Source organism: Cricetulus griseus, chromosome 2 (assembly GCF_003668045.3).
Source record: "Cricetulus griseus strain 17A/GY chromosome 2, alternate assembly CriGri-PICRH-1.0, whole genome shotgun sequence".
Lineage (NCBI taxonomy): Eukaryota > Metazoa > Chordata > Mammalia > Rodentia > Cricetidae > Cricetulus > Cricetulus griseus.
Window position 1 is genome coordinate 26,608,018 of NC_048595.1, and position 113,653 is coordinate 26,721,670.

The window sequence follows — 113,653 nt, forward strand, 5'->3', positions numbered from 1 at the left end:
GCACTCTTTCTTGTAAGTGAATCTTCCCTTTTTCTGGACTGGACTGTCCTTTGATCCTTGACTAATGGAGATTCTAGCATGTCCTCTGGACAGGCTAGAGAATTTTGCTGCTCCCTATTGCTTCTGTTTACACAAATGAATTTTCCTGTTTCCCACTAGGGCATGTGAGTGGGTGGCATGGACTTTTCTTTTCTCCCCCTCTCTCGAGATACTGGGGTTTAGCAGTCTTGCAGGACTGGAAGAAGTGGGTTCTAGCTTTGTCCTTGCTGACCTTGAAGCAAGGCGCCCTCTTTCCTTGACTGTTCATTCTTTCTTCCTGCAATACTGCTTGGGATGGGGATTTGAACCTTGGTGTACAGAGTCCCCTTCAAGGGAGCCTGAGCTTAGGGTTTGCCCTACTCTGGTGATGAAGCCATGATATTTTAGATCTAGCCTGGGCTTAGAGGCCAGCTGGAGAAAGGAAGGTCTGAATCCTGGCTTGTGGAGTCAAAACCTCTACCTAGTAGCCCTTGTACAGACCCGGATTTGCTATGCAAACAGTCCAGGTTCAGTTGTGGCTGGCTACATTGTTTAGTAACTTCCCAAAAGGTAGCACAAACATTCCTTATGGAAAAAACCCAGGACTGTTCAGTAGTTCCTCCTGTACTTTTTTTCTGCTGGCTACAGTATGGAGTGCCCCATGGGCACAGCCCCAGCTGAAGAACAGAACAGAGGGCTCTGGGAAGAGGCAGCTCACTGGAGAGCCTACATTCCTTACACAAGTGCCTAAAGAGAGTGATGCCAACACTCCATCTGCCCTGTCCATCGCCTTCATATATAGTCTACTTCTTGTTCCATCACCCTTCGGGGAGGGAGCTGTCCACAGACGTGTGCTGTCCTCTTGGGTACATTTGGAGGTTTGGATAAGGGCATTATTCCTGGAGGGTCCAGTCATTCACCAGCATTTGCAGATGCCCATAGGGAACAGGTGGCTGTCATAACTACAGCAACAAGTTTTTTGTTCTCTCCTTTTTTCTTTGTGTCACTCTCTCCAGTTGGGTTTCAAGCTAGGAATTAGAAATCAGTTTTAGTCTTATGGTATTTATGTGCCATTTAAGAAATAAAAGCAAGGGAGTGTTGGACATGATGGCCCATGTCTGTAATTCTATAATCTCAGTACTAAGACTGAAGCAGAGGACTCGAAAGTTTAGGGTCAGCCTGGGCTGCTCAGTGAATTCCAGGCCATGGTGTACTACATAGCAAGACCATGTCTCAGAAAACAATAAAAAGGAAGAGCAAGAAAAGTAACATGGGTGATACAACTTCTTGCTGTGACTTAAAAAACAAAACAAAACAAAAAGCCAACAAATCCTTGAGATGTAACTACTGCTGACCATGTGAGTTCTCACCGAAAGGGCACACACCATTAAAAGCGGTGTTGCAGCGAGAGTCGGCTTGTTTGGGTTTAGTTTAAATGGTGCATTGCGCCAAGCGCTAAGCGCCAAGGAAGCACTGGGAAGAGTCCAGCTTCATCTTAGATCTTCTTTTCCCTCACCCTCACTGTTGAGCTTTCCTTTTCCTCTTGATTTCCCTGGCTTCCTTTTCCTTTTCTCCCTTCACTCAGCTTGCTTGCTGGCTGGCCTGCCTGCCTGTCTGCCTGTGTGATAATGAATTCTCTGCATGGCTGCAATGATCCCACTGTTAGTTGGCAAGGTCAGGCTTAGCTCATTGACTACAGACGACCAAAAACCTGTTTCTCATACTGTGGTGGTAACCCTGGGTTGCACTGTCCTCAAGCTTACACTAGGTCAGATCAGCAGGCCTGTCTAACTGACAAAATCAGTATGGTTTCTGGCAGGTTTAACACCTCCATTTTGTGGAACTGATTGCTTTTGTTTCTAGCTCTGCTTCTTTTTCTCTCTACCTGGGGCCTCTCTTTGCTGAGAATGTCCTAGAGTTGAAGTAGTTGGGTATTAAAGAATAGCTAGAGGATGGATATAGAAATAAAGTGAAAAGAGAATGGAGAGAGATTGGATGAGAGGTGGCAAAGGAGAGTGCTGCTTTTATTCTGTCCAGTGTGACCATTGGTTGAGGTGCTATTGCCAGCCACTTGGGATAGCCCTGGAGCTACTGTTACTGGGAACTTAATGCTTGGAATATGACTAAAGTTGAACATAACTAACCTAAAAGTTTAAAACTACTCAAAATCTAGTTCTCAACTGCAACAGAGTTTCTCAATGGCCTCTCTATGGCTGAGCAGCAATGTTTTTGGACAGTTTTCTTTCAGCCAGAATTATGTGAATGATGCCAGGGACACAGTTTTCTTTGCTCATGGAATATATAAGAATGCTCAGAGTTGTAGACCTGGCATCAGGCATCACAAAGGAGGATGAAGTTTCTCCCCTTTCAGGGTAGAAGAGTCACCTTTCACCTAGCCAAAAGGCAGTTTTGGAAATTTATGTCAGGAAAGGTTTTGTTCTGTATTTTTAATTTACTGGGCTTTGGATAACCCAGGATGGTAGTTAAGATGCCTTCCTTGGGCAGGGATATGCAAGGCAGTCTTTGCTTCTTGGCCTTCTAAGCAGACTGGGAAAGGGGGGTTCTCTGGTTTTCTCTTTCTCCCCACTTACTAGGACTTGCCTTCTCCCTGAGCCAGGAGAGAGGCTGGGTTGGTGCTCTCCCCTTACTCTGCTCCTACTTACTTAGAACCTCTGGCTGCTGTACGATAGCCCAGGAAAGGGAATGGAAAGAATGGGCTCAAAACAAAACAGAATAATGTAAGGAAGGTAGATTTTCTTCCTTAAAAAGGGAAATCAGAAAGTCTCCAAGAATCGTGTAAGTAAAGACAATGTGTCTCAATGCACTGAGTCCTCTGGTGTCAAAGCAATAAGGAAAAATGAAATGACTTCCTGTGCACATAGTCCAACCTGATGGTGTATGATGTTGCACTTAGCAGCCATGTGGTGGGCATGTGTGACTACTCTGGGTTTCACTTTATTTTCTAGACTTTTTATTCCTCTCAAGTCCAGCATGGATGGGGAAATGTCCCTCGAGCCCCGCAGCTGTGTACTTGTTTGCATTTGTTTCCCATTGAGACTTGTGTTTGTGTCCTGCTTTGAGCTGTACCTTGTCCCGTCCATTGTGAAACTATCCCAGCAGCTGTAATGTACAGTTCCTTCTGAAGCAAGCAACAGCAGCAGCACAATTCTGTGTTTTATAAAGACAACAGTGGCTTATTTCTAAAGTGCCGTCTCTGGGTTTTTTTTTTTTCCCCTACCTGCAAAATAAACTGTTAGGATTAATTACATCTCCAATAGGTTTGAGGGAAAAATAATAGAATGTCGTGCAATAGTACTTCATGGGGTCTCTGTGTATTCTTCATTTCACAAATATGCAAAACTCTGTTAGAAGTATAGTGGGAGAAGGTAGGCACGGTTCAAAACTGATAGAGATAGGGAGTCTTTAAAGTTTCTGGGTAATCATTGATCACGAAGTCTTCCAGTACAAAAGTTGCAAGTAGCTGGCCCAAAGCTGTAGCGGTGGAGATGGAAAGGAAAAGGCAGATTTGAGAAGCAGACTGTAAAATTAGTAGGACACCATGACTGATGGGAGAATCTAGATAGAGCTTATGTTTCTGCTTGGACACGAGTGTACTGAGATATTCTTATCAAAATGGCATCAGCGAGACTACAGAAGGAATATGGTACATCTCCTGATGAATGAATGCTAATTAGCCTGGTACACAAAGAAGAGTTTTCTTTTAGGGTCTTGTTACATGTCCCTGGTGACCGTCAAACTCACGGTCTAACCGCTGTACCTCCTGGGTCCTGGAATTTGAAGCCCACAGCACCATGCCAGCCTTAGAGTTTTGAGGTTCCACTTAGGAATAAAGTTTGTAATAAACACACCCTTAGATTGCTTAGCCAAAATAGGAAACTACTGTTAAAAGCATTGGAGTCAAGGCCAGGCGTTGGTGGTGCACACCTTTAATCCCAGCACTCGGGAGGCAGAGGCAGACGAATCTCCGTGAGTTCGAGGCCAGCCTGGTCTCCAGAGCGAGTGCCAGGATAGGCTCCAAAGCTACACAGAGAAACCTGTCTTGAAAAACAAAAAATAAATAAAATAAAAATAAATAAAAGCACTGGAGTCACAGGGAGTAAAAAAGCCACAGGCATGAGGGAGAGAGCCTAGAAAAAGAAAGCCCTAGAGGAAAGAATGCAGGAATGAGGTGACAGCCAAATCACCACTAGATAAATTGGTAACTTATTTTGGACTGGTTTAACAAAGTAGGAAAAAAATAGACCAGAAAGGGAGTCCCACCCACCCTTGTTCATGTTATCATTCTATTTCCCAACTTGTCTTGAATCTCACAATATAAGTAGCCATTCTTTAGTACTCAAAAATGAGTATTCAGGGAAAATAATAAAACTGACATTAGGCCTTACAAGTTGTCCATCAGATAACACCACAATCACTTTCAAATTCTTGTTCTTAGGACTAAAAAAGAATAAATCCTGATTTTGTCCCTAACCAGTTTCATAGATTGTATGCTGGTACACCAGACAGAACCTAGCTAGCTATACTTTCTGTTAAAACTTGTTTTCTCCGGGGACTGTGAACCCTGAGGAACAGAAACTACATTCTTTTTTTTTTTTTTTTTTTTTTTTTTTTAGATTTTTATTTATTATGTATACAGTCTTGTGCCTGCATGCCAGCAGAGGGCACCAAATTTCATTCAAGGTGGTTGTGAGCCACCATATGGTTGCTGGGAATTGAACTCAGGACCTCTGGAAGAACAGTCAGTGCTCTTAACCGCTGAGCCATCTCTCCAGCCCCAGAAACTGCATTCTATTCTGTCATCGTTGGGCAAGATACCAGGAAAGTTATATTTGAGAATGAGTGGAGTGAGCCAGAGGTCATGAGTATGGAGGGGGCAATCAAATGATGACCCTGAGATGGCTGTGGTGGTGCACATCTCTAACCCCAGCATTCAGGAGGCTCAAGACCAGCGTGCTCTACATGGTGAAGTCCAGTCAGAGCTACATAGTAAGACCCTGCCTCAAAAAAAAAAAAAAAAAAAATACCGCACAGGATGTAGTCAACAATCCTGATATTTTGATAAGCTGATATGTAATGTTCCTGCATCTTCAGGTGGGCAGAGTAGGAAAAGACCTCTTAGTGTCAGAGTGTTATCTTTTCAAACACCTTCAACTGCAGATGTCCCTTGGCTTTGTACCTTAGGTTGATGGCATAGTTGTCAAGATTGTAAGGTCTGACATCTTCCCTGGTACTACTAGAGCATTGTCATTTCTCAACACTGGGAAAGATCTGGCAGAGAGCCCAGTGAGGAATCACCATTGGCAGACAGTGTACATATAATATGTCTAACAGTCCTCTGGAGGCCAAGTGCTATGGCTTTGCAAATCATAACACTAAGCCTGTGGTTAGCACCTGTCAGGTTCCTGTGGGATATAGACACCGTGACCCTTTCTACAGCAAAGCTTAAAGGCTGGTTGAACTTGAACAACATGTTCCTGTTGAAATAAGAAATTTTGACCATGAGGAAGACATAAGGGTGCTTGGGGGGTTTGTTTTGGTTTTTTGTTTTTCTATTTTGAAAGACTTAACGGTTTGGAAGTTGGTTGCTTCTTAAACTTTCATGAGCTGGTTGGTCCTAGAGTCCCAAGTTTTGATTAAAGGCTTTTTTGGTGTATCTCTAGATACGCTTTTTAAAGGACTGGTTCAGCAGCTTTCCCTCCTCTTTATTAGCCAAATTTATGATGTAGCATACACCCTGAGGCGAAGTAAGGATGGACATTGTGGATATCTCTTGTCTTAGACTCTAGAATCTTATGACAGAGTATGGAGGTTAAAGTTGCAGTGAAAAAAAAAAAGTTCTTAGGAGTTCTAAACCTCAACCATAATTCCCTAGGCTGCTGTCTTTATTACTTCAATATTTGAGGTTTCATTTGTTTGTTTTGAGACACGGTTTCTCTGTGTAGCCCTGGCTGTCCTGGAACTCACTCTGTGTACACCAGGCTGGCCTTGAACTCAGATCTACTGCCTCTGTCGGAAGGGATTAAAGGTGTGTGCCACCACTGTTCAGCTTATTTCAATAATGTTGAATTAGAATATTAAATTGTTCCTCATTTCCCAGGCATTCTTTTGGCTGTAGCCTGAGGAAGGCTTATAAACTTGGGAAGATACACAGAGGACATGAAAAAAGCAATCCTTAAAGGCAGCAATGTCAGGAGGGAGCAGCAGCTGAAAAATTGGGGGTGTATCTGGAAGTTCTTGATTTATGACCAGCAACAGCTGCCCCTAGGAAACAACAAGGCTTTTCAAGCCTCTGTGGCTAACCAATTAGGAACCTGCTGTCAACTTGTTCTGAACTACAGCAGCCACTCTATGATCTGGCAGTATTTTTAGGGGTTGTTCTATAGAGCCCTCTGGAACTCTTATCTTCCAAAGGAAGGCAGCTTTTTTCTTAAGAGAGGAAAATAGAGCCAGTGAGGTCTGGGAAAAGGTCTTTGGACTGCAAATGGAGGGCCTTGGCCACTTTGAAATACTTGACAAATGTTTTGTACAGTATTTTGTATCTGCATCTTCATAATAATCATGTCCATCAGTTGCATATAACAAAATTGTGACTGAATTACTTAGATAAGGAAAATATCTTCACATGACAGGGAGTTCTGATTTAGGTTGGTTAGTTAAGTGGCTACGTAACACCAAAGAACATGGTTGCATTTTATTTATTTTTGCTCTGCTATCCTGTGTGTTATCGGTTCATATAATGGTCTCAGGATAGCTACTGTAATTCCAGGAAGGAAATGATGACAAAACAATTTCTAACAGAAGTTAGTAGGACTTATTTCCCCACCCCTGTCAAGTGTTCATTCTAAAACAAGGAAGTCTTCCTCTGGATGCCCTATCAATTCAGGCTTCATGTATTTTCTCATGCCACTAGCAAAGCAAAAATGAGCCCTTATAGGAGTTAAATAGGAGTTAGCCATTGTATCATAAGGATTAGGAAGGTTAGTTAGGTCTAACAAGAAAGAATCAGGTAAGGACTACTGGGTGGATACCCTGTCTTATGGTGAGTAGCAAAGAGCCTTCAGTCTAGGCTCTGGGTGTTCCTAAAGCCTGTTTTATATTGTGTTTGCTGCAAGTGCCAAGTCATTATTGCAGAAACTGCTGGTAGAGGCTGTCGTTTTTTCTAGTTCTTCTTATCTAACACAGGAAGTAGAGTATAGACGCACTAAGGTATTAGAATAGTGGTAGTTGGGAAGAAAGTGAGCATTCTTAGTCCCCGAGCCATTGGTAAGCCTGAGGTCTTCCTACATATTAAAGCAGGTAGTTGGGTACTCTATCCTTTAAGTGCACTGAGTATTTGGTATTTCATTGTGCTTTGCTTTGGCGTCTGTCATGTATCCATATACCTATTTGCTATCCTGATATCATTAAGTTGTTCATATATTTTACTCATTTTAAATTTGTATTGTTTGTCTCGGGCTATAAAAGCTTATAAAATTCAAGTTCTTTATTGGAGATATGTATGTGCATATATGTGTGTGTATTCATATATATATACATATATATATGTATATATATATATATCAATTAATTTTTCCTAATCCATGGCTTGCCTTTCACTTTGGATAGGAAAAGTTTTTCGTTTTTATGTTCAATTTATTGATTTAAGGTTAAATTTATTGCCTTTTTTACTTTTCTAGTTAATGCTTTTTGTATAGTATTTAAAGAAATTTTCATTGTCTGATGGCTGCTGAGGTGCTCAGGGGGCACAGACATCTCTGCATCTGAGATTTTGTATTTTGTAGTTCTCCTTCTGAGAACAATCAGTGCTATCAGGAATAAAGCCAGGGTTTTAGCCTGCTTCTTGAACCCTGTCCTTGAGTTCCATCCATCCGTCCATCCATCCATTCATCCAGTTATTTAATGTGCTCTTCTTTTTTTAAAAAAACTGATTGTGTTCTTACAGGATAGCAGTAAGCATTGTTGTAGGCACTGAAGCTGTGGCAGTTAACAAGATACACAAACCTTTGTGACCTTTGGAAGTATGTTACCTCAAAACAGTATTTGGTCAGGGGAAAACCTCATATACTTTTGTATTGGCAAGAACCTCCAAGACCTTTTCACCTCCCTGCTTTAAATTTTAATTCATGAGCCTTTCACATGGGCTTACTCTAAAGAGGTGTGGTTCTGCATAGCAGAAGAAGGCAAGAACACATCAGAGACATTTGTTAGATTTTATTGAATCTTAGGGCCCAGATCTTGTTTAAGTGTTCAAAAAGACACTACCTTGGGGCTGAAGAGGTGGATCAGTGGTCAAGGTCATGGGCTGCTCTTCCAAAAGACCCAGGTTCTATTACCAGCACCCACATGGCTGCTCACAACTGACTAACTCTAGTCTGACACCCTCTCCTGGCCTCCGTGAGCACCACACACACACCGATAGAGTTATATGCAGACCAAACATCTGTACACATCCAAAATAAAACAAAACCACTCATTTTGTGACCACACTGTGTTTTCTAGAAGAAGCTAGGTAAGCTTGCATTCATTTAAGGAAGTAGTCACAGAATCAAGAGATGAGGGTATAATAGGCCCTTGCACAAATTTGGGATTCACTCTTCAGGCTTTGATCATGCCATCAAGCTCTGGATTGACTTTTAAGATGTGCCGATGGATCTAGTGATTTGATATTTTAAACATTTGGAAGGTCATTTTCAGTCAACAGGAAGAAGAAAGTGAGATGGGGCTTGGAGTCCCCACCATTTATTGTATAGTAAGCATGTCCATTAAGTGCATCAAAATTGTCAGCATGTAAATATTTTTGTTATTAACATTTGGGAGAGTTTCTTCTGAGCTTTCTGTGCACTATACATGTCGATCTTTCTGATGAGGGAACTGAAGCCCAAAGAGATAAAGTGGCTGATCCAAAAGTCCATATAACCGGGAGGGAAAGGATCCTGAAAATAACGTTTCTTTTTAAAATGTTATATATGCATATTTAAAGTTAAAACATCACTGGTTAATTGGGACACAGGGAAAATAATGAGTCACTGCTAAGCCTGCATAAAATAGTATCTGTTTTCACTAAGCTAAGTAATTTTAAAAGGATGGTCTGCTTGCATGTGCTGGATCTGGCCTCCGATTCTGATGGGTTGGAGGCAGGTCAAAAAGTAGTCCACATCCTACAGATCGGGTAGACCAGTGTCCAGGAAAGGCCACCGGAGATGACTTAAGTGAAAGTTTGGCATGGGATGGGAAAGGGAGAATTCCTGGCCAAGGGAACCCAAAGGCTCCAATTCAGCAGAAAAGCACCTGACCAGGTCGGGGGAGCTGGAAGTGGACCAGCTTAGTCTAATACAGTCTTGAGGGGTCCAGAGGGAAAAGGCCTTGGCTCCTTAGCCAGGTGCTTTAACGCCAGAAGGGAGTTTATGTTCTTCAAGGGGATTAGGAGAGTGTTTAAACACAGAAATGATTCCTTCTTGTACTCTATGTAATGTCCTGTTTCTTAGTCTTCTGTTTTAAAACTACATTGAATTTATTTTAACCATCTTTAAAAAAAAAAAAGTTGTCAAAGCAACCTCGGGTACTTAGCGAAATCTCTTGTGGTTACCGCCTAGTACTTGTGCTCAGAGCGGGCGTGGCAGGCGGAGCTAGGAGGGAGGATGTCCTTGGATGGTCATCTGTCATTCTCAGGTAGAACTGTCCCTCAGGTAAGCTCCTCGGGGCTGGCAGTGACGTCGCCTCAGGCAGCGGCCCCGACCGGTCCCCGCCTGGAAGGCTGTCACGGGGGAGGCTGGCCTCTGGCTCGGGATTGTCACCGTCAGGCACAGCGGGTGCTGGGCGGCCGCGCTCTCACGGCTCCGCCCCGGCCTGTCACCCGCTCGCTCACCCTCCCACACCTCCCCAGAGTCCTCCATGCGCTGGCCAGGCCGGCTCGGACGTTGTCACCGCACAGATCCGGCTCCAGGCGAGTTGCGGACCCCGCGAGCGGGGCACGGTCCGGGGAGCGGAACTGACGCGGGCGGGCTTCCGGGGGCAACCCGGGAGAGCGAGCAACGGCGGTGGCCGGCGGTTTGGGGAGCTGTGCACGCGTCAGCAACCGTGTGCGACGCAAGTTCCGGACCGGGCTTCAGCGTCCTCGCCTCACGCCTCTCTCTGTTCTCGCCTAGCTGCGGGCTGTCTCCCGACAGTGGCTCTTCTGCCCTGAGCTTTCGCAGGGCGCCCCTTCCTCGCCTCAGTGGCCGCACCGTTCTCTCGTGAAGCACTGCCCCCAGCTCCATGAATGGAAATCGGCTCCGCAGGTAAGTCGGGGCTGCCGGACGGGGCAGGTAGGGTCGTCACCCAACGGTCGTCCCCCGAGCATCCTTGCGCCTTCATTAAGGGAGCCGTTGGTTTTCGGGCCCAACGCCGCTGGCTTCTCCACAGCACCGCAGCTACCCTCCCGGGGCCACTGAGTTGGCAAAACTACCAGGAGGGTTTAAGTTTGGGTTTATCTAGGCGATGTCATCCCCCTGGAGTGCTTCTTCTCCCCTGAGGATACAGAGGAGTTTGCCCTTGCTTTTGTAATTCCATTTGGAAACGTCAAGGCAGCGCTTATCCCTTAGCCGGGTCGCGCGTCCCATGTAGGCTGGATAGTCAGTCCCCTTTTCTACCTCTTAAAGTAGTCTGAAGGTATTCTGAGATCACCGATGGGCTTAAGTTTAAGTCAGATGCAGGACGGCATTGCTTGCATCCCCAGACTCACTCTGTCTGTGGCAGTGTGGTATGTAGTTTTCCGAGGAGCTTGGCGAGGTCCTCTCGGTCTGGATCACCACTTATGTGAGAAGGTAGATCTTCAGAATGTTGGCACTGTTTCCCCCGATTTTCTGTTCCCTACGGCAGCAGTTGTCCACATACCTGGAAATCTGGGGTGTAGGAAAACGGTTTTGTCTCTGGAGAGAAAAATGGCAGCCTTGAGAAAGGAAGCCAGCCTGGACAGTACTTGTCCTAAGAAAGAAAGAGAGGAGAGAGAGAGAGAGAGAGAGAGAGAGAGAGAGAGAGACGAGAGAGAGAGAGAGAGAGAGAGAGAGAGAGAGAGAGGGAAAGAAAGAAAGAAAGGTCAGCGATTCTGAAGTAACTGATAAAGCAACAAGAAATAGGTGTTACATAACGGTTTGCTTACCAAGTAATCACCCTTGTTCCCTAAATTTGAAAGTTCTCTTCATCCACAAGATCAGTAATGGTATAGTTTCTATAATATTTGGGGGGATTGCCTTGTTATTATTGTATAACAAATCCCTGAATTTCATATCTTCCCTTGCCAATTTGAAAGTCCCCAAATATGTAATGTAAACTAATGTAAAAAAAAACAAACTAGTGACATAATTGTCAAAATGGATACAAAAAGGCATTTTCTGGATTACATGGAATCTCTTTCTACTCTGTTTCTACCATTTTTCCCTTTATGTTCCATTTTTTCTCTTCTCTCTTTCTTTCTTTCTTTTTTTTTTTTTTTTTTTTTTTTTTTTTTTTTTTTTTTTTTTTTGGTTTTTCGAGACAGGGTTTCTCTGTGGCTTTGGGGGCTGTCCTGGAATTAGCTCTTGTAGACCAGGCTGATCTCGAACCCACAGAGATCCGCCTGCCTCTGCCTCCCGAGTGCTGGGATTAAAGGCATGTGCCACCAATGCCCGGCTTCTCTTCTCCATATTTTTCTAAAAAGCAAAATTTGTCTAGACTGAAGTTTTAGACTCTTATTATCAATTTGTGTATTTCCATTGTCTTTTCTTTGTTCTTAAATTTTACATTTTATTTGTACTTTTCTTACTTTATAAGATATCTGATTATTTCCAGAGATCTGACTTTTACATAACTACTCTATTGTTAAGCCTGAAAAACCAAATATGAAATTAAATATTTTGTTAATCATCTACCTAAAACTTTTGAAGATATCTCCCCCTAATGAGGTATTCCCCCTTTAGGTTTTTCATGTGAAAATACGATCTAGAAAGTACTTGTGATATCAGACCACCTAGTCAGCTGATACAGTTAGCAAAGCCTGGTTCAGAAAATCAATTTTACCTTTTCCTTTGGGGTGTTCTTCTGATAGAATATAGAACAATTGATGAGTCTTCACATAAGGGTAGATATAGTTAACTAGCATGGCATAGTGGCTCACACTTTGGTCCCAGCACTCAGGAGGCAGAGATGGTTCAATCTCTTTGAGTTGGAGGCCAGCCTGGTCTACATAAAGAGTTCCAGGCTAGCCGGGGCTACATAATGAGACCCTGTCTCAAACAAACAAACTAACTAAAATTAAAACAAAACAGTTTATCAACCATGCTTGGTCATCTTGAAACATAAAAGTCATTCTTCAATAAGGTTTATGCATGATTGACTGTTGTCTGGCATCAGGAGCAAGACTGTTACCATCAAAAATGGTTCTTTGGGCTAGTCATTGTGGCACATGTCTTTAACCCCACTACTTGGAAGGCAGAGGCAGAGGCAGGCGGTTCTTTGTGAATTCAATATCAGCCTGGTCTACAGAGTGAGTTCCAGAACAGGCTCCAAAGCTATACAGAGAAACTCTGTCTCAACAAAACAAAACAAAACAAAACAATTAGATATTCTTTAATAGTCTGTTAGGTTAGTACTGAAACTTTTGGTTCTCAAATTCTGTTTTTCTTTTGTATGGAGATTCTCAGGAATCATTTACCGACAGATTGTTTATTATGTGGATACACAGAAATCTTAATTTTATTTAGTGCAATAGAGGACATTAAATACAAGTATAATAATTTTATGATGGCGCATTCCTCACTAAAAATATTTATCCTTCCTTTCTTATTCACCTGAAATATTACAAGGGTTTTATTTTATTTTTGAGACTAGGTTTCATTGTGTAGTTTAAAGATGTGTGCCACCCTGCCTAGCTTTGTAAGGGATTTTTTCAGTGTTTTCTTATACAGCCCACTAATTTAGTTCCATCTGTCTTAGGGTTTGTATTGGTATAAAGAGACACTATAACCTTTTTGTTGGTTTATTTTTGTTTTTGTATTTTCGAGACAGGGTCTCTCTATGTAGATCTGCCTGTCCTGGAACTCACTCTGTATACTAGGCTGGCCTCAAACTCACAGAGATCCACCTGCCTTAGCCTCCTGAGTGCTGGGATTAAAGGTGTGTGCCACCACTGCCTGACTAAAACAAATACTCTTAAAAGCTGAATCATTTCTCCATCCCAAAGATTTTGGCAGCTCTTAAAAAGAAACGAGTTGGGTTACCAGGGAAACTCGTACAAACAAAAACATTTAATTGGGGCTGGCTTACAGTTTCAGAGGTTTAGTCCATTATTGTCATGGTGGCACACAGTCAGACATGGTGCTGGAGAGGTAGCTAAGAGTTCTACATCTTGATCAATAGGTAGCAGGAAAAGAACTGAGACACTGGGCCTGGCTTGAACATTTGAGACCTCAAAGTCTGTCCCCAGTGACACACTTCCTCCAACAAGGCCACACCTCCCAATAGTACCAGTCCCTATGAACCTCTGGGGCCATTTTCATTCAAACTACCATACCGTCTTAACATTGATTTGACCAAAAAATGGACAAATTCATTTTTTGAAGTAATAATTTAGGCTTCTTGCCTTGATCCCTGAAGGGTACTTCTGATGAAACTGTTTTTCTGGTCTAATTAAAATTGAGCTGAATTTCTAGTCTAAAACAATTGTGCTTTGTTTTCAAATAAAATGAGAATAGGAAAATCAGGAAATGTTTATTTAAATGCTATTTATTTTTTGAAATCTAGTACTCTAGTTTATAATTTTAGGTGAAGTCCACCTGTTGTTCAGAAAGGAATTACACTTAAATGTAAGTATTCCCTAGTAACTTATGGGAAGACAGGGAGTTTCAGTTATGGATTGCTTTCCTAGCACACTCTAGCATTGAAGAGGAAGATGCTTATGGAGGGAAAACATTTATCATAAGTTACTAATATGTAAGTTGATTTTTCATCCGATCTTGCAAAAAGGGGAAGATCTTGTTAAACTTCTTTTTAAGAGTTATTTACTTTTACCATGTATTTGACTTCATGTATGTATTTTGTATACCATGTGTGTGCCTGGTGCTCACAGAATCCAGAAGAGGGAATTGAAACCCTCTGGAACTGGAGTTACAGAGTGTAGTGAGCAGCCATTTGTGGGTGCTGGGAACTGAACCTGGGTCCTTTGCAAAAGCAGGAAGTTCTCTAACTGTTGAGCTATCTCTCCAGCCTCCTTAAGTTAAACTTTTACTTCCTCTCTGAACATAATTGTCCCAGAGCCCTTGTATTTCTTTATTAATAACTTTTTTTGAGTCAGTTGGAAGCCAGCAAGATGGCTGGCTCAGTAGGTAAAGGCAAAAGAACTTGTTGTCCCATCAATACAGACATTCAAGGATACAGGCATGTGGGTGTACATGCAACAAAATAGTAAGTAAGTGAATAAATGAATAGACAAAGTGCAGGAAAAACAAAACTCATTTGACATTAAATTGGAAAAGGAAAGCTGATGTAAAGGAAGCTAGAACTAAATCAAGAATGAGACTCGTTCTGTCATCTCAGCACTCTGGAAGGCTGAGCAAGGAGAATTGTGACTAAAGCCAGCCTGGGATACGTAGTGAGACCTTGTCTCAAAATTTTTCTTTTAAAGAAATCATAGGTTTGTATTATGAAAAATGGTTGATTGTATTTTAACATTTTCAAATATGAATATAATGGTCTTTGATTATAATCACCCCCTTTTTCCTCTTAAAGAAATAATGTAGGGCCCAGTATGGTGAAAACCCAGCCCAGGGAGGATAAAGGAAGGCTCTCTAAGATTATGACAGCCTAGTCTGCACCGTAAGTTTCAGGTCAGCCAGGACTATATAATGAGACCCTGTGTCAAAAACTTTCAAGATTTCAAAGAACAGATGAAAACAAAGCAAAACAAATTTAACCTTAAAATGTGGTTTTATAAACATAATGAAGATATTTAAAAGCAACCACAAATCTGTCATTATGATAAACCAATTTTTATTTTAAAAATCAAATTAGAGGGGCTGGAGAGATGGCTCAGAGGTTAAGAGCACTGGGTGTTCTTCCAGAGGTCCTGAGTTCAATTCCCAGCAACCACCTGGTGACTCACAAGTATCCGTTATGAGATCTGATGCCCTTTTCTGGTGTGTAGATATACATAGAAGCAGAATGTTGTACACACAATAAATAAATAAATAAATAAATAAATAAAATTAGAAACTAGTCAACTATAACAAAGCTGCTGTGAAAAACAGCTAAAATGAATAAAAATATAAGTAGATGCTATTTTCTTTTATTCTTTGGGCAGATTTTGCCTAAATAGTTGGTATTAATATATATTAGCTATGTTTTTCATTGGGAGCACTGCATTGGTTTGGGTCTGTAGGCCTGGCCCAACAGTATGCAAAGAGGCCTGGGGCCCTGTAAAGGGAACAAATAGTTCCTGGAAGAGTTCGCTCTTGTATATGGAAAAACCCTAGCTCAGAGGAAATTCTTTCCACATTGTCTTTTGGATGTTGGATTCCAGTTGAAAATTATTTTACTTTACAATATAGATCTCTAGTTTTATTTGGTTTCTAAATTTTTAAAATACTTACTCTACCTGAAAGAGGGACTGGTCAGTGTTTTTGCTAATCTAAACGAAACATACTTTTACAGCACTTAAGCCTTAAAAGGTAGTTTGTTTTAAATAGTTAATGTATAAGATAAAAAAGCTCAAAGTGATAGTTCTGTTTTCAGGGAAGTAAAACTAAAAAGAATTTATTTGCAACTGACTTTTTTCCTAGATCTGTTTAGTCTAAGAGTGTTGGATGAACAGCACTTACCAGGCATTCCTACTTTCTAATTCAGTATCTGGGATACTCAGAGACCCTCATTCTTGGATCATTAACAGAACAGATGTGAGAAAGAATATTGTGTGTTTTCCAACCATAATGATTATGCTGTTAAGATATATGAACAGCCTTTCTGTATTTGGAGTTTCTGTGGTTTTCTGCATTATCTGTGTTAATATTAATGACGTTCTTTGGCTAGCCAATGCAAAAAAAAAAAAAAAAAAAAAAAAAAAAGAAAGAAAAGAAAAGAAAATCCAACAAAACAAAGCTATTGAGTCACACAATTCACACAATTAATGCTTTCTCTTATATTATAAATGTGGAGTTTTGTAGTTTGATTAGCCAACTGTTAAAATGTATGAAAAGATAAATAGGTGCTGCTTCCTTTTATTCTTTGGGCATAGTTCACTTAAAAAGTTGGAATTGATATATGATAGTTTATTTTTATATGTAATATATTAGTTTATGTTGCGTTTGTGATTTGGTTCACAGCTTTGTCTGGGATATCAGTTTAGTGAAATAATCTGGAAGTGTTGATTTTATACCAGACACTTATTTTATGTATTTCATAATTGTCAAATTCTTGGGAAATCAGAAGGTATTTATAGAATATAAACATGAATAAATGAGACATTTTTAGATTTTTCTCATTTTCTCATTTCTTTTAAGAAAATATGCAAAAATATTTCACAATAAATGTATATACTATTTTTATTTAATACTATTTTTGATACTCTATTTTAGTTGACTTCTTTTCTTTTCTTTTCTTTTTTCTTTTTTTGGTTTTTCGAGACAAAAAAAAAACCCTCATGCTTTGGAGGTTGTCTTGGAACTCGCTCTGTAGACCAGGCTGGCCTCGAACTCACAGAGATCCGTCTGCCTCTGCCTCCCGAGTGGTGGGATTAAAGGCATGAGCCACCAACGCCTGGCCTCTAGTTGATTTCTAAATCTTCTAACAGCATAAGTTACACATAATATTTATTTGAATTTTAAAATAGTTAATGAATAGATTGCAAAATGAGCTACTTAATGTTTGTTCTTAATTTTTTCAAGGGTGATAATTCCATAAAAGATTCTTCCCTATATTAACATGTGAGGCAGTTAACCCTTAACAGGTTTAATATTGTATAAGAGATTATTTAGGTATAGGGAATATGACTATAACTGCTGTCTGTTTTGAGGAGTTTATGAATAAATAAATAGAATTTGAAATTAGCAAATAGGAGCTTACTAGAAGTTCCATACTAGTGTGTACTAGTTACTCATATGTGCTCAAAGGTATAAAATCACAGGCACTGCATTATGTTAAATTTGGAGATGAATTTAATACATTTACTTTTCCAAAACAAATACTTTTTTCACTATAGAATAATAAGTACATAGTGATTGTTTTTAAAAGTATGAATGGATGTGAAAATAATATCCTAACCTCCACATAAAACTATTAGTCCTCGTGGTGGTGAATGCCTGTAATCTTTGGAACTAGCTTTTGTAGACCAGGCTAGTCTCGAACTCACAGAGATCCATCTGCCTCTGCCTCCCAAGTGCTGGGACTAAAGGTGTGCGCTACACCACCTGGCTGAATGCCTGCAATCTTAACACATTAAGTGGCTAAAGCTGGAGGATCTCCAATTCAAAGCAAGTATAGGGAGACTTGCCTTTAAAAAAAAGTCTGCCTGTCTGTCTAGCATATTATTTTTTAGCCAGCCTTTCTTCTAAATCATGTATCATTAATATTCCCATCATGTCATTATTTACATCTATGTGTCAGTAATGGTAACTTTTATGGGTATATATACTAATTTTTTCTATATGTTATCTAATCAGTCTTATAGGTGGTAGTTTAGATTTTTTACAGTTTTTTTTATTATGAAAGAAACTTTGATAAGTATCTTAGTACATACTACATAGATTTTGGGTACTAGTTCAGTGCTGCCTTTTGTATAAATTCCTAGATGTAAAATAGGTAAAGCAAGTAGCCTATGAATATTATAGAAAAATTTGAGGACTGGAGAGATGGCTAAGTGGATAAGTCCTCTGCTTTTCCAGAGGACCTGGGTTTGATTCCTAGCACCCATGTGAAAGTTCACAATTGTTGCTGGATTTTCTTTGTCCTGCCAGGTCTGGCAGCTACCTCAACCCAAAATAAAGCACACAGACACTATGATAATTATAAAACTGTTGGCCAAATGGCTAGGGCTTCTTACTGGCTAGCTCTCTCTTAATTATTAACCCATTTCTATAAATCTATGTGGTCTTATCTTACCGGAGAAGGGTCCCTGGACCCCTTACTCCTTTGGCAGCTATATGTTGTCTCTTTTGGCGGTTTTCTCTGCCTATCTTTCCCAGAATTCTCCTTGTCTCCTAGTCCTGCCTATCTCCCTGCCTCTGTTGGCCACAGTGTTTTATTCATCAACCAATAAGAGAAACATATATAAAGAAGGACACCCCCCATCACACAATAGTCTGTAATTTCAGTCTCATGGGATCCAACTCCCACTTTTGGCCTTCCCAAGCACTGCATGTACATGGTGGACAGGCAAAATGCCCATACACATAAAATAAAAATGAAAAAAAATGAGTAAAAAAATCTATAAATGTATAGATTTGGAATTCTATAGAATTATAGTAGACTTAGAGTGATAAGTCATTAAGAAGTCATAGTTAGGGCTGGTGTGATAGCACACACCTTTAATTCCAGCATTTAAAGGCTTTATTGGAGTCAGGTGTGGGTGACTTCATCCCAGCACTTGGGAGGCAAATGCAGGCAGATCTCTGAGTTTGAGGCCAACCTGATCTACAAAGTGAGTTCCAAGACAGTCAGGACTATTACATAGAGAAACCCTGTCTTAAGCAAGCAAGAAAGGAAGGAAGGAGAGAAAGAAATAGAGAGAAGAAAGGAAGAAAGGAAGGAAGGAAAGAAAGAAAGAAAAAGAGAGAAAGGTAAATAAACTGACAGAACTGTTTTGTCCATTAGTTACTGTAGAATTTTGTTAGTTACTTAATCAAGAAACAAAATTTTGGTTTTTGTCAGATTGAATTAAAAGCACGAGGAGAAAATGTTGTGGGGGGGGGAATGTGACAAATTATGAAAAGAATGGATTTTAGAGACAAGATTCTGGTTCTTTTTTCTTTTTTTCAAGACAGAGTTTCTCTGTGCAGCCCTGGCTGTCCCAGAACTTGCTTTGTAGACCAGGCTGGCCTCAAACTCAGAGATTACCTCAGCTTTAAGTGCTGGAATTAAAGATGTGTGTCACCACACCGGATCTAACTGTGACTTCTTAATGACTTATCACTAGAGAGTCAATTGTAACAAAGGTGCAGGGCATTAACATTCCAAGGTAGACTTTGAATATGTTGACAGATGTCGTATGGGAAATCTCTAAAGTTCCATCAGTTTTGTTATGAGCCTAAAACGGATTTAAAAAATAAAGTCTACTAAAAGAGCTAAACTTTGGACTCTATTCCTTACTTGAGCAAATAGGATAATAAAAAGATTAAGAATAAGAAGGAAATGGCCTTTCTCTCTTCCTGTTCTTTAATACATTTTATCATAGAAAATTTAGGATAAATATAAACTCCCACATACCTACCACCCAAACCTATATAAACTTCAACCTATGTTTAATTATATCCTTTCTAATTTTCCTGCCTCTGTATTTTTACAAATTTTATTTATTTATTTGCATATGGAGCTGGGATTATAGGCAGTTGTGGGTCCTGAACTGGAATCCTCTTCAAGAGCAGTCTGTCTTTCTTAATAGCTTACTTAGCCATCTCTCCAGCCCATGTTTTTGCTAGTTTTTTTTTCTCGTATTTACTTGTTTGTTTTCATATGTGTGGATATTTTGCCTTCATGTGGGTGCACCAAGTGTGTGCCAGAGCCTTCAGAGGCCAGAAGAGGGCGTCAGATCCCCTGGAACAGGAGTTGCAGAGGTGCAGAGGCTAGTGAACTGCCATATGGGTGCTGGGAAACCAAACCTGGTTCCCCTGGAAGAGCAGCTACCTCTTAACCATTGAGCCACCTCTCCAACTTTTTTCTGCTAGTATTTTCAGAACCACTGCCCTGTTTGCCAGAGCAACTGTACTGTGCCATTTTATATTTTTACCTGCAGAGAACAGTTGGGATTTGAGATACTATTGTGTGTGGTGATAGATTGCCTGAAGTATCAGAATGCAAAGCCAGCCACAGTAGTTAGCTATAGGCACTAGGTGGCGGTGGTACACACCTTTAATCCAAGGACTCAGGAGACAGAGGTAGACTTATCTCTGTTAGTTCAAGGCCACACTGAGCTACATGAAATTGATCCAGTCCAAAAGACACAGCTAGGGAACATGCTGAATAACTATGTATCCCATTGCTCTGATGGAAAAACTGTTTTCTGAAATAGGACATAGGTGCCTTTATACAATCTAATGACGGTGGGCAATGAGACCCATTACTTAGTCACACTGCTAATAGTGTTCTTTACTGGGCTTTGATTGAAAGCTTTGCTACACTGTAAAACTTCTCAATGGAGATCTCAGCACTTGGGATCCCATGCCTTTAATTTAGGATTTGAGAGGTATAAATGGAAGAAGCAAAGGGTCTCATGAGAGAATTTGTCTCCAGCCACGTTGAGGAGAGGCAATAGTCTGGGATTGCAGCTTAGTGGAGACAGGATTTCCATTTCAGCCTGAAGTAGAAATAAGAGCTAGTGGCCAGCTGCTTTGCTTTTCTAATCTTCATCTTGAACCCCAATATCAGTCTCTTGAGTTTTTGTTTTCCATGTTACAACTGTGTGTCAGCAAATTGTGTTTCCCTAGCAATTTACCTGTTTCATCACTCTGTCAGATTTGTTGTCATAGTTATAGTATCTTCTAGTGATTCCTTAAAAAAAATCTGGCATTGATCTTTTTCTTCACTTAAAATAAAATCAGTGTTGCTTGGAACTTTCAATAAGTCAGTGAAATGATTCAGTGAGTCAAAGTGCTTGATGACAAGCCAGAAGTGCTCAGTGCAATCCCTGGGACCACATAGTGGAGAAGACAGCTGACTCCTTCCAAGTTGTCCACTGACTTCACATGCTTGTCCTTACACTTTCTCACATGCTATATAAATTAATACATACTAAATAAATACAGTAAATTTAAAAAGAAACTGTCGGTTGATTTTTCAGATGACTCATTTTTTTTTCATTTTGTTATCTGATCACTATTATTATAGATCAATTTCCCACCTTTTTCTGTCATTTTGTTTTGTTGTTTTGTTTTTTTGAGACAAGTTCTTATGTAAACCAAGCTAGCTAGCTTCCTAATTCACTGTGTACTCCAAGCTGATCATGAACTACTACTTCTGTTTCTACTTCCTAAGTGTTGGAATTTCAGTCATACTCCACCCAGCTACCCTACATTTTAGTGTGTATGTTATGTTGATGTGTATATGTGCATATGTGCAAGTTAAGTGTGTGGAGGCCAATAGTTGATGTCAGAAAGTTTTTTTCTCAGTCTCTTCTCTACCTTATTAATATCTCTCTATCTATCTATCTATCTATCTATCTATCTATCTATCTATCTATCTATTTTGAGGCAGGGTTTCTCTCTGTAGCCTTGGCTGACCTGGAACTCACTCGGTAGTCCACACTGGCCTCAAACTCACAGAGATCTGCCTGCCTCTGCCTCTGCCTCCTGAATGCTGGGATTAAATGATATAATATCAACAGTACTCTTAGCCATCTCTCCAGCCCCTCCACCTTATTTTTTGAGACAGGTTTTCACTGTGCCTGAATCTCAAGGTTTCATCTGGACTATCTGGTCCTGGGGGCCTCCTGCTTCTGCCTCCAATGCAGTGGCCAAGCACACCAGCTTCTACATTTCGTTTCCTCAAAGCAAACGAAGTTCCTCATGCTTACACAGCAAATACTTTATCCACTGAGCCGTCTCCCTAGTACAGGGTTTTTCTGTAGCTTTGGAGCCTGTCCTGGAACTTGCTCTGTAGACCAGGCTGGCCTTGAACTCACAGAGATCTGCCTGCCTCTGCCTCCCAAGTGCTGGGATTAAAGGCATGTGCCACCACTGCTGGGCTCCCATTTTACTTTTTATATTGTTTTGTTCTTCATCTTCATTTTCATTTATTTTACTGTTGGTTTCTCATGCTCCCTGAGTCTGATATGTACTTGCTTACTTGAGTTTGGATGATTATTCTTCTATCTCATCCAGAGTATAGTTAATAAAAAGAGATGGAAGAAATAGAAATGCTAGAAAGTGTTGTCACCTTTCAGAGCTAAGTTCTAACATTTATCACCTGTACCTTGAGTTCTAACCTATTCTATTTGACAAGATATGGCTTTTAACTGTACGACACTTTTTTCCTCTTTTTACAGGACCCATTGGGGCCCAGCCCCTACTCATAGTGCCCAGAAGACCTGGATATGGCACTATGGGCAAACCCATTAAACTGCTGGCTAATTGTTTTCAAGTTGAAATCCCAAAGATTGATGTCTACCTCTATGAGGTAGATATTAAACCAGACAAGTGTCCTAGGAGAGTGAACAGGTAAGAATTGTGAAGTCTAGCTGCCATTTGCTGTTTGTATTTGCATTAGTAAATTATATGTCTCTCATATATTTAAATAGCAATGACAATATGTAACACTTTGATCAGGAATACATGGTAATTTGGTTTTGAAATTTGTACTTCAGCAGTGGATGATAAGGGAAATCTTCAGAGTTGCTTCTGATTATCCCATTATATATGAGCTGACTTGGTATTCATGTGGTAATAGAAAAAGTCCAAGTCATGGTCACATGTTTGAAATCTGGCCGAGTATTCTGAGCCTGTCTTTGGTATTGCTGTTAGGTAGTTTATGTTTGCGTTCTTCCTCTTCCCCACTTAATCGTAACCATTTTCATAAAGCGCGATTTAAAATGATGGTGGTAGTAGTATATCCCCCACATTTTTAAATTAAAAAATAATAAGTAAATGAAAAGTAAAAGAAATTTGTAATTTAATAGTGATAACAAGACGAGTAAGAAATATGGATGTTGGATCAATTTTTCTTGGACTTACCATTCTCGTTACCAATGTTTCTGTTATAACTGAAGGTAAATGAACCGTGAGTCATTTTATGATAAGACAATAACTATGTGAATGTTGTGATTAAGGTGTAATACAGAGCTCTTCTGAGGGCAGGAAACATTTTGGAAAGTAATGTTGTAAATAAACTCTTAAGGTTATTTATTGAACAGTTCAGTTAACCCAGAAAGGTAAAATGACTTAAAAACATACTTTAACAGAAAAGATGAAATTAGAACTGCAGAAGGCTCACTTGAAAGAAAAAGAATTTAGTTGGTCTAAAATAATTAGCCGGGCATTGGTGGCGCATGCCTTTAATCCCAGCACTCAGGAGGCAGAGGCAGGCAGATTTCTGTGAGTTCGAGGCCACCCTCGTCTACAAAGCTACACAGAGAAACCCTGTCTCAAAAAATATATATAATTATTATTATTAGAACCTATCTGTCCATCTATCCAAACTCTGTGTATGTGTGTGTTTATGCCATAGCTGGGCATGGTGGCACACACCTTTAATGCCAGCATTTAGGAGGAAGAGGCAGTCAGATAGGCCAGCTGGTCTACATAGTGAGTTCTATAACAGTCAGAGCTATGTAGAGAGATCTGTCTCAAACAAAACAAAATCCATTATGAAACTAAATGCAATAGTAGTAAGAAATGAATACAATAGTAAGAAAAGAGCAGATGTTGTAGGGAATGTTGGGTTAATCTTCCTTGTCATCCTGACTAGATTTGGAATCACCCAGGAGACACTTTATGCACAATATGAGAATATTTATACAGTTTTAACTAAGGGTGAAAGACCCACCCTGAATGCGGGTGGTACCTCCGACCCTGGTTCCAAACTGAATGGAAAAGAAAATCTGAGGAAGCCAGCTGAGTAGTAACATTATTTTCTTGGTTTTCTTGACTGTGGACATAGTGTGATCAACTGCTTCTTGTTCCTGCCACCAAGACTTGTGTGTTCTGATGGACTGCAACTCTCAATCTGCGAACTGAGATAAACCCTTCTTAAATTACTTTTGTCAGATATCTGTCACAACCGCAAGGAAAGTGATTTAGAAAAGTAGTACTAAGAGTAGGTGTGTTGCTGTGTTAAATGTAATTGTGGGGAAGGGAGGGGTGGCGGAGTGGGTGAAGGTGCCGCCACCAGGCTGGATTGCTGATGACTCAGGCTGGAGCCCTAGAACTGGCATGGCAGAAGGGAGAGAGCAGACTCATGCTATGCTTTCCTCTGACCTCCATTGTGCACCGTGGCATGCTTCACCACAAATACAAAAGTAATAAGATAAAAATGTAATTAAAAAATTTAAAGAACAAATAAACCCAAGCATGTGGTTCCTGGGCCTTTGGAATTGGTTTATAGGAAGAATGATGCCCACCAAGCCTCAGATGCTGGACATGGAATGCAGGGCTTGTTGTTTGGCCTACTGGGTTTTGGTCTTGCTGTAGTCTAGTATTTCCTTGTTGTTGTCCCAATCTTCTCTTTTGGACTGGGAATGTATAGTGCATACTGTATATTGGAAGGTTTTGGCCAGAAAGCTCTAGAATGCCGTCAGCAGAACTTATGAGCCATGCTGAAGGGACTTTGGAGGACTGAAATGCAGATAGCAGAGATCTAGTTATAAGGCTTCCAAAAACCACCCAGTTAAAAAAAAAAAATGGGCTATGTAGCTCATTTGTGTCATATTCTGGCAAAAAAAGAAAAAAAAAAGGTCACATTCTGCCTGTGTTCTAAAAATTTGAGTGATATAATAAATTAAAAAATAATGGACTATAGTGTTTGATGGAAGGAATTTCAGGGCAGGTAACATCCAGGCTGTGACATAATTACCACTCACTGTTCTTAGTCAGTTCTACAGTGAGAGAGCAGAAAGATATTTAAATGTGTAGCTTGGTGAAGAAAGAAGTTTAAATATACATGCAAGGAGGATTATTAAGATCAGCTGGCATTGTTAAAGAAAGTAATGCCACTAAAGAGAAATCTCAGGGCTTGATGGTGGTGGCACACACCTTTAATCCTAACTCTTGGGTGGCAGAGGTAGGCAGGTCTCAGAGTTTGAGACCAGCCTGGTCTACAAAGTGAGTTCCAGGACAGCCAGGGCTACTCAGAGAACCCTGTCTCAGAGAGAGAGAGAGAGAGAGGAGAGAGAGAGAGAGGGGCAAGAGGATCACCTCAAGTCTAAAGGCCACTCTGGTCTACAGAGCAAGTTCTAAGGCAGCCAGCGCCATATAATGAAGCCTTATCTCTAAATAAATAAATCTCTCATCATGTACTGGAACAAGAGGAAGTTGCCAGGAGTTCAGACACTCGTCCATCAAAGAGTCCAGGTTATAAAAATACAAGTTTATTTGAAAGGAGAGAGCCTTAACTGAGGATACACTGAGAATGCTGATGAAGGGATTCCCTGCCCACCCCCACCCCTGCACCCCAACACCTAGGGCAGGTTGGGAAGAGTGGCCCTGAGGTCACAAGAGCAGGAGAGCTCTTCCCGTCCCCCCCCCAGGCCTCCCCCTCCACACACACACCAGGCCCTGCACCTCACCTGAGCAACACAATAGAGCCAGCCCTGTTGGCTTGTCTGTCATGTAACGGTGTGGGTGGGGAAGAGATGCCCCCCTCCCAGTGTAAATCTAATTAATCTTATTAATAAAAATCAGGAGTCAGATATGGGGTAAAAACCTGAAGATCAGAGAACAGGAAGCAGCCATCATTTGCTTCCTATTCTCTCATTCCTGTACTTTCTCTGCCCCACCTTATCACTTCCTGTCTCCTCCCTATAGAGACCTCCAGACCTCTAAGGTTAACTAGTGGCTAGCTCTGCTGTCTGATCCAAGCAAGCTTTGTCAGAACACAAACAAATCCCCTTATCCCTTGCCCCTTACTGACTGCAACAGACAAGAGCTGACCCTCCCCTTACCAGCTGCAGCACTCAGGAAAGCGGGCCCTGCTTCTCACCTAGGCATCATAGCAGAGCTGGCTCTGTTGTCAGAGGTGTGGGTGACCCAGCCTGATGCTGGAAGCAGGAGTGCTGTTCCCATTACTCATCCGACATGCAGAATGGGTGGAGGAGAGATGTCCTCCCTAACCTACCCCCTTCCTCAACCCATGGATGTCTGGGACAAGTGAAGGAGCTGGCCCTGGGTTGTGGGACTAGGAGGGCTGTATCTGCTCCTCTCCAGCTGCAGTGCCTGGGAGAATGGACCCTGCACCTTGCCTGGACAATGCAGTGGAGCTGGCCCTGATGATGTATGTGTGGGAGAGCCGACCCTGAGGGTATGATGGCGGGAGAACTGACTCTGTCCCTCAATCATTGCTACAGGGGGTGAATTAGCCAGGGCAGTGCTGGAGAGCTCACCCTGGTGGTGAGGACCGGGGAAAACTGGAGGGTGGACCAACCCTGCAGCTAGCTTCCCAGGGCTAGAGCCAGGGTTGTGACTTGGACCACCTCAGTCTCTACCCCATCCAGTATCTGCTGGAACACATGAAGATGCCTGACCTGCACACCCAAAGCTTCAGGATCTCCACAACTCAGGGCAACAACAATATCCAAGAGGAGTACCAGTTAGGGCTCAGCATCAATAGTGTAGTAGAAACCAGAGTATTTGAACCAGACCAATAACTCTTTTGCAAAAAACTCTTGCAAGTAAAGATACATGGACAAAGGGGTTTACTGGGTGACTCACTGCATCCTACTGCAGGTTCCATGCCACGGTTTTAATTTTTTTCCTTTTAAATTTTGTTTTCTTTGGGGTGGGAGGTTACAGGACCAGAGGGTGGATGCTAAAGGACAGGGAAATGAATGGGATTAAGATGTGTGAAAGTCACCCGGAATAAATAGATAGGAGAGAGAGAGAGAGAGAGAGAGAGAGAGAGAGAGAGAGAGAGAGAGACTACTGCCTGTGGAAGTGTTTTCTTGGGTTCAGCTGCCCAGGTGCACAGAAGCCACTCCATCTGTGATAGAATATCAGACTACATCTTGATCTGGTAGCACAATTTGGTGGAGAAATTCAAGGGGTGCATGGTTCTGAAGGTTTGTACTAAGTTTGCAGAGAGCCGGAGTCCCTCCAATGAGGTCATTGAGTGAAGCTGTGAAAGTAAAGTCTAAATTTTAATGGAGACCCCTAATGTTAGAGATGCCACGGTCCTGAGAAGTAAGTACATCTAGAAACACTGCGGGCATAGCATAGAGTCAGCCCAAGGAGGCTACATGAGCTACAGACTGTGGAACAGGACAGGCAGGGCTGTTTATGACCATTGAGCTCAGTTTAAGTTACTGTGAGGGCTGGGGATAGAATATTATAGATATAAATAATAGTTTTCACCTGGCGGTGGTGGTGCACACCTTTAATCCCAGCAGGTAGAGGCATGCAGACCTCTGTGAGATAGACGCCAGCTGGGTCTACAGAGCAGGTTTTAGGACAGCTAAGGTTACACAGAGAAACCCTGTTTGAAAAACCAAAATAAGCTCTGCCTGCTGCTTGAGAGCCTTCATGCAGTACCTGATCGAAGCAGAAACAGGCACCCACAGCTAAGCACTGAACCATACTCCTGGGATCCAGATGTGGAGAGAGGGGAAGGATGAGCAAAGGAGCCAAGATGGTGCTGGAGAAACCTGCAGAAACAGTTGACCTGACCTAGTGAGATCATGGAGACTCTAGTCATAAAGCTGGGGAATCAGCTTTGGACTGAACCAAGCCCTCTGAATGTGGGTGCCATCTAGGAGGCCAAGACAGTCTATGGGACCTCTAACAGTGGACCCAGTGTTTATTCCTTGAGCACAAATGGACTTTGGGAGCCCATTCCCTATGGAGAGATAAAAAGTCCAGATACAGCAAGGAGGGTCTAGGCCCTCTCCCAAATGATATGACGGACTTTGACAGTCCCCCGTGAAGGGTCTCACTATCCCTGGGGAGGAAGTGGGGAGGTGGGGGGTTGGTGGGGAACATGGGAGGATGGGAGGGTGAGGGAATGGGGGGGTGGAAATGTAAATATGACTGCCTCTAAAATAAAAATAATTAATTTAAAAAATAATATAAAATAATATTAATATTTCAGAATCAAGAATAATGTTTCACAATCATGTTGACAATGGGTGGACCTGTGGTGGTTAGTCTTTGTTGCCTGTGATCCCAGCACTTAGGAGACTGAAGTGGGAAGATAACCATGAGTTAAGAGGCCAGCCTTAGCTAAATGATGAGTTTGAAGTTAACCTGGATGTATAAGGAGATCTTGCTTCAAGGAGTCAGGGTAGGGGTAATAGGAACTAAATAGATCTTTTACAACCTCCCACCCCTTTTGAGACCATGTCTTCCTGTGTAGTCTAGGCTTTTCTCGATCTTTCAGTGATCCTCCTGCCTCAATCCTTCTGAACATTACCAAAATAGGGGTCTAAACGCAGCTGTTCTGGCTTAGTTTTTCAAAGTGGATAAAGCTACATCAAATTGTTTCCTATTAATGTAAAGATTGTGTTGCTACCATCTATAATGCCAAAGTGATCCTCTTTTAAGTGACTGGAGTTTTCCAATACTTTATGAGTATGAGATGTTTCTTGTGCACTAAGGCATTAATCATAATACTAGAATAGGTATCCTATCCAAACAAGTTTCCCCTGTAGTCAGAGGAGTTTTCTTGGAGAAATATCTAGGAAATGCTGAGTCATTGTGTGACTCAGCTTCTCTGCATACTTACTCTCCAGACCAATTTTCTGCTTTTGGGTGTATGTGTGGTTGGTCTTGTCTCCTTTCTTGTTGTTGTTGTTTTGATTAAAAATGACTAGTTTGTGGCTCAGCAGTTAAGAGCACTGACTGCTTTTGGTGGCTCACAACCATCTATCTGTAACTACAGCCCCAGGGGATCAAACATTCTCTTCTGGCTTCTGTGGGCACCAGGCACACACACAGTGCATAGACATACAGGCAGGCAAACACTTATGCACAGAAATAAAAATTTGTAAATATAAAAAGAGAAAGAGAATGGGCATTTGGTAAGAAAGTGGGTCTAATAAGTAAATTCAAAATATATATTTTGGTTTTCCAGGACAGGGTTTTTCTGTATTGCTTTGGAGACTGTCCTGGAACTCACTCCGTAGACAAGGCTGGTTTCGAACTCACAGAGATCTTCCTGCCTCTGCCTCTCAGAGTGCTGGGATTAAAGGCGTGCACCACCAACTCCCGGCTGGTATATATTTTTTAAAAGAGTGGTCACAATAACTAAAATCTATATATCTTAGAAATATGACCTCAGGTTTGTCCAGCTAAATATGCATGCATGCATACACGCATGCATGCATACATACATACATACATACATACATACATACATACATACATACATAGGCAAGATGGCTTAGTGAGTAAAAGCACCCTTTGCCAAACCTGGTGACCTGATGTCCTGAGTTTAATCCCTGAGACCCACGTGACAGCAAGAGAGTATTGATTCCTCCAAGTTGTTCTCTGGCCTCCACATGGGTGCCATGGTAAGTGCGCACACACACATACACACATACACACACACACACATATATACATACATACACACATACATACATACACACACACATACATACATACATTCATAATACATAAACATACACATATGAAAGAAATAATGTAATTAAATTTTTTAAGTTAAAATATATGTATTTTATTTATGTAGTTTTTCACTTCTTATAAAGCTAAGAAATTGTTTTAACAATATATACAAATGTTCTGATAAATGAACAAAAAAAGTTGAGACTATATCACCACCTTCTCCACTTCTATTATTATAATAGAAGACAGATATTTTATAACTAATGACTATACTATACTGAAACTCAGTTAATAGTTCCTAATTGCTAGAATTCATTCTTGGTATTAGAATGTTTGGAAGGTAGAATGTCTGTGGTAGTATTTTGTTTATCATTAACAAATAAAGCTTGCCTGAAGATCAGAGTGCAGAGCTAGCCACACTAGTTAGCCATAGAGGCCAGGCAGTGGTGGTACACACCTTTAATCCCAGCACTCGGGGGACAGAGGAAGATGGATCTCTGTTAGTTCAAGACCATCCTGAGCTACATGAAATTGATCCAGTCTAAAAGAGAAACAGAGCTTACACAAAGGTGATCTCAGCACTTGGGATCTCATGCCTTTAATCCTAGCTGGGATTAAAGGTGTCTGCCACCACCACTCAGCTACAACTAATAGTTTTAATTGAGGCATTTGCATATATGTATATCTTTTTTGGCTTTATGTGTATGAGTGTTTTACATGAATGATTGTGTGTGCCTATGGATGGTTGTGAGCTTCCATGTTTGTGCTAGAAACTGTGCTGTTCTCTGTAAGAACAGCAAGCACTTCTCAATCACTGAACTATCTCTTGAGCTCCATGTGTATCTTCCACATTGTCACAGCATTCTTCAACCATGCTTCTTATACTGATTTCTTTCTTTCCTCTATATTGTCCAATTAGATGGCCTAATAATGGCTATCAGGACATATCCTTTTTTAAAAAATTGAAATATGAAAATAAAAGATGTAACATTTGTAATCTGTGTCTGGCTCATTTATCATATGACTAGTTTCCTTGTGAGGATTTTATTTTTCTTAGTGGCTAAGGAATAATAATTTATTTATATGTATCATATATAAGATATATGTAAAGATTTAAAAAATCTTAAATGCTTCTAAGTATTTCAGACAAAAAATATACAACCTGTATTGAGGTAGTGTGTTTTCTTTTCTTTCTTTCTTTCTTTTTTTTTTGGGGGGGGGTTGGTTTCCAGACAGGGTTTCTCTGTGGCTTTGGAGCCTGTCCTGGAACTTGCTCTGTAGACCAGGCTGGCCTCGAACTCACAGAGATCCGCCTGCCTCTGCCTCCTGAGCGCTGGGATTAAAAGCATGCATCACCAACGCCCAGCAAGGTAGTGCTTCTTAAAAAGTATCTCAAAAGTATGAAGCCATAGGTGAAAAGCACTAACAATGTTAAAACAGATTTTTATAGTGGCTAAGACTGATTGTGAATTACATCTTCAGTCAACAAGAAGACTGTGGAACTCCAATGTTTGCAAAGGAAATGAACAGAGAATTTGCACAAGAGTGAACACACAGAGACAAATGTAAAAGGTTCTAAGTTATGCCCATTAGGCTAATAAATATTAGGAAGTGCCAGTGGGGCATGCCTTTGATTCCAGCATTTGGAAAGCAGAGGCAGGTAGATCTCTGTGAGTTTGAGGCCAGAGTGGTCTACAAAAGGGAGTTCCAGGACAGCCAGGGTTACACAGTGAAACTCTGTCTCAACTCCCACCCCCCAAAAAGAAAAGAAAAATATATTAGAAAGCAAAATCTTGACTGAGACATAATGGAAGGGAACATCAAAGGGTGTGGAATATTATAACCATTTGGGAGAGCAATTTAGCAGTTCACTGTTTTGTTGATGAAATTTACTGTGCCTACAGTCCTTTTGTGGGTGCATAACCAGAGGTTAATTCTCACTGGTTCATGAGGATAGATGTATGGAAAGGATGCATTGCAGCTGTGTTTCTTTCATAGCTGGCAGTTAGATAAGTAAAGTCTAATTGATGGGAGAATGCCTAAATAATGTAGAGTATGTTGTATCAGTAAGAAATGAACTAAGTGACTATTAAACTATTTACAACTACTTTTGACAGACTGTCTTAGGGTTTTTATTGCTGTGAAAAGACACATGACCACAACAACTCTGATAAGAAAAGTATTTAATTGAGGTTCAGTCCATTATTATCATGATGATGAGAAGCATTGCGATGTACAGGCAGATGTGTGTAGACAGTTTTCCTGTCCTGCAGCCACTTTCAAATAAACACACTAAGGCTTATGTTAATTATAAATGCTCGGCCAATAGCTCAGGCTTGTTACTAACTAGCTCTTACAACTTAACCCATTTCTACTAATCTATGTGCTGCCCCGAGGCTTTTGCCTTTTACCTCTATCCCATTTTGTGTGTCTGAACCATTCTCCATCTGCTGGTGCCCCCCGTCACCCTGCCCTTCCTCATCCCATCTTTCTCAGTTTGGCTTTCCCACCTAGCTTTATCCTGTTCAGCTACTGGCCTGTCAGCTTGATTATTAAACCAAACATATCGACATGTATTCACACAGCGTACAGAAGGATTATTCCACATTATGTCTTCCTTTTTGTCTAGTTAAAAAGGAAGGTTTTAACTGTAACATAGTAAAATTATATACAACAAAAATAGTTATCAAGTATGAATTACAGTTACAATATCCAGTCTATTTATATTTGGCAAAATTAGAGAAAATAATAATAATAATAAAAAAGTCTTAACCTTGGTGAGTCTAAAGTTTTATATCTAATTTGCTTTCTATCATAAGTAAGGAAAATTGTAGGTTTAACTATTTACCTTTTAATATCATCAAAGACCATCAAAGACAGATAAAATGTTACCTAATGACAGGGATATCAGTAGTTCTTACATTTTAAATTAACCCATATTTCCTTTTTATTTAAATTAGAAACAATCTTATTTTACATATCAATTCCAGTTCCCTCTCCCTACCATCCCCCCCCCACGAACCCTCCTATTCTATCCCCCTTCCTTTCCGCAGGGAAGGTGAGGCCTTCTGTGGGGGATCATCAAAGCTGTCACATCATTTGGGGCAGGGCCTAGGCCCTCCCCTTTGTGTCTAGGCTGAGAGAGTATCCCTTTCTGGGGAATGGGCTCACAAAGTCCATTCGTACACTAGGGATAAATACTATTCCACTACTGAAGGCCCCATAGACTGCCCAGGCCTCCTCACTGACACCTGGGCTAGATTTTAATCTTTTGATTTTATCTTAAATTATACCAGTACTGAACAAATGTACTCGTATTGTATGTATTGAGAGTGTGTAAACAGTTCCTTCTATACATAAATTGGCAGGTATCCTTTTAAATACCTTTTCACAGGCTTTAAGAATTTGTGATTAAAGCTTGGCTGTGGTGGCACACGCTTTTTTTTTCTCATTAAATTAGAAACAAGCTTGTTTTACATGTCAATCCTAGTTCCATCTCCCTCCCATCCTCCCCTGGCCTCCACCAATCCCCTGCCCCATGCCCTTTCTTCTCCCCAGGGAGAGAGAGGCCTTCCACGGGGGATCGTCAGAGTCTGTCATATCATTTGGAGCAGGGCGTAGACTGAGAGAGTATCCCTTTATGTAGAATGGGCTCCCAAAGTCCATTCGTATACTAGGGATAAATATTGCTCCACTACCAGAGGCCCATAGATTGCCCAGGCTTCCTAACTGGCACCCACGTTCAGGGGGTCTGGATTGGTCCTATTCTGGTTTCCCAGCTATCAGTCTGGGGGAATACACTTTTAATTCCAGCATTCAGGAGGCAGAAGCAGGCAGATCTTGGTGAGTCGAGGCCAGTGTGGTCTACAGAGTGAGTTTCAGAATAGCCAAGGCTACACAGAGAAACTATCTCAAAAACCAACCAAACAAACAAAAAAACAAAAAAGGGAGTAAAGTAATGTATTGATTTATAGGTATTTGGTATAATTATGTATAGTCTATAATTCTTTAATGTAAGCCCTTAATGCTTTTTCATCTTACTATATATTGGGATCAAAATGTTTGCTACGTGAAAATAGAGTTTTCTTTTTGTGGTTCTGGGGACCTGGGGAAGTACTGAACATAGGGCTTTGTGCATGTGAGGCAAATGCACTGCCACCGAGCTGTGTCCCCAGCTGGACATTTCCCAGCACCTCACTGATTAGGTGACGTTGTTAAGAATGGGTAATATAAGGAATGTGGATGTGTTTGTTGCTCTCAGGAAACTCACTGCAGAAATGAAGACTATAATAATGATACAATAAACTGGTTGTTCTAAATAGAGATACAGACAAGATGTATTTTAGCACAGTGCAAAAAACATCTTACTGTTTAAAAAAGAAAGGTAGAGCCGAGTGTTGGTGGCGCACACCTTTAATCCCAGCACTAGGGAGGCAGAGGCAGGCGGATCTCTGTGAGTTCGAGGCCAGCCTGGTCTCCAGAGTGAGTGCCAGGATAGGCTCCAAAGCTACACAGAGAAACCCTGTCTCGAAAAACCAAAAAAAAAAAAAAAAAAAAGAAAGAAAAGAAAGAAAGAACAAAAGTAAACAGGGAGTGCTTAGAGAAGATGAAAGGGATTTTGAATGAAATTCTAATAATATTTTTCTGGTCAACAGTAACCAAAAATGATTAATTTACTGGATTAATTTTTCTTTTTGTCTTTGGAAAATGTGTGTCATCCTTTGCCAGCAGTCAGTCTTCTGCTATCTTAAGCTATGGTTCTGAAAGCAAAACCTTATTTTACAGTGCCAGGAACTATTTCAGTTAATAGTTTTGCATTTCATCTTGCAGAGGATTATGTGACTGTATTTTTTTCCCTTCCTTAGAGAAGTAGTTGACTCAATGGTTCAGCATTTTAAAGTGACTATATTTGGAGATCGTAGACCAGTTTATGATGGGAAAAGAAGCCTTTACACAGCCAATCCACTTCCTGTGGCAACTACTGGGGTAAGAATTGTTTCTTTTTTTTTAATTTTATTTATTTATTACGTATACAGTCTTCTGCCTGCACTCCAGCAGAGGGCACCAGATCACATTCAAGATGGTTGTGCGCCACCATGTGGTTGCCGGGAATTGAACTCAGGATCTTGTGAAGAACAGTCAGTGCTCTTAACCACTGAGTCGTCTCTCCAGCCCCAAGATTTGTTTCTTTATGGCAAATCTATACTTGTGCTACATTGTAACGATAAATCTTTCCGCCTGGCCACGTGCCCAAAATAACACACAGAGATTAGTATTAGGTACAGTGCTACTTGCCAATGACCAGGATTTCTTATCTGCTAGCTCAGTCTTAATTATCAACCATACCTATTAATCTATATATTTTATAAAGACTTATCGAGGATGCCAGCAGAATGCATCCTCTTTCCGGGACCACATGGCGACTCCTGTCCTTTCGCATTTCTCAGAATCCTCCTTGACTTCTAGCCCTACCTATCTTGCTTTCCTATTGGCCATCAGTGCTTTATTTATCAACCAATAAGACAAACATATACACAGAAGGACTTCCCCCATCGTGATATCTCCTCATTTTTACTTTTTTTAGATTTATTTATTCTTTTTTTTTTGGGGGGGGGTTCGAGACAGGGTTTCTCTGTGTAGCTTTGGAGCCTATCCTGGCACTTGCTCTGGAGACCAGGCTGGCCTCAAACTCACAGAGATCCACCTGCCTCTGCCTTCTCAATGCTGGGATTAAAGGTGTGTGCCACCAACGGCCAGCTAGATTTATTTATTCTTATTTTATATGATGAGAGTTTTGCCTGCATGTATGTCTGTGCATCGTGTTTGTGAAGTGCCCAAGAAAGCCAGAAAAGGGCGTCAGCTCCCCTGTAATTGCAGTTATAGCTAGTTGTGTGCAGCCATGTGGATGCTGAGAACCAAACCTGGGTCCTCTGCAAGAACAAGTGCTCTTAACTGCTGAACTGTCTCCCTAGCCCCATTTTCTCCCTTTAAAGAATCTTATACCATTTTAAGGTGGTGGTGCATGCCTTTAGTTCCAGCACTCAGGAGGCAGAGGCAGGCAGATCTCTTTGAGTTTGAGACCAGCCTGATCTACAGAACAAGTTCCAGGACAGCCTCCAAAGCAATACAGAAAAACCCTGTCTCAGAAAAAAAAAAAAAAAGAATCTTACACAATTTTAAATTGTAATCCATGTTAATGTGATCCTTTTTCAATTTCTGTTGAAATAATTCAGGTTTACAGAAAACTCATACACACTTTACTCAGATTCACCAATGTCCTTAACATTTGCTGCACTGATTTTTAGAATTTTTCTTCATGAAACATACATGCATACTTACTTTTTATTAACCCATTCACAATTGGGTTGCATACATTATGCCCCATTAGTAATACTTTAGTATATGTTATTTCCTAAGAGTAAAGGTTAAAAACTATAGTGTATTTACCATCTTAATTGAATGTAATATTGCTACAATACTTTTGTCTAATCAGCAGTCTGTATTCTAGCTTTGCCCAATGTTTCAATTATGTTCTTTAGCCTCTGATAAAGAATCCGGTCCAGGATCGTGCTAATATGCAACACATTATCTTTAGTCTTTATTATGGAACATTTATCTAGCCTTTTTCTTTTCTTTTATGATGTAAACATGATTGAAGACCATAGGCAAGTTATTTTTAGACTGCTCCTGAGTTGTATTTGTTATCTCCTTCCCCCTGGTTACATTTTGTTTATATATAATTTGGCCAGAATATTGCAGAAGTGTTCTTATTTTAGCAGTGCCATTGTACCCAGAAGTACATAATATCCATTTGTTCCATTAATGGTGATGGTAACTTCAACTACTTGGTTAAGTTGATTTCTGCCTGTTTTTCCTACCAAGATATTCTTTTCTCCTTGTAGTTAGTATCTTAAAGGGAAGTGTTGTTTTCTGTTTATGTTTTTTGTTTGTTTGTTTGTTTGTTTGCTTTTTGGTTTTTTCGAGACAGGGTTTCTCTGTGGCTTTGGAGGCTGTCCTGGTACTAGCTCTTATAGATCAGGCTGGTCTCAAACTCAAAGAGATCTGCCTGCCTCTGCCTTCCCAGTGCTGGGACTAAAGGCGAGTGCTTCTGTTTATGTTTTTGTGTTTTGTGTTTTTTTTTTCTTGAAAAGTACAAATAACATTGTAACCATTTTTAAAGTACAATTCAGTACTGTCAGGCACCTGTACAATGTTATATATAGTCAGCAACAGCATCCAGAACTGTCTTTATCCTGTTAAGTTGAAACTCTGTACCCACTTCTTTTCAACTAAATTTATTTATTTATTTTACATACCACTGCGGTTTCCCTTCCCTCTTCTCCTCCCATTCCCCCCCTGCTCCCCTCTGCCCCCAAATCCACTCCCCTCTATATTAAACACTCTTTATTGCCCTCTCCCATTGACCCTTGGTAACCACTACTCTCCTTTCTGTGTCTTTGAATTTGACACCTCTTGGTACGTCAAGTAAGTGGAATCATGAAGCATTTATCCTTTTGTGCCTTGCCTATTTTACTTAGCATTATGTCTTCAAGTTATATCCATATTGTAGCATATGTTAGATTTTCTCTCTTTTTCAAGGCTGAGTAATAAATCTATTACACGAATACAACACAGTTTGTTTATCTATTTTTCTGTTGATAGACACCATTTAGATCTCATTGTATAACCCAGGGCTGACATTTGACTCTTTGTGCAGTCAAGACTGGCATCTTAATTCAACACCCCTCCACCCCCTCTGCCTTTGCTTTCTGAGGCGCTGGGATTATGGGTCTGAACAACCAGGTCCAGTTTCATTGTGGTTTGGATTTCCTCCAAGTTAGTGACATTAAACTTATTTTCATGTATTCATTGGCCATTTTTATGTTTACCAAGACATCCATTCAAGCTGGTGGTGGGACACACCTTTAATTCCAGCACTCAGGGGGCAGAGGTAGGCAGATCTTTGTGAGTTCAAGGCCAGTGTGGTCTACAGAAGTGAGTTTCAGGGTGGCCAAGGCTACACAGAGAAACCCTGTCTTAAAACTTAAGAAAAAAAAGTCCATTCAAGCATTTTATCCACTTTTTAAATTGGGTTTTTGTTTTTGCAGTTAATGAGTTACAAGAATTTTTGTTTTTTTTTTTAATATTCTAGATGCTAACCCTTTTGTGGTGATATTTTGTTTATGATCTAACAAATAAAGCTTGCCTGAAGATCAGAGAAGCAAAACAGCCAGCCACTAGCTCTTACCTCTACCTCAAATTCTCAAACTGAATGATCAGACTAACTTCCTAGACTGCCGTCTCAGCCTGACTGAATAGACTGCAATGAACTCCTATCTCCTCCCACTTTATATTTGTCTCTCCACCCAGTCATATCCCTTCCTGTCTCTACCTCCTTAGTGCTGGAATTAAAGGCGTGTGACTTTAAGTGCTAGGATTTCCTTTGTGTGAGCTCTGTTTCTGTTTTAGACTGAATCAATTTCATGTAGCGCAGGTTGGCCTTGAACTAACAGAGTCTGTCTCCTGAGTGCTGGGATTAAAGGTGTGTGTCACTACTGTCTGTCCTCTACTGTGACTAGCTTTGCACTCTGATCTGCAGTCAAGCTTCATTTGTTAAATCACAAACAAAATATCCCCACATCTTTTCATATATATAATTATAAAGATATTTTCTAGCATTCCATAGATTGTCTTTCCCCTATCAATTGTGCCCTTTGATGCACAGTTTTTAGTTTCCATGCAAGAAATAACTTGATCTTCTTTTTATTTTTAGATTTTATTTATTATGTATACAACATTCTGCTTCCATGTATATCTGCACACCAGAAGAGGGCACCAGATCTCATGGATGGTTGTGAACCACCATGTGGTTGCTAGGAATTGAACTCAGGACCTCTGGAAGAGCAGTCAGTGTTCTTATCCTCTAAGCCATCTCTCTAGCCCCAAGGATCTTCTTTTTACATTTTTTTTTTTTTTTTTTTTTTTTTTTTTTTTTTTTTTTTAGCAATTGGTGATTCTTACTTGAGAGGATTATTACCTCCATAATAAAAGAATATTTTTTATTTTGTTTATTTATCTGACACAGTTTGTGCCAGATAGTCAATAGGCACACCTTTAAGCTGATTCTCGCATTCTTTTGATATGACACACTTTATTTCTTAATTTAATTATTTAATTTAATTATTTATTAAATTTTCTTAATTTGAGATCAGGACCTAGGCTGTCCTGGAACTAACTGTATAACCAGGCTGACTCCAAACTTATGGTAATTCCCCTGCCTTAACCTCCCCAATGCTGGAATTTCATGTATGAACCACTACATCTGGCCAACAGGTTCTTTATTAATATTTCATTACTTTCTGGTACAGAATATTCTAAACTTACATTTTGCCACTGCAGCCCTGCAAGCAACCATTTCTCAGGGGAGCCCTAGTTTCCTGTTTTGGAGTACAATTTTGAAATCAAAATATGAGTAACATATATGCTTACTGATACTGGGGTATGCTTCTTAAGCCTTTTTTTTTTTTTTTTTTATCTTGCAGGGAGAATGCCCTTTAGCTTCTTAAGCCTTTTATTAGTGGACAGGGGCAAGATATATGTACATGTGCGTGCATGTATGTGTAAATAAAATAATACTAAAACATTAACACTTTAATTTTCTTAAATATTCATTATATTTTCATTTGTGTGTGTGCCTGGGTGCCTGTAGAGCCCTGAAGAGGGCACTGATCCCATGGAACTGGTGTTAAAAGATATTGGCAGCTGCCTACTGTGGGTGCTGGAAACAACTCTAGTCTTTGCAATAGCAGCAAGTGCTCTTAACTTGAGCTGTCACTCCAGGCCTAATTTATCTATTTGTTTGTTTATTTATTTATTTATTTATTAAGAGTGTGTGAGAGAATGTTTTGTGTGTGTCTGTGTGTTTGTGTGTATGAGACAGAGAGAGAGAGAGAGAGAGAGAGAGAGAGAGAGAGAGAGAGAGAGAGTCAGTTTTCTAACGTCTGTCATATGGGTCCTGGGGATCAAACTCAGGTTGTCAGGCTTGGTGGCAATCACCCTTACGTGCTGAGCTATCTCACTAGCTATTTGTTGTGGTTGTGGTTGTTAGACCCCCTACTCCCCACCCTCCATTATCACCTTTTTTTTCTTCAATCCTACAATATATAAAAAACAGTTTGTACTTATACCACTATAGAAAACATAAGCGTTTAATACTTTATCTTGCATGCAGCTGTTCTTCTAAGCCAACTCTTTCTCTGCCTTCACTCCTCAAACTGAGGGTATAGTCACTATGTTTACTGTGTTTAAGAGTTACTTGTCATCAGGGTTTTCTTGTTTTTTGGTTTTTGTTTTTTTACTCATTTGAAATACATTTATATTCACTTGATTCTGTTTATGCTCAGTTTTAATTTTTTTTTCTCCACTTGTCTTAGTTAGGGTTTCTATTGCTTGAAGAGACACCATGACCATGGCCACTCTTAGGAAGGAAAACATTTAATTGGGTGGCTTACAGTTTCAGAGGTTCACTCCAGTATTATCATGGTGGGGACATGGCAGCCGGCGTGCAGGCAGACATGGTGCTGGAGAAGGAGCAACAGGAAGTGAACTGAAACACTGGGTGTGACTTAGCATATACAAGACCTCAAAGCCTCCCTCCACAGTGACACACTCCAACAAGGCAATACGGACTCCTACAAGGCCACACCTCCTAATAGTGCCACTCCCTATGAGCTTATTCAAACTACCACATTACTGTTGGGGATTTTTTATTTTTAATTAATTAATTATGTATGTATGTATGTATGTATGTATGTATGTATGTATGCAGTCTTCTGCCTGCATGCCAGCAGAAGGCACCAGATCTCATTTAAGGTGGTTGTGAGTCACCATGTGGTTGCCGGGAATTGAACTCAGGACCTCTGGAAGAACAGCCAGTGCTCTTAACCGCTGAGCCATTTCTCCAGCTCTGTCGGAGTTTCTTAAGTTGAGATTTTTTTGTTTTATTTTTTTTTATATTTTTAGTTGGCCTAGAACTTGCTATATAGACTAGACTGGTCTTAAACATACATTGATTCCTGTCTCTGCTTTCTGAGTCCTGGGATTACAAACATGAATCACCACACCTGGCTCATCCTTGTTGATCTTGTGAGTCAGGTGATTCTCCAGCCTTAGCTTCCCAAGTACCTGAAACAACACCCCTGACTATTTAGAATTTTACAATGCTTCCTAACTTCAAGACTATGAATCCACCCCCAAAATACACTCAGCCTTGCTTCTCCCCCTGCCCATCTCTCTCTCTCTTTTTCACTCTGTTTCTCTCATTTGTTTTTCGAGACAGAGTTTCTCTGTAGCTTTGGAGCCTGTCCTGGAACTAGCTCGGTAGACCAGGCTGGCCTCGAACTCACAGAGATCCGCCTGCCTCTGCCTCCTGAGTGCTGGGATTAAAATTGTGTGCCACCACTCCCTGACTCTTTTATTTCTTTCAATCCCTTCCCTCCTATGCCTTGAAATTAACCAGCTTCTTTGTTCCTGGTTCATTTTTCCTTCTTGTGTTTCTTTTTTGCAAAAGGAAGCAAATACATGAGTATTTTCTCATTTTCCCTTCTCATGCAAAAGACAATTGTCTTCTACAGTCTTTTATATTTGGGTTGTTAATTTAATAATATGGCTGGAAAATGATCATATAACAGTTCCAAAAGATCTTTCTTTTTTTTAAAGCTGCCTAAATGTTGCTGTATTTAAGTAGTTCCCAGTGTTTTAGAGTCATGAATAATACTGTCATGAATAAACTGTGTATTTGAATTTTAGTCTATTAATTTGACATTGAGATTTTTTATTTTTCTTGTCTTTTTATAAGTTAAATTTTAAAATACACTTATCTTCTCCAACATTTTACACTTGGATCTTCTCCCATCAACAGGTAGATTTAGATGTTACATTGCCTGGGGAAGGTGGAAAAGATCGGCCTTTCAAGGTGTCAGTCAAATTTGTATCTCGAGTAAGTTGGCACCTACTACATGAAGTGCTGACGGGACGGACTTTGCCGGAGCCACTGGAATTAGACAAGCCAATCAGCACTAACCCGGTCCATGCCGTTGATGTGGTGCTACGACATTTGCCTTCCATGAAGTAGGTGGTTCTGACCTTTTTCTTCTTTAGATTTTTAAATATGAAGGGTCTCTTCCTATGAATGAGTAGTATAGACCTTCCTCAGTTGACCTTTATATGTTATATGCTTTCCATTATTTCATTTGTACAATAACAGCATGTAAAATATACATCATACATCATTAGTTTAGCTAATCTAGTTTATTATTTTACAGAGAAATTTCTAGCCCTTTTTCTTAGGACCTGTAAGTTATTTATTTATTTATTTATTTATTTTGGTTTTTGGAGACAGGGCTCCTATAAGTCTTAAAAAACTGATATATTTTCAGATATACTATGAACTTAAATATCTTATTTTAAAAATGATTTCATATTTTATACAATAGTGTCAGTTTGTGCTGAAATTGCTACTCTTGGGCTGAAGATAGAGTTCAGGCACACATGAGGTCCTGCATGGGAAAAAGGGAGTGAGAGGTACTATTTTTTTTAAATCACACTACCATTTCATATTTCTAGACTTATATATGGCAAATATCTTTGAAACAATTAGTTAATATAGCTACCCTGAAACATATTTGTAGAAATAACTTTAACATTTTAAAGTTGCAATGCTCTTATTTTTAAGAAAGCATTTTAAGGGACAAGTGAGGTACCATAAATCTTTAGTTCCAGCCCTAGGGAGGCAGAGGCAGCAGATTTCTGTGAGTTTGAGGTCAACCCAGTCTACAAAGTGAGCTCTAGGCTTCCCAGAGCTGCACAGTGACACTCAGTCTTAAATAATAATAATATGTAACGATAAGTCTGGGCACCGCTATATGGGTGCCCAGAATAACACACAGAGTCTTATATTAGTTTACAATGCTGCTGGCCAATTATATGCTAGCTCAGTCTTAATTATCATAAATCTATATATTTTATAAGACTTATCGAAGACGCTTTCTGCTGGCTTCCTCTTCCCAAAATCCTCCTTGACTCCTAGTCCTGCCTAACTTGCTTCTTCATTGGCCAACAGTGCTTTATTCAACAACCAATAAGATAAATATACACAGAAGGACATTCCCATCAGTAATAAAATAGATAAAACATATTACATTGTAAACTATCAGATTCTGAAAATAGACAATTTCAGAAAGGATGCTGATGAATTTCTTCATTTAGAATAACTTTTTGCTTTCATGTGTATTTATAATCATAAGTTTCATTATAATAAGTTGTCTGCTTTCATGTCCCCTGTCCTGTAGACTTAAGTATTAGTACTAGAAGGAAAGGATTGAGGGTGCCATTTTATTTTTTGTAGATATACGCCAGTGGGACGTTCCTTTTTCTCAGCTCCAGAAGGATATGACCACCCTCTGGGTGGGGGCAGGGAAGTATGGTTTGGATTCCATCAGTCTGTTCGGCCTGCCATGTGGAAAATGATGCTAAATATTGATGGTAAGGAAACTGAAACCGTATTCTGAATTGGGTAGTCAATTTCTGTATGGCATGCATATGTGTAATTGTATAATATTTTTATTATATTTCATTTTTACACCCTTTATACAGAACCTGTCTGAGAACGCTACTAAACTTGAGGCAGGCACATGAAAGTTATAAAAGCCCTGGTGTATCATTTGAGAATTTTATCTTAACAATAATTTACTTGTATTCTCTTCACTTTTAAGTCAGCATTTAATTATAAAATTCATATGTTAAGAGAAATATATTGGTCATAGTGCCCATACCCAGGTATACCTGTTCTTCTTAACATGTTACTAATTGTAGTCTCATTTTTAGGTGCTTTCCTACAAATATTTTCAAGCTAATATATAAGTAAAAAGAATAGCATATTGAACTGCCATATGTATACAGCCATTATTCATTTTGTCAGGGTTTTTCTTTTGCCTTTGTTAATCATCTATGTTTCTTTCTCTCTGCAAATATTTTAAGTCACATTCTAGGACACCATGTTATTTTGTCCCTACTATACGTACACCACTGAAAATCAGGATGTTTTCTTATTTGTTAGCAATGTCATTTTTTTTTTTTTTTTTTTTTTGGTTTTTTGAGACAGGGTTTCTCTGTGGCTTTGGAGGCTGTCCTGGAACTAGTTCTTGTAGACCAAGCTGGTCTCAAACTCACATAGATCCTCCTGCCTCTGCTGGGATTAAAGGCGTGCGCCACCACCGCCTGGTTCCATTTTTTATTTAAATTAGAAACAAGATTATTTTACATGTCAATCCCAGTTCCTTTTGCCTCCCCTCCTCCCCTGCCTCCCCCAACTAACACCCTACCTATCCCATACCCTTTCTGCTTCCTAGGGAGGGTGAGGCCTCTCATAGGGGGCCTTCAGAGCCTGTCATATCCTTTGGGATAGGGCCTAGGCCCACCCCCATGTTTCTAGGCTCAGGGAGTATCCCTCTATGTGGAATGGGCTCCCGAAGTCTATTCCTGTACTAGGGATAAGTGCTGATCTACTACAAAAGGCCCCATAGATTTCTGAGGTCTCCTCACTGACACCCACGTTCATGGGGTCTGGATCAGTCCCATGCTGGTTTCCCAGCTAACAGTCTGGGAACCAAGAGTTCCCCCTTGTTCAGGTCAGCTGTTTCTGTGTTTTTCACCAGCTTGGTCTTGACCCCTTTGCTCATCACTCCTTCTCTGCAACTGGATTCCAGTTCAGTTCAGTGTTTAGCTGTGGGTGTCTTCTTATGGCCCAATAGGGTTTAACAGACATCTATGGTGCAATGTCATTTTTTTTTAATGTAATAAAATCAAAAGAAAAGAAAACTTGTATTCCCTAATTTCCAACCCAAGATCATATTTTCTTGATGGTCCCAAATATGTCTTTTTCCGCTTAATAGATTTGAATCAAATCTATTTGATTCAAATAGATTTGTAATAGATATGTAAATCTACAAGATTTACATATCACATTTATTCCCTACCCTCTTCTTTTTAAAATCTCATTGACTTCTTACTGAAACCGTATTGTAGAATATCCCCAAGTCTGTGTTTGTCTTTTGTTTTCTTATGTCTTCTTTTTCTACTTCTGATATTTTCTGAAAATAAGTTATTTACTTCACTTTGGGTAGAAAGTGAATACACACACACACACACACACACACACACACACACACACACACACACACGTTTTATGTTTTATGTGTGTCCTACTTGGAGTCACAGTATTAGGAGGTCTTAATTGTGGTGCAAAGATGAATCCATAGAACAGTCAGTAGGTTCAGAGGTCTAACCTTAATAAACCCCAATCAAACTTGGTTGTTAACTGATGTTGCAGTGATTGATCATTGCTCCCAAGTGTGACTTTTCTCATTCTACTCTTTTCTCATTCAGTGGACTTCTAAGGTGCAATGTCCAGTTGATAATTCACTTTCTTTGCTTCCTGGTACAGCAATATATTCCAGGTTCATCATATTTATTGCTTAGTATCTGGAATTAGGCATCCTTCCATGGATTCCTGGATCTTTACAGATCAACACATTTTCCTCATTTTTTTCTAGCAGTTTTTTTTCCATTGTGAAAATAGAGAGACAATATTTAGCCAGGTCCTTTTGTATGTGTATTAGGGAAATTTTTTTATTACTTGCTATCTCCAAATATTATTTTTATATAAGTAATATAAGATAAATTTCTAGAGATGAGACTGATAAGTCAAGGATAAATGTTATTTATAATTTTGATCATATTTCTAGATTCTCCTCCATAAAGCTTGTGTTTTTCCATCTACTAGTTAGAATATTTGTTACCTTTTTATGTGTGTCATTGAACTCTAAGATTTTTGACAATCAGATTTGCTGTTTTAAGAGTTTTTTGTTTTGTATTGTATTTTTGGAAACTGGTTCTTTTGTGTGGCTCAGCCTGGCCTAAAACTCACTGTGTGGTCCAATCTGCCCTTGTATTCCAGTCTTAGCCTCCTAGCTGTAGGATTACAGGCATGAACTACTCACTGTGCCTGGATCAAACAAAGCAAACAGCCCTTCACTAATGTGAGGAATACTTGTCATTCATTATTTTTTCTTTTACATTTATTGTTATTTTTAGGTACTGAGGACAGAGCTCAGGGCCTTGATTTTGGTAGCCATACACCTTAACAAACCCTTGGCTTATGTATTTTTTCCTTTCTTTTTTAAATCTATTTTATGTTTGAGAATTTCATGCATATATAAGATATATTTTGGGGCTGGAGAGATGGCTCAAGAGCACTGACTGCTCTTCTAGAGGTTCTGAGTTTAAGTCCCAGCAACCACATGGTGGCTCACAACCATGTCTAGTGAGATCTGATGCCCTCTTCTGGCCTGCAGCCAAACATGCAAACAGAACGCTGTATAAATAGTAAATAAAATAAATCATAAATACATAAATATATACATATATATATGAAATAAATAAAAATTTAAAATAAGTTATTTTAAAAATGTATTTTGACTATATCCAGTGCTTATTTTCTCGCTCAAGTTCCCCTGACATTCCACCCCCATCCATCTTTATGTGCCCTGCCCCTTTTTATAACCTAGTCTTTTCAGTTAGAGCTGCCACTGTGTGCAAGGATGTGAGGCCATTTTCTGGAACCACTCTTGACTCCAATGAAAAATTTCTCTTCCTCTTCCAGCAGCTTTCAACTGACAGTGGCTCCTCGCCTAGGGGTGGGGTTTATAGGAGCCTCTCTCCTATCTGTATCAAAACCTTGACTGACTTGATCTTGTCTGAGTAACCACTGTTGCTGTGAGTACAGTGGCCATGTCATATCTAGAAATCAGCATTTCACAGCCTTCCTCCCCATCCTGCAGCTCACACAGTCCCTCTGTGTCCTCCTCTATGACAGTCCTTGACCTTTGGGTTGGGGGAGAGTTGACACAGATGTCTCTTTTAGGGCTGAGCACTCAGTCACTTCCTCTCAGCACTTCACAAGTTAGAATCTTTGCATTAACTGCTGCCCACTGCCAAAAGAAGCTTTTGTGAGCAAGGTTTGTAATTAAATTGTTATTTGACTTTTGATCTTTGGAGTGGTGGATGGTTATTTTGTTTTTGTTGACTTGTGTTTTGATATACAGAAGTTTGTTTGGTGGCATACACACACACATCATTTATTTATGACTTGTAATGTGTGATAAGGCTACTCTCACATTTTCAAGATCATTCTTACTTGTTTTATGATATAGCCTTTAGAAATACTGTGTCCTCACCCAGTGTATAAGAAGACAGGTTATTTTTTACTAAGGTCTCATTATTTCATCAGTTAAATGAAAACAAATTGGCTTCTGTAAGGTGTTGAGTCTAGCCTTGAATCCAAAAATGTACCATATACTTCTGTTTTGTTGCAAGGCTCTCCTCACTCCAGCCTACTCAATCTTGGTGTTCCTGGGCATTTCCTGCATTCTGTTGCTATTGAATGGGTTTATCATTTAATGGTACTTTTAAATATTTAATGTAACTGGTTTTTATTTATAAACACAAAGGCTTTTGAGTTCTATATGTAACTTGTTTAGTCTTTTTGTCCTCGTGAATTCCAAACTTATAGCATTTTTTCAAATGATTTTCTTGATGTTTCTAGGTTACAGTCATATGGTCTGCCTCTTTTTATTTTTTTCTTGGCTAATTTAGATCGGGTAATAGCAAACATCAGGGATTGTCCTCTTTTTATTCCTCATCTTAGGAGAAATGTTTCCAGTGTTTCTCTATTATTATCCACATATGCATGTTGTTGTTATTATCACTATTATTATGTTAGGAACATCTGTTCTATTGTTGCTAAGGAACATTGTTGTCCTATTTTCATAAGTACTTTAGTCAAGAATATATGTTAAGGGGCTGGAGAGATGGCTTAACGGTTAAGAGCACTGCTTCTTCTTCCAGAGGACCAACGTTCAATTCCTAGCACCCACATGGCAGCTCACAACTGTTTGTAACTTGAGTTCCATGAGATCTGACACCTTTACACAGACACATGCAGGTGAAATAACAATATACATAAAAATGAAAGTAAATAATTTTTAATTAATTAATTTATTTAATGTATCAGTATCCAGACTGTCCCTGAGTACTTACATAAGTCACATTTATTTACTATAAAATTTTTATTTTACCCATATTTTATTTAATGTGTAGAATTTTATAAAACAGTTTTACCATTTCAAACTTTTTCTATTTGTTGTTTCCCCTATTTTTTATTTTTGTATATTTGTGCTTTGTCCTTTTTTTCCTTGATTACTGTCTAGCAGTTTAGTCAACTGATTTTTAAAAACTATTTAGATTTATTTATTATTTTAAGCGTATGGGAAGGGTTTTTTGCCTTCATGGATGTCTATGCTCTACTTGAATGTCTGATGCCCTTGGAGGTCAGAAGAGCATGTTGGATCCCCTGGGACTGGAGTTACAGACAGCTGTGAGACTCCATGTGAGTGCTGGGAATCAAACCCAGGACCTCTGCAGGCATCACTGAGCCATCTCTCCAGACCCCCCCCAATCATCACCCCACTCCTGGCAGAAGACCTAATTTTTGTTTAATTATTTTAGTTCTTTTAGCTTTGTTTTCTGTAATTTCTCTTTCATCTAATAAGATTTTTCTTCTTTGGTTAGCTAAATTAAAGTTGTTTTCCTACCTTTATGAACTTAATTTTTTTTCTCATCATTAAAAATATTTGAAAACAATGAATTTTCTTCTGGTTCTTTCTACATAACCTCTGTATTGTAGTGTTTTCACTACATCATTTTCTAGGGACTTCAGTCTTCATTTTCATTATCTATCTGTCTAATTTGGTTTTTCAAGACAGGAAAACCTGTGTAGCACTGGCTGCCCTGAAACTTGTCTTTTAGACCAGGCATGCCTCTGCCTCCCAAACGCTGGGACTAAAGGTGTGCGCCAACACCACCAGGTGTGCTACCGTCCTTGTAGTAACCCTAGGAACTTGTAGTAATCCATATTGTTTGAGAGACTTTCTGAATTTTTATTAATGTTTTTATTTATCCCTCCAAGAGACTTCTTAAATATTAAGTTAATATCTAACTGCTTTCTCATTTTGCTATAAATGTCTAGTTTCAACATGTTAATCAGAGAATATAATAGATATGTCTTTTTCGTTGTTCTGTAGTTTTTAAGACCCAATCCTCAGTTATTTAAAAAAAAAATTTTAAACATCTATTTTTATATTTTGTATGTGTGCATGTGTGTGAGTATGTGTGTGGAGGTGTGAGAGTCTTCCCTCTTTTTTTATTTTCCCGAGATAGGATCTCATTATGTAGCCCTGGCTCTGGCTGTCCTAGAACTCCCTCTGTAGACCAGGCTGCCCTTGAATTCACAGAGAGCCACCTCACCTGCCTCTGCCTCCCACGTGCTTGGAATAATGGTGGGCGCCCCTAGGCCCAGCCTGTCCTTTTTTTCCGTGTGAGCCCTGGAGATTGAACTCAGCAATCTTGCCAACCTTTTTTATTTTTTCCTCTCTTTGAGACAGTCTTGATAATTTGTCCAGGGTGACTTGAATTCCTAATCCTTAGCCTTCAGAACAGCTTGGATTACTAGCTCAGGGAACCCCCCCTGGCTTTGGGAACTAAGACAGGGCATTGCTGTGTTGCCAGGCCTGTATTGATCTCCTGGGCCCAAGTGCGCCTCCTCCTCTGTCCCACCACAGCTGGGGTCCAGGTGCATGCCACCCCACCTGCCTTGGAGGTCTCTGTTTAAAATTTAAGTACTTTGTGTAGCCTAGTAAGTAGTCAGTACTTATGATACTTTAATAGTTTCTTAAAAATAAAGTATATTTGTTAGGGTAAAATTAAATATCCATCAGAGCTACCATTTTGATTATGCTGTCACTTATTTACTTGCCTTCTTACCCTTGTTCTCTCTGACTAGGAAAAATAAAAATAAACAATTTTCTGTTATTTTTTATTTATTTAATTTTTGTTCTGTCAGGGTTTCACTATGTAACAGTCTCAGCTGTCCTGGAACTCACTCTGTAGACCAGGCTGGTCTCGAACTCACAGAGATCCTCCTGCCTCTGCCTCCCAAGTACTGGGATTAAAGATGTGGGCCACCACCATCTGCCATGTCTAATAATTTCTGCTTTCCGAATGTTGTGACTGTATTGATTAATGTGGCTTTCATCTTATATCTTTTGGGCAAGTTTCATATTTTACTGAAGGATCTATAGATATAGATATATTGATAGATATTGATACAGATAGATAGAGATATATAGACATATTTTTTTTTAAAAAAAATGTGTTTGAACCAGGCGTTGGTGGCACACACCTTTAATCCCAGCACTCGGGAGGCAGAGGCAGGCAGATCTCTGTGAGTTCGAGGCCAGCCTGGTCTATAGAGTGAATGCCAGGATAGGCTCCAAAGCTACACAGAGAAACCTTGTCTTGAAAAATCAAAAAAAAAAAAGTGTTTGAATATTTTGCTTCCATGGATGTCTGTGCATAATGTGCATGCCTGGTACTCAAGGAGGCCAGAAGAGGGCATCAGTCTCCATGGAACTGGAGTTACAGATATTGTGAGCTGCCATGTGGGTGCTGGAAATCAAACCAGGATCCTCTGCAAGAGCAGCCAGTGCTCCTGACTGATGAGCCGTCTCTCCAGTTCGCATGGATACATCCTGATATAGAATGGTTTTACTTTGTAGGTCAGTAGTGCTTGTTTTGTTTTGTTAGTTATTTTTATTGTTGTTGTTGCTGATTTTGTTTAGTAGATGAACTGAACCAGATTGATAGGAAGTTCTTGATTTGTCAAATTATGTCGCTCCCCATTGCCTTTTCAACCTTTAAAGGGCATATATTCTGTGGTATGTTTGTTTTTGAGACAGAGTTTTGTGTAACTTGGGTTAGCTGTGATCTTTTGATTCTCATGTGTGCAATTCTCAGGTGCCAGAATTACAGGCCAAATGCCCTGCTGTGTTTTATACTAGAAAGACCTTTTCCTCCTCCTCCTTTCTTCCATTTTAGTCCTTCTTGTTGTTTATTTGTTTGTATTTTATTAGGGTATCAATATTTACCCCTGGCTGGCCTGGGACTTGCTGTGTAGACCAGATTAGCCTTGAGCTCACACTACCTTCCTCTGCCTCTGTTTGGTTTGGCAGCAAGTGCCTTCACCTACTGAGATTTTTTTTACTTAGCCCCAATTTTGTCTAAAATTTTTAACTTGGCTTATAACTTTGAGTCATACCTATTAGATATGTGGTACATTGTTGAGTTTATTCTGCATCTTATATTTTCTCTTAGTATTTGTATAGAATAGTCTTACAGCCTTAGAGGATACGAGAATGTGTTCCATTCTGAGTGTGCGTTTGTTTTCATGTGTGGCTGCTGTTAAATGTTAGTGCTTACTACTGGCCCTTCCACTGAAGTTTGACCTGATTCTCATTATTTCAGTTCATCTCAAGCTGTTTCTTCCAGAAGGGTTCATCTGGGTGAAAGTTAGTTTGTGCCTTGTTGTGTTTATTCCTAAAAGAGGCTGGGGCAGGCAGATTGCAGAAGATTCTAGAGCAGACTGAGTTACAGAGTGAGTTCTAACCATCCGGTACTAACTAGTGAGCCCTAGTCTTGAAAAACGTAATGAAAAAGAATTTTAATGTGCATCCAGTGTGTTATTTACTGCGCCTTTTGTGAAATGTGTTTACTATATTGATTAGTTAGATTTTGTTTTTGTTTCTCTGGTTTTTTTCCTTTACATTTACTTATTTTGTGTGTGTATGGATCTTTCTGAATGAGTTCATGCCATGGCACATGTGATGGTCAGAGGAGAATGTGTGGGAGTTGGTTCACCTTCCACCATTTGGGTCCTGGAGATAGAACTCAGGCCATCAGGCTTGGGGACAAGCACCTTTCCTGCTGAGCCATTCTAAAGTGTTTGCTCTTAGATCTTCCCATGATTTCATTAAGATCTTTTTAGCTGGTTGTAGTGGCCATGCTTTTAGTCCTAGCACTAGGGAGGGAGGAGCAGGTAAATCTCTGAGTTCAATGCCACCCTGGTCTACATAGTGAGTTCCAGGTCAGCCAAGACTACATGGTAAAAAAGAAAAAAAAAAAAAAGAATAAGAAATTTAATATAGTTTCACCCTTAAGAAAGTAAGATTTTAATTTTTATCTTTTGTTGTATTGTCTGTTTATTTTTTTTGTCAGATATAATGCACTGCTTCTTGGTATTTTTTATCTGAGAGCAGAGTCTCACTATAGTGTAGCCCAAGTTGTTCTGAAACTCAAGTGCTGGGATTATAAGGTGTGCCACCACATCTAGCTTTGCGGTTTTTAGATACTGTCTTTGCATGGATGCTTACTTTCTTTTTGTAGTTCATATTTGAATGAGATATATTCACTCAAATCACTGGTAGAAGACAGTAGGAAGAATGGTAGTTGCACTTCAGGATCAAGATAAATTTCCAGGTTTCTCAGCTTGAAGACTCCATCCAAAAGGGGGGATGGATTCATTCTTTAAAATATATCTTCATCTCCCATGCTTTCCGGTTGCAAAAAAAAAAAAAACTACAAGCTATGAGTTCCCCAGGTTGCTAGTTATTTATAGCTTTCCTATACAATTGAAATTATTTCAAAATAAGAAATTACAAAAATATTGTAAATGCTTCAATTTTAGAAAGGTAGTCCTTCTGAGACTATCAGCTTTTTAAATTTTATTTATTTGTTTGTTTATTTTTTTTAAGACTGGGCTTCTCTGTGTAGTCCTGGCTGTCCTGGGCTGTAGACCAGGCTAGCCTGGAACTCACAGAGATCTGCCTGCCTCAGCCTCCCAAGTGATGAGATGAAAGGTGTGAGCTACTACCCTGCTAGGCTGAGATAAACTACTCTCCTCATACTGTGATGACACGTTTTTATTCCTCCATTCTCTTTTTTCATCTAAGAGTCCCCCATTTCCATCTCAATTCCAAACATGACCTTTAGGATATGAATTTCTCTTTGGGAATGAACATATACTGTTTCCCCATAGATTTCCTTACACTTCTTGTCATTCTGCAATGTTCAGATATGACTTCTTTTATAGATTCTGATAGTTCTGAATACTTGGGGCCTATACTTGCTTACAATGTGGCATTTTCTGGGTTTTTTTTAATTGCCTTGTTTTATAGAAATGTACTTTTAATTGTATTTTTTAGATGTATTTATTATGTGCATATGTTCCGTCTACATGTATCCCTACATGACTGAGGAGGGCACCAGGTCTCATTACAGATGGTTGTGAGCCACCATGTGGTTGCTGGGAATTGAACTCAGGACATACGGAAGAGCAGCCAGTGCTCTTAACTACTGAGCCTTCTCTCCAGCCCCAAACTTTTACTTTTATTAATACTTTCTTTATTGGTCTGTGCAGTATCTAAGAAAAGGATGAGGAAATTGGGGCTCAATTGCTGTTATGTTTCTACCAGAATTTGAAAGTTTAGCTTTCAAAGTTATTAAGAAAGTGAATTCTAAACAACCTATTGGTCAAAGAAATCACAAAGGAAATTTGAATTTTGAACAACATGATAGGTGATAATATTTATCAAAACTGGTATGATTGATTTAAACAATGCTTAGAGAGAATTTAAAACTTTACTGACCTGTTAGAACAGAAGAAAAACATTAGTAACTACAGCATTTATCTTAAAATGTTAGAAAATTAAACACAAAGAGACTAGAAGGAAATAAGAAATAAAAACAGTAGTTAACGAAATAAAAAGGAAATTTAAACCTATTCGTAGGGAGACTTACCGAGTTCTTAAGGAAGGTAGTGACATGATCATATTTGTTTTCCAGAAAGAGACCTCTGGCAGCAGTTTGGAAAATAGATAGAGGAGAAAAAGGTAATCTGAGAAGCCAGTAGGGGGCTTTTCAATCATAGTTCAGGTAAGAGATGGTGATGTTTAATGCGGGATGGAGAGGAAGGGACATATTCTAAGGATTCAGCTGAAAAAAAAAAAAAAAAAAAAAAGGCTTAAAAACCATGTCCAGAAAAGCAGAACTTTGGGTATAGTTACTGGTGGAACTGATTAGAAATAAATAGACCAGAAACTACTAGGTTTTTAAAGAAATTATACTTGCAAATAAACTGTAAGCCTGGTATATCACATATGTCAAGAGTTCAACCAAAGAGGCAGAACTGACAGGAGACACACAGTGAGTTGGTTTGTGCAATTGTAGTAAAGCTAATCTGAAATCCTTAGAGAAGGTGACGAGGATAGAAATTTCACTGCTAACTGTAGATGGAATGTCTTCTTTCCTGCTTTCTTGGGGAAGCCTCAGCCTTGATTTTTAGGCCTTTCAACTAACTGAATCAGGCTCATCACATTATCTTAGATATTGTCCCTTGTGTTCAGTCACCCAATTATGAACTTTTATTACACCTATGAAATAAATTCTCAGCAATACCTACCTACATTAGTGTTTGATTGAATAAATAAAAATGAATAGCCTAGCCGAGCTGACACACTTAAAAAACGTAAGCTGAGTGTGGTGGACTTAACCTTGTAAGTCTAGTACTCAAGAGGCTGGGGCAAAATTTATATATTCTTGTAAGTTTAATGCCAATCCAGGCTACACAGTGAGTCTGAGGGCAGTGGGCTACAGAGTAAGACTCTGTCTTTTTATTATTTATTTATTTTTAAGCACAGATCAATAGTTGGTTTATTTTTTTCTAAGATTTTTTTTAATTACTGAAATAAGTTTAGTTGCAGTACCAGGTATGTTCTAAACTAATTTTTTTGTTTGGCATTGGTGGGGGGTGTATAATAGTCTGTAGTGGTGGGTGCTAAATTAAGCATGGTGACTCACCTGTAACCCCAGGACTCAAGAGCGAACAGGGTGCGGAGTTTAAGGTTACCCCAAGCTACATGGAGAGTTTGAGGTCAGCCTGGGCTGAATAATGAGACCTTGTCTTTGAAAGCAAACAAGGCCCCATGTGGTGTTGCTTGCCTGTAATTCTAGCACTTGGAAGACCCAGGCAGGAAGGGAGACCTGACCTACATAATGAACTCCAGGCCAACCTGGAATATAAGTCTTTAGGAATAATAATGCAGATAAAAACAGAAAGAGAAGGATAAAATCATGGGACCGATAGTGTTTAAGGAAGCAAGAAAAACAAGAGAGCCAAGAGTGACTGTTACAGCAATATGGGAACAAAAGGAAAAAATAAGTAAAAACCAGTTCAAAGTTGAATCCAACAGAAGTATATCCAAATATGAGATAATTTCAATTAAACAAGACCATATGCAGTAAAATCAAGAGCAAGAAAGAATATCAGTACTATGGTTTTTAGTCACTGTTGTGTTTTCTAACTTCTGTTCTTCTTACAGGTTTCAATCTACACGTTACTTCCTTAAGAAGCAGTGTTTGACACCCTTCTCCCCCAGTCCAGCCATCCCCCAAGTCTGAGTTAGGTATTTGTCTTATATATCCCCACAGCAGAGTGTACTCCCCTATAATGGCATGTACTACCCTGAGATGTAACTGTCTGTTGTTCTGTGTCTCTATGTTGTGGACATAGAGAGTGTTGTTATTCACCAGTGTACTTTCCTTGCCTAGCGTAACTCACATGAAGTCAGAAGTATTTACAGGACTAAGTGAATAAACAATATAATTTAGGAAAAAGACTAGTAGTTTGGGTTGAAAAACAGATACCCAGGAATAAGTTTTCTGAAGTCTGTAAAATCCAAAATTCTACTGAAAGATGTGAAACAAAGCTTCAAAACAAAAAAAAAAGAAATATGTTATATTTATTTTCAAAATCCTAAAATGTCAGTTATCCTAAAATCAACCTGTAAGTACAACAATAATTAAAATACAAATGGAATATGTTAAGGTACTTCATAAGTCTGGTTTTGTCTTTTGTTTTTGAAACAGTGTTTCACTATGTAGCCCAGGCTATCCTAGACTCTTTACATAGATTGAGAGTGGCCTCTGTCTCCCAAATACTGGGATTAAAGATTTCACCATCACACTAAGTTTGATAAGTCTGTGTTTGTATGGAAGGATAAATGATCATGAGAAACCAATACAACTTTAAAGTGCCCTACTTATTATGAAGCAGTAACAGTTATACACAGTGCTGTATAATGACAGCAGATTAATGGCTCAGAGAGAACCTAGAAACAAAGGAACTATGTATTTATGGAAATTTTGTAAATATCTGAGTTAGCATTTCAAGTTAATGAGGATAAGTTGTATTTAAAAAGCTTTTGGAAAAATAATTGGAAAAAATATTTTGGAAAAAATAATTGGATCCAGCTGGGTGGTGGTGGTGCACACCTTTAATCCCAGCACTTGGGAGGTAAAGGCAGGCAGATCTCTGAGTTTGAGGCCAGCCTGGTCTACAAAGTAAGTTCCAGGATGGCGTTTGCTCCACTGTCCAGCATTTGTAATCCCATTGTTGGGGTGCCAGAGAGAGGATTCCTGGGACTTGCTGGCCAGATATTCTACTGCATCAGTAGATACCAAAATCCTGGAGAGATCCTGAAAATTAAAGTGAAGAGTCTTTGAGGAAGAGACACCTGACCTCTGCCCTCTACACTAATGCACACATGAGTGCACGATCGTGTACACACACACACACACACACACACACACCTAAGGAAAAAACCAAACAGAAAATAGACTACATCAAAAGTTGGAGTTTGTATAAATCCACATAGTTAAAATAATAGGAGAATGTTTGCAGTTCATAGAACTTTAGAGACTATAAGGACAAATAAATAAAAAATGAATAGTTCTCAAAGAAGGAGTGCCAATGACTAATACATAGAGAGATTCTCAAATCCACTAGTAATTGAGAAATTACAAATAAAGTCAATAAAGGTATCATTTCACACATCAGATTTATATAATTTTTTAAAGTATTATAAAAGCATCACATGCTTATAATCCAACCACTTGGGCCATCAGCGAGAGCTCAAGTTCAAGGCTAGCTTGTGTATCAAGTAAGACTCAACCTCAAAAAAAAAAAAAAAAATCGTAAGACAGCAAATGTTGGTGAGGAACTCACATGGTCTAGACATGTGCTTCAGCATAACTGTTTTAAAGAATAGTTTTTGTTGGGTTGGTTGGTTGGTTGGGGGACTTTTTATTTGGTTTGGGTTTTGTTTGTTTTAAATGTAGAATCAGTGTCTAATGAAGCTCAAGCTGGCCTTCAGAGAATGAACAATAGGATTTCTTGAGCCCAGTGAAGTAAGACTGGGCAACATAGCAAGACCCCATCTTAAGAAAAGCAAGCTTCTATGTGAAACACTTCTCCATTTGTAATCGTATTCTTTTTGTCCGTTCTGGCTTGAACGTATCGTGTCTGCTAAGCCCTGTCCTATTTTTACAGTTTATATACTAGAAAGTCCACCCATTTATTTGTCTTTTTAATTTATTTGTCTTTTTGAGTCACTTTCTGAAATTTTCCTCAGTCTTCTAGCCCTTTGTTCACTTTTTAATTTCTATTTTGTAGCAGTTCTTTTCTGTTTCCTGGATACTGATTTTTTTAATAGCATTCTATTCTTGTTTTACAAGTGCACTAACCTCTTTTAGCTTTCTGAGCATAATGATTTACTTTGGATTTCTTCCTGTATATTCTTACATTTCCCTTAAATTCCTGTTTTGGGTTTTTTTATTTTTATTTTGTTATCTGAACATGCCCTTTTTATCTACTTGTGTCGCATTGGGAGTCTAAAACCCTGACTGGAAGCCCTGCATGCACAAATGAGGCTTGTTAACTTGACTTTCATCACAGGGTGTGTATTCAGTGGTGGAGGCTGGGATGCTGTTAGCCAGATGCACCTGTCTAAAGACTAGGTCTGGTCGCTTACATTCTGAAAGCCACGTTGGAGATTGGAGCCAGAGGAATTTCTGTATCAGCAGTTCATGTTTCCAGTCACTTAATCCCTTGTTTGTGGTACATCCATGTGCCTTTAACTAAGTCTGGCATCCTCCTTCCAGGGAGCTTTTGTTTTAATTTACCCTTTTCAGAGATGAGCCTCCAAACTTCTGCAAGAACACAGGGCAGCTGTTCACAATGTGGACCCCAGACCAGGAGCCCAGAATCTGCCTGCCTCTCAGACTACTTTCCTCCTTATATTTTTGCACCATCTCGATAGCCCCTTAGATTTTTTAAAATCACTGTTCTGTGTATGAATCAGAGTGGCTAAGCTTAACAGTATTAGTAGTTGTGGATTCTACCCAATGTGACTTTGTTTTTGAATTTTTTTAATTATATATATTTATTGTGTGGTGGGGACGTGGTGCCACGGTGCATGTGTGAAAGTCAGAAGACAACTTGTGGAAGTCAGTTCTCCTTCCATCATGTGGTCCCTGGGATGGAATGTCAAGCTTGGCAGCAGGGATTTTACCTGCAGAGATGGTTATCTCGCTGGTCCCACCACAGTAACTCATATACTGCTTGTGAGAGGTCAGAGATTGAGATCATTGTGAATCTAAGTTACCCTAAAAGAGTTATCTAAGAATTGTATATCCCTCATGACCCGGAGCTTTCACTCAGGTAGTCTGTTCTAAAGGTGTGTGTGTGTGTGTGTGTGTGTGTGTGTGTGTGTGTGTGTGTGTGTGTGTGTGTGTGTGTGTGTAAAAGACAATATTCCCAACATGCACAATGGCCCACATCTATAATTGCAACACTTGGAAGCCTGAGGTAGCAGAGCTGTAATTTTGAGACCAATCTGTCCTATGACACCCTATTTCAAAAGAGTAAAAGGGATTTAAAACAAAACAAAACAAAAAACCAAGCCCATCTCTACAATCCTAGCAAGCAAAGGGAAAGGCAGGAGAAGAATTACAAGGACAGCCTTGACTACAGGGTGAGAAAGAAAGGAAGAAAGCAAGAAACCATTGATGGCATTTTTAATATCCTAGGAAAAGTACCAAGACAACTATTAACCACAATTAGAGTAGTTGTGTACATCTCAAAAAAATCACATTGATGAAAATGAAGAAATTAATTATATTTAATTGTTTATAGTTGAGTTAGAAACAAGCTTTAACTATCATAGTTTATGTTTCCAGTTACATAAAATTCAAGAACTGGGAAATCTAAACTGAATCTAGTGATATGTATTCATATTGTAAACCCATAAAGAAAGAAGGCACTAATACAGAAGTAAGAATTCTGGCTGGGTGGTGGTAGCACATGTGTTTAATCCCAGCACTTGGTAGACAGAGGCAGGTTGGTCTCTATGAGTTCCAAGGGCAGCCTGGTCTACAAAAGCGAGTTCCAGGACAGCCAGAGCTACACAGAACCCTGTCTGGGGGGGAGAGGAGGGAGGAAGTAAGAATTTTGTTTCTTTGGAGCACTGTTAGGTTTGGGAAAGATATTAGAAAAAGAGGCTTCTGGGGTACTAGCAACATAGATTTTTTCTTTTTGTTTTTTAGGTTATTTTTATGTGGATGAGTGTTTTGTCTGTATGTATGTGCACAATGTGTATGCCTGGTGCTTCTGGGAGCCAGATGTTGGGTTGCGTTCCCTGGAACTGGAGTTACAGATGGTTGTGAGCCACAATATGAGTGCTGGAAACCAAACACTGGTTCTCTGGAAAAGCAGTCAGTGCTGTTAATTGCTGAGCCATTCTCCAACCTCTAATGGTTAATTTTTAAGTGACCAATTGGGTAAGTATAGTTGTAACATGTGACCATTCAGGACCCTCCCAGTAATATCTGCCTTGCATTAAGTTAAGGTTGTGATATTTTGGGAGCTAGGGTCCACCATATATTGCCATACTTTTAACTATTAATTTTGATCCAGAGTTTCTTGGTACTAAATATTGCAACTACATAATTCTTTTTTTGTTTGCATCTATAATTTTCTGATGTATCTGATTGATTTCATTTATTTATTTATACTTTATTTTGCAGTGCTAGGGATCAAATCCAGGAACTTGTACATACTAGGCAAGTCCTCTGACCATTGAGCTATATTCCCACAGCCCTCTTGTATCCTAATACAGTTTCAGTTTGGGCACAGTGAAATCCTAATCTCATTTTCATGAGACTTCATACAGTCTCTTCAAAGATTATTGTGCAAATAATTATTGTACATTGACAGTTTAACTGCCTGCCAGCAGTAGATCAATGAGCAAATAACATGAGTAAAAAATTATTCAGAAGTGGAAAAAGATGCTCTAAGTTGCTACCTATTTCAGACCTTGCATTGACAATTTCCAATGCTCTGAGAAGTATTTTATTTCATTTCTGAGTATGTGCTTATGTCTGTGTATATACACAGACAGATACCAGACAAGGTCGTCAAATCTCTTGGACCTGGAGTTATGCCTGGATGTGAGTTCTGGGTACCAAACTCAAGTCCTTTGGAATAGTTGTAAGCATTGTTAACTACTGAGCCCTCTCTTCAGCTCCAGGAATTTTTTTGTTTGTTTTTGTTTATTTTTTAACAGATGAATAATTAGAAACTCAAAGGACCGGGAATGAGGGTCAGTGGTGTAGCACTCACTCAGGGTGCATAAAGCCAAAGGTTCAATTCCAAGTACCATAATAAATAAATATGTAAATAACAATCAGAAAACTAGTGAAAACTCCAATAAATCCGTTTGGTTTCCAACCCTTTTTTCTGTTTGTGTTGATTTTTCAAAGTGGGGATGATTTTTTTAACTGAATTTTTTAAGTGTTGCCTGGTAAAGCACTTGTTTAGCCCAAGGCCCTTAGTTAATCCCTAGTACAATCAGTTGATTAGCTAATTAATTAAACAAACGTGCAATAAGTAAGAAAATTAAAAGATAAGTTTCCAACCAAAGCCAAAATTTGGGTTGGAAATGTAGTTCTGTGGGAGAGCATTCACCTAGCATGTGTAGGCTCTAACTTAGTGCATAGCACTAGGAAAAAAACAAAACATTTTTATCTGCTATCAATGAGTAAATCTAGTAAAAAGATACATGAATTTTAGGATATTTTGTAAAATTTTAGTGAAATTAACTTAATAAACTCAGTAATGCATTATGTTCACAAATTGAACTCACTCGTAATCTCATTGCCTAATTTGATCTTTTTTTTTCCTCCAGTTCTCTAACTAGATACAATCTTCACAAACTTCCCTAACATCTTTATTTCTCAGTTTAACTGAATTCTGGTGCATTCTCATTCATTTTAATTTGTACTATATATGTGTTTATAATGGTTTTTTGTTTGTTTTGTTATTTCAAGACAGGGTCTCACTGTGTATCCCTGGCTGTCCTGGAACTCAATCTGTAGACCAGGCTGGCCTCAAACTCAGAGGTCCACCTGCCTCTACCTCCTGAGTGCTGGTTTCAAAGAGTGCTCCACCACTGACTGGAATATGTTTATAATTTATCTCATTCCATTGATTGATGTTTACGTGGATCCCATTATCTTTTTAATCATGTTTTTATTGGGGGGTGCACATCCAGAGGACAACTTGAAGAAGTAAGTTCTCTCCTTCCACCTTAGTCTTGGAGTGGAATTCAGATCCTTAGACTTGGTGGCAGGCATCTTTACCCAATGAACTATCTTGCTGGCCCTTGTCTACTCTCATAAATCATGATACATTAAGAATTCCAATTTAATGACTCTGAGAGAAAGCCTAGAAACAAAGGAGCTGTGTATTTATGGAATTTTTGTAAATGTCTGAGGTGGCATTTCAAGTTAACAGGAAAGAAATAAAATAATAAGTTATATTAAAACAGTTATAAACATTTTGAAAAAAAAATGGATCCAGCTGGGTAGCAGAGGCAAATGCCTTTAATCCCAGCACTCAGGGGGTAGAGGCAGGTGAATCTCTGAATTTGAGGCCAGCCTGGTTTACAGATTGGGTTCCAGAACACCCAGGGCTACACAGAGAAACCCTGTCTCAAAAACCAAAAGCAAGCAAACAAAAAGATTTACTTATTTGATTTTATGTGTATGACTGTTTGCCTGTGTATATGTATGTGCACCATGTGTGCCTGGTACTCATGAAATCAAGAAGGTATCTGATCCCTGGAACTGGAGTTCCAGATGGTTGTGAGTCATCACATAGATGCTGGGAATTGATCCTGGGTGCTCTGCTTGAGTAACAAGTGCTTTTGTTTTTAAAATTATGTGGAAAGTTTATTGAGAAAGGGAATGGAGTAAGTAAGGGAAGAGAAGGGAGAGTGGGGAGAGAAAAGAGAGAGAGAGAAGTAAGTGCTCTTAACCATTGAGCCATCTCTCCGTACCTTATCCTTAAGAATGGTCATGGCTATTCTTGTTTCATTCTTTTATTGACTTTCATTGTTTTATCCTTTTATGTTAACTATAGTATTAGTTTCTTAATTCCCATGGACAGTAGTTGCACCTATTTGATACATGTTCAGTCATATTGGTAGAAGTTGTTTTGAATATGCAGATAAATCTTAGAAAAAATGTACATGGGTAAGATATTTTACTCTGTTAGAGTGTCTCTACAATCTTTCTATATTAATTATACTTCTATAATTCTTACACATCTTTTGTTTAGACTTCAGTCCAAGTACTTTCAAGCTTTTGGCATGGGCCAGCAAGAGGATTCATTGTGTAAAGGCCCTTGTTGCCAAACCTACTGACCTGAGTTTGATCCCCAGAACCTGCATGGTGGAAGAAGGGAGCCAACTCTTACAAGTTGTCCTCTGACGGCCACATGAGCGCTGTGGCATGCACACATTCAATAAGTAACTTTTAAAAAATTAGTTTGTTGATTGCAAGGAATATCTTTTGAAATAAATTTTGAGTTGAGGGCTGGAGAGATGACTCAGTGGTTAACAGCACTGACTGCTCTTCCAGAGGTCAGTTCCTGGGTTCAGTTCCCAGCAACCACATGGTGGCTCACAAACACCCATAATGAGATCTGGTGCCCTGTTCTGGTATACAGGCATACATGCCTGTAGAACATTGTATATATAATAAATCTTTAAGAAAAAAAATTGAGTTGATTGCTAGTATATAAAAATGTAATTTACTTTTGTAAGCTGCTCATAAGTCTGACAACAGTCCTAGTAATTTATCTACAAAGTAGTTTTCTAAATAGTTACACTGATGACATGTAGTTATTTGTTTTCCCTTTTCATTTTTAACTTTTTATTTCTCTTAATTTGCTTTACTGTGCTAATTAGCAACTTGTATTAAACAAAGTTGGATTTGCCATGGAGTTTTATTAGGTGACTGACCAAATTAAGTAAGTTCCCTCCAGCCCTTGTACAATCAGAATATTAATTGCCACAGTGCTAGGTTCTATCAAGTGCTTTTTGTGGATCATTTCCTATAAAAAAATTATTACATGCTTTTCCTTTTTAAGGAAGGTTTATGTTAACATAGAACCTTTGGTTAATATATATCATTATGTTTAGAGAATGTTTATTGGAGTCTTAAAATGTTAAATATTAACTTTCTCAAGAGTAATTAGCTTATTTGTGAAAGGGAAAGATAAAATTAAATATATATGTAGACTTATGAAATATTTGGAGTCAGTTGGCACCGTGATACATGCCTGTAATATCAGCTGGGGGATGGGGCAGTTGGTCTGGTTGCTGTAGCTCAATGGGTAGAATCCGTTCCTGGAACATAGAGAGCCCTAGGTTCAGTCCACAGTACCACATAATCCAGACATGGTGGTGCAGGCCGATAATCTGAGCACTTGGGAAGTGGAAATATGATCATCAGAGACATTCAAGATCACACATACATAGTGAGTGAGGCAGCCTGTCTTAAAAACAAAACAAACAACAAACATTTGAAAGGTCAACAAAGGGATCCCAGTGATCTTTTACCATTAGAAATTACTCATACTTAAAACTGTGTTTCCTCATTTCAACCACTGTTTTTGTTTTTAATTTTACATCCCAGCCACTCTTTCCCCTCACTCCTCTCCTCCATGGGAGACCTGCCCTTTCAACCTATCCTTTTTAAAGCTTTGTATTACAAAGTTTAATTTTCTTCCCAAATGCCCATGTTATTGTATGTAGTTTAGAAGATGGTAAACAGTGAAATGATTGGAAGTGTAACAGGAAAATACAGTAGAAGAAATAACTGTAGTATGTTAGTATGGTAGTTTCAGTTGTGACTGGTAATATCCAGTGAAGAAAATCTACCTTTAGGATTAAAGGAAAGTAAAAACATGTTATTCGAAACACATTTCTTTTATCTATTTCCTTCTTAAAAAGTAGCCCAGGCCAGCATTTGCTGAAGTAATGAAACATGTATGTATATGTATGTATGTATGTATGTATGTATGTATGTATGTATGTATGTATGTATCTTACTGGCATGTTTGTTTTATTTTGTTTTTTTTTGTTTTTGTTTTTTGTTTGGTTCTGTTTTTTTGTTTTGTTTTAAGATGGGTCTCACTATGTAGCCCTGGCTGGTCATGTAGAACTCATAGCGCTCTGCCTGCCTCTGCCTCATGAGTTTTGGGATTAAAGGCATGAGTGACCACCTCCATCTTTTCTGGCATTTGCTTATGCACAAAAATGTTCCCACAGTTTTTCAGTAAAAGAATATAATGTAGCCGGGCGTTGGTGGTGCACGCCTTTAATCCCAGCATCTGGGAGGCAGAGGCAGGCGGATCTCTGTGAGTTCGAGGCCAGCCTGGTCTCAAGAGCGAGTGCCAGGATAGGCTCCAAAGCTACACAGAGAAACCCTGTCTCAAAAAAACAATATATATATTGTTTAATATATATATATATATATATATATTATATATATATATATATATATGTAAGGATGGAGAGATGGAGAGATGGATCAACAGTTAAGAGCACACTCTTCCTGCCTCCATTCTGTCTTCAGGACCCACACTGGCAGCTCATAGCCACCTGTGACTCCACTACAGGGAGTTGAGAGTTTCTTCTGTCCTCTGAGGTCACCGCTCACACACATGCACATACCCTTCCATAGAGACATACACACTCATAAGTTCTTAATCTTAAAAACAATAAGGTTAAATGTAGTGGTATACACCTTTAATCCCAGCACTTAGGAGGCAAAGGGATTATGTATCTTTGTAAATCTGAGGCCAACCTCGCCGTATTGAGTCCCAGATGGGCAAGTGCTACACAGTGAGGCCTTGTCTTAGAAGGAGGAGGAGGAGAAAAGAAAGAAGAGGAGGAAGGAGGGAAGGAGAAAAGGAGATGTGTGGTCTACTAGCAGACTTGTAGTTCCAAAACCCAGAGATAAGAAACCATTTTAAAATAATCATGCTGGTATCTGTTGCTCAGGAACATTTGGCAGGTACCACTGGTATGGCCTGTGACTCGGGTTTAATACTGTCCTCGTAAGTCCTTACAAGATAAAGCTCTCTAGGAGAAATGAGCATGCTAGACTAGGAAGCTTGTTTAAGAAATAATCCAGTTAGGCATTCTTTGACTTCACAGTTCTCCTAGAACACTTCTGTGAAAATTAGTTACTCGTGGTGAAAGAGATAGTTTATAAAAACTATAGTATTTGACCTTTCTCTTCTTATATCTCAGAAATCAAATTCCTTCATTTTGGAAAATACATACATGTGTGTTGGGGGGTATAATATATATAAATTATACACTCCCATAAGGGATCATTTTAACTGTACATAGTTAATTATGGAAACTTACAATGGAGGTTCTGAGTTTTAAAATATTAATTTATACTATTTGTGTTTTTTTCTTAGTTTCTGCCACTGCCTTCTACAAAGCACAACCTGTAATTCAGTTCATGTGTGAAGTTCTTGACATTCATAACATTGATGAGCAACCCAGACCTCTGACTGATTCTCATCGGGTAAAATTCACTAAGGAGATAAAAGGTGAGTTCATTAGAATTTAGAAGACTATACTTTCAGACATCATTTCTATAGTTTGCTACTAATTAGTATTTAAAACAGCTTGACTATAAAATGCATGGATAAGATAACTTTCTATGAAAGTGTTTTTATAATTAAGATTAATCTGTGTGATATGCCCAATAGAATATAGATTAACTATAAAATGTTACATCAGATCCATTCCTGTAGCTTCTTAAGTAGTGGTTGAATGAAAAATATGCTAAGCATTCCAGCTATGTTTTTGTTTTTGTGAATACTGTCCCATACTAGCTGGAGAGATGAGTGTGTCTCATTGGGAAATGTTTCTCTAATACTGTCTTTAAAGTCAGAATTTTACCTTAAGAACTGTGGTGAAATGAAATTAATAAATAAAAAAATGGCAAAACAGAATCTTACCTTAAAAATATTGTTACTTTAGAGTTTGACTCACTCTTTGAACATATTCTGATTAATGATCTCATTATTTTTCTAAAATTACAGTGTTTTTAAATCTTACTTCTTTGGGATTTTAGAATATAGAATTCACCGGTTTCATGTGTTATTCTAAATTTGTATCTTAGCTATGTAATGTGCACTATTGGAGGTACCTATCTTACTTAGTTAAAATTTTTACAGTGGTGTTGCATCATATGTCCATTTAACTAAAAACAAAAAAAAACGTTATTATCTGTAGTCCCTCAAATTAAAATTACTTTAATAGTGTTCTGATATTATATTCTGTGCATATTTGCTCTTTCTGTATATTTTTAAGTACATTTACAGTTTTGTGTTCAAACTAACAAACACTGTGCTTTATCAGTAATTTCAGGGATTTTAAAAAAGCAATTTAATTGTGTACAGTTCTCTCCTTATTTATGACTTTAGTATCTATAATCTTCCTGTAAGATGTAACTCCACTGTATATAGTCATGAAGAAACCAGATAATATCTAGTAAGGAGTAACAAACTTTGTTTATATTAAATGTTACATCTTAAATAGATAAAAATAATTATTGTTTTTGTTTTAAGATTTTTACCTATTTGTTGCAGATAATTTTCAGCTTGTGGTTTGAAGGAAGCATTCAAGTTTGTTCACAGAACATCTTTCAGTTCCCCCAAACCAATTAGAGTAGGTGCATACATCCTGCTTGTTCCAGTTATCATTCATCCTTTGCCATTCAGTAACAACAAAAAAGAGACGGTCATTGTAATAAAGCATTCAAAGGAAAGCCCTTTTTGTTTTGTTAATAAGCATCCATCTATCTCAAGTTATATAAGTGCCAAAATAAGAAACTGTTCAAGATGACTGTTTTGCAACCATATCATTGTCCGTTCATAATCTGTTTTAACTGCAGTTAGCATTGTCAGGAGGTTAGCACATGACCTGCCATTATCTATGTGATCATCGAAATGCCATGGTTTCCAGTGGAGTTGCTGCTTAGTTACCACCTCTGCTATCATGCAATCACTTACATTATTTTTCGGTAACTATGCAATCAACTCATATCACCACTCTATCACAGAAAATACAAGATGTACAGAACAAGGATCCAACTGCTGCCCGAAGAGCATGGACTCGATCTTAACTTCAACTGCTCAGGGGCCCAAAGAAATGACTGAAAAATTGACTAGAAAGCATTATAAAGTTGATGTTATAGTGAAGGTAAAGCCAAGTTTATAGGTTAAATATTTATTAAAGCCAAACGTTTTGGTTGGATGGAGGGTTTGGGGAGGGACCTGGGCAGAGAATTATTCCATTCTTTGACTCTTTGCTAGCCCCTGGATTTGGTCTAATTGTTAGGTACCTATGAGATCTTATATTTGGGATAGAAAATCTGGGTTGTATCTAATTTAATAAACTAATTTAATAAACTAGTATTTTTTTCCTTCATTCAAAGTCTAGAAGACGTTTTTGAAAAGGGGGAGTCTTTAAAGTACATCATGTATTCCTATCACAGGAACTCAAAAAAAAAAAAATAGAGTTTTATATTCAGTGATGTTTGGGTTTAAGATTTAACTTAAGGAGTTTGATACTGCTAAATAGTGCCATAATTATGTCATAATTAATATAAATTTTAGTATATTGATTATATTCTAGTTAAATTTACTTCCAACTGGTTAGTAATAACTTTGGAGTGAGGTTTTTTTAACAATTATTCTTGGGGAAATGTATGATAATTTTATGTATATAGAAGCACTAATTTACTTTTATTAAAAACTTTGTTTTATAAGCATGTACAACCTTATTTATAGAAAAAATATTTTTATATAAAAATATATTTTTTAAGCTGGGCAATGGTGGCACATGCCTTTAATCCCAGCACTTGGGAGGCAGAGGCAGGAGGATCTCTGTAAGTTCAAGGCCAGCCTGATCTACAGAGCAAGTTCTAGGACAGCCTCCAAAGTCACAGAGAAACCCTGTCTGGAAAAAAAAAAAAAAAACTATATTTTTTTAAATATGGGGAAAACTTGAAAATAAACAGTTAACTGGCTCAAATAACAGAAACGTGTATTATTGTTTTTTCCCCTAAACATAGTATTTTTATGTTGCTTACTTCATATTATTACTGTTTCCATAAGGCCTTCCTTTGTGTTTTCTGGCCTTCTTTATAATAACATAATAAATATTTGAAATTTTAATTTTAGAAATATAATTTTAATGAAAAATACTTCTCAGTGATTTAATTTTTATTAAGAATACTTTTAAAGGAAAACTATTTGCTATCCTAATTTGTGCTGATATATCAAAAGAAAATATCATTTACTATGCGTGTACTTTATGATGCTAGTATAGTTAATAATTAGGTAAGAAAAAAACTACACTGTGGTAGGGTTTCTCTTGACATTTTGTACTGGATAATTTGCTGAGTTTGGAGGTACAGTTTTGCACTTTCTAGAATATGTGGAAGTGTCCAGCCTCTACTCACCACCTGCCAGTGATATCACCTAGTTTTAAGAGTCACAGAAGTCTTCCTGAGGCTGGGAGTGTACCTCGTGGTGAAGCACTTGCCTAATGTGTGCCACAGGCCTGGATTTGCAACACACACACAGTTTCTCCAGGCACTACCCCATGTGCCAGGGTCCAAGGTGGGCAAAATCACATTCAGATGAGAATCACTGCACTGTAGGAACTAATATAAAAGTGAGATTACTTAAAGTAATAACCGTAATTTCTGTTCAGAAACTAAAACTCTTTTTGTGCCCTTCTAGACTCACTTTCAGAGCTAGGCCAAACTTTAAAATGGACCTGTTTTTCTGTGAAGAGTAGCTATTATATGATAACTCCTTTTATATTATATTATATTATATTGTTAACTCCTGGGTTACTACGTTGGCCAATATGGCAGCTAAGAATTTGCATAACTAACTTAATTAAAATTAAATTTTTACTTTATCAGGCACATTAGTTGCATTTTCTGTAATCAGTTACACGTTCCTAATGATTGCCATATTAGCACAAATTTAACATCATCTCAGGACATTCTGTTTCTCAGTACTACTTACGAAAATCCCTGCTGGGAATGGTGGGCACACCTTTAATCCTAGCACTGGGAAGGCAATGAGTTCAAGTGCAACCTGGTCTCTATAGAGAGTTCCAGGACAGTCAGGACTACATAGAGACTGCTGTTTCCACCCATTCCCAAATAAAATAGAAACAAGAAACTTCCTGAAGATTGTCACCTGATATGCCAGGCGTGGCAAATTAGTGTAATCACACTAATTTGGGAAGCTGAGGAAGGAAGATAAATTCAAGGCTAGTGTGGGCAACTCAGCAAGACCCTGTCTTAAAATGAAAAGGGTAAAGGATATAGCTCAGTGGTAGGACACTTGCCTGATATGCACAAGGCCCTGAGTACTATTTCTTTACTTTCTAGAATTGGCCTGGAATCCTTGAATCACTAAAATCCATACATGAACTACAGACACCTAAAAATATTTAAAATTCCAGACTGGAAAGGTGCCTCGGTGGTTAAAAGCATTGATTGCTCTTCCAGAGGACCCACATGGCAGCTTACAACTGTCTGTAACTCCAGTTCCAGAGGATTCAACACCCTCACACAGACATACATGTAGGCAAAACACCAGTACATATAAAATAAATCTTTTTTAAAAATTACTTGCTAGATTGTATGTGTTTTTCTGAGAATTTATTTCTTTCATCAGATTCTCAAAGGGTTGATGACTCCATAAGAAGGTAGACATCACCTGCTTTAAGAATTATTTGAGGGCTGGAGAGATTGCTCAGTGGGTAAGAGCACTGGCTGCTCTTCCAGAGGACTTGGGTTCAGTTCTCAGCACTCACATGGTAGCTCACAACTATCTGTAACTCCAGTTCCAGGGTATCTGACACCCTCACACCAATGCTCATAAAATTAAATAGTTTTTAAAAAGGAATTATTTGCAAGATCCCCAGGGTGGTAGTGCACACCTTTAATCCCAGCACTCATGAGGCAAAGACAGGTGGGTCTTTGTGAGTTCTAGGCCAGCCTGGTCTGCATAGCAAGTTCTAGCATAGCCCCTTGTTAGACAGACCCTGTTTCAAAAAAAAGAAAAAATACAAAAGAATTATTGGAGTATTGACAAGATGGCTCAGTCCAGTTCTGGCAAAAAGGACCAGATTTTTTTCTGCCTGCTTCATAGATCTTTTGAACTTCATGAAACTCTAATCTTCCGTCACTATGTGATGAGGGGCTGTTTAAGTAACTTGTGCTCTCATTTATGAGTTTATTATAAACTCTTTTTTATTACAACTGCTTTTTTTCTAGTGGAGAACTCTGTCCTTTATCTTTGGACTTAGCAAATTATAGCCTTTTCATTTTTAACATAAAGAGCTTGATAGAGTAAGAAAAATATTTGGTATTAAAAGGTCTGGAATTATTATAACAATTATTAGCAATAAAACTTCCTGATACCACATTGCTTGTGTCACAGATTTTCTGCCTGCTCAGAACTGAGGTTTTATAATAGTGAACAGACAGGGTAAGTATTTTTCATGGAATTTCTGTAACCTTCACTTTTCTTGTTGGGAACAGGTCTGAAGGTTGAAGTGACTCATTGTGGAACAATGAGACGGAAATACCGTGTTTGTAATGTAACAAGAAGGCCTGCCAGCCATCAAACGTAAGAAAAGCTGGTGTTTCCCACAGCAGTGCTCTGAAGCAGCTTCCTCTAAGTAAGGGGTTGGTAGTTTGCTAGCTCCTAACAGGATGAGATCTGCTCATGCAGCTCTTTTTCTTCCAGCTTTCCTTTACAGTTAGAAAATGGCCAGACTGTGGAGAGAACTGTAGCCCAGTATTTCAGAGAAAAGTACGCTCTTCAGCTGAAGTACCCTCACCTTCCCTGTCTGCAAGTGGGGCAGGAGCAGAAGCATACGTACCTGCCGCTAGAAGTAATGTCTTTCTACTGCTTATGACATGCTTCTGTTCATCCTTCTCTGTGTGCATGTTCAAGTGTGTGTGCGTGTTCGAGTGTGTGTGCCAGTGTTTGGGGGGGGGGGCAGAGGAGGCCATCGAGAGTCTTCCTCTATTGCTATCTATCTGTATCATTGAATCTGGAACTTACTGTTTGAGCTGGACTAGCTAACCATCGAGCCTCCAGGATCTATTTTTCCGCCTCTCCTGTTCTTCCTCTCCCCAGCACTGAGATTACAGGCATCACCACTATGCCTAGCTTTTTACATTAGTGCTAGGGATCTGAACTCAGGTCCCTATGCAGCAAGTGCTTGACCAGCAGAGTCACCTCCCTGGCACTGTTCATCATTCTTTTAGGATCCTTTATGACCTGTGATTTATCTGAGTCTCACATTTATTTTGGAATTTGAACAAATTTTAAATTCTAATTTTTTTCTAAAATTTCTTTAAATAATATAGGATGTGTCTCAGTCAGAGTGCCTGTTGCTGTGATCAGGCACCATGACCAGCATCAACTTGGGGAGGAAAGGATTTATTTGGCTTAGACTCCTACCTCACTGTTCATCATCAAAGAAGTCAGAACAGGAACTCAAGCAGGGCAGGATCCTGGAGGCAAGAGCTCATGCAGAAGCAATGGAGGGTGCTGCTAGTTACTGGCTTGCTCCCCATGGCTTGTTCAGTCTGCTTTCTTATTAGAACCCAGGACCACAATGAGCTGGGCCCTCCCTCATCAATCACTAATTAAGAAAATGCCCTGCAGCCTGATCTTAGGGAAGCATTTTCTTAATTGAGGTTCCCTCCGCTTGTGTAAAGTTGACATAAAACTAGCCAAACAAAATGATAAAAGTTCACCCATAGTTCTACCATTGTTAGCATTTTTACTATGCTTTTTTCAGTCTTTTTTTTTTTTCTTAACATGATAGTGAAAAGAAGTGGTTAGGGGGCTGGAGAGGTGGCTCAGTGGTTAAGAGAACTTACTGTTCTTCCAGAGGTCCTGAGTTCAATTCCCAGCAACCACATGGTGGCTCACAACCACCTTGAATGAGATCTGTTGCCCTCTGCTGGCATGCAGGCAGAAGACTGTATACATAATAAAAAATAAATAAAATCTTTAAAAAAAAAAAGAAGTGATTAAATAGACTTTAAAATTATATTTAATAGGCAATTGGCATTAAGTGAGTGTATTCTAACAAAAATATATACATTGTATAACTTGCTTTATTTCTAGGTCTGCAATATTGTGGCTGGGCAACGGTGTATCAAGAAACTAACAGACAATCAGACTTCTACCATGATTAAGGCAACAGCAAGATCTGCACCAGATAGACAAGAGGAAATTAGCAGATTGGTTAGTACATAATTCTATAAATATTAAAGTGTACTAGAGTGAGCTACTCAAAAACCATGTTCTCACCAGCTGATGCCATATTACCATTTCATGAACTGTCAGATTAAGAGACCCTGCAGCCAGGTGTAGTTGCACATGCCTTTAATCCCAGCACTGGGGAGGCAGACGCAGGCGGATCTCCACGAGTTCATGGCCAGCCTGGTCTACAGAGCGAATTCCAGGACAGCCAGAGCTGCACAGTGAGACCTTGTCTCAAGAAGAAGCAGAAGAGAGACATGTATCATGGAGTAATGTATGGTGTGGGAGAGGGGGGTAAACATTAGTAAATTACATGAGAAGGGTTTGGTGCTTCTAATTCAACTCTAGACCATTTAAATCTAGGGAACAGACTCATCAAAAGTTAACTGAACCCCCACCTAAAAGAAGGGCAAAGGGGAAACATCAAAGTATTATAATGAGAAATACTGAAAATATAATGTTAACAGTCAATCTAGAATTTCTTAGCTACCAGTGTCAGACTGAAACCGAATACCTCATGCCTATAATCCCATCTATCTGGAGGATGAGGCAGGGGGGATCATCCAAATTCTGGGCCTTTCTGGGCTACATAGACAACCTCATATACAAACAAACAAACTAGGCCTTGTAATCCCAGCCCTTGGGAGGCTGAGGCAGGAGGATTACCATTAGTTGGAGGCCAACCCAGACTGCAGAATAAGAACCTGTCTCAACAACAAACCAGTTTCAATAATGCAGGGCGCCCCATGTCTTGTAGAAGTGAGGGGCAGGATGCTAGTAGTATCACTTGATAAAATTCACACTACTACTCCACAGTGTATATATACTCCAAAACATCATGTTGTGCCCAATAAAAATACACAGTGGATTTTACAAGGCTCTTGGCAAAACAAAACAAAACAAAAACTGTCTGCTGCTCCAGGCCCCTCAACTGGTGTTCCAGAAAGGGAAAACCATCCTGCTGATATACCATGGCTAGAACAACCACCTCCTGAACAATGTCAGATTCTACCAGAATGGAAAATGCAAGTTTTTCCATACATTGGCAACTTCTCCATCCCCAAAGCAAACCACGATGATTACTATTGCAAAATAAATGTGGAGAAGGCTGGGAGTGGTAGAGAATCCTTTAATCCCAGCTCTCAGGAGGCAGGAGTAAGAGGATCTCTCTTGAGTTACAAGCCAGCCTGCTCTATATAGCTTCAAGCTCCAGGATAGCCAGGAGTACATGGAGAGACCCTGTCTCTATGTCTTAGTAAGCTTTTCTATTGCTGTGAAGAGACACCATGACCACAGCAACTCTTTTTTTTGTTGTTGTTGTTTGTTTGGGGTTTTTTGTTTGTTGTTTGAGACAGGATTTCTCTGTAGCTTTGGAGTCTGTCTTGGAACTCACTCTGTAGTCCAGGGCTGGTCTCAAACTCTCAGAGATGCACCTGTCTCTGCCTCCTGAGTGCTGGTATTAAAGATATGCACCACCACTGCCCAGCTGAACACAGTAGCTCTTATAAAGGAAAAATTTAATTGGAGTGACTTAGATTTTCAGAGGTGTAGTCCCTCATCATCATGGTGCAACATGGTGGTGTGCAGGCAGACATGGTGCTGCAGCTGAGAGTTCTACATCTTGATAGGCAGGCAACAGGAAGCAGTCTGTCTCACTAGCGTGGCTTGAGCATATATAAGACCTCAAAGCTTGCCTCTACAGTGCATACTTCTTCTAATGAGACCACACCAACGCCAACAAGACTACTCCTCCTAATAGTGCCACTCCCTATGGGTGCCATTTTCTTTCAAACCACCACACTCCAAAAATAAGGAAAGGAGGAAAAAAATACAGAGAAGACGTGCTGTCTAGGTTCTCCCAGGAAATTCCGAGCACAGGGAAATGGGAGAGATACTCCCCAAGGAACTGAGTATGGCATACCCTCTGGGGAGCTCAGTGACATGACACTTCAGGCCTTCCTGAGGACTGCAGTCAGCAAACAGCAGCAAACAGATGCTGAAGAGACTGCCAAGACCAAGGCTGGAGGTACAGTCACCCCTTCATTTTTCAAGCACCTAGGAGCTCTGGGGAAAGAGACAGAACCCATCACCAGCCCCATATTTAGCTCCACTTGTCTTACCATGGGATTGGGGATACTCAGAAAGGCATAGATCTAGTGTCTTCTGGGCATGTTACCTTTGAGATGGACACAGTGATGCTGTAGACACTAAGGAGGACTTCCAAAGATGAGTCCTGAAGCCAACAGTCAGCAGTCTCAGTTGACTACCTCTACTGATTCGTTCTGTGACTTACCACTTCCCAACTCCAGGCACTTCTGTTACATAGTCACAAGATAAAATTAATAAAATTACTGTCATTAAGAGATTGCAGCAACATAGGAAATGCTTATGTTACACATTGCATGAAGACAATTATATTAATAAATGAGACCTCAGAAATGATAAGGTAGACTTAGAGTCAGTTCTCTTCTTCCTCCATGTGGGTCCCAGTGGTCAGGGTTGAACTCAGGTCATCGAGCTTGGAGGCAGGAGCTTTACTCACCAAGCCATCTCATCAACCCTTCTTTCCCATTTTCCTATAAAGTTCTATTCATGATAAAATATTTTAAAGTTAAAAAACACAGTATTATCTATTTCTAAAACTTGATATAAGTAAATAAATAGAGGCTGGATAGATGGAGCGGTGGTTAAGAACATTTGCTGCTTTGGGAGAGGACTTACATCAGGAGGCTCACAAGTGCCTGTGATTCTAGCATAGGGAATCTGACACTATCTCTTGGACTCCACAGGCACCTGGGTACACATTGGGCACACACACACACATATATACACACATGCACACATATACATACACACACAAATTTTTTAATTATAGATTAAATGTTTATTTATTCTTATTATTGATAGAATACTCAAAGTGGGGTGAGTTTTTTGTTTTGTTTTTTAAGGAATCCTGAATCTTGTGTCACTCTCCCCTGAATATTATTTAACCTGTCTGGACAAACAAGGGGTGATGGAATCAATAAATATGAATATATTCCCCAAACAATTTACTAGCACTTTCAGAAGTTTTTGTTGTTGTTGTTTTGTTTTATTTTGTTATTTTGTTTTGGTTTGATTTGTTTTTGTTTTTCAAGACAGGGTTTCCCTATGTAACAGTCTTGGCTGCCCTGGAACTCACTTTGTAACCCTAACCCTAACCCTAACCCTAACCCTGAACTCACAGAGATCAACCTGCTTCTGCCTCCTAAGTGCTGGTATTAAAGTCATGTGCCATCACACCCAGCATTTGCTCAGGTGTTAATACTACTTTACATGTTTTGTTTTTGAAACAGTTTCTGTTGTCTTGTTAAACAAAAATTTAAAATAGTTTGATAATTATATGTCACATGCACAATTGAGGGACTAAATGTTGCCTAGCATGGAAAAGGCTTCAATCCCCAGCATCATGTAAAACCATTGTGGTAGCACATACCTGCAATTCCAGTACTCGGGAAACAGAAACTGGAAGATTAGTTCAAGATCAGTTTCAGCCATATAACAGGTTTGAGTTTGAGATCAGCCTTAGCTACATAAAAGTGAAAAACAAACACTACCTTAGAGTTGCTATTGCTGTGATGAAACACCATGACCAAAGCAACTTGGGGGGAAGAAAAGGGCTCATTTGGCTCACACTTCTACCTCACTGTTTGTCATCAAAGGAAGTCAGGGCAGGAACCTGGGGGCAGGAGCTGATGCAGAGGCCATGGAGGGTGCTGCTTACTGGCTTGCTCCCTATGGCTTGTTCAGTCTCCTTTCATATAGAACCTTGGACCACTATGGGCTGGGCCCTCCTTCATCAATCACTAATTAAGAAAATGCCCTCCAGCCCAATCTTATAGAAGTGTCAAGTTGGCAGAAACCTATCCAGCACATACTGCCCTGAGAGACCATACAGATATCTGTTTCATGTGCTTCAGTAGATGGCAGAGAGGAGAGAGGCTATGTCTGTGCTCAGTGTTCTGAACTGTGAACATTTGAGGGACTGCAGCCTGACAATCTGCGGTGCCTGTCAATTCCCTGAACACTAGCTGTGGGACCACCTCTGTCCTAGTAGTTGGCTATCCCAAGCCTCTGATAGTCTTGCACACGCTCACTGTGAGGTAGAAGAGAGGCCTGTGCAGAGAGAAGGTTTCAGGAAGATGAGTGACTAAAGCTGATTGTCATGTGGCCTTGGGCAGAATGCCCAGCCATTCCAGAAGGAAACATGGCCCCGTTCAGTGCCCCAAGGCAGGCCTGGACGAGTGTAGATACAGCTCTAGGTCATGGGCCTCACAGGTGTGCCTACTGTTACCTGACCAAGAACCTGCTGAACCACCTACACAACCTTCTGTTGGGGAATCCAGGTTCTGGGCTGTTGTACACTTCTTATTCTAGAAGCCCAAGTCTTACATTGTGAGCTATATTTTTTCCCCAAAACTAGTATAGTTAGGTTGTGATTGCCTACAGAACTGACTAGTAGTTAGGTCAGTGGCTATGATACTAGGGGCATGGAAGGCCCTTCCAAGATTCCATTCAACACTCCCATCTACCCAACTGCATGTCATCTTAGCCGTAATAATTACGCAAGAGGGAAAAAACTGGCTGCAGATGCTGTAGCAAATGTCCCAAATAAATTTGCTCATTCTCAAAACCAACCAAACAAAAACAGATCAGAAATTCTTTCTGGGCTAGAGAGATGGTCCAGCCAGTTAAGCCCTTGCTGATATTGCAGAGGACCCAGGTTTGGATCCCAGCACTCATATGGTGGCTCATAATTGCTTGTAACTCCAGTTCCAGGAATCCAACACTCTTCTGGTCTCTACAGACACCAAGCAGGCACAGAATGCTCATCTATACATACAGACATTCACACAGACACAAAAAAGTGTTCATTTTGTAAGCTAATAACAATTATTCCTTTGCCTTATAATTCTATAAAAAGTGAATGGTAGTTATTACATCTTGTTTAATTAGGAAAATAAAGGTTGATTGTCACTCTAGATTTCTGTCTAATTGTATTACAATACAGTTTTAAAAGTCTCCTAAAATGTGTAAGACCAAACTCGCAGAGATCCACCTGCCTCTGCCTCCCAAGTGCTGGGATTAAAGGTGTGCACCACCACTGCCCAATCAATCAGAAGATTCTTATCCCATTTTAGATAAGTATTCTTCTCTTTTGAGATTACTTAATTATTTAAAATTATCATTTTCATTGGTCACAAATAATTAAAGTGTATTATTCAACCTAATATCAATCCATTTATCGTGAATAAATTACCAAGGTGTTGATAGATTTCTCACAGTCCCTGACTTTACAATTTGCATGATAATATTCTCTGCTTTATAGTCAGAGCAGCAGTGATTCTTCTTGTTAGAAAATATATGGTCAGCATAGTGAAAGGGAAAGAGGAGGTTCTAGCAAGTAAAGCAATCAGTTCAGAGAAGGTCTGAGAATAATGAGAAATCTTTTCTGTTGCTAGGTAAGAAGTGCAAACTATGAAACAGATCCATTCGTTCAGGAGTTTCAATTTAAAGTGCGGGATGAAATGGCTCATGTAACCGGACGTGTCCTTCCAGCACCTATGCTCCAGTATGGAGGACGGGTAAAGCGTGTCAGCAATGTTTTAATCAGACATACATGTATAATTTGCTAAGCGTGGAGAGATGGTAATCTAAGCCTTGAACTTACTGTTTTATTGTTCCAACAATACATCAGGTGTTTTATTTGTTTCAATGTGGATTTCTTTGCTTGAGTTTAGCATAAATAATTTTTTCACATTTATTTATTTATTGTGAAGGGTGGACGTGTGGTAGTCAGAGGGTAACTTGAGGAAGTTGAGTCCTCTCCTGCCATATGAGTTCTTGTGTGTGGTGTGTGTGTCAAACTCAGGTCATCAGGCTTGGGGACATCAACTGTCTTTATTTGCTGAACCATCTTGCTGGCCTCTTAGGTTTTAACTGTATAAATAACATTGATTTAGAACAGTCAACTCCATATAGAGTATGAAGAATGTATCAGTTCAGCAATTTGAAATGCTTACTTGAGCTCACCAAAATTCATTGTCTGGTAATGTTTTTGTTTTTCTGTGATGTTATTTCTCTTACAGAACCGGACAGTGGCAACACCGAGCCACGGTGTGTGGGACATGCGAGGAAAACAATTCCACACAGGAGTTGAAATCAAAATGTGGGCCATAGCCTGTTTTGCCACACAGAGGCAGTGCAGAGAGGAAATACTGAAGTAAGCTGTTGCCTTGGTTTGGTTTGGGGATTTTGTGTTTGGAATTTACAAATATATATATATATATATATATATATATTATTTTTGGTGGAACTAGGGGTGAACCCAGAACCTTGTATATCCAATAACCTGTATAGCTGAACTACACCTCTAGCCCTGAATTCCAATTTTAAATTATTCATCTCATATTCTAATAAATGTTGCCTCTATATGGAGTATATTTAACCAATGAACCTTTAAAACTATTTCTTCCATCCAGCTGGGATCACCTATCATTCCAGTTACATGGGATGCTGAGGCAGGAGAACCATAAGTTAGCAAGACCCAGTCTCAAAAAATAATTTGTGTGTGTGTACCCACACATGTGCAAGTGTATGTATATATGTGGGTGTGCATTGTTTGTGCATGTATAGCCAGAAATTAGCCTAAAATGACATTCACCAGGCATTATCCACTTCCTTTTTGACCAGGGCCTCTCATTGGCCTAGAACTCATTGAAGCAAAAAGGCAAAAGTTGTCAACTTGATAAGGAAAGGAAAAATTTCATGCTACAGTTTCAAAGATATACATTAAGAATGAAGGCCGGGCGTTGGTGGCACACGCCTTTAATCCCAGCACTCGGGAGGCAGAGGCAGGCGGATCTCTGTGAGTTGGAGGCCAGCCTGGTCTCCAAAGGGAGTGCCAGGATAGGCTCCAAAGCTACACACAGAAACCCTGTCTCGAAAAACCAAAAAAAGAATGAGTATTTTATGGTGGCTCACAACCATCCATTATGAGATCTGGTGCCCTCTTCTGGTGTGCAGATGTACATGGAAGCAGAATGTTGTATACATAATAAGTAAATAAAATCTTTTTTTTAAAAAATGAGTATTTTATTCTTGAAATTAAAAAGCATGGCGTTGTGCTGCACACCTTTAATCTCAGCACTCAGGAGGCAGAGGCAGGTGAATATTTGAACTCAAGGCCAGCCTGATCTACAGAGTGAGTTCTAAGACAGCCAGAGCTACACAGAGAAACCCTGTCTCAAAAAAAGGAAAGAAATTATAAAGAAATAAGTGTGTAAATTTATTTGTTATACCTGAGACTTCAAAAATTATAGCCATTGGTTAAGATCAAAAAGGCATTAAATTAAAAAAAATTTTTTTTTGGTTTTTCGAGATAGGGTTTCTCTGTGTAGCTTCGGAGCCTATCCTGGCACTCGCTCTGTAGACCAGGCTGGCCTCGGACTCACAGAGATCCGCCTGCCTCTGCCTCCTGAGTGCTGGGATTAAAGGCGTGCGCCACCAACGCCCGGCTTCTGGTAACCTTTTGTATATGGAGCAAGCACACAAAGCAATCTGTGCTTCATCCTCCCTTTCTTTTCCTTCCTTCCTTCCTTCCTTCCTTCCTTCCTTCCTTCCTTCCCTCCTTCCTTCCTTTCCTTTCTTTCTTCTTCCTTTCTTTCTCTTTCTTTCTTTCTTTCTTTCTTTCTTTCTTTCTTTCTTTCTTTCTTTCTTCCCTTCTTCCTTGTTTCCTCCCCCCTCCCTCTTCTTTCCTGGTTTTTCCAAACAGGGTTTCTCCATATAGTCCTGGCTGTCCTGGATTTGCTTTACAGAGCAGGCTGGCCTCAAACTCACTGCCTCTGCCTCCCAAGTGCTGAAATTAAAGGTCTATGCCACCATGCCCAGCTTCCATTTCTTTCTTAAACTTTTCATTACTGTGTGGTAGGTTTGGAGCTGGAGATACAGCTCAGTGCAGAGTAAACACACAAGATCATGCGTTCAATCCTTAATACTACACAATCAAAAGAGAAAGTATTTTCTACAAAGGTTTTCTATTTAGTGGTTTCACCTTCTTTAGAGGTTTCACGGACCAGCTTCGAAAGATTTCCAAGGATGCAGGGATGCCTATCCAAGGCCAGCCATGCTTCTGCAAATATGCACAGGGAGCAGACAGTGTGGAGCCCATGTTCCGACATCTTAAGAATACATATTCAGGACTGCAGCTCATTATCGTCATCCTGCCAGGAAAGACACCTGTGTATGGTAAGGACATTTTACAACTGCATTTTTCAGGAGTGAGAGTTCAGCTCTGTAACAGGAAAAATAAAAACCCAGTGACTGATATTGGAGTTCAACTTTGAGCTGAAGATCAGAGAAACAAAGCAGCTGGCCACTAGCTCTTAACTCTACCTCTGACTGTAAGGGTTAATCCTGTCTCCATGGAGCTCTCCACCAAGCCTCAGACTGTTGCCTCTCTTCAGTGTGGTTGGAAACTAAATCTTAGAATGCAGCCTGAGACACTGAGCTCCTGTCTTTTATATACATCTCTATGGCTGGGATTAAAGGTGTGTGATCCCAAGTGCTGAGCTCTCCTTTGTGTCAGCTGTTTTTCTTTAGGACTGGATCAATTTCATGTAGCTCAGTATGTCCTTGAACTAACAGATCTGTCTGCCTCTTTCTCCTGAGTCCTGGGATTAAAGGTGTATACCACCACCGCCTAGCTTCAATAGCTAACTAGTGTGCTGGCTTTGCATTTTGATCCTCAGTGATTTTATTAGATCATAAACAATATATCTCCACATAGCTCATTACTAGAGCACTGGCCTAAGATGCACACAGACCTGGGTTTGATCTCCAGCACTACAGCAGAAATACTGCATTTTCCCCCTTTTCCTACTTAACATTGTTTTTAGAATTAAATAGCCTAAAATTTTCAAATACTAAAATATATTTATACCATTGTATTTAAAACCACATATTATTACTTTAAGGCGAAGTCTGTAAGCTACGTAGTGGAAAAGAGGACTCTGGGAAATGAATTTTAGTAACTAAAAGAGACATCACAAGCAATGGTTAAGGGAAGAATTGTGTAATAAAATTGCCTTGGAGTAACTTGAGTAGCAGGATAAGGTAGTAGGTTAAAAGCACAGATTCTGGAGATAGGACTGTGTTGCTCATTGTTCAGATAGTGCTGGTTGTACTACCTGTGTGATGTGGCTGAATTACCTGTGGTGATATTTTGTTTATGGCATAACAAATAAAGCTTACCTGAAGTTCAGAGTGTAGAGCTAGCCACACTAGTTAGCCATAGAGGCCAGGCAGTGGTAGCACACACCTTTAATCCTAACACTCGGGAGACAGAGGCAGATGGATTTCCGTGGGTTCAAGGCCACCCTGGGATACACAAAATTGATCCAGTCTAAAAGAGAAACAGAGCTCACGCAAAGGTTATCCCAGCACTTGGAATGAGGACATGCAAGTCATCGCAGCACTAAGGAGGTGGAGACAAGACAGGAAGGGATATGGCTGGGTGGAGAGAGGAATATAAGGTGGGAGGAGACAGAAGCAGTGCAGTCTGAGGATTCCTAGAGACAGGATCACCCCTTTGGTCTGAGGATTCCTAGAGACAGGATCAGGATCACCCCTTTGGTCTGAGGATTCAGCAGAGGTAAGAACTAGTAGCTGGCTGTTTTGCTTCTCTGATCTTTCAGCTTTCCCCAATTAATATCTGACTCTGGGTTTTTTATTATTAATATTGATTAGAATTCATGCTATAATTACCTAACTGTAGTAAGCTTTACTTTCTTCACCTGTGGAACTGAGAAATACTATAATAACCTTATATGACTATATACAAAGCAAAGTTTTGTGAGATTAATAAAATAAAGGTAACTCCTTGATTCATGAAAAAATTGAGGAAAACATAATAAAATAAATTTACCTTAGAAATGACAGAAGTGAGGGTAGGGAGATAGTTCAATCAGTGTGGTGTTTGCTGTGCAAGGATGAGGGCCTGATTTTGATCCCCAAGAACCCACATAAAAAAGTCAGGCACGGCAGCAAGCACCGATAATCCCCACACAGGAGAGACAGAAACAGGAATTTCTGGGCTTGCTGGTCAGCCTGTCTAGCCAATGGTGAGCTCCACATTCAGTGAGAGACCCTGTCTCATAAAACAAAGGGAAGAGTGATTGAAGAAGACACCTTATATCAACTTGTGGCCTCCAATGCATACATGCAGACACATGTGCACACACATGCATCCACACTTGGGTTCTTACATAATTATAACCCAAGCTGACATCTGAGCTACAGCACCAAGAAGACACCGAGTGAGAACCATCAACTAAGAAGAAATCTGACTTAGAAAAGCTACTGATATTAAATGTCTTCATCTGAAGCCAAAAAAAAGAAAAATGCGTGAGCACGCCGGGCATTGGTGGCACACGCCTTTAATCCCAGCACTCGGGAGGCTAGGTCTTCAAGAGCTAGTTACAGGACAGCCTCCAAAGCCACAGAGAAACCCTGTCTCAAAAAAACAAAAATAAATAAATAAATAAATAAATAAATAGATAAATAAATGTGTGCGCACCTACAGATACCCCCTCCCCTCCAAAAGAAAGAGGAAGGAAGGAGGGCAAGAACACTGGTTTGGTGGTGAAGAGCTCTTCCAGAGGACCCAGCTTCAATTCCCAGCATTCACATGGCAGCTCACAGCTGTAACTCCATTTCCAGGGGATCTAATATCCTCTTCTTGTCTCCATAGGCATCACATATACATGTGGTACAAAGACATCCATGTAGCCAAAACACTCACAGATATAAAATAATTTTTTTTTTTTTTTTTTTGGTTTTTCAAGACAGGGTTTCTCTGTGTAGCTTTGGAGCCTATCCTGGCACTCGCTCTGGAGACAGGCTGGCCTCGAACTCACAGAGATCCGCCTGCCTCTGCCTCCCGAGTGCTGGGATTAAAGGCGTGCACCACCAATGCCCAGCTAAAAATAATATTTTTTTAAAAAGGAAAACATCGAGGCGGTGGTGGCACATGCCTTTAGCCCCAAAACTCGGGAGGCAGAGGCAGGCAGATCTCTGTGAGTTCGAGACCAGCCTGGTCTACAAGAGCTAGTTCCAGGACAGCCTCCAAAACCAAAGAGAAACCCTGTCACGAAAAACCATAAAAAAAAAAGAAAGAATGGCCTCCATATGTTCATATATTTGAATGCTTAGTTATCAGGGAGTGGTGAATCTTATGAAGGATTAGGAGGCATGGCCTTGTTGGAGGAAGTGTGTCACTGGGGGTGGGATTTGAGGTTTCAAAAGCTCAAGCCAGGCCCAGAGTCTTTCTCTTACTGCTGCCTGTGGATCCATATGTAGAAACTATAAGCAAGTCCCAATTAAATGCCTGCCTTTAAAACAGATATTTTGGGTCAGAGAGATGTCTCAGAAATTAAGAGCTCTGGCTTCTCTGCCAGAGAACCTGGGTTCAACTTCAAGCACCCACACATGACTCTCAAGTATCTGTAACTCCAGTTCCATGGAATATAATGCCCTCTACTGGCCTCCTCAAGCACCAGACACATGCATTACACAGACATGCAGGTAAAACCATACACATAATTTTTCATAATTAAAAAATTTATTTTATTTTAAATCCCATTTGTGTATGTGTGTCTCTGTGGGTATTTGCGTACAAGTACAGGTGTTCATGGAGTCCAGAGGTGTATAATTTCCTGGAGCTGGACTTAAAGGTGTTGTGAGCCACCTGATGTGATGGTAGAACCCAGACTCAAGTTCTTTGTAAGACTAGTACTAGTTCTTAGCTACAGAGTTCCTCTGCATCTTTTTAAATATAATACTTTAATTTATTCTTTCATAATTTAGTACATGCATACAGTGAATTCCACCTTCTCCTGGATCCACCCCTTTCTTCTGCATCTTAATTGTCCTCAACTTAATAATCCTTTAAATTTGAGTGAGGCATGTTCTCTTTTCCTTCAGTTTAAAAAATGTACTTTTCTGGGTTGTCAAGGTAGCTCAGCAGGTAAAGGCATTTGCCATGCAAACCTGATGACCTAAGTGTGATCTCTGGAGCCCATGTTAAGTTGGAAGAGGAGAACCAACCCTCAGAGTTGCCCTCTGACCTCTACATATGCACACATCACACACATTATACACACACACACACACACACACACACACACACACACACACGCATACACACACTCACACACACACAGAGAAAGAGAGAAAGAAAGAAAGAAAGAAAGAAAGAAAGAAAGAAAGAAAGAAAGAAAGAGAACAACAGAGTATAGGGGAGGTAGAGGGAACTGGGATTGACATTAAAACAATCTTGTTTCTAATTTAAATAAAAAATTGGAGGAAAAAAAAAAGAACAGGGTGTAAATTTTTATTATTTTTTTCTTTTTTCCAAAATAGTTTCTCTGGTTATCTCTGACTGTCCTGGAACTCACTCTGTAGACCACGATGTCTTCAAACCCAGAGATCCACCTACCTCTGCCAGTGCTGGGATTAAAGGCATGTGCCACCTTGCCTAGCTAAAAGTATAAATTTTTAGATATACTTTTCATATACAAAAATAAGCCAATAAAAGTATAAGTTGCTAGGTGGTGGTGGTGCACACTTTTAGTCCCAGCACTCAGGAGGCAGAGGCAGGTGGATCTCTGAGTTCAAGACCAGCCTCAAAGGACAGCCTCAAAGCCACAGAGAAACCCTCTTTTTCAAAAAACCAAAAGAAAAAAGAAAAATTATAAGTTAATGCTTAAAATTTCCATGCATTTTAAATGCACTGTTTTAGTACTGGTATAATTTCAGGAACCCTATAATATACCTTGATATATTTCAGGGTACCCTGCATAGCCTGATTGTCAGTGAGTGAACTCACGTTTCTGGTGTCTTCTTTTCTGACTGTGACATTCGAATTTGTTCCATAGCGGAGGTGAAGCGTGTAGGAGATACACTTTTGGGTATGGCCACACAGTGTGTGCAAGTCAAGAATGTAATAAAAACATCTCCTCAAACTCTATCAAATTTGTGCCTAAAGATCAATGTTAAACTTGGAGGAATCAATAATATTCTTGTACCTCATCAAAGGTAAGCTATTCTATTTCACTATTTGTTCTTCTACATAGGCCTAACTAACTATTACCAGATATTAGAGGCAACTTTAGTGGTTCTTCCTGTGAACTGCATAGAAAATTTAACAAGGTTAAGAGATTGCTGGAGGGCTGGAGAGATGGCTCAGAGGTTAAGAGCACTGACTGCTCTTCCAGAGGTCCTGAGTTCAATTCCCAGCAACCACATGGTGGCTCACAACCATCTATAATGAGATCTGGTGCCCTCTTCCTGCCTGCAAGCATGCATGCAAGCAGAACATTGTATACATAATAAATAAAATCTTTAACAAAAAAAAAAAGAGAGAGAGATAGATTGCTGGAGTTGGAGACAGAACTCAAAGATTAAACACACACCTTTAGTCCCAGCACTCGGGAGGCAGAGACAGGCGGATCTCTGTGAGTTCAAGACCAGCCTGGTCTACAAGAGCTAGTTCCAGGACAGCCTCCAAAGCCACAGAGAAACCCTGTCTTGAAAAACCTAAAACAAGGGCTGGAGAGATGGCTCAGAGGTTAAGAGCACTGAACTGCTTTTCTAGAGGTCCTGAGTTCAATTCCCAGCAACCACATGGTGGTTCACAACCATCTACCATGAGATCTGGTGCCCTCTTTTGGTGTGCAGGCAAATATGCAGACAGAACACTGTATATGTAATAAAAATAAGTAAATAAATTTTTGAGAAAAGAAAAAGAAAAACCCAAAACAACAACAAAAAAAATGGTTTTAACCTGTGGAGGCCCGAGAAAGGTGTTGGCTCCTCCCAGTACTGAAATTACAAATTGTGAGCCACCATGTGGGATGCTGAGCATTTACCCCAGTTCTCTCTGGGTAAACAGCCGCTGAGCCATCTCTCAGCCCAGTCCTTAGGATGAAGTTTTAATATATAAGAAATTGCTAAGAAGTTTATTATTATTAAATATGCACTCAAATTTTATTTGGTCCAGAGAATAGTAGATGCCTATAATCCCTGCCTAAATGTGTAAAGTAGACTAAAACTAAAAGTCAAAGGCTTGCTGATTCTTTGTCCTTAAGTCTCATAGACTTAAAATGTAAGTAGATTTTTTAAAATGAATAAAATGTAATAACCTACTCTAAAGAAATGTATCATTTTGTCCCCATTACATAAAATATTAGCTTCAGTTGTCTTTTGCAACCACAGTACCACTGTTTAAAATATTCTTACAAGATTCAGAGAGGTGTAGATTCATGAACTAACAGTTTGTCAGGCTGGATGTGGTGGCGCATGCCAGGCCTCAGGAGGCATAGACAGACAGATCTGAGTTCAGGGTCAACCTGGTCTACATAGTGAATTCCAGGACAAGCCAGAACTACACAGAGAAACCCTGCCTTGAAAAACAAACAAATCAAGAGTTAGTCAGAAGTTGAGGTCTGTGAAGCTGTGTGTTGTCTGTAGCGGGATCCTCTGGACTGTCAGTGGCTTGCAGTTGTATGGCAATCATGTGAAACAGATGAACTGTCTAACCCTTTAAAAAAATGTGTTTAAGACCTTCTGTGTTCCAGCAACCAGTGATCTTCCTGGGCGCAGATGTCACTCACCCACCTGCTGGTGATGGGAAGAAGCCCTCCATTGCTGCTGTGAGTATTGATAGACAAGTCTGCCTCATATGAAGACCACACTGAAAGTAACACTTTGGTTTACACATTTCAAATTTTGATATTTTCTTTTTATTAATCTTTTGCATCAGCCGGGCGTTGGTGGTGCACGCCTTTAACCCAGCACTCGGGAGGCAGAGGCAGGCAGATCTCTGTGAGTTCGAGGCCAGCCTGGTCTCCAGAGCAAGTACTAGGATAGGTTCCAAAGCTACACAGAGAAACCCTGTCTCAAAAAAAACAAAAAAAAATAAAATAAAATAAAAAATCTTTTGCATTAGCATAGCAAGAGTCTCCTTATGGCTTCTTCATACATATGGCCAGTATGATTTTCTCAGTCACTTTCTTCCTTCTTTGCTCTCTCCAGCCCCCCTCCCTTCTCTAGCTAGGCCCTGTATTCTCCCAGTTAGTCCCCTTATAAATAAGAGATATATATAAAATAAAATTTAAAACTTAGGTTCTGTATATGAGAGAGAACATGAGTTGTCTGTCCAAGAGTAGCTTATTTTACTTAACATTAATATTGATTCCCATTGTATCCATTTTTCTGATCATGATTTCATTTTTCCTTATATCTACATAAAATTCCATTGTATATACATGTACCACATTTTCTTTTTTATTACATTTATTTATTTATTTATTTATTTATTTATTTGGGGAACATGAATGTAGAGGTCAGAGGTCAGAAAATAACCTGCAGGTGTTGGCTGTCTCCTTCCACCAAGCCTGACAATCTGAGTTCCATCCCTGGCACTCACCCTGCACCCCATTTTCTGTATCCATTCATCTGATTATGGACATCTAAGCTGGTGTGGTTTCCTAGCTATTGTGACGTCATCCTCAAACAAGGAAGCACAAGTATCTTTGTGGTCTGTGTTGACTTTTAAGTTAGTTCTCCAGGTGTGGACTCAAGAGTGGTATAACTAAGTCATGTGGTGGTTCTGTTTCCAGTTTTTCAAAAACCTGTCAACTCATGTCAGTTGTAGCTGCTCAAGTATCCATTCCCACCAAAGATGGGCCAGCATTTATTGTCATTTGTTTGTTGGTGTTAGCTGTTCTGACTGGGTGAGATGGAATCACAGCATTTTTCATTTCCCTTATGGTTAAGGATGTTGAACCCTTTTTCAAGTTTGCTTATTGGCTATTTGTATTTCCTCTTTATTATTACATTTATTTGTGGGGAGAGGTACACATTCGTCCTACGGCAGGCATGTGGAGATAGAGGACAACTTGCAGGAGATAATTCTCCTTCCACCATGTGGATCCCAAAGATGAAATTCAGCTGTTGGGTTTGGCTGCAGGGTGCCTTTCCCTGCTGAGCTATCTCTGATCCTGTGTTTCTTCAGAACTGTGTGTTCACTTCATTGACCCATTTATTGCTTGGATGATTTCGTTTCTCTCTCTCTCTCTCTCTCTCTCTCTCTCTCTCTCTCTCTCTCTCTCTCATTTATTTATTTATTTATTTATTTTGGTTTTTTGAGACAGGGTTTCTCTGTATTACTTTGGAACCAGTTCCTGGAACTCACTTTGTAGACTGATCTGCCTGCCTCTGCCTCCTGAGTGCTGGGATTAAAGGTGTGCACCACCAACACCCTACTGGTTTTTCTCTTTTAAAATTTAATTTTTTATTTTATGTATATGAGTGTTTTGCCTGCATGTGTGTCTGAACACTACATGTGGGCAGTCCCCATGGTGGCCAGAGGGCATTGGATTCCCTGAAATTGGAGTTAACAGACAGTTGTGAGCCACCATGTGGGTGTTTGAAACTGAACCAGGGTCTCCTACAAGAGCAGCCAATGCTCTTAACTACTGAGCCACCTCTCCAGCACTGATTTGTATTTTGCTTTGGGGGTTGGGGGAGTTAGTGTTTAATCTTTGCAATTCTTTAATGATTTTTCTTGTAGCCAACTCTTATTATTGCTCTTTGGGTTTGAGAGTTTATTCTGGTTTAGGGGGTACAGGTACTATACAATACACCTATTTAACTTCCTTAAATCTCCTATAACTGTCTGTCCTACATACACATACTCCATGTAGGGGCATCATATACATATGCCCAAACATATGCAAAACATGACTATGCAGGCTTGCATACCGTACACGCATGGCAGTGGAAAAGGATAAATGCTGCCTAATTGTTTTTGACACTGTTGTAGTCTTTTATTCTGTTCTTTACTGAGAATTGTCTGACTGTTGTTTGTTGTTACTTTCGAAGTAAATTATGATAAACAGTAAGACCACATTAAAATACATGTGTAAATGAAGACAGTTTAGTTTTGACTATTTTAATTTTTTCTTTTTCCAACCTAGGTTGTAGGTAGTATGGATGCCCATCCAAGCAGATACTGTGCCACAGTAAGAGTTCAGAGACCCCGGCAGGAAATCATCCAGGACTTGGCCTCCATGGTCCGGGAACTGCTCATCCAATTTTATAAGTCAACCCGATTCAAACCTACTCGCATTATCTTTTATCGGGATGGTGTTTCAGAAGGACAATTTAGACAGGTTGGTTGCCTGGAATAGATTTAGACCATAAGTAAATCAAATGTTATGTTTATGATGTGATATCTGAAGGTGAACACCCAAAATTAAAAATTCACAAACACCCAAGCTGATGTCTCAGTAAATTTTCCCTTTTGAAATGTTCCTTCATTACTTTGCTCATAGTTAAAATGAAACGGAGAAGCATATTGAGCTGTAAAATAGATCATGTTAAGAAGTCCTGAGGCCGGGCTGGAGAGGTAGCTTAGCAGTTAAGAGGGCTTGCTGCTCTTGCAGAGGACCTGAGTTCGGATCCTAGCACCCACATCAGATGGCTGACTACAACCTGTGACTCCAGGGGATCTCATGCTCTCTTCTGGCATCCAGGGCACCTGTAGTCATGTGAATAAACTCACACCCACACACAGACACATGACTTAAAATAAAATGGATATAACCAGGTGAGGATGGCACACCTTTAATTCCAGCCTTCAGGAGGCAGAGGCAGGCAGATCTTAAGTTTAGGGCCAGCCTGGTCAACAGGCTGGTCAACAACCTGGACACCCAGGGCTACACAGAGAAAACTTGTCTCAAAAAAACAAAGTTCAGCCTACATATAGGAGGTGAGGGCCTTGGTCCTGCCTCAAAGTGATGACAGACTTTGTTGACTCACCATGGGAGACTTCACCCTCTCTGAGGAGTGGATGGGGTGTGGGGTGGGGGAAAGATGGGGGGAATCAGGAGGGGAAAATGGAAAAAAATAAGAGAAGTCACTGGGAGTGGTGTTGCACACCTGTAGTCCCAGCACTCAGGAGGCAGAGAGTTCAAGACCAGCCTGGTCTACAAAGCCAGTTCCAGGACAGCCAGAGCTGTTACACAGAGAGACCCTGTCTTGAAAAACATACAAATAAATAAGTCATGAAGTTACATCATTATCTTACTTTGGAATAAAAGAAACAACTGGTGTATCCAATCTTTCTGTTGTATCTTCTCTAGGTATTATACTACGAGCTACTGGCAATTCGAGAAGCCTGTATCAGTTTGGAAAAAGACTATCAACCTGGAATAACCTACATTGTAGTTCAGAAGAGACATCATACACGATTGTTTTGTGCTGACAGAACAGAAAGGGTAATTTTACATCTGTCATAGTATTGTTATAAGCCCAGCTCCTGCCCCGCCATCAGGTTTCCTGTGTCTGTCTCTCCCTTCCCCTTTCTCACTTTTCTCCCTATCCCTCCTTCCCTCTCCCCTCTCCTATCTCTATCCCTTCTTCCTTCTTTCATCCTCTCCTCCCTTTCTTTTTGTGGTACTGGAAATCATACACAGGGCCTTGTGTTTGCTAGGCTGTATACGCTGAGCTGTATACCCAACCTAAGTACATTTTTGTTTAACTAATTTAATCTTCTCAAACACTATTCAATTACTATTATATATAATAGTACATATTATATATAATGTCTGTTATTAGTATTATTATCCCCATCTTTCAAATGAATATATAACCTTAAATAACTTTTCAAGATGATTACAGAGCTAGCAACGGTAGAGGCAGTACTCAATCCAAGCTATGTAACTACACCATGTCCTTTGGTTTTTCAAGACAGGATTTCTCTGTCCTGGAATTTAATCTGTAGACCAAGCTGGCCTGGAACTCCCAGAGATCTGTCTGCCTCTGCCTCCCAAGTGCTGGGATCAAAGGCGTGCACCACCACCACCACCACCACCACCACCAGCCAGCCACAAACACTGTGAGTTTGAGGTCAGCCTAGTCTGCATAGGAAAAAAAAAAAAAAAGAAAGCTTTTCATTATTAAACATCTTAGTCCATCAGAGAAAATCTCCTGTAAAATATTGAAACTGATAGTAGGAAATAAAAAGAATTGAGCCTTTATAGTTTATTTCATATTTTAATCCCAGCTCTGCCCTCATTGCTTGCTAGTAGGCAATTGTTTTATATTCCTGAACCTTGGCTTCCCCAAATAATACCTTACTTACAGGATTGTCATCAAAATATAAAACTATTGTATTTAAAGAACCTGGCATAGGGCTGGAGAGATGGCTCCGCATCTGCTCTTCCCGAGGACCCAGGTTCAATTCCCAGCACCCACGTGGACTGACTGCTCAAAGTTGCCTGAAACTTCAGCTCCAGGAGATCCAACACCTTCTCTGGCTTCTGTGAGCAGCTGCACACATGTGGCATCCTTTCATACAGATACACATAAATAAATAGAACAAATCTTTAAAAAACAAAAAAAGAGGAAGAACCTGGCATGGCTAACAAATGCTGCTGGCTTTTGGTGATGTTACCAAGATTTCTTCTCATTAATATATAGTATTCTCCAAGAAAAATGGTAATTTCACATAGTCATATTTCTTGAGCACTCACAATACACATGCACCATAAATGTCAGATGAGCTTAAGTGTTTTCACCCTGTCATCCACCAAGCAATAGAAGCTATATAGCTCTTTCATGTTTACCAACTACTCTTGTTAAGAAATATTTGGAGCCAGGTGATGATGGCCCACACCTTTAATCCTAGCACTCAGGAGGCAGAGGCAGGCAGATATCTGTGAGTTCAAGGCTAGCCTGGGCTACAGAGTGAGTTCCCAGACAGCCAGGGCTGTTACTCAGGGAAACCCTGTCAAAAGAAAGGAAGGAAGAAAGGAAAGAAGGGAGGGAGGAGAGGAAAGGAAATATTTGGGGCTGGAGAGTCGGCTCAGTGGTTAAGAGCATGGGCTGCCCTTGAAGAGGACCTGAATTTGACTCACATCACCCACATGGTGGCTCACAACCATCCGCTATCAGTTTCAGGGGATCCAATGTCCTCTTCTGACCGCTGTGGGCACCAGACACACACACAGACATACATGTAAGCAAAACACTCATACACACAAAGTAAATAAATAAGGAAGGAAGAGAGAGGGAAAGAAAGGAAGGAAGGAAGGAAGAAAGCAAGCTACAAAAATATGAACTAGCCGGGCGTTGGTGGTGCAGGCCTTTAATCCCAGCACTCCCAGCACTGGGGGAGGCAGAGGCAGGTGGATCTTGATGGTCTATAAGAGCTAGTTCGAGGACAGCCTCCAAAGCCAAAGAGAAACCCTGTCTTGGAACCCCACCAGCCTCCCCACCCTTCACCCCCCCCAAAAAAAAAATAAAGGAACAAGGGAATATTAGGGCTGTAGCTCAGTTGGTAGAGTACTTGCCTACCATGAATGAAGTCCAGGAGTCAATCCCCAGCAGCACATAAACCTTTTCATCCTTAACTACATGGTGAGTTTGAGGCCATCTTGTGCTATGTGAAACTTTGTCTAAAAACAATAATAAAAAAGAATAGAGGTCAGGGCTTAAGATCATTGGCTACTCTTAAAGATAACCTGGGTTCGCAGGTGGATCTCTGTGAGTTTGAGACCATCCTGGTCTACAAGAGCTAGTTCGAGGACAGCCTCTAAAGTCACAGAGAAACCCTGTCTCGGAAAAAAAAAAAAAAAAAAAAAAAAGATAACCTGGGTTCAATTCCCAGCATCCATGTGGTAGCTCACAACCGTTTGTAAGTCCAGTCCCAGAGAACCCCCACCCTGCCGGACCTTCATGGACCCTGAATACACATGTACATGCAAACAAAACACCCATACACACAAAATAATAAAAGTTTTTTTTAAGACTAGGAACTAAAACTGTGTGAGGACTGTACTTAATAGTTGCTTAAGTAATATGTAGCACAAATAATAAAATCCCAGAGACAGATATTGGGGTTCAAGCTGAAAATCAGAGCAGCAAAGCAGCTGGCCACTAGAGAGTTCTCACCTCTACCAAGGCTAGGGCAATCCTGTCCTCAGCAAGACTGGAGACTGAATGCCACGTGAGACCCTGAGCTTCTGTCTTATATGCCTCTCTAGTGCTGCGATTAATGTCATACACCACTACCGCCCAGCCTCTATGGCTAACTAGTGTGGCTTCTGGGATTAAATGTGTGTACCACCACTTCCTGGCCTCTATGGCTATGGCTAGCTTTACATGCTGGACTTTATTATATCATAAACAAAATATCACCACAGTAATATTTCAGGCTGGAAGTAGTAAAATGTGGGGGTTGGTTTATGTATTTGAACAATTTTAATGTACTTTCTGATACATTGTTTTTAACTTTTGTCTTGTTGTTTTAAAATTTGATCCAAAATCATCTAGGTTGGGAGAAGTGGCAACATCCCAGCTGGTACCACAGTTGACACCGACATTACTCACCCGTATGAGTTTGACTTCTATCTCTGTAGCCATGCTGGAATACAGGTAAGCCTGCTCCTAGGTCAAATGTTTTCATTTAGAACTTCAGAGCCTCAACAAAAAAGAGAAAAAATACTTTCTCTGCATTCCTAGTTATTTCCACATGGAACCTTTTGTTGTTGTTATTTTTTGTTTTGTTTTGTTTTTTTCGGAGACAGGGTTTCTCTGTATTGCTTTGGAGGCTGTCCTGGAACTCACTCTGTAGACAAGGCTGACCTTGAACTCAGAGATCCACCTGCCTCTGCCTCCCGAATGCTGGGATTAAAGGCATGTGCCACCAATGCCCAGCTCCCCATGGAACTTTTAGTAAGTGAATTTTTTCCTTTTCCTTACTTTGAAAGGGAATTTTTTTTAAAGATATTTATTTATTTATTTATTTATTTATTTATTTATTATATGTACAGTCTTCTGCTTGCATGCCAGCAGAGGGCACCAGATCTCTGAAAGATCCCTGGAGTCTCAGGCCCCCAGGATCTCAGCCCAGGACCACGGCCACCCCAATCACCAGATGGAGGCAAAAGCTTGATGCAAACAGCAAGAGGTTTTATTGCAATTGTTTAATGAGCTAACCCCATGTTAGCTTGGGCCTTTCGTCCATCCACCATGGCAGATGGCTAGGAAAGACTCCTCGAAGCCACGGCATAGAGATCTTATAGGGCAGTGTAAGGGGAGTGTCTAGGGGTACAGGCTCAGGATTGGTGTGCCTCCAGGTTTGGAGGGTTTGCCCTGTGTTGACTGGTCAACTGGTTGTTATGGCCCATAGGCCCTCCCAGGGTGATTGCTATGCTCTGTGCATCATTACTGTGCACTTTTCCCTAAAGCACACCCAGAGCTGTAAAGCATAGTGCCACCAGCTAACTTCTGATTGGTTCCTTGCCACGAGGCAGGCATCTGACCTCCTAGTGACCAAGACAAGGTCAGGCAAGCACGTGTTAGGCTGTTATGGCTGCTGAAATGGGGAGCTGGTCCCTTCATCTCATTGAATATATGCCTGCATGCCAGAAGGGCACCAGATCCCATTACAGATGGTTGTAAGCCACCATATGGTTGCTGGGAATTGAACTCAGGACCTCTGGAAGAACAGTCAGTGCTCTTAACCACTGAGCCATCTCTCCAGCCCCTGAAAGGGAATTTTTTTCTTGTTAGTGTTGTTTTGCTTTGTTTTTGTTTTTGTTTTTGACACAGGGCTTCTCTGTGTAGCTTTGGAGGCTGTCCTGGAACTCGATTTCAAGGCTGACCTCAAACTCACAAAGATCCACCTGCCTCTGTCTCCTGAGTGCTGGGACTAAAGGCATGCGCCACCACTGCCCAGCCAAAAGAGAAATACTTTTATGAAAATAGCAGGATTAGCCTAATAGAATGACTGTCCCCACATTTGACCCTTAATTTAATGCAAACTTAATAAAATTTTATTTATATTTTTTTAGATTTTTTTTGTTTTTTTTTAAGATTTTATTTATTTATTACGTATATAGTCTTCTGCCTGCATGCCAGCAGGGGGCACTAGATCTCATTCAAGGTTGTTGTGAGCCACCATGTGGTTGCTGGGAATTGAACTCAGGACCTCTGGAAGAACAGTCAGTGCTCTTAACCACTGAGCCATCTCTCCAGCCCAATTTTTTTAGATTTTTTTAATTTTTATATTAATTTTAATATTACTATATAAAATAACAGGCTTTATTATGGCATTTTCACACATATATGTTATTCCCCTCCTCTACCATCCTCCTGCTTCCTTTCCTTCTGTTGTGCCTCCCACCACACTCCCACTTTCTTGTGTTCCGGACCGATGTCTTCAGGACATGTCTACAGTCCCGGGTCCGCTTCTGAGTGGAGGTGTTTGGACTAGGGAAGTTTAATTACCCAACGATGCTAATGATGAGACAGGAAACACCATATCATCTCAGGAGGGCTCTCAGCTGACGCCAAGCCACCACAGTTTATTGAGAGGTCCATTTAAATAGTCCTCTAAGGGCAGGAACAACATCAGGAAGCATTTATCACATTGCATATCGCTAACATCAAATGATTCTGTTGCCTAAACAACTCTTGGTCAAGCAGGCAGAGTCTTGAGCCCAGGTATGGGCCTACTCAAGGCTTAAGCTACAGAGATGCAAATTAGGAGGCATATCACCTTCGGCCATGGTAAACAGTAACATCCTAGTGTTAATTAACAATACAATGGTGACTCGGAGTTCCCTGGCACCACCGCTGTTTATGTCGGCCAGGGCCTGGAACCCAGAATATTCCATAACAGGGATATTCGGTCCCCCACATTCTTGTCATGAGTTCTCTGTACCTTCTTTCTCCCCATCCCTGAGATCTCTTCCTCCCTTCTCTTTATCTGCTTTCCAGTTTTATGACCTACATGCACACATGTGTAAATAGACACATTTATATGTATATATACACATATATGTATATGTGTACACATATATAATTTTAAATCTATTTCACATGTAAAGGAAAATATTTGGTGTTGTCTTTTGAATCTGGCTTATTTTGCCTAACATAATGACTTCCAACATCATGATCTTGTTAGACCCCCGAAAACTCAAGTATCCAGGGTCCCAGGCCACGTTCGCGGTCACCCCAATGGCGGATTCGAGAGCTTGATGCAAACTGCACGAGGCTTTATTGTAATTTAACAAGCTAACCCCATGTTAGCTCGGGTCTTTCACCCACCCACCATGGCGGACAGCTAGAAAAAGACGGCTCCTAGGGTCTCCCAAGAGATCTTATAGCATAGTGTAAGGGGAGTGTCTAGGGGTACGCACAGGCTCACGATTGGTGTGCTTCCAAGCTTGGAGGGCTTGCCCTGTGTTGACTGGTCAACTGGTTGTTATGGCCCATAGGCCCTCCCAGGGTGGTTGCTATGCTCTCTACGTCATTGCTGCGCGCTTGTCCGTAAAGCACACCCAGGGTCGTAAAGCATAGCACCACCAGCTAACTTCTGATTGGCTCCTTGTCACGAGGCAGGCATCTGACTTTCTAGTGTCTAGGACAAGGTCATAGAAGCACATGTTCAGCCGTTATGGCTGCTAAAAGGGAAGCTGGTCCCTTCAATCTTACTTTGCTTTATGACTGTATGCTTGGATATGGTAGGAGGTGAAGGCAGGAGGATCAGGAGTTCAAAGCCAGTCTTGACTACATAGTAGGCTTGAGGACAGCTTGAGCTTCATGAAATTCTGTCCAAAAAAAAAAAAAAAGTACATTTTCTTTATCTATTCGTCTGTCCATGGACATCTAGGCTAGTACTATTTCCTAAGTGTGCTCACTCACCAAAAAACAAATTTTCAGCACAAAGGAGATTTGCCCCAGAGGGATAATGAGCAGAGAATAAGAGGCAAAGACAGGAGATAGAGGATGAAGGAGAAGGGGAAGGGAACAAGGGAGAGGGGTCAGGGATATTTGTCCCAGAGGGATAAAGGACAGCCCCTGGATAGAGGAGACAGATGTGGCCCATAGGAAACAGTGGTTTATAAAGGTAAAATGGGAAATACCTCGCTAGGATGAGGTGTTGAATTTTTATTAGACATTTAAGTAGGTGAGTCAAAGGGGGGCTTTTGATTACTTGATTTCAACATTTTGATAGCTGGACCTGGGTAGTCAGCCTCAGGAGGAGGAAGTGGACAAATAAGGGATAGACCTTCGTGGGTAGCTTTAGGAATGTAATCTGTTTTTAGAAAGGCAGAGGGAATGGGGGAGAAGGGCAAGGCCTGCCAGAGCCACGTGCTCTCCATGCTAGCTATGCTCAGGTGAGCCAGAGTCCCTTTACCTGGCATGTAGACATCCAGTTTTCCCAGTGTCATTTGTTTAAAAGGCATTTTTCCAAAGTGTGTTTTTAACACCTTTGTCAAAAAATTAAGTGGCTGTAGCTATTTTAGATTTCTTTCTGGTTTGTCTATTCTATTCCATTGATCTACGTGTCCAATTTTGTGCCGGTATCATGCTTGATTTGTTACTGTGGCTCTGTGATATAATTTGAGATCAGATATTATGGTCCCTCCAGCACTGCTGTTTCTGCTTCCTACATCCCAGGTGAACATTCTACCATCTGAACACTATCTTCAGCCTGTTTATTATTTTCTTAATGACAGCCATTCTGACTGGGGTGAGAGGGAATCCCAATGTAGGTTAAATTTGCATTTTTTCCTGGTGGCTAGTGAGATTAAATGCTTTTGGGCTTCCAGAAGTCATGAGCCCATGTGTGTCTGTGACACCAATGCTCTGAAAGTAGAGGCAGAAGATCAAGAAGTTCAGGTCAAGGACAAGCTAGGGTTCATAAGACAGTGTCTAGGGCTGGCAGTGGGGAGGAGGGAGAGATAATACCACAGCAACAGACACTGGCACAGAGAGACATAAGGGAGCCACACACTGTTGGTGTACACCACTCTGTACTGCTGCTATGGGTGTAGAGTAGGGTAGCCATCATGGAAATCTGGGTATGGAGGATCCTCAAAAAAATTAAAAGCAGAACTGTCACCCAGCTCTACCACTCCTGGGTGTTTACCCACAGGACTCCAAGTCATTGTACCAAAGAGTCAGACTCCAGTGTTTACTGTAGCTCTATTCACAATAGCTGAGTTACAGAACTAACCTAGGTGTCCATCATCAATGGACTGGAAAGAAAATCTGGAGTATATACACAATGGACTTTTTCTCAGCCATAGAGAAAAAGTTATAATATTTACATGAAAATAGATGCAACTAGAAATACTCATGTTAATCAAATTAAGCATCAGAGAAAAAAGCTATTGCATGCCTTTTCTCATCTGTAGGTCCTAGATTTTATATGGAGCGGTAAAGATGGCTCAGAGGTTATGAGCACTGGCTGCTCTTCCAGAGGACCTGTGTTCGATTCCCAGCAACCACATGGTGGCTCACAGCCAACTGTAACTCCAGCTCTAGGAGGATCCAATGCCCTCTCCAGGCCTGCACAAGTACACATCATGCATGTTGGTGCACAGGCATACAAAGCAGGCAAAACACTCATACACATAAAAGAAGCATTATAAATAAAAAGCATTTAGATTTTATGTGTAAAATCATGAATATGTATGTGACATGAAAGAAATGTGTCACTGTCTAGGGAATTGAGGAGAGAAGTAGGGGGGTGAAGCAGGGTAAAGGGGAGGGGTACACAGGGTAGCCTGCTCCAAGTAAGTTACAGACTTGTGTGACAATGTTCTTACGTACATGGACAACAAATACATGCCAATGAAAAGTGTGGTATTTGTGTGTGTGTGTGTGTGTGTGTGTGTGTGTGTGTGTGTGTGTGTGTGTGTGTATTAACATGGCAGAAGGGCATACATGCCATTGTACAGATGTGGAAGTTGGAAGACAGTTTTGTGGACTCTGGTTTCTCTGTCCCCCTTTACATGGGATCTAAGAATCACACTCGGGTCACCAGATTTGTGCAGCAAACACTTAGCTCCTGAGCCACCTTGCCAGCCCACCAATGAAAAGTTTTTTTAAAAAAAAAAAAAAAGTTTAGAAATCAACAGAATATACCATTTCTTCTCCACAGGGAACCAGCCGTCCTTCACACTATCACGTCTTGTGGGATGACAACTGTTTCACTGCAGATGAACTTCAGCTGCTGACTTACCAGCTCTGTCACACCTACGTGAGGTGCACACGCTCTGTCTCCATTCCTGCCCCTGCATATTATGCCCACCTGGTGGCATTCAGAGCCAGATATCACCTTGTGGACAAGGAACATGACAGGTAATAAATATAAAAGCATTAAGAGTGGGGGTGCTCAGACCAAATCAAATACAGACTGATTTCTTAGGGCATTTCTATAAGCACTTCTGTGTATGAGTATCCCTCTGTCTGCCAAAAGTCTTGCCATTCAGAACTAAAGTCCCACTGACTGCCAGACAGACAGTACTCTATGTGAAAAGCGGTAACAACTGATGGCCCAAAATAAGATTTTCTAATAAGTATACTGTGTGGGCTTACTAATAATAGGATGATCTGGGGCTGGAGAAATGAGTGGCTCAGTGGTTGGGAGTACTGACTGCTCCCCTAGACCCTGGACCCGGGGTTCAATTCCCAGCATGCACGTGGTGGCTCACAACTGTCTGTTACTCCAGTTCCAGGCCATCCATGGCACCAGGCATGTTCATGGTGTGTGTGTAGGCAAAATGCCCATACACATTGAAAATTAAGTATTTTTTTAAAAAATAGAATAATCCAGTAACTTAGTTGCTTCCCCAAATTACCCAAGGAAGATATATAGATACAGATATAGATATAGATATAGATGGCAAAAATGAAATGCTGTCTGGAATTTGTTTCTAACTAACCCTGAGAAAATGAAAGAGCCAAGGTAAGATTGGCCATATGGAAGCTAAACGATAGACACAATGTTCATTCTTGTATTTTTGCAATTTTCTACATGTAATAATCTTCAGAATTTTTACATTAAAACAGAGGTTTATGCTTATGTTCATTATCCTTTCTCTTACAGTGCTGAAGGCAGCCACGTTTCAGGACAGAGCAATGGGCGAGATCCACAGGCTCTTGCAAAGGCTGTACAAATCCACCAAGATACCTTACGCACAATGTACTTCGCTTAACAAGTCCACATGCATTCTTTGGGAGGAAGAGCTGAAAGGCAGATCAACAACAGTGTGTGTTTGCAGTGGAGTCAGCTCACTGGGGATGCTCCGGCCATCCCGAAGCCAACACTGTAAGGGTTGGTCCTGTTGATCCATGGAAAATTGTTTACTTTGTCAAGGAACAAAGTACCATTGTGCACTCGGGAACCAGCCAGCTGCTTTTTTGCAGTCTCCCGTAGGAAGCATTGCAGTTGTTTATTTTCACTTCTTACAGTCTAACCCTTTTAATGCCTTTACCTCAAGTTGCTTGGCAGCACAAATACCTTTGCAAAAAAGAAAAAGTGAATGATGGTTTAAAAACACACACCTACATGAATAATGATTGTTCAGTTACATGTGCAGAAAACAATGTGCACTCCTCTGTTTTTATAAAGGGGTGTGTATTTAAATACACACAGGTATACTTCACGTGCATATATGTCTCCATCTAGACTAACGATATGCATGTGTCTGTGTGTATATTTTATAGTTCATTCCACTGGGGAACTTTCTTTTCCTGGCATCCCTCTTTGTGCCACCGTCATTTCCCCCCTACTTGCATTCAGCGTCTACACTTCTGTCCCTAGTGCTACAATCGACAGTCATGCGTTCATATATATGATTCATTTGAAGTAAAGCATGGCAAACTAGGTTTCTGTTTTTATTTTATGTACCCTACTCCTAGCTCCTATCTCATACACATAGTTCTGGGTCCTTGCTCCTAAGGCCATGTTTGCGAGTGTCTGCTCCTTCTTGCTCTGGATTTCCCTTTGCCATGTGTGCTCTGTCTATAGAAACAGTGGCAACCCAAGTATTCCTCTCTGTAGTGCGTGTGCTAAAGCTGCTATAAGTACAAAACCTTGTCAGAAGTCCTTCAGATCAGTGACAAATATTCTGAAGCCTCTGTATGAGTTATACCTGAAAATCCCTTAAAGCTTTTATAAAGGGTAAATATTTTTAAAAATCTGAAACTCTATAAGTAGGGAAAGAAAAGGAATTAGGGGTTCTTGGTGTTTGCTAGTTTACTGACTACCCTCATACCTTAATGTGACTTACATATATATATAATATATATATATATATATATATATATATATATATGTATATATGTATAAACATATATGTATGTTTGAAGTATAGCTCCTTTTGCTTTTATATTCATTAGAATAGTGCTTTAATAATTATAAGCTGCATTGGCTACATCTTCTATGGGAATGTAATCGTGTTTAAGAACAAACTAGTTTTTGCTTTTAGTGCAATAAGTAGTTTTAAAGGAAAGTGTGTCTGTGGTCTTCCGCACAGACAACAGGAGGAACAGACAGACACCTGTCATTTAAAAGGGGGCAAAGTAATACAGCCTTAACTTCAGAAGGAGTGCTTCACAATGTTCAGTTTTAGAGCATGTCCTTACACAACCACAGTCAAGGAAGTAAAGCCAACGAGACAAGCCTCACTAGAGGTCAGGAACACAGCAGCACTTCTGTTTTAAAAATGGCAGTGATAGCCGGACAGTGGTGGCTCATACCTTTAATCCCAGCACTTGGGAGGCAGAGGCAGGCAGATCTCTGAGTTCAAGGCCAACCTGATCTACAGAACAAGTTCCAGGACAGCCAGAGCTATACAGAGAAAGCCTGTCTCAAAAAAAAAAAGAAGAAAGAATAAGAAAAGAAAAGACAGCGAACAGCTTAAGATTTGAAGATTTTTAATTATTTGAAAATTGATCTTGCTTGTTGAAGAATTGTGCTTCTTTGACCAAAAGAATCAAGAAAATACTGGATGGTTTTTTTTTTTTTCTCTATCTTTTTACCAGTGTACTTTCTCTTTAAAAATAAGAAGACAATGACAAAGAAATTCAGGGCTTTGATCATTTAAAGTTAGTTAAATTTCTGAAATATGGAGGAGAAATCTTTTAAAAAATTTACTTTTCTCCTCTTCTTTAGTCAATGACTTTAGTTGATAACTTTAAGCTGTCAAAGCTGAGTTTCTCAGTAGCGTCAGAGTCAGGGAACTTTGTGCTTTGTAAGTCATGAAAGTTGCATTGAGTTTCCTCTGTTCTTGTTTCCTGTTCTGGTTCCGAGGACAGACACTACAGATGTTTGCAGTGTCGCCATCAGCCTTCAAACCCCCATCTGCACCTGACAAGCAATGACTTTAGAGCCTCCTTTGTTCTCTTACTTTTAATTCACTGTTATTGCCAGTTTACTGTACTTTGAGCCTAAAATCTGAGCCCGTGTCCTCCCATAGGCATGAAATCTTTTGTCCCTCTGACAGAAAACTAAGAAAGCACTGTATGTTTTATGCTTTTTGTTTTGTTTTGTTTTACGCTTTTTTGCTTTGAAGTATCGAAACTGCAACTCTCAGAACTGTTTCAAAGCACTTTACAAAGGATATTTGTGTCGTTTGTACTTTGTTTTTTTCTTCCCAAATTTTTCCATCTCCTCTCTGACAAAAGAAAAACTCCTAAAACATATTTGGGTTGGTTTGTTTGCTCCCTTGTTTCGGAAGCCCACGCTCACCTCCAGCACCAGTCTCCTCACTTCAGCCTCCCTGGTAGCGGGGACTACAGGGATTCTTCCACTGTGCCCATCTGTTTGGGGAGATGAGCACGAGAAGAGAATAGTACAGCCTGTTTGTCCGGTGTATTAGAACATCTTCCTTCGTCTGTGGCCCCTGCACATATTCACACAAGGAACGTTAGGGGGCAACATAGACACCTGTCTTTTTCCTAACCTTTGATCTCACACTTGCCAGAATAAAGCCCTTGCTTTTAACTCCTATTTGGAAGGAACTTTTCAAGGGGAAGAATATTTTTCCTAAAATATAAGGTTTTATCTTTTGAATGGCTTCATTTTTAGAATGCTCTTACATTATTGTCTTGCTAGTTTAAGATAATTAGCTTAGAAGACTATGTATAGTATATTTCTATTTTGCCTACTAATAACTTGGTATACCAAACTTAATGCCAACAAACTTTGTGTTTAGAATTTTATGGTAAAAGGCTTATGGAAAATACTTGTTGAAATTTATAGTAATTATTTTTGCGCTTCTGGATAAAATTCTTAATCTTTTTCTGAAGTTCCTTTTTTAGTTTAAACATGGAGAAACTGTAGCAACTTTGCTTTTCTCCCCTACTCTTGCTCTAGTTGATGAGTGTTGGCCTGCAGGTCTTTATGGTGTGTCTCATAAGACTGACTGCAATGTCAATCTAAACAACTTATGCAATTGTTTTCCATGTGAAGAAGAGTTTGGAGTTTAATGTATGTTCTTGATGGCAAATGTGTCTCAAGAGTGTCTCTGTATTACAGTATCAAAGTACTGGTGTTGAGACCATACGTTGATAATTCTGTAGCTGCTATATTTATTTAGATAGAGTCTGACATTTACTGCTCTAAATAATAAGGAGGTGTGCAAGATGCCAGGCTAGTGTCAGACCCTTTGGGTTCTTGAGACAAGTTTAGGGACATAAACTATGAAGGTAACAGCAGGTACTTAAAACAGTTCTAGTTTCAGTTTAATAACCAAATACCTTTGCTTTAAAAATGTAGCGGGTTTTTCATTTGTTTTTTACATTGACAGTTTGCAGGGGGTACTTGAGTTTTCACAGTAATGTGGATACTTTTCACTTTATTAATAATTATCTGTTAACAAGTTTTCCAGAAAAAAAAAAGTCTAGAAATATCTCCTCTCCACTTATGAGGTATTAACTTACTTTGCTTCCTGAAGAGAATCCAGAAGGGATTCCAGTAGGAATGCTCTGTGTTTTGGAGGCACTTGATAAAGACTCATCTCTGCCTTCTAGCAGAGAAACTCCTCGATTTCTAAAGACCCATACCAGTTTCCCAAGCCAGGCTCTCTGTGGTCCCCACTGACATTTTGTCCTGTGGATCTTCGGGTGGCAGACTTGAAGTGTGTCTTGGGAAATAAGAAACCAGCTGCTGTTGAGTAGAAATGGCTCCAAGATCTCATTCAGGGGCAGTATAAGCACTTGGAGGCCAGCAATAGATGTGAAACCCAGAGAGACATCTATCCGAAGCACACAGTGGGACTTTTCCTATGCTTAATATTTTATGAAATTCAAGGACCTGGACACTTGGGCACTAGTAGAATAGTTTGATCCCTTTCTGTTTCAAACCTTGACAGTAATGTTTTGCCAAGTTATTTAACTGATGTCTCTGTATAATTTCCACTGGGTGTCATTAAACTGAATTATATGTTCAATTGAGCCAGACATAAGGTACACCTGTAATCCCAGCCCTCGGGAGCATCAAGAGCTCAAGGCCAGCCTCAGCTACATGAGACCATGTCTCAAAACAAGAGCAAAAAACCCATTTACCTTATCCCTATAGGTTCTTTCCTGTTGCAGAGAAAGGCTATTCTTAATAGTTCCTGTAATTTACTTACCTCTTATGAGTTAAGTGAGTCTGTCAAAAAAAAAAGACAGTTCACTTTTTCAATGTTCTTGATTCAGCTGCTCTATCCACATGAAGTGTTAGGCCTTCTCATCCTTTGGGGAATTTGTAGATAGTTTTGAAGCTTTCATAAAAATAATTAAAGAGCTTCACATCAAGTGAGGTCTTCCTGAGTGATGCTATACCCCTGAATTAGAGGGTCTTTGTTTTCCTATTTCCTTTCCACCTAACACATAAGCATTTCTGTGGTTCTGTAAGAACCAAATACTGGGGGGCTGGAGAGATGGTTCAGTGATTAAAAGCCCTGGCTGCTCTTCAATTCCCTACACTCACATGGCAGCTCACAACTGCCTGTGAGTCCATTTCCTGGGGCTCTGACACCCTTACACAGACGTGCAGGCAAAACACCAATGCACATGAAATAAAAAAATAAATTATTTTTTGAAAAGAGTCAAAAACTAGGCCACAAATAAGTATGTAAAAGTCAGTACAGAGAGTGGGAGATGGCTCAGCAGGGAAAGGCACTCACCCACTCACCACCAAGTCTGACAACCTGAGTTCAATTCGTGTGACCCAAATCGTAGAAAGAGAACCAACTCCCATAAATTGTCCTCTGACCCCCCCATACCCAAGCCATGGCACCACTCATCACACAAATAAATGTCATTCTAAATTTTTAAAATTTTAAGTCAGTATAGAAATCATAAAGACAGCTGGGCTTAGCATATGCCTGTGATCCTCACACTCCAGAGGCTAAGGCCAGAGGATCTTGAGTTCAAGACCAACCTGAGCTACATAGAGTTTGAGGCCAGCCTAGGCTGCATAGCAATACTCTGTCCCCAACTCTGCCAAACCCAAAAGAACAGGGAAAAAAAAGACAAATCAGAAAGAGAATTGTCTCTGAAAAATCTTGGCAAGGATAGATATGATGCTGTGATTAATTAAACACAGCTGAGTCCCAGAGTCCCAGGTGCTCTATATATAGATAAAATATGTCACAAAAGGAAAAAATATTTTTACTTTTTTTCTTAGTTCTAAAAATGTTACATTTAAGTTCATAATTTTCCATATAAGTCAGCAATTTTTCAATGGACAAGGCTTCTGTTGATTATCCATGGCCAGTTGAAATTCACCTCACCCATCAAATGGAGTGCCCTAGAGCTTTATATTCTTAAATCTTAAGAATCTTGTGTTCTTAAAGCATAGAAGTTAATGACTTTAACTTGAATATAAAAGGATGGTAAACTTCAGTATGGAAGGTTGGATTAAAGTTACAGGTAACCAACAGTATGATGAAATTAGGATCGTCCAGTCAGCCAGTGAGCTCCCTTCCTTTTTGAAGTCAATGTCTAAGGTCACCAAAATCTACTGTTGTTCTATAGTAGTGTCTCAGTGAAGTGGTTTTTCAGGTAGACACTGAACTTGGTTTTTAAATCAAGGCGGTTCTTAGAAAGTGCCTTTTCTGAAGATGGTGCTGTAGATTTTTATTTTTTAAATGGCATAAAAAATTAAGATAATTTAGAATACCAAAAGTATGACAGTTTCATATAGTTATTTGTTGTCCTGAATTTGTTCTAGAGAACCAAGGGGCTTTTATGTAATAGTGTCTTAAGTTAATTTCACCAAATTGAAAATACAATTTTTAATTCTATGTTTGAAGTAATCTATAATGTATATAAGATAACAGATATGGTATCAGTGCCCCAAGGCAAAGGTACGGTGCCAGGAACTGTGTATTATGAGCTACTTTTCCTTTTTCAGCACAGTTACCTCCTGACCTAAACTTTTCTAATAACTCGTCACTAAGGAAGAATACTTAAAGAGGAAGAGCTACGTCACTGACATCAGTTTAAGAGAGAAAGCAAAATGGTTACAGCACAGTCTTTAGGAAAATTTTGTTTCTGAGACACTAGTGACTATTTTCAATGATTCCTGTTTTGCAGGGTGGGAGGACTGGAAAATGACAGGAAGCGGGGAAGGTTGCTTATTTCACAACAGAATGCAGCCTGAGGTAGAGTACATGCTTAGTTACCACATGCAAAGCCCCAACGTCATCCCTAGCATGAGGGGAAGAAAAAATGCAGATTTGGGCTGTGGTGGGGGATAAGCGAATTCAGACCCATTGCTGTGGGAAAGAAGCTTGTTTTTATACCAAGAAGCAATGAACAGTGTAAATGGTCAGCTTAACTAGACTAAAGCAGAAAACACCAAACCTCAGTAACCTTGTATTACTACATTGTGTAATGACGACAGTAAAATTATATTGATCGTCTGGCATGTACTGTGCCTGTTTGCACATTAAACTTACTCATTTTTGTAATGTCTTAATAGCAATTATTAGTTTATTTTTTAAAATTAATTTTTCTATTGTGATGTTTATATTTATTGGCAACTTTTGTATTTTGCCCTAGATGTTGGATTTAAGGATTTTATTTTTATAGCTATTTCTAGCTTTTCTCTTTCTTTGTAATATTAGCAGAAATTAAGATGGTGTGTTAATATATAAACCAAACTACTAATTCCATAGGTTTTGGATTTTTACCAATAACCTATTAATACTATTTTCTAATTTAGAATATTTAATATTTTATATAACGGGCATTAAGGACAGTTTTTAGGTGGCTTTCTGCATGTAGATAGGAGGGGCTTCTTTGTAAATTAGGTTTGTTTTTCTCCTTCATTTGAAGCAAACTAACACTAACAAACTGGACTCATTTCACCCGATTGCAGTTTGGTGAAGTTGTCAGATAAATGCTTGTTGGCTTTTGTTTTCAGCTTTAGGCACAATCAAGATTGTGATTCATTTTTATAGTCAGGAAGACAAGCAAAAAAAGATATACAAGTCATTGATAATTGTCTTTGAAATGAGATTTTCCTTCCCATAATTATTTGGAAGATTTGCTACCCTGAACTTTCCTAGAATAGTTTAAAGTTAATTCAACACTGAGTGTCAGTGAAGAAAAAGAGTGTCGGTGTCTGGAAAGAGCAGACATAGAACAATAGAGTATTTCAGCTCATTAAAAGTTACCTAAGTAGGCCAGGAGGGTGGTGCACAGCTTTCATTGCAGTACTGAAGAGGTAGAGGCAGGCAGATCTCTGTAAATTCCAGGCCAGCCTTGGCTACTTAGTGAGTTCCAGGCCAGCCAGGACTACATAATGAGTTCCAGGCCAGCCAGGACTACATAGTGAGTTCTAGGCCAGCCAGGGCTACGCAGTGAGACCTTGTCTCCAAAAATACAACACTCAACAACAGAATTTTAGCCAAATAGCATGAACTAAATGGAAAGCAGTGAAAAATATAATTATAGAGTATTAATTTCAAGTGTATATAATCGCTGCAGATTTTTAGTGGATCAATATTATATTGGCACATTAAATTCCTTTAAACATATAAGAAAGATGTACTAAGAGGGTAAAATATTTCCATTTTATTTTTACACTCTGAATTTGCTTGATAAGGGATTTTCTTTCCTGGAGAAATGGAAAGACAATTTTTATCCCTTCTTGAATTTTTAAGTGTCAAGTTATTAAGGCTGAGTGCATTTTACTTCTCTCAGTATATTCTGTTCTTTCACTGAGAGGGAGAAAAGTGGGACAGGTTTAAGTACTTGGAAATAGGATAATATTTTTTATAATATGGAAAAACTTACACTGTAAAATGAACCGGCATGTGCTTTCATGTAGACATTAGCTAAGTCATCTCTCTGAATTCTTCTAGTTACGGAAACATACCTCTGAATTCCTTCCTTCAGCCCCATATAAGTAAGTACTCATTGGCTAGAGTGGAGACTGTTTCAAGTGGGTGGGGTTTGTTTTGTTTTGTTTTGTTTCTGCAAGTATAGATAGATCCCCTCTGAGGGTGCTCACTACTTGTAACGCCAGTTTTACTGTATGTCAGCGTTCCTCTAGGTAGACGGGCATATACTTCTTTTAGACTAATGTTTTTAGGGCTGTCTGTCATCCAGTTTCCTTTTTCCTTCTGAAAACTTTTGGGTACCTGAGCTTCCGTGGGAGGCTCCACATACCCAGATACCTGGCATCAGTGCTTCATTAACAATGAAATAATACCTGATGGCTTGTTTTTGCAGGCCACCTCTTCAGACCAAGTGTCTGTGCAGTGAGGTGTAAGTCATCCCATAAATGAACCTTCAGGAACAGTCAAAAAAAAAAAAAAGTAAAAAAGATGAGCAAGTTGGTCAGTAGCTGTTTCTGAGTTTATTCTTCCCAGTCACAGTGCTGTGTGCAAGTCTGTAATTTTGTTTACAGTTTTATGAGGCTACATCTGTGGCTGGGGTTGTAGCTCATGCAGAAGAGTGCTTGGCTAGCATGCATGAAGCCCTGATTTCAATCCCCAGTGTGTCACAAACTGGGCTTGTAGGCTTGGTGGTACACTCCTGTAGTCCCAGCACGCAGGAGCAATAGTTCAAGTTTATCTTTGATTGCATATTAAGTTGGAGGCCATCCTAGGATAGCCATAGCCTTCTGCATCAGAGACTAGAGATGGAAGTTACTCTGGTATTTCACACCTAAAGCTTTCATCTTCCTGACTTTTGTTTGGAGAAACAAACAAAACTCCCTGGAATTAGCCGCTTGATAATCTTCAGGTCAAAGGAGTGGCTCAAATGCATTGTGTATGGACTCCCACCTTTAACAAAAGGATCTGTGAAAACGGGACGTTTCTAAAGACTAAGCAGTGAGGCTGGGAGAGCACGCAGTGGGTGGAAACAGGGATGTGTTTTTCTTTGCTGGGATCCTAGAAACTGTATAATTAGTATTTTCCAAGTTCTCAGAACCACAGATAATGGAGCAGTTGTTGCTTTTTGACATAGATGTCAGGGAAGGGTCCATCATGGAGACCTATTGTCTTAGAGGCCACCACTGCATTATAGTGAGGGATTTGCTTTGCTGTAGCTTTGGTGGCTCTCTCCTTAGAAAACACCAAACTGGGCCTTTCCAGACTTTTCTGTAAGGATTTAGGGAAAACACTGGTGACTTGGAATGAAGGAAGAATCTTGGCATAGATGGTTCTTGTTAAGCATTCATTTTGATCAGGGGAGTAACAGGAAGCTTTGGTCTTTGCAGCAATAGACTTGATCTCTGATGGTGGCTAGTTGTAAATACTGCCCTTTTCAGTCCAGGAATGATCTCATTGTTGATGGGGACCTTGCAAACCTACAAGTGTCTTCTCACACCCAGAAACTAGGAACATAGAGGGCTGGCAGTGTACTTGGGTGGAAAAGCACACAAATCACAAACCTAGCCTGCCCCTGCCTTGCCCCCTCCAAAGACCACCACCAACAACAGCAAGCATGGACTGGTGGGACCCTCTAGAATAGAGACTGAAAGTTTCCGGGTGCCTTCTTAGCCCAGGACTCGCCTCCTCCTCTTTAAACAGAGAACAGAATCACAGGCAGTTTACTTAGAGCTCTACTGTGAGTAAATAGTAGTCTAGAATGACTGTGGAGCGGGACCATTTGCCAGAAGGCCTGCATGACCAAAAGACTATTTTATTTTAGCTGGGCGTGGTGGCACACACACCTTTAATCCCTGCACACCAGGAGGCGGGGCCATCTCTGAGTTTGAGATCAGCCTGGTCTATATCACAAGCTCCAGACCAAGAAAAAAAGTTCTTATTTTGATACATGGCTTCTTAAGTATATTTTAATAGGTTGAATGGATTAATACTTCGACAACTCATTCCTCTTAACTTACATATTTATTTGACTAAAGTTGTTGTGTAGGTATATTTATCACATTTGACCTCTTGGTACATAAAAAATTCTATAAAAAATAATTTTTTTAGGAACTAGAGAGAGATGCTCAGCTGTTAAGAGCACTTACTGTTCTGTCAGAGAAACACAGATCCGGTGCCCAGAACCCACAGCTCACCAATGCCTGAGGAATCTGATGGCCCCTCCTGGCCTCAGTGGGCACATACACAAATAAATAAAATAACATATATCAGGCATGGATCATACATTGGAATTTCTGGTCAGCTTGGGCAATATAAGGCCCTGTCTCTAAAAAGAAAAAAAAAAAAAATCAACCCATCTTTAGTCAGGCCTGAGTTATAAGGGAGACTAAGGTGTTTCCAAGTGTGACTCTTAAAAGTCACAACTAAAAGAGAACTGTTGAAGTTATGTGTGCCTTTGAGAGTTGAAAGGGCTGTGGAACATGAGCCAGAGACTTGAGCACTAGCTCTGCCTCAGGCATTTCTTCTCCGGCTCAGCGACACGTAGTGATGGTACCTGCTGCCCTCACCTACCTCACCAAGCTTTCTTGAGAATCAGTCTGTTTGTGAGTAAGGCTTGACTTCCACAAAGGAAAAGCTACCCAGAATTCAGAGTGTAGAGAAGGTTCTTTTCCAGTCGGCCTCTGTCAAAGTGTCCTCATTGTGTGTCAGGTCGCTCCTGCCAACGTCCCACACATGGGCACATTTTTTTCTTTGTAATAACCCCTAGCAAAAACATAGTTTTCAAAAACCGAATTCCTTTCGGTGGTGCTAAAGCAGTTGCAGTTGCATTTTGAGTTAATGGTGAAGCCGTCCGGCACTCAGATTTTAACATGGCCTGTCTCCAGGCACCTGTACTTCCTGCCTGCCTCAGCCGCTGCTCTGCAGACTTGCCCTGTGTGTTCCTTTCCCTTGGAGAAGAGGGTAGGTTCTGAGAAGAAAAGTGTGCTGATTTCACTTGTCACTTTATAGAACTGACCTTGGCTTTACTTTCAAAATTCCATCCACCATTTATCTATAATAGTTATAGATACATAACAAGCCAGACACAGTGGGACACCCCTAGTCCCAGTATGTAGGAGGCTGCCGCAGGCAGATGACAAGTTTGAGGTAAGCCAATGTTACTTAGTGAGACCCTTTCCCAGAAGTCAGAGAGAAGCTGCTGCAGTGATACCATATTTGACCCGGTACCCTATGGAGTGCAAGCAGGACCTTATATTTCAACAGGAAACCTATTGGTTTCCTTCTAAGATGGGGGCTCCTCTTTATAGGAAATTACAAAGGGCATATCGATGCCACAACTATAAAACAATTCCTTTTTGCAAAAGTGTGTTGCTTTTGTTTTTGTTTGTAAAGAAAATGGATGTATGTTAAATATACAGGGTATGGATGAACTTAGTGTTTATTCTTATATCTTCTCTATTACTGACCTCCCAGTCTTACAAGCATTTGGGCCTTCCCAACTTCTTGATAACAAAGCTGGTATCTGTGGTTAGTTTAATAGAACAATTGGAATTACAAGGTGAAACATTCAGGGCAAAGATTTATACTTAAAAATAAAAAAGCTGGGTGTGGTGACTCACACCTGTAATCCCGGCATTTGGAAGGCAGGGGCAGGAGGATTGTCCCAAATTCCAAGCCAGCCGTGGCTATGGAGCAAGACCTTGTCTCAAAAGTAAATAAAAATGCCTTCAGTGTGTTGTGCGATAGCTAACACTGATTTATCAGAACACTGTTAAACAGTTTTTACTGTAATGTGTAACTTTAATGTCTCTCTCAGTTATGGACCCATAAAAGTATTACTGTATCTTGTAAGTAAATATCATTTATGTGAACTAATATGTGGCTGCATTTGTAGGCTGTGGAAAGTGGTGGTGTATGTATATGTGTGTATTTATAAATAGTTATAACACTACATGGATTGAGTTTAAATTCACAAGATAATGTGTTGTTTCATGTTGGGAAGAGTAAAATGGCAGTATGACCATTCCGTCGGAACCCTGCCCCTCTCTCTAGATTCCCAAAACACACAGCAAGCGTTACTAAGGCTCCTGTTTAGACAATTGCTGCTGCTTTTAAACCAAGAGTAATGGAGGAAGCATAACCTTTTTCTTAAAGGGATCTTTCCAAGGAGTGAAACGTAGCCTTTTAAATGTTACCTTTTAATCACCTAGACCATGTGTGCCTATTTGTATTGCAGATGTGAACTTCTGTTTCAGGGTTCATAACAGAATGTTTTGAGACTGAGCTATTACATAAATTCAAAGTAATCTCCCCAACCCTCTTCTCATACTCGCTGCTCTTGCCAAATATTCCTACTGACACCAGGGCACAACCAAGGATGGGGCTCTGACCTCCTTCTTCTTCATCTCTTCCCAAAGTAGCTCTGTCACATGCCTAAGCTCACCTCATATTCTTTGTTGGCTTTTCATAAGAAAGAACAATTTACTGTAGTATTTAGAGACCACAGCATTTCATAATGTGTCTACCTGCCACCTTTTTACATATTTGGCTACATGCTAACATCAATTAAGACTGTGTGGGTCTGATCTGTAAGTTACTATGGGACCAGAAAAGATACAAAATGATGAACTTGGCTGCCATATTCATGAAAAGGAATTGTAACTCTGTTAGGAGTGATGTGTGTGTGATCACTGTGTCATTGGACTCACCAAATGTTGAACTCTATCACTGTGTACTGAGGGCCAGGCTCTGATTTGTCATGTTAACTGCTAAAGATGATGTGTGATTATGATAAGCAGAAAGCAAATAAAGTTTTTAATCAAAAATGTTTGTCTTCACTATTTGGTATTAAATTTTCTACTCGGGATGGGGCTGGAGAGATGGCTCAGAGGTTAAGAGCACCGACTGCTCTTCCAGAGGTCCTGAGTTCAATTCCCAGCAATCATATGGTGACTCATAACCATCCATTATGAGATCTGGTGCCCTCTTCTGGTGTGCAGAAGCAGAATGTTGTATACATGATAGATAAATAAATAAATAAATAAATAAATAAATAAATAAAATTTCTACTTTGGACTAAATCATCTAACCCTAAAAAATTATTTGCAAAAATTATTTCACCTCCTGTGTGAAGTTGAGCTTGAAGAAGCTAGTTTTAAACAGTTTGGTCATATGGAACACTTACATTAAAGAAGTGCTTATGATTCTTCCAAAGTCACACTGTCACCAAAATGCCCTGTGACCAAACAAGAAGCATTCTGTGTTGTTTGTTTTTACTCCTTCATTTAAAAAAATAATGGTCTTATTGTTGCTTATCCTCAGTTTAAAATGTAACTTCCACTGACACCTGCAATAAA

General features: G+C 39.8%; 1 protein-coding gene and 1 non-coding gene across 6 annotated transcripts; both read left to right on the top strand.

Annotated features, from left to right (window-relative positions):
• Positions 1-10,109: 10,109 nt before the first annotated feature.
• LOC100769090 (protein argonaute-3) lies at positions 10,110-113,115 on the top strand. 5 transcript variants are annotated; one of them, XM_027399283.2, is made up of 19 exons: positions 10,110-10,316; positions 22,238-22,409; positions 34,325-34,445; positions 41,380-41,588; positions 42,865-43,001; positions 65,143-65,277; positions 70,308-70,395; positions 70,516-70,663; positions 71,914-72,033; positions 77,553-77,675; positions 78,180-78,313; positions 80,153-80,337; positions 85,026-85,185; positions 86,711-86,801; positions 89,130-89,324; positions 90,297-90,431; positions 93,490-93,591; positions 99,116-99,315; positions 100,064-112,353. In XM_027399283.2, exons 1-19 carry the CDS (start codon positions 10,298-10,300, stop codon positions 100,170-100,172), a joined length of 2,583 nt encoding a protein of 860 aa, XP_027255084.1. In that variant the 5' UTR covers positions 10,110-10,297; the 3' UTR covers positions 100,173-112,353. The 5 variants fall into 5 exon arrangements, with proteins under 5 accessions (XP_027255084.1, XP_035295508.1, XP_027255085.1 ...); XM_035439617.1 differs by lacking the exons at positions 10,110-10,316; positions 22,238-22,409; positions 34,325-34,445; positions 41,380-41,588; positions 42,865-43,001 and adding exons at positions 53,341-53,359; positions 54,848-54,926 and having other exon boundaries at positions 100,064-113,115; XM_027399284.2 differs by lacking the exons at positions 10,110-10,316; positions 22,238-22,409; positions 34,325-34,445; positions 41,380-41,588; positions 42,865-43,001 and adding exons at positions 53,347-53,402; positions 54,848-54,931 and having other exon boundaries at positions 100,064-113,115.
• On the top strand, positions 75,967-76,090 carry LOC113833926. The gene has a single exon (XR_003482113.1). It is a non-coding gene; the product is annotated as a small nucleolar RNA SNORA17 (small nucleolar RNA).
• Positions 113,116-113,653: the final 538 nt, after the last annotated feature.

Bases quoted from the DNA above. Each gene is read 5' to 3' on its own strand.
- LOC100769090 (XM_027399283.2), top strand. The intron at 80,338-85,025 runs GTAAGGACATTT...TTTGTTCCATAG, and splicing joins AGGAAAGACACCTGTGTATG to CGGAGGTGAAGCGTGTAGGA. The intron at 99,316-100,063 runs GTAATAAATATA...TTTCTCTTACAG, and splicing joins GTGGACAAGGAACATGACAG to TGCTGAAGGCAGCCACGTTT.